The 143530-nt window shown below is 38.0% G+C and overlaps 7 protein-coding genes, 1 non-coding gene and 24 pseudogenes across 35 annotated transcripts; 20 read left to right on the top strand and 12 right to left on the bottom strand.

Moving 5' to 3' along the window:
- The first annotated feature begins 1133 nt into the window (after positions 1-1133).
- Positions 1134-4746, top strand: EHD2 (EPS15 homology domain 2). Of its 2 annotated transcripts, none has more exons than NM_116790.3 (16): positions 1134-1340; positions 1432-1511; positions 1652-1720; positions 1804-1861; positions 1968-2023; positions 2111-2153; positions 2249-2310; positions 2406-2516; positions 2654-2756; positions 2845-2894; positions 2991-3119; positions 3205-3456; positions 3537-3616; positions 3729-3855; positions 3941-4084; positions 4376-4746. In NM_116790.3, the coding sequence occupies exons 1-16, from the start codon at positions 1253-1255 to the stop codon at positions 4562-4564; spliced, it is 1641 nt and encodes a 546-aa protein (NP_567299.2). In that variant the 5' UTR covers positions 1134-1252; the 3' UTR covers positions 4565-4746. The 2 variants fall into 2 exon arrangements, with proteins under 2 accessions (NP_567299.2, NP_974517.1); NM_202788.1 differs by having other exon boundaries at positions 1182-1340; positions 2252-2310; positions 4376-4660.
- A 38-nt stretch (positions 4747-4784) lies between these two features.
- Positions 4785-5756, bottom strand: AT4G05523 (nucleoporin GLE1-like protein; the record flags this gene model as incomplete). Its single annotated transcript, NM_148239.1, has 3 exons — positions 4785-4857; positions 4951-5197; positions 5411-5756. 3 exons carry the CDS (start codon positions 5754-5756, stop codon positions 4785-4787), a joined length of 666 nt encoding a protein of 221 aa, NP_680605.1.
- Positions 5757-7996: 2240 nt separating this feature from the next.
- AT4G05526 lies at positions 7997-11270 on the top strand (annotated as a pseudogene; the record flags this gene model as incomplete). The annotated part of the gene is made up of 1 exon: positions 7997-11270.
- A 1777-nt stretch (positions 11271-13047) lies between these two features.
- On the top strand, positions 13048-15249 carry IBR1 (indole-3-butyric acid response 1). The gene is made up of 6 exons (NM_116791.3): positions 13048-13327; positions 13719-13835; positions 14022-14156; positions 14253-14378; positions 14459-14560; positions 14656-15249. Exons 1-6 carry the CDS (start codon positions 13193-13195, stop codon positions 14803-14805), a joined length of 765 nt encoding a protein of 254 aa, NP_567300.1. The 5' UTR covers positions 13048-13192; the 3' UTR covers positions 14806-15249.
- A 2-nt stretch (positions 15250-15251) lies between these two features.
- Positions 15252-17796, bottom strand: AT4G05540 (P-loop containing nucleoside triphosphate hydrolases superfamily protein; the record flags this gene model as incomplete). Its single annotated transcript, NM_116792.3, has 4 exons — positions 15252-15826; positions 15905-16229; positions 16298-17467; positions 17542-17796. The coding sequence occupies 4 exons, from the start codon at positions 17794-17796 to the stop codon at positions 15507-15509; spliced, it is 2070 nt and encodes a 689-aa protein (NP_567301.2). The 3' UTR covers positions 15252-15506.
- A 220-nt stretch (positions 17797-18016) lies between these two features.
- On the bottom strand, positions 18017-18307 carry AT4G02855. The gene is made up of 2 exons (NR_143978.1): positions 18232-18307; positions 18017-18146 (listed from the first exon to the last, which is right to left on the bottom strand). It is a non-coding gene; the product is annotated as an uncharacterized misc_RNA (transcript).
- Positions 18308-19508: 1201 nt separating this feature from the next.
- AT4G05550 lies at positions 19509-21089 on the top strand (annotated as a pseudogene; the record flags this gene model as incomplete). Its single annotated transcript has 1 exon — positions 19509-21089.
- Positions 21090-22777: 1688 nt separating this feature from the next.
- Positions 22778-23390, top strand: AT4G05553 (zinc knuckle (CCHC-type) family protein; the record flags this gene model as incomplete). Its single annotated transcript, NM_148240.1, has 3 exons — positions 22778-22834; positions 22908-23033; positions 23238-23390. 3 exons carry the CDS (start codon positions 22778-22780, stop codon positions 23388-23390), a joined length of 336 nt encoding a protein of 111 aa, NP_680606.1.
- A 5089-nt stretch (positions 23391-28479) lies between these two features.
- On the top strand, positions 28480-33078 carry AT4G05556 (annotated as a pseudogene; the record flags this gene model as incomplete). The annotated part of the gene is made up of 1 exon: positions 28480-33078.
- Positions 33079-34737: 1659 nt separating this feature from the next.
- On the top strand, positions 34738-35132 carry AT4G05560 (annotated as a pseudogene; the record flags this gene model as incomplete). Its single annotated transcript has 2 exons — positions 34738-34856; positions 34937-35132.
- A 1210-nt stretch (positions 35133-36342) lies between these two features.
- On the bottom strand, positions 36343-37368 carry AT4G05570 (annotated as a pseudogene; the record flags this gene model as incomplete). Its single annotated transcript has 4 exons — positions 36343-36613; positions 36691-36793; positions 37086-37161; positions 37231-37368.
- Positions 37369-38378: 1010 nt separating this feature from the next.
- On the top strand, positions 38379-38729 carry AT4G05580 (annotated as a pseudogene; the record flags this gene model as incomplete). Its single annotated transcript has 1 exon — positions 38379-38729.
- A 2610-nt stretch (positions 38730-41339) lies between these two features.
- AT4G05575 lies at positions 41340-41747 on the bottom strand (annotated as a pseudogene). Its single transcript has 2 exons — positions 41607-41747; positions 41340-41522 (listed from the first exon to the last, which is right to left on the bottom strand).
- Positions 41748-42033: 286 nt separating this feature from the next.
- AT4G05555 (uncharacterized protein) lies at positions 42034-44856 on the bottom strand (the record flags this gene model as incomplete). The annotated part of the gene is made up of 5 exons (NM_001340556.1): positions 42034-42039; positions 43822-43893; positions 44154-44213; positions 44289-44345; positions 44644-44856. 5 exons carry the CDS (start codon positions 44854-44856, stop codon positions 42034-42036), a joined length of 408 nt encoding a protein of 135 aa, NP_001329765.1.
- An 839-nt stretch (positions 44857-45695) lies between these two features.
- AT4G05581 lies at positions 45696-46521 on the bottom strand (annotated as a pseudogene; the record flags this gene model as incomplete). The annotated part of the gene is made up of 4 exons: positions 45696-45926; positions 46019-46029; positions 46145-46225; positions 46503-46521.
- Positions 46522-47209: 688 nt separating this feature from the next.
- On the top strand, positions 47210-52075 carry AT4G05582 (annotated as a pseudogene; the record flags this gene model as incomplete). Its single annotated transcript has 1 exon — positions 47210-52075.
- Positions 52076-57206: 5131 nt separating this feature from the next.
- On the top strand, positions 57207-58217 carry AT4G05583 (annotated as a pseudogene; the record flags this gene model as incomplete). The annotated part of the gene is made up of 1 exon: positions 57207-58217.
- A 3414-nt stretch (positions 58218-61631) lies between these two features.
- On the top strand, positions 61632-62312 carry AT4G05584 (annotated as a pseudogene; the record flags this gene model as incomplete). The annotated part of the gene is made up of 1 exon: positions 61632-62312.
- A 1615-nt stretch (positions 62313-63927) lies between these two features.
- Positions 63928-72876, bottom strand: AT4G05585 (annotated as a pseudogene; the record flags this gene model as incomplete). Its single annotated transcript has 1 exon — positions 63928-72876.
- Positions 72877-75473: 2597 nt separating this feature from the next.
- On the top strand, positions 75474-81141 carry AT4G05586 (annotated as a pseudogene; the record flags this gene model as incomplete). Its single annotated transcript has 1 exon — positions 75474-81141.
- Positions 81142-83185: 2044 nt separating this feature from the next.
- On the top strand, positions 83186-85219 carry AT4G05587 (annotated as a pseudogene; the record flags this gene model as incomplete). The annotated part of the gene is made up of 1 exon: positions 83186-85219.
- Positions 85220-86964: 1745 nt separating this feature from the next.
- Positions 86965-87870, top strand: AT4G05588 (annotated as a pseudogene; the record flags this gene model as incomplete). The annotated part of the gene is made up of 1 exon: positions 86965-87870.
- Positions 87871-89020: 1150 nt separating this feature from the next.
- AT4G05589 lies at positions 89021-91927 on the top strand (annotated as a pseudogene; the record flags this gene model as incomplete). The annotated part of the gene is made up of 1 exon: positions 89021-91927.
- A 1179-nt stretch (positions 91928-93106) lies between these two features.
- AT4G05591 lies at positions 93107-95233 on the top strand (annotated as a pseudogene; the record flags this gene model as incomplete). The annotated part of the gene is made up of 1 exon: positions 93107-95233.
- A 1051-nt stretch (positions 95234-96284) lies between these two features.
- Positions 96285-97630, bottom strand: AT4G05592 (annotated as a pseudogene; the record flags this gene model as incomplete). Its single annotated transcript has 1 exon — positions 96285-97630.
- Positions 97631-98118: 488 nt separating this feature from the next.
- Positions 98119-100146, top strand: AT4G05593 (annotated as a pseudogene; the record flags this gene model as incomplete). Its single annotated transcript has 1 exon — positions 98119-100146.
- A 237-nt stretch (positions 100147-100383) lies between these two features.
- Positions 100384-100845, bottom strand: AT4G05594 (annotated as a pseudogene; the record flags this gene model as incomplete). The annotated part of the gene is made up of 1 exon: positions 100384-100845.
- A 2897-nt stretch (positions 100846-103742) lies between these two features.
- On the top strand, positions 103743-105362 carry AT4G05590 (pyruvate carrier-like protein). 3 transcript variants are annotated; one of them, NM_116797.4, is made up of 5 exons: positions 103743-103961; positions 104363-104461; positions 104576-104628; positions 104748-104821; positions 104983-105362. In NM_116797.4, exons 1-5 carry the CDS (start codon positions 103907-103909, stop codon positions 105026-105028), a joined length of 327 nt encoding a protein of 108 aa, NP_567306.1. In that variant the 5' UTR covers positions 103743-103906; the 3' UTR covers positions 105029-105362. The 3 variants fall into 3 exon arrangements, with proteins under 3 accessions (NP_567306.1, NP_001329913.1, NP_001031587.1); NM_001340557.1 differs by having other exon boundaries at positions 103744-103961; positions 104734-104821; positions 104983-105312; NM_001036510.3 differs by having other exon boundaries at positions 103842-103961; positions 104363-104628; positions 104983-105288.
- Positions 105363-107441: 2079 nt separating this feature from the next.
- AT4G05595 lies at positions 107442-109372 on the bottom strand (annotated as a pseudogene; the record flags this gene model as incomplete). Its single annotated transcript has 1 exon — positions 107442-109372.
- A 1925-nt stretch (positions 109373-111297) lies between these two features.
- On the bottom strand, positions 111298-112677 carry AT4G05597 (annotated as a pseudogene; the record flags this gene model as incomplete). The annotated part of the gene is made up of 1 exon: positions 111298-112677.
- Positions 112678-113119: 442 nt separating this feature from the next.
- On the top strand, positions 113120-113908 carry AT4G05600 (annotated as a pseudogene; the record flags this gene model as incomplete). The annotated part of the gene is made up of 1 exon: positions 113120-113908.
- A 975-nt stretch (positions 113909-114883) lies between these two features.
- On the top strand, positions 114884-115927 carry AT4G05610 (annotated as a pseudogene; the record flags this gene model as incomplete). Its single annotated transcript has 1 exon — positions 114884-115927.
- Positions 115928-143530: the final 27603 nt, after the last annotated feature.

Genomic DNA, 143530 nt, shown 5'->3' on the forward strand with positions numbered 1-143530 from the left:
GGATGGAGGTCTAGAGGAGGAAAATTGTGATGATTTTGAAGCAGATTTTGGTGTTGGTGCAAGAGAAGATGGAGATGCAAGCAACACTGATGCTGACAGTGGAGGTAAAGATTGTGATCCCCAATCCACACACACTTCGATGGCACATCACATTCTCCGGTGACTCCAGATGTAACAGAGCTTGAACTCATTGTTAGAGAGAGAGAGATCGAATTGAAGAATAGAAATTTTAGGGATTGAAATCTGAAATCGATTTGGGGGTTTTTAGAGTCTCATCTGTCATTACAAAAACGATGTCGTTTTGCTAACCCGGAAGCCGTTAACGGCTTATTAACCTCATAATCATCGTCCTAACAGAGACTTAACGCGATGACTAATTTGGCCAGGTAACCAAACTTTGGTATTTTCTGGAAAGTCAACCAAAAGTTTTGTGATTAAAACGACATTTCCGGAGTTGGAAATTTTTCCATGCAATTTTTGAAGGTTGAAGATTTTTCTAACATTTTCCCTTTGTAAATTATAGAAGATAACATTTTATCCACACTAAGAATCCATCAAATTAGTATAAGATATTACCAAAATAACAGACGAATTAAAATGTTATCTCGTGCAAAGCACATGGTACTGACCTATATTAATGAGAATGGTATGAAATTTTTGTTATTTTAATTACTTTTACATATTAATTATTCTACACAATTTATGAAATACTAACTGTTTTTCCTTTTGTATGTGCAGGTTGCAAGAATTATTATATGAATACTGACCTACTCTATAAAATTTAACAGCTACATATGACCGAGATATGCTGAGCTGAGATTTTGCAGAAGTGACGCTTTTTCAAGTTTTCAAATTTAGTAAAAATTAAATTAAAATAAATAAATCTGGCGAGATATCAAATCACAGCCGTTGATTGCTAGCAAAAAATCTGACCTCTTTAAACTGTAATAGCAAAAAAATCTAGTTAATTAGGCTAATTATCTATTAGATCGAACTTTCACGTTGTTTCAAATTTAAAGAGTTACACAGCGTGTCGGCCACTTAAAACGATGTCGTAATGTTGTTTCCCCTCCTCGACAAGCGCCAAGCCCGTTAAAATCCCCAATTTGGATATATATCTTTTCTCTGTCGACGCTCTCTCTCTCTCTCTCTCTCTCTCTCTCTCTATCTTAACTCAACTATTCAGTTTCAATTTTCAAATTTCAGAAACCATTTTCTCTCTCTATCTCTCTTCTTCTTCTTTATCTCAGTAATGGAGACTTCATCGACGATCTCGATCGGTTCTTGTTTAAAAGAGCATCAGAAGATCTACAAGGAATGGTTCAACATCGCCGATTCAGGTTCAGTGTTTTTTTCCCTTCTCAGATTGAATTTACTAGTGCGTCTTAGTTATTCCTGCTCTGATTTTGTTTCGATTCTCTGAGATTACAGATGGAGATGGTCGTGTTTCGGGTAACGATGCTACAAAGTTCTTCGCGATGTCAAAGCTTTCTCGCCAGGAACTCAAACAGGTTATTATTCATATAATCGACGATTCGTGAAATATATAGGCTATTTGGTTTAAAATTGAACTTTCTGAGTTCATGAATCCATGGAATTTGTAACAGTGTAATCTAGGGTTGATTGGAATTAGTTGGATTTTGGTTTGTAGGTTTGGGCAGTTGCGGATTCAAAGCGGCAAGGATTTCTCGGTTTATCGGAGTTCATCACTGCGATGAAGGTATAATAATTGTATCAATTACATCTGTTAATTTGAAATTTTCTGCTAAATTTCTTACTCAATGGATTGATTTTGTTGCTCAGCTCGTCTCATTGGCACAAGAAGGACATGAAATTACTTCAGACCTTCTCAAAGGCTCAAGTAAGTGGAAAATTACATCTTAAACTGTTTGAATCAAGAGGTTCTGATGTAAGAGCTTGATAGTCATATTAGATATAGCTAATCTGTATCTTTGTTTTTGTTATAGTTGACATGAAGAGTGTGGAACTTCCAGTGTTGGAAGGACTAGAAAACGTTGTATCAGTAAGACTCTTTCTTATCTGATTATCTCATTTTGTTTTTCAATCTTTACATGATTTGGTTTTCCTAATCTAATATATTTGCTTACAGAAGCAGAAAGTGTCAAAAACAAATGTGGATGTTGAAGACAATGGTTAAATAACATTCTTTATTTTCACCAATTGTTTCATTCATGATGATATTTTTCGTTAATGTAAAACTGTTGATTTGCTGGATGAACTTTTGCAGTAGTTACCAAGCCACAAGTCACGGCAAAAACTCCTTGGTTCAAATCAAAATCTATTATTAAGGTTGGTTGCTGTTTTCTTTATTGCTGCAAATGTGATTCTTTTTCAAATATGGAGTCATGTGATTTAACGAGTATTTTGTCACTTTTCATATCCAGCCACAAGTAAATGTGGTGACAATTGTTGATGGCTTGAAAAGATTGTACACTGAAAAGCTAAAGCCTTTGGAAGTCACATATCGGTTCAATGATTTTGCATCCCCGGTACTGGTGAGTAATATCCTTACTGTTTCAGAAACACTTGTGAGTTTTTGTTTATTCCGTTTTTTCGGTGAAGAGCTAAAGAACTCATATCTATATCACCATGGAAAATGATTCTCAGTTTATTGATACTTTATGATTTGCAGACTAGTAGCGATTTTGATGCCAAACCAATGGTAATGCTTTTGGGTCAATATTCCACCGGAAAAACAACATTTATAAAACACTTGCTCGGATGTGACTACCCAGGTAACTTGCTTTGTTTCCTCTAATCCTAGCAAATGCAAGGAATCTTCAGTTATCTATCTGATCTTCACCATTGTCCTCTTGTTGTCAGGAGCTCATATCGGTCCAGAGCCAACAACAGATAGGTTTGTAGTTGCAATGGTATGTCAATGTGTCTTGATCTAATTGTAGTGTAATGATTGCTAGTTACTTTTTCTTTTTATTTGAGTTAACTCTTATGATTTGATTTTCTTATAGAGTGGACCAGATGAGCGGACTATACCTGGAAATACCATGGCTGTTCAAGCTGACATGCCATTTAACGGACTAACAAGCTTTGGAGGTGCTTTCCTCTCAAAGTTCGAGTGTTCTCAAATGCCGCATCCGGTGAGTGATTAAGCATTACCCCACTCTCTCTTTTTATCTTTCCCTCTGTTGGTTTAAAGAAGCTTTCCCTTCTTGTTTGTGGTAGGTCTTGGACCAAATTACTCTTGTAGACACTCCTGGAGTTCTTTCAGGAGAGAAACAAAGGATGCAAAGGAGCTATGACTTCACTGGTGTCATCTCATGGTTTGCATCTAAATGCGACATGATTCTCCTGCTCTTTGATCCCCACAAGCTTGACATCAGTGATGAATTCAAACGTGTGATAACATCTCTACGTGGTAATGAAGACAAGATCCGTGTTGTCTTAAACAAAGCTGACCAAGTTGATACTCAACAAGTAAGTTTCGTTTTCGTCCCATTCATTTGTTATGTTCATAAGCTTCATTTTTACTCATTGTTGAGCCGCTTTTTCTAAAGCTAATGAGAGTGTATGGAGCATTGATGTGGTCGCTTGGTAAAGTCCTGAACACACCAGAGGTCGTACGTGTCTATATTGGGTATGTTTTTTCGAGTACAACATGAATTGTCAACAAAGAAGTCAAAAAGCCATTAGTTTCACTTGTACACACGATAGATTGATTTCTTTTTCTTTGCTTTTAACTTGTGCAGGTCCTTCAATGACAAACCCATAAACGAAGTTGCAGTTGGACCGATTGGGAAAGAACTCTTTGAGAAAGAGCAAAATGATCTTCTAGCAGACTTAATGGACGTACCCAAGAAAGCATGTGACAGAAAGGTATGATTTTGATGAGTCTCAATTTAAACAATAATGTATGTTACAATTCTCAAATCCTGACTATTTTTTTTGTTATTCTTTGCAGATTAATGAGTTTGTGAAGCGAGCTCGATCTGCAAAGATAAATGCATACATAATGAGTCACCTTAAGAAGGAAATGCCAGCAATGATGGGCAAATCCAAAGCTCAGCAACGTCTCATGGACAATCTCGAAGAAGAATTTGGAAAGGTGCGTAAAATATCTCATTTGGTCTAGAACTTAGACTAATCGCATTAGGTGTAGCGTTAAAATTTTTGCAATTACTTAGAAATCTTTTGGTAGAAAACCAAACCCCATCCGATTAGGAAACTGGAACTAGAATTGATTTCTTCATGTCCTAAACCAAAGTACTGTATCTGACTATAAGCCAAACCAGAATTTAGATTAGGCATACCTCTCTAGTGACCAAGAAAGAAGTACAATAAAGATTATAGACATTTTATCTCGTATTTTTTACACAACCTTATGTCAAAAAAACAGGTGCAGCGAGAGTTTCATCTTCCAGCTGGAGACTTTCCAAGTGTGGAACATTTTAGAGAAGTATTGGGAGGCTATAACATTGACAAATTCGAGAAACTGAAGCCTAAGATGATTCAAGCAGTAGATGATATGCTGGGATACGACATTCCAGATCTCTTGAAGAAATTCAGAAATCCTTATGATAATTAAATAATAATGCTCGGTACTTTAAAAAACATTATATCAAGTTTCAGAGTTTTTCTGTAATCAGTAGAATTTGTCAAATATTTTGATTTATGTTATGTGTTCTTCTGAATGTTTAAATTGTTCAAATCACTAAATGTTAACAAATTCATTTTGAAATTAAACACTTCGAAACGCCATAAAAAAAAAAAGAATTATACATCAAAATCAATAGCAGTCTATGTAATCATTCCTCTGGTAATGCTGAACTAACTCTGCAGTAAACTCCGCCGACAAGAAACTCGTCTTCATAGTTCTTCCTTGAGGTTCATTGAGATACATTCGGTCATCTAAGTTCATTGAGCATTTCCTCTTGAGCTTCTTCTCTCCTTATCTTTCTTTGTTCTATATACGATATAATTGCATGTTCACGTTTGACTACATTCATATGAGTCTCAAGTGCTTCAGAAACTTCTCGCTTATATTGAAGATCAAGACTCCGTTCAACTTCTCTACGGTTTTCGCGGTACTTCTCAACCAGAGCTATTGCAGAGAGTGCCCTTTCAATCTCATTCCTTATTTCCTTTTCAACAACTGATACTTGATTTTGAATATCTTCCGTGCTTTTGGTTTGGTGGTCGTTCTCAGCCAGGGCTGGCCCTGAGCACAGCCAATTGAAACAATTGCTTTGGCCCCCATAAATTTTGTTGCAAAATTTGGCCCCCAAAATATATTATTCTTGCAAAAATAGGCCAAATTTTCCTAAAATCTTAAAATTTTAGTATCAATATCAAATATTTATATATAAAACACCAAAATAAAAAATTGCTATGGTCCATTAATTCTCGGAGCTGGCCCTGTTCTCGGCCAAACCCATTTTATTCATTATCGTATACTCAAGTTCATGATCAAACTCATCATCATCGCTTAAGTATAGATCATCACAGGTACAGATTTGACTTTCTTCTTTGTCTTGTTGATCATTATTCTCTACATCTTCATCACTATCCATATCATCTTCTGATACACGCATTACGAATGCTATATCCGTCCTTGAGGTTGTCTTAGTGAATGGTTGATGAAACTTTGTAAAAGCATTGAGCTTCTTTTCAAAAGACTCGGTCTCAGAGACCAAGCGATCGAAACTCCTGTTAGGTTCAGGGTCATAGCTAAACCCTTCGACGCTTTTGGGACAATCATGTTCCGAAACAATTCTCATTATTAGGTCTCTCTCTTTAGTTGTTTTGGTTCTCTTTGTTGTTGTGATTAATTTCTTAACATAAGAGCTCTCTATTTATAAAGTTTGTGATTTCACACAAAAATAGTAAATTGATTTATTATTGTAAAAATTTCCATTTTTTTATTTTTTGGAACAAAATTCCATTTTTTCTTGTTTATTTTTGCTTCGAATTCTTTTGTTATCTCGATTTCTTTTTTTTTTTTCCTTTTTAATTTCTTTTTTGTTTGTTATACTCTTTTTTACATAAGTGATACGAAGTGTTTCTTATCCGCTTTGCATATACGCTATGGAAAATTAAAGATAAAGAGAAACTTGTGAATTTTTCATTGTCACTGTGTAATTCCTCCAAATAAGCTGAAAACGTCCACCATTTGGTCGAAATAAACACAATTTTCACCAGGTTTGTTATACTCTTTATCCCATTTTCTTTTTTTTCAAATTATTTGATTTTTGTTTTTATTATACAAAAGGAAATATATTCAACAAAGGAAAATTTGCAAGAATAACTAACAAAAGTTTATAAATTAAGAAAGTAACAGCTATATTCTATATTATATATAATAATGACATATTTATCCTTCTCTCTCCACCTCACTCAAAGTCCCTTCCTCTCTCATCTTTGTGTCATCTCTTTTTCTTTCTTCTCTCAATCTCCTCTCTCTTTTTTTTTTTCTCTTTCTTTTGCATTTTCTTTGTATGTCCACGTCACCTCACTTCCCTTTCTTCTTAGAATCTTCACCCATCTCGTTTTTTTCCTAATGATTGAAAAATTGTAATGGCTTCAAGTCTGCATTCATCACTTTCTTCTAATGGCTTCAAGTCTGCATTCGTTATAACATAACAAACAAATGAGAAGGACAAAGTAAATTTTTCAGATACCACTTATGTTATTCGGTTGCTTGGGTTGCCAATGTTGTATTTTAGGGTATAGTTTTTTTATACATCCAAAATAGTATAGTATAACATTTTATTTCTCTACATCCAAAATAGTACAACATGTTTTTACTTATAAACACTATTTACTATTTTATAAATTCAAATCCGATTTTAAAAATTCAAACTATTTTATATGTAAAAAAGATATACATTTTTTCTAACAAATTTTATAATTGGAATCTATTTTTTGGAAAAGATATATAGCAAAAAAAACAAATAGGTAAAAACTAAACTGAGGTCTTGAATGTTTCGAGCGTTCCAAAAAACCGCCTACTGTGTTTTACTTTTGGTCACCATTCACAACGACATTTTGTCATTTTATTTTTTAATTAAAAGAACAGAAAAAGAAAATACACCATGTGAGGAACAAAAACAGACCCATCCATATGGAAACGTACTTCAAAAATAGAATATAAGGAAAAAGTGTTCAAAAATAGAATATAAGGAAAAGATGTGTTTAGACACGGTAGATAGTTGATATTAATATTTCATTATTTTTTAATTAAAAAGACTATAAACACTATCCTATATAACACCTTATTCACTATACTATTGCTATTCACATCATACACTATTTTCCTTTACGTTCAAAATACTCTCTTATCATCTTACAAAAAAAAACACTCATCTATCAAGTACGCATTCACCGATCCATCTCTTTGTACAAGGTTCTTCTCTATCAAATACGCATTCACCGATCCATCTCTTTGCATCAGTAAACTTCTTTTTTAATACATATATATATATATATAGATATATATGTTTTATTACATAAAAATTATTATACACTTCTATTTAAAATAAATTAAAAATAAAAATAAAATTTTCTCCACATCCAAATATTGAAACCAATTTACATTTTTAATCTTAACATATATGACAGAAACTTTAAGTAAATAATATGTATAATAATAGTCTTCTTAAACATTTATATAATAAATACCGTAACAATGAAAAACCTGATAATATGAATAATCTGATGATAAATTATTTTAAGTTTAATATTATATTGTATTGTGTTGTTAAATGTAGGTATGTCGTCTAGAGGCCGATTCAATACAAATTCTTCCAGGCAAAGAAACACAAATGTTCCCACCGAAAAGATAGCAAGGGTAAATCTTGTTATTATATACTTTTTATATATTTGCATATTAAGTATAGTTTTTGAAAGTATATTAAACTAATTCTACAAATTTTTTAAAAAGTTGTAGACAACATCGAAGCATAAATGGACTTATGAAGAAGAAAAAACATTGATTGAGTTGTTTGATCATGCAATTTCCATGAATAATTATACTCTTAAAGATCCTACGCCTCTCGGTCGAGAATACATGGTTGAGAAATTTAACCTAGCATTTAACATGAATATAAATTATTTGTTTTTCAAAAACAAACTTGATGAGTTCAAAAAAGCATATAAAAGATGGAAATTTCTAATGACTTCTACCGGTGTCTCGGTTGATTCTGAAACATCCATGATTTCTGCATCTGACTCGTGGTGGAAGGGTCATGAATTGGTAATTACTTATAACCATTCTATTCTTACTACTAATATTAACACATACATATATTATAATAAATAATATGTATGAGTTTTACAGGGATGCAAAATAACTACTAAGTTCAAACGATAACCAGCAGAGTTTTGGGATGTAATGCAACGATGTTTTAGATTGCATGATGTTTCTTCCCAATCACAACATTCTTCACGACAAAGACAAGAAGAGCTAATGAACCAGAGACGAGCTGATGATGCCATTCATGGTTACTCGGATGGTGGTGACATGCCTGAGACCAATGTTCCCGAGATCGAAGAAAATGAAAAAAATTATCGTATTAACATCGATGATGATACACATCCTTCGAATGAGTTCACTCGTGACACATTCCGTGTTCCTGTTGGAAGAGGTGAACAACAAAGCAGACTGAATTTTAATTCTAGTGTAAGGCGCGGAAGTGGTTCTCAAAGATCTGAAGGAAGTTCAAAAGCAAAAAATTTTGGAAGTAGGTCCAGAGGAAACTGTGGAAGACAATCTTTTGAAACAACTATACAAGACACCATCGCTGGCTATACTGAGTATCAACGACAAAGTTTGCAACAACTTCGGCCTGGTAGTTTTGATCAAGAAGATTACGATGAATTCAAAAAAGCATAAGCTATATTCCTTGCCTTGGAACTTCCAAGGAATACCAAATTTCATTGGGCATGCATTGATACATTTAAACAGCTAAAATTTTGGCGAAAGTATTTCCTTGACATAGTTGGAGGCACTAACGAGGAAAAAATACAATTGTTAGAAGCCATGACTAGTGTTTCTCGGAACAACCAAGACTTGTCGAAGAGGTTGGGCTCTGGACATTCTTATGGCAGTCCAAATTCAGGAGGCCCAAGTTTTCAGCAATGGGAAACACCACCAAATGTTTCACAATGGGGAACACCACCAAGTACTCAACAATGGGAAACACCACCTAGTATACAACAATGGGGCACACCACCAAATGCTAAACATTGAGAAACATCACCAAATACTTAACGTTTGGGAACACCACCAAATGCTCAACAATGGGGGACACAAGCAAATGCTTCCCAATGGAACACACCACCGAACAATCAACATTGGGGGACACAATCAAGCGCTTCCCAATGGAACACACCACCAAACAATCAACATTGGGGGACACAATCAAATGCTCCCCAATGGAATACTCCACCAAATGCTCAACACTGGGGCACACAAGCAAATGATTCCACTGGGGTACATCACCAAATGTTCCACAATGGGGCACCCAACCAACAGCTTCACAATGGAGTTCACCACGAAATGATCCACAATGGAATTCATCACCAAATGCTTCACATTGGGGTCTTTTACCAAACTTTCAATCTTGGGGTTCACCATCAAATGTTCAACAAGGGCGTAATACACCAAATTTTCAATAAGGAAGCTCATCTGCAACAACTCCAACAAATATTTAGTAATGGTTTTCAGTGGGAAGTCAAGAAGATAATATAAGGGATATTCATCAAGAAAGATTGGAAAGACCTAGACGAGGAGGTCTGTTTAATATATGGGGAACCTCGAAGAGAGTAAATGCAAGTACAAACGAGGATAATCAAATTGATTTAGAAGACGAAAATTAATTTTTTCTATAGATTATTATTCTCGTTTATGTTAAAAATATTCGGCTTTTCTTAGTTTCTATGCATTTGGTGTAATTGTATAATGTAAGTTCACTTATGGCTAAAAACATTTTTACTATTTTATAAAATTTCAGGTTTTCCGTATATGTCAGTTGCGATCACAAGGAATCCATATTCTAACTTATAAAGAAAGACTTGAATTGTGGAAATTAGAAAATGAGCAATTTAAGGAGTTAATAATCCAGCCAACTTTGAGTTACTATGATCGATATTTTCAAAGAGCACCAGCGCAAACCGATGGAGGTTTAGGATGGAGAAATATTTGGCATCGACTACAACAAGATGATGCTGCTTGTCTTCAGTTATTACGAATGTCACTCACAGCATTTACAACATTGTGCAGTCTGCTACAAACAAATTACGGTCTACAACCAACACTAAATATAAGCATTGAGGAATGTGTGGCTATGTTTTTACGAATATGTGGGCATAATGAAGTTCAAAGAGATGTTGGTTTGAGATTTGGGCGAAATCAAGAGACCGTGAAGAGAAAATTTGGAGAAGTTCTTACGGCAACTGAATTACTAGCATGTGATTATATTAGAACTCCAAAAACTCAAGATCTACATCGAAATCTTGAGATACTTCAAGTAGATCGAAGAAATTGACCATATTTTAGTGGATTTGTTGGAGCTATGGATGGGACTTATGTTTGTGTAAAAAAGTGAAGCCTGAATTACAAGGAATATATTGGAATCGACACGATAATGCATCTTTGAACATCATGGCAATATGTGATTTGAATATGTTCTTCACATATATTTGGAATGGAGCACCGAGATCATGTCACGACAAATCTGTTCTAACAATGGCACAACGAAGTGATTCTGATTTTCCCTTGCCTCCGCTAGAAAAGTACTACGTCGTTGATTCTGGCTATCCAAACGGACATGAATTTTTGGCTCCTTACAGATCATCAAGAGGTGGAATTGTGAGGTATCATATGTCGCAGTTCTATTCTGGACCACCTCCAAGAAATAAAAAAGAATTATTTAATCGATGTCATGTGTCATTACGTTCAGTAATCGAGAGAACTTTTGGAGTTTGGAAGAAGAAATGGATAATTCTTTGTGATTTCCCAAGATATAGTATTCAAGTACAAAAGAGAATGGTAATGACTACAATGGGATTACACAATTTTTTCAAAATTTCAAATTTTTTAGAAGTAATGACAGAGGCTAGAATTAACAATACAGATTGGGAGCCTGAAATAAATGATATGGAAGCAAATGAAGTAGCAGATGGAGAATTTATGACACAAATAAGAGACAATATTGCAGATATGTTGTGGGCAAATAAAAATACTCGTTAATATTATTTTGCTTGTGTTTTTGATAATTATTGTTTCCCTTAATTTCTGAAATAAATTTATTTTTATAAAATTCTAAACTCAAATATTTAAATTAACGTATATTTAAGGTTTGTAATAAAATATAAAATTTTTTGGTAATTTAACACAAAACTATAACTTTTATAATAATAATATCACTAATCTATTTTTATTTTCAAAATATATAATTATAATATATTTGTAACGCCTATTGCGATTTTAACCATTCACTCATTTGTAATGTAACACATATCGTTTTTTTACCATTCATACATTGTCCCGCACTGTCTGTTCCGCACTAACTGCACTCGTTCCGCATACTGCGTTTTAATCAACCGGCCCGCAGTAAAACCGCACCGCACTTCTATAACCGCTTGTCTCGCACTCTCTAAAACGCAGTTACCATTCGAAGCCTAACTGTTACTAAATCATCTCACATACAACTCAACACTAAAATCGTCTTCTTCTTATCTCTACATGCTATTTTTTTAATTTATATATATATATAATGTTATATTCTTAATTACATTATAAAAATAGCTAGTTTTGCAAATCACCATTCAACAAATTCATAGGATTATTGAATCATTATTCTTTGTTCAACTTTTTTGTTTTTGGTAAATAATATTATTGTGTCACTATAGTTAGAAATAGAAAGGGAAATTTGCAGATCTAACACACAAAAAAATTATAATTAAGAAAGTAGCATCAAAACAAAAAAGAGATGATATTCTTTATATTTTGTGTATTAATCACAATTTTGCCCCCTTCCTCTTTCTTTCTCTTTCCCTCTCTCTCTCTTCCCTCTCTCTCTCTTTCTCTCTCTCCCTCCCTTCCTCTCTCTTTCTCTCTTTCTCTCCCCCTCTCTCCCTCTCTCTCTTTCTCTCTCTCCCTTTCTCTCTCTCTTTATCTCTCTCTCTTAATGTCTCTTACTTCTATTTTTTTCTATATGTACTTTCTATTCTATTCTAACAAAAAAAAATAGTACACATAATAAAATTCATAATACAATTATCACCTATATTATTACACCATTACCTCTACTACCAAGTCACCATTATCCTTATCAGTGGCTCACTGCTATAACCGTATTGTCGTCACTACAATCGTATTGCCGTCACTACAACAGTTAACTTGCTTGATTGGGTTCCCAATATTGTATCTCTTAGGGTATAGTTTTTTAATGGGGATCATATCGCTTTAACTCAGTAATTTAAATCGTCTATGTTTTATCTTTTACGATTATCGTAGCTAATATTGCAACCTAAACTACTATCCCACCACCACTACCACCACTATTACTTTATTTAATTTAAAATATTTTGTTTTATACTAAAACTAAAACTGAATTACGAATGATTTATGAAAATAGTATAGTACAACATTCTATTTCTATACATCATAAATAGTACAATATAAATTTACTTACAAACATTTTTTACTATTTTATAAATACAAATCTGATTTTAAAAATTCAAACTATGTTGTATGTAGAAAAAAACAGAAATTTTTATCTAATAAATTTTATAATTAGAATCTATTTTTTGGAAAAAATATATAACAAAAACATACAAATAGGTGAAAACTAAATGAAGTGTTACTAAATCATCTCTCATCAACTATTCCACACCAAAATTGTCTTTTTCCAACCCTTATATGCTATTTTCTTAATTTATATGTATATGATGTTATATTCTTAATTAAGTTATCAAATATGGCTAGTTTTGCAATTGACCCAAATAGAAATCCTCTCTGGATTTGTCTCTCCAAACGTTACCACAATATTACTTTTTTGGAATAACCTCAAACGCCTTTCTTTTCTAAACTCTTCAAACGCAACTCACATTATTTAAACGCTTCAAACGCAACTCACTTTCATCGCTTAGAGAGAAAGAAGAACAAACAAAACAATCATTGGAAGAAGCAAAAGAAAAAAAAAAGATTGAAATGGAGAAGAAGCTACCGAGAAGATTGGAAGGCAAAGTCGCGATTGTGACGGCTTCGACGCAAGGGATTGGTTTCGGAATCACTGAGCGTTTCGGTCTCGAAGGCGCTTCCGTCGTCGTCTCTTCCCGCAAACAGGTTTCACCATCTCTCACTTTCATCTTCCGAATTTGAATTAAAACGATGAAACTAAAGAATCGTTTTCTAGTGATGGGATCTTTGTATTTGTGCTTCATTAGGTTTCTTTTCGTACCGCGAATTGTTGATAATTCTGGATTTGATTTGTTACAGATGCAATTATACAACAATCACTGTGAAGTGTATGATCGCAATTTTCAAAGATTTTAAAGGAACTTTGCTCTTTCTGTTTTTTTGTCGACCGATATTAATTAGATTAAGCTCAAAAGAGTCATTCCTAAGGAATTGAACTTTACTCTTATTTTCGTAGATTTGTTCCTCTTTGTTCTTGAATTGTAGTTTTGCAATTTTTCTTAGACTAAAAGGGTTGAATTTGATTATATATGTGCAGGCAAATGTTGATGAGGCAGTAGCAAAACTCAAATCCAAAGGGATTGATGCATATGGAATCGTCTGTCATGTTTCCAATGCTCAACATCGCCGCAATCTTGTCGAAAAGACGGTTCAGGTAACACATCCTACGAGCTTTTGGTTCAAAGCTCATTGAAAAATTTGATCATGAACAGCTTTACATAACCAAGAAGTTTGTTTTTTTATTGTTGTTGATTTGTTGTGTGCTTTAAGCTCTTACTATCTCACATTTGCGCATCTTTGATTTTTACTTAAGAGATGTCTTCTGTGTTTTTGGATTCAGAAATATGGGAAGATAGATATCGTTGTCTGTAACGCTGCTGCCAATCCATCTACAGACCCAATCTTGTCTAGCAAAGAAGCTGTTCTTGACAAGCTTTGGGAAATCAATGTCAAATCCTCTATACTTCTCCTGCAGGTAAAGCTTCCGTAAGTGTTAGCTTTTTGTTTCCATGACCCGATAGATCAATTTTTTCTTAGATTTGATTTGACTCCTCTATGTTTATTTTATCAGGATATGGCTCCTCACCTTGAGAAGGGTTCTTCTGTTATCTTCATAACTTCTATTGCTGGATTTTCACCACAAGGAGCTATGGCTATGTATGGTGTCACTAAAACTGCTCTTCTCGGACTAACTAAGGTATGTGTATCATTGTCCCCATCTCATGATTGAATAGTTATGATGATGATGGTTATGAGATTATTTATCATGTGTTTCAGGCGCTTGCTGCTGAGATGGCCCCCGATACACGTGTGAACGCAGTTGCACCCGGTTTTGTGCCCACACACTTTGCTTCTTTCATCACCGGTAGCTCTGAAGTGGTAATGTTATAAGATTGAAACTGTTAAAACTGAGGTTATGATTGTATCTCAAGTGATGGAATGATAATAATTGAACCACTTGTGAATATACTCAGAGGGAAGGTATTGAAGAGAAGACTCTGCTTAACAGGTTGGGAACAACGGGAGACATGGCTGCTGCGGCTGCTTTCTTAGCATCAGATGATTCTTCTTACATCACTGGAGAAACTTTGGTTGTCGCTGGAGGAATGCCTTCAAGACTCTAAACAATTTCACATCAATAATAGCGTAAAGAATGCAATCAGGGTATCAAGTAAGTAGAGATGTTTTTTTTAGAGTTTTCAACTAAACAAGACTTTAAGAAACGAAAGATGTTCCAATAATATCACGAGGCCATTGGATACTTGTTGGTCTTGTAAAAGATAATTTCTTCATCAGAAAGACTCGTTTGGGTTTAATTCAGTGGTAGAACAATAAAGTTTGGGTTTCGCATGTATGTGTATATGTAACAACTAGGGTTTTATTGTTTGTGTAGGTTTACTTCTGTGTTTATGTTTTTTGTGTTTACTACTTTTTTCCTCCTAAGCCGCTGACTAGCTTTCGACAAAGTCACGCAAGAGTTGAAATGCATCTATCAAGTGAGCATTGATCTTGCCACATAAAAGATACATTAGTTACTTGTTTAGCAAGAAAGAGAGATACACTAATAGTTCCATACTATCCTCTATCCATAGATATCGAAGTCACAAAAAGAGAAATAAAAACCATTCATAGATACATTGGTAAAAGAGGAGCTACCGAGCATTTATTCTTTCTTTCCTGATTGAAAGAGATCGAAAACTCGAATACACATCAGACATGTCGACCTTGTGCTTGGGAAGAGCATTGTTCATGGCATCTCTCAAATTTTTATCATCAACAGCATCATAGAAACATCCACGTCTCTTCGAGTCCCTTACAAGCTTTTTCAAATCGAACCACTCAGCGACAAAGTTCTCTCGTTCCCAATCACCCATAAACAGTGCCTTGCACGAGTCAGTGCAACGTTGGCTCTTTGACGGTTAGAGAGGAACCCTATGTTTCCGTTACAGTTGCTTCTAACGGTGGATATGATAATGATGTCTTCTTCTCCTCCTTGAAACCCATCCACCGACCGGACATTCAAAGTGAAAAGGTTATCTGATACGGAGGTGTACTTATCTCCGATTCTCTCTTGGATTGCACTAACTTGAGCTTTATAAGGTGAAATAACACCAACACTCATCTTCGTCTTTGTCTCACTTGACACTGTTTAAAAAAATAGGCAAATTAAAAAGAACCATAAGAAACAGATTACATATATATACAAGATCAACAAATATTTACCTTTGAGAAGATTGGTTAAGATCTCAGAAACTACTGCAATCTCAACCATATTCTTAGGACTATGTCCATCACCAAACTCTTCTTTCCCAAGTCCTACATTGATGAACGAAAAAGAGCCAAACATGTTTCCTTGAAGAAACCTCTTTTGATAGGTGCTTTCTTTAACAATCTCAGCATCAGAGATCTTCCCACCATAAAACTCCATGTTGGGGAAAAGACTTATAGAGGGATGCATACGGTATTGAACATTAAGCAAATGTTTCTTATGGCCAAGTGAATCCAATCTCTCAAACAAGCTTCTCACAAATTTGGCCTTCTCACATACCTACTCATTCAAGACTATGTTTCAAACGCAATTCCTAGTTTCTTATAGTATAAGACAAAAGAAAGTACCTCGCTTTGCACCATTGCTGGTAGCTGAAGCTCATCTCCTATAAGAACAGCATGGTGCAAACCCTGAAGTTGCAATGCAGCAACTGATTCACATTCTTTAAGTTGAGCCGCCTCGTCAACTACAAGCATGTCTATGGACCCTGCCCGTTCCGCGGTCATTTCTGCAGCACCCGAGGCAGTGCAAAAGATTATGTGTGCATTTTGTAGGCAGAATGTCCTTATATCCTCCTTCATCAACAAGGCTGGAATCTCAAAACGTTTTGATAGCAAACGTAGAGTCCGAAGGCAATCAACACAGACAAATTTGTTGAAGCAATCAAATGTGAAGCTTCCTTGTTTCTCCTGCAAGAAAGTTCTGGCTTGGCGAAGAGCTTGACGGGCTACGATCATATTCTTCACATCGTTAGACGATAGAAAGGACTTAGGCAGATGTGTATACAAATCCACCATATCCTTCTGGATCTTCTTCATTGTTTCACTTAACCCATCAAATTTTTCCATTACAAACTCCCCAAATGTAAGAATGATTTCTTCTTCCTTCTCCGGTGTTTCTTTCGAGCCAAGAAACATTTTCATTACAAACTCTCCAAATGCTGTCAGAATGTTTTTAGTTTCTTGATTCTCCTTCCTTTCACTTAGCAACAGATATTTCTTATAACTAGATTCAGCATTTTCAAGAATATCTATGACTGCCTCCAAACTCCGTTCCCATTCATTCGATGGCGAAAACAGTTCACCCAATTTACTAATGCGATCATCAAGAAACACGTTGAGGAGATCATCATTCCCCCTTTCGTCTATCCCCATTCGGACTCGGTTTCCGACTAAAACAATATTGCCAAGTCCGTAAGTAGAATGTTCTGTTGAAGAAGATTCCTTAAATAGCGCCAAGAGCCTTGATGCAACTGCTACTACAGCCGTGTTTGTAGGAGTGCACACAACTGTTTTGCAACTTAGGCTGAGAAGAGCAAACAGAAGAGTAGCGACTGTCTTTGTGTTACCGGTACCAGGGGGTCCCCATATCAGTTTCACACTAGTCTTGTCGCGGATTTCTCTTGTCTCAAGGCAAGCCAAAATTGCAGATTCTTGAGAAGAGTTCAAATTCGCTGATCGTATAATATCTAACACATGATTCCCCCAATTCCTAGAAGAAACAGATTGCTCTGTATCCTGAAATATTTACAAGAAAAACCACAGTTACTCCACATTAGACGCTAAAGCCAGATCATTTCATGTTTACTTACCGCGGTATTTGCTTGAAGGACACTCTTGATGAGACTCAAGTTTCCATCTCCGTTGTGCAAAGCCTTCCAGATACGAGTGTTTGTGGTTAAGTATATAAGAAAAAAACCCGAACGAAACGAATATTGCTCATCAATGGATATAGATTTAGAGGAATGAACAGAGAAATGTAGCTCATCTCCAACAGAGAACACATACGCAAGAATCAGTGGGTTTAAGTCATCCACGTTTCCTTGTGACTCCAATGAGATCTCCATGTTTCGGCTCGTAGTTAGTTCTATTTCCTTGTGCAACACTCGTAAGTACTGATATATTAACCTTGTTTGAGCTTCTACTCGGTAATTTTATTGCCGTAGCCTCCACGGAACTTATGTAAAAGACAGGAGCTTTCCACAAACAGTTCAAGCTTGAGGACAACTCTGTACGTGTTTCCTCTAGTAGAAGAGGAACAAAGCTCTTACGGTATTCATCAACGGAACAAAACATGCCTGGTATCGAGTATCGACCTAATCTCTTCCTTGTTGATATCTTTGTTGAGAATATAGTTGAGAGAAGATTTGATTAATCAGACTTGTCTTCTCATTTCTCTCCATGTCACAGAAACTTTCTGCAACATAATAACAATGAAAAACTTGAGTTAGGTTCCTACCTTATAGCAGGTCATAGCTACATAGAGAAGTAACTTGGCTTACAACGCAAACTAAATAGGAAGATGATAAGTAGGAAACAGTTTCTTCAAAAGCACTGATGCAAAGGAATCAACAAAGCCACAAACGAAGACAACAGGAAAAAGCTGGCTTATCAGTTTGGTCTACTTATAAAGAAGGAAGAGGAAGAGGAAAGGTCCAAATAGAATAAGTAATTTCTTCAACTTCCAAGAATAAATTGTGAATATATATTAGACAGACATATAAAGTGAAAATAGCACATTGCTTGCATAAACTAGAATTTAAGTCAATATTTCTTTTTATTTTTGAAAACTGTCATTAGTACTTTTTTGTTTGTTTTACGAGAAATTAGTTCACTAAGAAGAAATGTCAGAAACTTAAGAACGAAGCATTTACGGTGGAGAGGACACCATTTGTCTGCTATGAGTCGTCATAATCATCATCATGATTATACGAAATTAGTCACATCCGTAAGATTATATTATAATTTGTAAAAAAGTACTTTAAAATACCACACATACAAATTTTATCCAAAACTAATAAAACATTTCTTTCGTTTATAAAAAACTGATTCAAAAAGTAGTAAAATGGAGCAAAAGAATTTAAATAGAATAATAAAAATTTACACTTGAAGATTTCACATAACTCCGTTGTAAAAGACAAAAAAATCGATATGGTTGACTATACATTATACAATCGCTTTATAGAAATTAGAATGGGCAGCAGGTCAAGAACAAATTGACAAAATGAGATATCGTTTTCACGTTTTAATAATTATGTTAAAATTTAGAGATTTTGTTATGATGAAACATTTTATAAATTTTTAAGCTCATTTTGAGCATTTTAGAGGGAATAAGCATTTTTTTTTTTGAAAGTTTTCTACTTTTTTAAAGGTACTTTTTTAATTTATTTCCTAATGACGTCAGCTGTTGCGCTAATATGGTTAACAAATTTTAATCACAGCTGTTCGTTTGTTTTGGAGAAAGAATCAATTTGGTGGCTATTATTAAGAGTTAGAGAAGAGTTGGTTGTTGTGTGGATAGAACCGACAATCTCGTTTTTTTTTGCTCTCCAGAAGGAAACATGAGCGAGGAGGTAAAATCTAAAAATTTATTGCGGTTATTAAATCTGTTGATGGTTGTGGATTCGTGTTGATGGTTGTGAAATGTTATTGTATGTAGGTTCCAATAGAGAGTTATTGTATGGTCATCTGCGGGGAATGGGAATGCTCGGATATTCAAGAATGGTATTTTGAAATTAACAAAATTCTAATGTCTAGAATTGTTCCAATTCCTGCAGGGATGAATCTTTCTAGTTTGGAAGATATTGTTTTGAAAGAATTCATGAATAAAGATTTTACATTTGGAACCCCTAGGTTTAGTTATTTGCCGTCTAATATCATGGATTACACGACAGGGAAGAAGACACCTCCGATATTGATTACTAGGGAGGTAGGTTTGAAGTTCTTCATTGAGATGTTTGGGAGGAACAAGGGTTTAAATTTGTTTGTTACCTTCAGCGAAATGATTGAAATAGGAAATTCTCGTCGGAAAAATGTTAGAGAAGAAGAAGTTGCTGGTTCATCTGTAATGAAGAGTAAGAAAAGAGCAATTTCATCATCATGTGAAGGACTTGCAAGAAGTGATGATGACATTGGATGGGAAGCACCAACTGCTGGTTCCAAAATCCCAAAGATTCCGACAACTCAGGATGATGACGCTGTTATAGCGGAAGTTGAAGTACTAGAAACCATGTATAACAGAGGCGATGAACATTTACATAGCAGTGGCAGCGAGAGGAAAAGTAGAACTAGTGCCAGTAGTGATGAATATGAAGATTTATTTGGGAATAGTGAGGAAGAGGTCGAAGATGGAGAAAATGTAGATGAAGTTGCTCCGACAGGTTATGATACAGAATTTTGGGGTCACTTTTTGGATGATGAGTTAGCTGGTTCTAATGCACCTGAGATCATGTTTAGTCCACGAGTGGCTAGAATTCAAGAAGATAAAGATTGCAATGATGGTAGAGGTAGTAGTACTGACTCCGAATCCATGCCAAATGGAGGACAGAGAAATTGAGAAACAAGGAAACTTGATGATATTGAAGATGAGGAGTTTAATATTCCTCCGCTTTTTGATGATACTGAGTATGAAAGAGACGAAATCCCAGAACTTGATATTGAAGATGATGAGAAAGGTATCTACAAAGGAAGGGTATATGCAAGTAAACAAGATTGCCAAATAAGCTTAGCTATCCACGCTATCAAGGAGCAATTTTACTTTAAGCAGTCTCGTACCAAGCGACATTACTTTGTGATCACTTGTGCTGATGAAAACTGTCAGTGGAGAATAATGTCCCATGAGATGAAGACGTGTGGTTACTACCTGATAAGGAAGGCTGATTTAGAGCACACATGCAACATTGAAACAAGGGGACAGTACATGAAGATGGCGACTTCAAGAGTTATAGCATCAGTCTATAAAGCCAAGTTCAGTAAGTTCTCTGAAGGGCCTGTACCTTTGGATTTGCAACAAATGGTACTTGAGGATTTGAGAGTGACAACATCGTATGGGACGTGTTGGAGAGCAAAAGAGAAGGCTGTGGAAGAGGTTTTTGGTACTGATGATGACTCATACAAGTCCCTAGAAGCGTATTTGTATGTTTTAAAACTTGCAAATCCTGGTACAGTTACACATATCAAAACAGAGACTCAAGAAAATGGATTTCGCAGGTTCTTGTATTTATTTTTGGCATTTGGTGCATCTATTGATGGGTTTCGATATCTTCGTAGGGTTATTGTAGCTGATGGTACACATTTGACTGGTAAATACAAAGGAGTGTTATTGACAGCCACTGGACAAGAAGTTAAACTAGGGGAATAGAAGTTATCAATAATTGAAACGTCGATTCAGTGAAAAGGTTTTTCAATCAGTGTTTAAACGGAAACATCTTCTCTTATACAAAATATATTGCCCTAGAACAAATCGCATCAAAAACTCTCTTGATCCAATTATGTATTTCCAGGTGTTTCTTATGGCTAACTACCATATGCTTCACGAGTTGTCACCTGTTCTTATGGGGTGGAGAATATGTGTTTGTATACTAAGGACACACAAAAAGTTAGTGTATCCTAACTCCTATGAAATTTGCTGTATTCTTGTTGATGAGACGGTAATTTTGTAAATCCTTATATTTATAAAATAATTTTTTGACTTCTTCAATGGAAAATATCTATTTGGGTTTTGTTTTTATTAGGGTGATCAAATGGAAGCAACAATTGATCGTCGGTACGCTGCTGTATATCTGGAGTCGATGGAGGAAAAACAGTGGAAAAGAATAACGACTTTCATTGTCAGAAAGATCATTTCACCGATTCGGTCTACATCCAATCCATATGGAATATGGTTTAAAATCATAGTATACATATACATAAACCGCTAATCGGAAAACGTGTATACGGTAGAATTTAGTAATCGGTCATATAAATCAAAAGTTAATAAAAACAATATCCATAACAACATATCCAGAGTAAGACACAAATATTATCTCTTTAATTCACAAGTGTTTGTAAATAGTAAAAGCTATATAGTCAAATCAATAGAAATAGATCCATAAACCTAGACTCTAAGCCATATACAATAAACCCTAAGCACTAAACCCTAAACCATAAACACTATACAGTAAACCCTAAACCCTAAACCCTAAACACTATACCCTAAATCCCTAACTCTAAACACTAAACACTAAACTCTAAATTCTATATAATAAAAACTATACTCAACACCCTAAACACTAAACCCTAAATCCAAAATCATAAACATAATCTTAATCTGTGTTAGATAGTTGTGAATGACATATTATAATTAAATTCGTTATATCAAAAACAATTTCATGGTATTTATAGTCTGAATTAATCATAAATTTATATGTAAATTTTAAAATCATAGTATACATATACATAAACCGCTAATCGGAAAACGTTTATTTGTTCTAGGGCAATATATTCTGTATAAGAGAAGATGTTTCCGTTTAAACACTGATTGAAAAACCTTTTCACTGAATCGACGTTTCAATTATTGATAACTTCTATTCCCCTAGTTAGCCTAAGTTTGAGAGGGAAATTTGCCGCCAAAACAATAGATCATCAAGTGGTGGGAATTCTGAAAAAATATAAATCCACGTATAGCCTAATAAGTAGCAATGTTCATATGGAAGTATTTTAAGGTTCTGACGCAGTCTGGATATTGGCAACATATACCAAGGTTATGAAAAGTGAAGGTAACATCATTGTCTTATCTCATTAATGAAGTTGAATTAAAAAATAATAATTAAAAAATTTATATTATTTTACAAATCCACACTGACATATCCATGTGTCTAAAATGTATATAATTAAAAAAAAAAATTATAAACCTAAGCGAAAAATTTGCCATCTATCCGAAATTAGGTTAAGAATAGGATATTGGTTTAATGAATAAACACTATATATCTCTTATATAAACCGTACCATAAACTTAGGCTAACTTTAACAATTTCTCTTTTAATGGGAGACTCACAAGAGAGCATAACAATGTGTGGTGTAGAAGAAAGTTGTGGAGAAAGCAAGGGTTCAAATGTTGTTATGGAGGTATTTTAAACCGTTTATATGAATCTAGTGATAAGATGATTTTTTAACTATTAACTTACTTTTAATTTTGAAGGTGATTTCAATGTCAGAATTTCACATTCCTCAGCCGTTGATGGAGATCATCGTAAGCAAGGTTGGTGAAGATGGTGTTGATGCGTTGAAGAACTTCTTGCTGACTGGGAGAGAGGGGAGAGTTGCGGTTTTTTCTAAGAAAACATTAGCATCCGTACGAATTGACAAAAACCATCATTTCATGTGGTGGTCCATGCCTCATTCAAAATACTACACTTTCTTCAAGAAGTGTCTTGTCGCGAATAATCCTTATGCGAAGTTTGTAGAGAATCATAAAGGGCTGGCTTATGAATCGACTATAGGGTACTTTCAAATGAGATGCCGTTGAAAGGTGTGCAATGGTAAACGCAATGGTGGTTTCCTCGACTTGAATGAAATAAAAGTGTGCATGGTTCAGCCACCTTATCAGCCGGACAGAGTTGGTAGGCCAAGGTACCGTAGATGTAAGAAGATTGGGCACATGTTGAGCACTTGTACGGAGTAAGGGTTTGAGGATGAAGTCAGAATGTTGGGGAATTGTTCTTGAATGTTTTTTTTGGATTGCTACTAATGTAAGTCGGGTGAGAATTTTAAGCTTCTTTGATGGTATCTTTGTCTCATTTAGGTATCAGTTTGCTATCTTGTTTATGTTATTAACTTTTTGAATCCATGGGAGTTTATCCATATGATCTTGGATTTGTAATGCAACATTTATAAATATTTTTAGAATTATGTTAAGAAATTTGGCTAAGAAATTTTCCTGAGGTTTGAAATATCAACATTATTGTATGTTTGCCTGAGGTTTGAAATTAGCATATTACCCTAAATTGAAGGTTTAACAATATCATATGATAATTAGCTAAAAGGTTTGAACCGATTAGATTTCCTTAGGTAATTAGCTAAACGGTTTGAACCGATTAGATTCTCTTAGGTAATTAGCTAAAAGGTTTGAAACCGATTAGATGTTCTTTAAATATTTATTTGACTAAATTGGATACGTCTGTGTGGATACGTCTATTTGGATATCGATAATTGTTTATGAATAAACGTGGACTTTTTCTATTGAACCCTATATATTTACTTAGATAGAATTTTATGCTATAAACATCCTTACAACCAGAATATTACAATTATTAGTATTAGTCAATAAACTTTTTAGATTTTTAAATATTTTCGATATCACTAAAATGCATAATCTACAATATAAATCATAATTTATACGTCATATAGAGAGAATATGCGATAAGGATATTGAAACCACCGCCTAACCACATGGAGTTAAACCGAATTGTTGGAAATTTTTTAAAATAAGATCATGATGAATTTTGAGGAAAAAATAATTAGATATATATATATATATAGGACCTTCATAGCCTATAGCGTTAGAGACGTGTGTAAGTTGTTATTGAGAATCGTTCCATGTAGCCGCCTACACCATCTAATGACATATCAATCAATCAACTGTTGAAACGGCTAATTTAAAATTATTTCCCACAAAACACATTAACCAATGTAAGCTCAATTGTTATTTGACATATGCTGTTTAACCTTTACAATTAAAAATTTGTATATTTTGTAGTTTTATACCAATTGATATCAATTTTAAACAGATGACATTCGACGGAACCTACCCTATCTATATAATATAGGTAACCATGTGGTTGTGATTATGTAATTATATTGTAGAATAGTCTTAGAAACTTAGGTAAACTTAGTTAAAATAGAGTAAAGCTGAGTTTAAGGAGGATCATTAGTTCGTACAACAAAGAACATTACAACAAAGAGTTCAGCAAGGGATTTAAACAAGGGTCTTTTAAAACAACAACAAAACATAAATCCGATAAAAAGTCTTCACTAGGAGCAAAAGAAGACATAGTGAACCTTTAGTATTCATACATCAGGCGACCAACTGCAAAACTAATAGATACAATATAGAGAAGTCATTAATAAGAGTTCATATAACCCAGAATTATCTCATTATAGAAACACCTAGAACTAGAAACTGGACTTTCCAATTCGCAGTTATCTAGAAAATCAATTTTTTACAATAAGTCTTGACACCCATGATTTCATTAAAATTTTCACTATAATTCTTTCCCTATCTTCAAGCAAACTCCTGTTTGAGACCTAACAGAAGAGACATCTCGCAAGCTCAGCAACTCAATTCAGTTTAAAATTTTCCCTTAAATTCATATTCAAGGCTTGCAGATAGCGCTGGGAGTTCGGTGGAAACCGATCAAACCGACCCGATCAAACCGAGATTTTCGGTTATCGGCATAAACCAAACTGATTCTTCTTATCCGATAGGCGAAATTAATTTGGGAAATCGGATTTCGGTTCGGGTCGGTTCGGTAATCGAAACCGATCGGTTTTACCTAAACCAAATATCTACAGCCATTTATAAAGCTAATGAGTCAGTTGCCCTAATTTTGTCTCATTTTCTTCTTTTGGATCGACGCCTCCTCTTGCAAAAGGGAAATAGAGAATCATCTTCTTCTCTAACTTAATCCATAATTTTGCTAACTTTCTTTTCTTTCATCAATTCATCATCTTCTACATGTTCTTTTAGTCTTTAAAATCTCAATTGTTGTTAGCTCTTCTTTCTTCTTAATCGTTTCTTTGTCTGATTCTTTGTTGTTTGTTTGGTAAACTTTTCCTTATGACAAAAATCACGGCTAGGGTCACTGGTAACTCTCTAGATCTGATTGATCTTCAATTTACATCATAGATTTGTATGTTATTATCATTACATATATGATAGATCTTGTCGGTCTTAACTTTTTTGCGGTTGGGGAGATCGTCCATCGCCGTCCACTGCCGCCGTCGTCACCGTCCATTGCCGCCGTCGTCATCGTCCGTCGCTGCCTCATCACCATCAACCCTAATTGTGAATGGGCTGGGGCGCTGGGCTTTGTAAATTTGCTAATTGGGTTTGTAAAATTATTATTATTTTTGGTGATATAAAAAGTTTGGGCTTAAAACAAAGCCCATTATCCTTTTTTCTATTGTAATTCGGTTCAAATAAACCGAAATAGTAAAATAATTGATTTAATTCGAAATTAATTTGAAACCCAATAACCGAACCGAATAACCCGAGTACCGATTGACCCGAACCGAAATTAATTTCAGTTTAATTCGGAGAAATTTTTCTAAAACCGAATTTTCCCTAAACCGAATAACCCGACCCGAATAACCCGATCTGACCGAACTCCCAGGCATACTTGCAGTAATCAAAACACAATTATCTAACTTAAATTCTTGACAGCTGATAAGTGTGTTTTTTGCATGTTTTGAGCATCCATTTGTCATCACTTTAGCATCATATCATCACTGTTTTATACCATTTCTCATCATTTGTCATCACTTTACATGTTTAGGATAGATTTGCATGCATGTTGCATATTTGCGTTGATTTCAGGTGATTTGGAGATGTTGACGAGCTATCTGGAAGAAGCGGACCTGGTCATGTCAAACCACTCGACCCCGAGGTCGAGTAGTAGCTTCAAGATCTCAACAGATCACTCGACCCCCAGGTCGAGTAGAGGACATCACTACTTCACCACATCACTCGACCCCGAGGTCGAGTGTCTTCATCCCATCACCTGACCATCACTCGATCACATCATTCGACCACAAGGTCGAGTGTCTTCACCTTCATTGCCAGACCACTACTCGATCTCATTACTCTACCTGGAAGTCGAGTATCACCATCACCACCACTCGACTGCATATTCGATGACAAGCTTCAGAGCCTTCTTCAATCCGCACTCAACCAGACACTCGAGCACAAGGAAGAAAAGAAGACTCCAGCTATTCACTCGACCTCCTACTCGACCACATGGGTCGAGTACAGTTCTTAATCCGTCCCAATACTTCGTAGTTTTAAGTATTAGGGTTTCGGAATATTTGGCTATAAGTAGCATGTACTTCACATTTTCGCAGACAAGTTTTTTATCTAGTTTTATTCCGCAGACCTTGTGTTCTAGACCTTTTGAAATCCGGATTTCTCTTTATCTATTCAATATTCAGTATTCAGCTTTTGATCTTGATTTCATTTACTGTTGTTCATTTTGTTATCATCCTGCTGTTACACTGTTGTTATCATGTTTTCAACTTATTCAACGTTTATGCTTTCTGTTATGATGTCTGAGTAGTGAATAGGTTTCGGAGGATGGGTTAGAGTAGTGTAGAATTCTCAGTATGCTAGGTGATTGAGTATTGATTGATAGATCCCTACTGGATTAGTTGTTCTTAATGCCTATTGCTTTCTGATCAACTGGAATTTGAGCCCATACATTTCCGCGCCCGAAAGGTGTTCGATAAAATGTCTGAACCACTAATTCCAGAGATTCGTGACCCTGTACCAAGGTATTCGTGATTCGTAATGCCTCTTAGGTTAGCTCTTGTCAATAGTGATTGAGTCTGGGACTAGGTTAACTTGTGAGTCTCTGTTGCAGTGGCACTTAGATTTGGTTAATGAACTTGTTGTCTAGGGTTAAATTTCATTTACTGTTGTTCATTTTGTTATCATCCTGCTGTTACACTGTTGTTATCATGTTTTCAACTTGTTCAACGTTTATGCTTTCTATTATGATGTCTGAGTAGTGAATAGGTTTCGGAGGATGGGTTAGAGTAGTGTAGAATTCTCAGTATGCTAGGTGATTGAGTATTGATTGATAGATCCCTACTGGATTAGTTGTTCTTAATGCCTATTGCTTTCTGATCAACTGGAATTTGAGCCCATACATTTCCGCGCCCGAAAGGTGTTCGATAAAATGTCTGAACCACTAATTCCAGAGATTCGTGACCCTGTACCAAGGTATTCGTGATTCGTAATGCCTCTTAGGTTAGCTCTTGTCAATAGTGATTGAGTCTGGGACTAGGTTAACTTGAGAGTCTCTGTTGCAGTGGCACTTAGATTTGGTTAATGAACTTGTTGTCTAGGGTTAATTTATTGAGCATGTCAATCACCTGTAAACTTAGGAAACGAAACTACTCAATTACCCCATCCTCGGAAATTCATTATCTAATTGAATTCTTTGTTTACTCTACTGTTGTTTACTGCATCTTGTTATCTGTCGCTTAGTTTCTGCAATTCTTTCTTGTTACTCGACCTCATACTCGACCACCCAGTTGTCTGGCAACAGACTGTGCAGTCTAGTATCTGTGTTTTATTTTCTGTCTGTTACTCGACCTGTCACTCGACCTCACCTAGTGCTCTGCAAAGAGCTGTGTTGGTCGAGTGTTTTACTGTTTCTGTTTGATTTTCTGTTTTCTGCATGTTCACTTAGGACTGCTAGAACACACCAAAACCTGTTATTGCTTGGCTTGACTTAGTGATTTCTGATCCCATCTTGATTGTTAGCATCACACCCATTTGGATTGACAACCTAAAATACTACAACGACATGATTGGTGTTTTAGGATAATGGACTAAAAACCTATTATCAATTTGGCGCCGTTGCAATTGGGTGTTTGTTTATTACATTTGAGATTTCAGACTTGCTTAGATCAAGTTCTTTTTCAATTTTCTTTTCGGTTACTAACTGTGTGTTTTTCTTATTGTCTTCTTGATCCAGGTACACCTCTGCTGTATGCGAACTCGATCAACAGGCAATCAGAACCTCCTTTTCAACGACAACATCGACCGCATAGCTCGCGAACTCAGAGAAAGGAGAAATACAGTCAACCTTGTACCTCAACAACCACTCGCAATGGCTGAAGAACAGAATCAACAAAATGGCCCTGCCAACATTGGTGCTAGAGATGCACCACGTGATCACCGTCAAAGGAAAGAAATTGCACCTCCGGCTATCCAGAACAACAACTTCGAGATTAAGAGTGGTCTCATCTCGATGATTCAGGGGAACAAATTCCATGGTCTGCCAATGGAGGATCCACTCGACCACCTTGATGAATTCGATAGGCTCTGCAACCTGACAAAGATCAATGGTGTCAATGAAGACGGATTCAAGCTCCGTTTGTTTTCATTCTCCTTGGGCGACAAAGCACACATCTGGGAGAAAAATCTGCCCCATAACTCAATCACCACCTGGGATGATTGTAAGAAGGTTTTTCTATCAAAGTTCTTCTCCAATGCCAGATCTGCAAGACTCAGAAATGAGATTTCTGGTTTCTCACAAAATACTGGTGAAAGCCTCTCTGCTCAGCACTCTCTACAGAGGAGTCCTACCACGCATCAGAATGCTTCTGGATACCGCCAGCAATGGAAATTTCCAGAACAAAGATGTTGAAGAAGGCTGGGAATTGGTTGAGAACCTTGCCCAATCAGATGGTAATTACAACGAGGACTGCGATAGGACCGTCAGAGGCACAGCTGACTCTGATGACAAACACAGGAAGGAGATCAAAGCGCTGAATGACAAGCTGGACAGGATTCTTCTTAGCCAGCAGAAGCATGTGCACTTCCTTGTTGATGACGAGCAGTTTCAAGTCCAAGATGGGGAGGGTAACCAGTTGGAAGAAGTCAGCTACATCAACAACAACCAGGGTGGCTACAAAGGATACATCAACTTCAAAACCAACAACCCCAATCTCTCCTACCGAAGCACCAACGTTGCTAATCCTCAGGATCAGGTGTATCTTCCACAGCAACAACAAGGTCAAAACAAACCTTTTGTTCCCTACAACCAAGGTTTCGTTCCTAAGCAGCAATTCCAGGGGAACTACCAGCCGCCACCACCACCTGGGTTTGCAACTCAGCAAAACCAAGGTCCTGCTGCTCCTGATGGTGAAATGAAACAAATGCTACAATAGCTGCTTCACGGCCAAGCCTCTGGCTCCATGGAGATGGCAAAGAAGATATCTGAGTTACATAACAAGTTGGACTGTAGCTACAATGATCTCAATGTCAAGGTGGAAACACTGAATACCAAAGTCCGATACTTAGAGGGACATTCTGCATCTTCCTCTGCTCCAAAACAAATAAGCCAATTTCCAGGAAAAGCAATTCAGAACCCAAAAGAATATGCTCACGCTATCACCCTGCGATAGTGGAAAAACACTTCCAACTAGGGAGGAACCAAAGACAGTCACTACGGACAGTGAAGATCAAGATGGGGAAGATTTAAGTCTCGGAAAGGATCAAGCTGACAAACCACTCGACCAGTCACTCGACCAGTCACTCAAGAAACCACTCGACCTGTCACTCGAGCAACCACTCGATCTGCCACTCGACAACGTTAAGGAGGTTGAGTTGCGGATACCTCTTGTTGACGCTCTAGCGCTAATCGCAGACTCTCACAAGTTTCTGAAAGACTTGATCGTGGAGAGAATTCAAGAAGTGCAAGGGATGGTGGTATTGAGTCATGAATGCAGTGCTATCATACAGAAGAAGATCATTCCTAAGAAACTTAGTGATCCTGGTTCATTCACTCTACCATGCTCTTTAGGTCCATTGGCTTTCAATAGATGCCTATGCGATTTAGGAGAATCAGTCAGTCTCATGCCGCTCTCTGTCGCCAAAAGATTGGGGTTCACTCAATACAAGTCCTGCAATATATCCCTCATCCTAGCTGACAGATCAGTAAGAATCCCTCATGGTTTGCTCGAAAACTCTCAATCAGGATCGGTGCTGTGGAGATACCAACTGACTTTGTAGTCCTGGAGATGGATGAAGAGCCCAAGGACCCTTTGATTCTAGGGCGACCTTTCTTAGCCACTGCAGGAGCTATGATTGATGTCAAGAAATGGAAGATTGATCTAAACCTTGGCAAAGCCTTTAGGATGACCTTTGATGTTAAAGACGCGATGAAGAAGCCTACCATAAAAGGGCAACACTTTTGGATCGAAGAAATGGATCAGTTAGCTGATGAATTACTGGAAGAGCTGGGAGAAGAAGATCATCTTAACAGTGCTTTAACCAAAAGTGGTGAAGATGGGTTTCTGCATTTGGAAACATTGGGATACCAGAAGCTGTTAGACTCCCATAAAGCGATGGAAGAATCAGAACCCTTTGAGGAATTGAATGGACCAGCAACGAAGGTAATGGTAATGAGCGAAGAAGGGTCAACACGAGTTCAACCTGCACTCTCGAGGACATACTCGACCAGCCACTCGACCTTGTCTGCCAACGAATCTGAGGAGCCGATCATTCCAACTTCAGATGACTTGTCTTAACTAAAAGCACCGAAGGTTGATCTCAAACCACTTCCTAAAGGTCTAAGGGGAATCATGAGCAATTACAGTGGCAGTTTTTCTGTTGATCCTGACTACAACATGGATGAGACAGAGTCGTCATCTTCAAGGCCAGAAAGAGAACAGAGAGAATATGATAGCTTCAGAAGAAAGGCTGATATAGCTCGAGGGAAGAGAGCGATGACAGAGAGGTATGAGCTTATAGATGAGGATCAGGATGACGAGTACATGCCTAAGCATAGTCGCAGAGCCACCAAACTGCTAAACAAACCCGATGTATTGCCTGCTGAGGAATATATTAGGTTCTTCAAGCTAAACGAGTTCTGTAGCACGAGGTATCCTTGCTCAACCACACTTGCACAACTCAGATTGCTGGAAGATGTTCAGCACCTGTACCAGAGTTATCATCTGGACACTCTGATGGCTTATCCGTATGTAGCATATGAAGATGAGACAATTCAATTCCTCTCCACGCTGCAAGTGGAGCTCTACCAAGGTATGACCTGTGATGAGTTGGATTGTGAAGGATTGGGATTCTTGCGATTCTCTATATATGGTCATGAGTATAGGTTATCAATCAAGCAATTGGAAGGATTGTTTGGCTTCCCCAGTGGAACGGGAACTAAGCCCAAGTATGACAGAGAAGAGTTGAAAGACTTGTGGATCACCATTGGCAGCTCTGTACCGCTGAATTCTTCCAGGTCAAAGAGCAATCAGATACGCAGCCCTATCATCAGGTACTTCCAGCGTTCTAAATGTGCTTTACTCGGAGAGATCACAGGGACTGTTACTAATTCTGATATGGAGATGATCGCAATGGCTCTCAAGGGAACTCTTCGCCAAACTAAGAATGGCATGTCTCTCCAAGGTGAAATCAATGACACACCTCTCTCTGTACTTCTTCTGATCCATCTGTGTGGATACAAGAGCATGGCCGTCAGCAATAACCACAAGAGAGCATGAGGCGCTCTGTGCATAGGAGGTGTTGTGACACCGATTCTGATCGCTTTTGGAGTCCCGATCACTTCTGATGGTATCGAGCCGCGAGCAATGGATATCGAGCATCTAGGTCACTGCGAATTCTTGGAGTTTGCAATGGTTGACGACTTGCACAGGTTCAGGTTTGAGCATTCTACAGACAAGAGAGCTAGCATCCTTCTCCCCAGCCTTGAGGTTACACGGATAATCGAGGGAGATAACATTGATTTTTGGCCTGAGGTTGGACGCCTCTACTATGAGAACGCTCCGCCATTGGATGAGGATGATCTTCTAGAAGAAGCTGCTTCGGATGGGATGGATGAAGACAGAGGAGTGGAGTTCGACACTAGCATGTATCACTTTGGTGAACATGTACCTCCAGCGAGGGAGAGCAAGAGCTTGACTGACTGCAGAAGTGGTGCAAGAAGCAGGACAAACTGCTCGCCAAGTGTTTCAAGACTATCAAGCTTCTAACAGATAAGCTGAGTTGTTCCTCCTCCACCACTGCTATTCCACAGGGACAGCCTCCTCTGGAGATGCCATCGAGGAGATTTGATGAGCCTGAGCTCAGGCCTGAGCTTAGCGAGCAGAGAGTCTCACATGTCCCGGCTAGGCATTCGTCATTCCCAGGAGCACAAGAGAAGAAGGAAGGCTACACTCACACAATCTAGCAGCAGATCACGCCTCATTCACTCGAGAAGGTCACTCGACCGCGATAGAAGGAGAGAGGTCGAGTATCCTCAGAGCGGTGCTGGCCGCCATAGAGCTGATGGGGTCGAGTACCCACCTGCTGGAGCTGATACGGAACAAGGGGGTTCGTCTATAGCCTGGTAGCAATCAGAGGCTGCTATTGACGAGCAACTACGTTCATTCTTCGACTGAGGTAAGCGCCTCACTTCACCATTGTATTATATCATCTGTTGTGATTTGTTTCTTCATTTTGTTTCTGTGATTGGATTTGTCCTGAGTACTCTCTTCCAAGTTTATTCGCACAGTGGACTGTGTGATTTAAGTTTGGGGGAGGGCTCAGGAAGTGTGTGTTGCATTGTGTATATTTTTGAGTCTACATTCATCTAAGGCATAGAAAAACAAAAAAAAATTTGAAAAATTTCAGAAAATGATTTCACAAAAAAGAGTGTTCATGTAGTTGCATTACATTTAGGATCGAGTCTAGAGTGTTTCATTTAGGATTATTGCATATGCATAGGGGATGATGATGAGATAGCCTTGTAAGCATTTTGATTCACCGGATAAACTCAGTGCCCTCGTTGCTAGTTGTCTATTGCGTAGTCAATGAATTTGAAATGAAACTGAACCATGCCTAGATTGCTCTACTCGACCAAACTGTCATGATCTGATACCATTCCCTATCAATTTGAACCTGAATCTGATCTTTAATTATCATGTCTGCATCAAATTTGAACTCATGGATACCCTAAAATACTTGGATTTTCTTATTCACTTTGATCACTCTTGTTAATCCAAGTAGTTGACTCTCCTTATTAGAGCAGTTAACCCAAACCTAGACTTTCTTTCAAGCCCTATATCACTTGTGAGTGTTTGTGAGGTCTTATTTCGATTAAGCTTGGTAGAAAGTGTTAGGTTCGTAACGATAGAGATAGTGTCTCATGTAGTTCTAGTTCGCATGTTTTGGACTAGATAGGACTAGGTGGGCGCTTATACTTTGGGTTGGGATGTGTTGAAAAGAAAAAAAGGGTTGATTCATTGATAAGAAAAGGTAAAACACTCTACGTGAAGTAAGCTAAAGAAGCAGGAAAAGTCTAGTAAAGGTTTTGGGATTGGTAAAGAAAAGAAAGAGTTCTTGTTAGCTATTGAAGATGGGCAAAAGCCCTTGATTTTAAAATATTAAAAACAGGAACCTTAGTTGTTAAAGAAATCCAAATCCGCTAGATGTATCAAAGTGTTGAGAAAGCTTCTCCTAGAGTTAAGAGAAAAGAAAAGAATGATTAGAAAAAGGGCTTAAAAGATTCATGAATGCAAAGGGTAGAGTTAAGTTCTTATATTGGGATTGGAGATGGGATTACCATTAGAGCTTCATTTGATGTACTCTGGGTAGATGGGATCTTATCTCTGTATGCATAGCTTGGAACCTACCTTTAGCATTCTACTAAAGGTTAATCATTCTTTTTTAGAGATCCCCTGTTACTGAAGCCTATTCTGTAAGGGACCATCTTTGTCTCTTGACCTTTTACCTTAGCCAAATGAGTTCATTGATGATGCATTGCTTGATTCACATTCCAGAACTAATGAATGTTAAAGGGATTGATAGATTTGAAAACTTGTGTAGGTCGAGCATATGAGTCGGATTGATTGATGATGAGGCATGGCTAACGTTTTTAAGTAGAATTCGATCTTGCAGCTTAGAACTTTCAACTTGGACATTGATTTCATCTAGTTTATCTGGTGCTTTGGCTCTGAGTCCCCGCTTTCAAACCTCACCTCCAGCTTGTTCTTGATGGTTTGCTTGAGGGCAAGCAAAGACTAAGTTTGGGGGAGTTGATAAGTGTGTATTTTGCATGTTTTAAGCATCCATTTGTCATCACTTTAGCATCATATCATCACTGTTTTATACCATTTCTCATCATTTGTCATCACTTTATATGTTTAGGATAGATTTGCATGCATGTTGCATATTTGCGTTGATTTCAGGTGATTTGGAGCTGTTGACGAGCTATCTGGAAGAAGCGGACCTGGTCATGTCAAATCACTCGACCCCGAGGTCGAGTAGGAGCTTCAAGATCTCAACAGATCACTCGACCCCCAGGTCGAGTAGAGGACATCACTACTTCACCACATCACTTGACCCCGAGGTCGAGTGACTTCATCCCATCACCTGACCATCACTCGATCACATCACTCGACCACGAGGTCGAGAGTCTTCACCTTCATTGCCAGACCACTACTCGATCTCATAACTCTACCTGGAAGTCGAGTATCACCATCACCACCACTCGACTGCATACTCGATGACAAGCTTCAGAGCCTTCTTTATTCCGCACTCAACCAGACACTCGAGCACAAGGAAGAAAAGAAGACTCCAGCTATTCACTCGACCTCCTACTCGACCACATGGGTCGAGTACAGTTCTTAATCCGTCCCAATACTTCGTCGTTTTAAGTATTAGGGTTTCAGAATATTTGGTTATAAGTAGCATGTACTTCACATTTTCGCAGACAAGTTTTTTATCTAGTTTTATTCCGCAGACCTTGTGTTCTAGACCTTTTGTAATCCGGATTTCTCTTTATCTATTCAGTATTCAGTATTCAGCTTTTGATCTTGATTTCATTTACTGTTGTTCATTTTGTTATCATCCTGCTGTTACACTGTTGTTATCATGTTTTCAACTTATTCAACGTTTATGCTTTCTGTTATGATGTCTGAGTAGTGAATAGGTTTCGGAGGATGGGTTAGAGTAGTGTAGAATTCTCAGTATGCTAGGTGATTGAGTATTGATTGATAGATCCCTTCTGGATTAGTTGTTCTTAATGCTTATTGCTTTCTGATCAACTTGAATTTGAGCCCAGACATTTCCGCGCCCAAAAGCTGTTCGATAAAATATCTGAACCACTAATTCCAGAGATTCGTGACCCTGTACCAAGGTATTGGTTGCAGGGAGTGTTTTGGCTTTAACTTGTTGATTCGTAATGCCTGTTAGGGTAGCTCTCGTCAATGGTGATTGAGTCTGGGACTAGGTTAACTTGGGAGTCTTTGTTACGGTGGCACTTAGATTTGGTTAATGAACTTGTTGTCTAGGGTTAATTTATTGAGCATGTCAATCACCTGTAAACTGAGGAAACGAAACTACTCAATTACCCTATCCTCGGGAATTCTTTATCTGATTGAATTCTTTGTTTACTCTACTGTTGTTTACTGCATCTTGTTATCTATCGCTTAATTTCTGCAATTCTTTCTTGTTACTCGACCTCATACTCGACCACCCAGTTGTCTGGCAACAGACTGTGCAGTCTAGTATCTGTGTTTTATTTTCTGTCTGTTACTCGACCTGTCACTCGACCTCACCTAGTGCTCTGCAAAGAGCTGTGTTGGTGTAGCGTTTTACTGTTTCTGTTTGATTTTCTGTTTTCTGCATGTTCATTTAGGACTGATAGAACACACCAAAACCTGTTATTGCTTGGCTTGACTTAGTGACTTCTGATCACATCTTGATTGTTAGCATCACACCCATTTGGATTGACAACCTAAAATACTACAACGACATGATTGGTGTTTTAGGATAATTGACTAAAAACCTATTATCAACAGCATCGCATGACTTTATTACATATACTAATTAGTTATTATCATATGTGATCCATACTTGTAAATCTAAGATGTGCTCTTACCATTTTGATTTCTTCAACTTCTTCAATCGATGGTTCCGGGTAAACAGATGAAACTGCACCATAGCTCACGATTTTAACCTTGTTTTTGCGCCCACCAACCAGTTCAGGCTCCCTAACCACCCTCCACCAAGCCAGTGCCAAAACAATTTTTGGATGGCCATAGCGCCGGTAACAGGTATCAAATTCCAATGCCTTTCTCCCAGTGGCCTCACAGTCTAGAACCTCTTTGCTGTAGAAGGAAAACATTTAACAATTTTAAACACACGAAATTATCATATTTTATTGAATTTTAGCCAGAAAACTTACTATCTGTCCATTAATTTGAAAGGAACGATCATCCCCTCAACGCCGACGTCGGGATCACCAGAATGAGACAGAATTCCAACTTCAACAACAGCACCCACGAGATCTGTACATTCAGGGTAAGTTTAGATCAATATAAGGCATATATCGTAACTACCCTCAAATATGTTGTCTCTAAGAATTAATTGATAAAGGTAAATGGACATAGACTTACCGACTAACAGGTCGATATCGAAAGTCCCCTCCAATATGTTGTCGAAGGAAGTGAAATTGTTGAACTGGATAGCGTGTTCGGATCAGCCGATGTTACAACCGTCTCGTCGATCAAGTAAATCCCATATTTAGCCGTCGTAGTCTTGACTAGATCAGAATTAGGTATAACCTTGAAGTTAGTTAACCCGATCCACTTATTTTCAACTTGTCGAAGTAGAAGGAAGAAAAGCTTCGGTAGATTGTAACGTCCATCCTCATCCTCTATTCAGAAACTCAAAAATTGTTAGTATCAGGAACATGCAAAAAAAAAAAAAAAAAAAAGTTTATTACCGTTTCATCAGCTATGATAACTCTTAGTTCGAATGAATCGCCCCTTTGGAATATTTTGTACTTTTTCAAGACAATGACTCGTACAGTCCAGCCGGTGATGAGAGGGGAGAGCTCGTTGAGAAGATGGTAGTTGAACATTTTGTTTTTTTCGTTTCAGTGATTTTATGGTCAATTAATGGGTTAAGCAACTTCCTTAAATATCATCTCACATAACCAATAAATCAATCGTTTAGAATAACAACCGGCTAGTAATAACTACACGAATTAACCGGATATCGTTTAGGTATCACGACATAATGGATCAAAAATTATTTTTAAAACGTGTATCCATAGTAACAAATCCACAAAATTTGGGTTATTGCCATGCATTACATCACTATATATGTAAATCCATCAGATGTTAAACGTCTGAAGATCCACGTGGATAACAACAATTTTATTTGGCTTGCTTAAAATAGTCGAATATTACATCCAAATATTTGAACCGGGAAGATGGGGAATTCTCATTCGGAAGCGAGGGAAAATTGCCGCCAAAACAACAAAAAAATCATCTTGTTTTAACTTGGATAAATACGTATTTATACTTGTACCCATGGTAACAAATCCACAAACAAGAGATTATGACAAACAATAATTCACTATTTTTGAGGATCCATGACATGTCAAACATTTCAATAACGACAAGGATTACAACAAATGTTTAGAAATGGTTAAAATAGTAAAATGTTACATCAAAAATATTTGAACCAGGAAGATGGGGAAATCTAATTTGGATGAGAGAGAAAATTGCTGCCAAAACACATCAAATATCAACTTTTTCGGAAACAAATATCCACGCGGATTGTAATTTTTTTTGAATTACTAAACTAATGTAAAAATTTTTAAATATATTTTATACAGAAAAATCAAAACCAACGACAAATTTATGCATTGACCAAACCGGTTCTATACCACATAATCGATGTTTAAGTTATTGGTTTAATAAAATCTATAAATAGAACAAAACCTTTAAACATTCTTATAAAAAGATGAATCGTTTAATTGAAGATAAGGTGGGCGATTTACGGGAAAGCAAGGTTTATAATAATGTTAATTTATTTAATGATTGTGAATAAATATCTTCATTTAATATGTAGGAGATTCCAAAGATGGATATACACATTTCTCAGCCGTTGATGGAGATCATCGTTAGAAAAGTTGCTGAAGATGGTGTTGATGATTTGAAGAACTGGTTGCTAGCTGGGAGAGAGGGAAAGGATGCTGTTATGTCGAGGAAAACCCTAGCCTTTGTTCGCATTGACATGGACAATCATTTTATGTGGTGGTCAATGCCTCATTCTAAGTACTACAGTTTCTTCCAAAAGTGTCTTGCCGCAAATAATCCGTATGCAAAGTTTGTAGAGAAGAACAAAGGACTGGCGTATGAGTCGACAACAGGATACTATCAGATGAGGTGCCGATGGAATGTACTCACGACAAACGCATGTTCATTGACATGAATAACGAGAAAATGTGCATTATGCATCTTCCTTTCCAGCCAGGAAGAATGGTGAGGCGTACGTGCCCTAGGTGCAAGAAAGTTGGGCAAAGGTGCAAAAGGTGTCTCGCTTAAGGTGGATCTCATGAATAATAATTTCTATGGGTTTTTGTTTTTGTTGGATACTAACATCTAGGTGTTTTTTGTTTTTGTTTTTGTTATATTAGATTAAGTTGAACGGGAATGTAAACCAGTAAAGATTGTGATCGTTAATTTACAATGACATCTAATGTCCAATTTTGATTTAATCATATGTTCTCATTTTCGTTATTGGAAATTGTTTCGTTTGTTATCCATCTAAGTAAACATATAAACTCCAATGCATGAAGTCTTATCCATTAAAAGACAATTTTGTATCATTTGATATAACGAAAATTGTTTAGTTTGTTATCCATATAAATCTATAATTAAAATGTGGAAAAAAACATAAGAGTGGATATGTCTACAAACTAGCATCGGAAAAATAGACATGTTGACGATGGGTCCCTTGATGTGTAGCTTCACAAACAGTAATATCCAACAGATAAATTAGTGTAAAGGGTGTCAGTTTGAAGTGATAACCTGATGTATTAGGTCTAAAAAGTACGAATAGATTATGATATCTACTTGAAGTTGCTTGAATTATCTAGTGCAAGTGGATTACATGTCATGTTCTGTAAAATATGTAACTCTGAAAATTAACTAATCCTACTCGTTAGGATGAATAAATCAAAACGAAGGAAGATAATAGAATCGAAATGGTTAAGCAATGATGGATAGTCGAATTAGGTCTTGATAAATATACTAACAGAAATTACAATAATTTCGGAAATAAAGCGATTAAAAAACATAAAAAATAAAATAAAGAGCAAAAATAAAACAAGAATATTTTCATAGATCTAAGCTGCGATCTCAGGTCTTCAATGTCTTCCCGAAGAACGGAATCTAGGTCTCACGTCTCCTGTGACAAAGAGGTAATCACGGAATCACAAAAATTTAGCCCTTTTTGCAATTTTAGTGTAGAACCCTCGATGTTATTCACTTTTTCTATCAATCTTCGGATCTCTTCAACGATACATGTATCCGTCCATTTGAACAAATGGTTCCAATTTTCCTGTATTATTGATAGTTATTTTGGATAGCAAGTAGTAGAAATTATTAGATAATTAGTAGATTTACTTACGGAAGATCCCAGGGGACATACATAAAACAAACGACCAGGGTTCCTTGGAGTAGCTGATGTTTTCATCACTACTTCCTCGCCACAAGGGCAGACAATCGAGATACCTCCAAGTCGATCTACCATGTTGTAGTTGTGTGGTGAAAGTTGTACGAGGAGACTAAGCTTGTTTCTATAGGAAACCCCATAAATTTGGGTTTTATGACCATTTGACAACTACGTCGTTCTGATAAAAATGTAAATGATTAAAATATGATAGAAATTAAATAAAAAATATAATTATGGTTTCAAGTATACAAATCTACTAGTGACAAATCCACTAGTGACAAATCCACTAGTGACAAATCCATGAATATTGAAGTAGTCCATGAATACAAATCCACAAAAACATACATAATACAAACCGTAGAAAATGATGGTCTCACATTTTTTGTCGTTATTGATTCAGAGCTTGACACAAAGCGAATTTCCAACAAACTGAAAAATTAATCTATCACAAAGTACGGATCTTAAAAAAATTAGTGAGGAAAAAGCACTCGGGGCAAACATCCAAACTCCCAATATGTAGTAAATGACAATCTGGGAGAGAGTTCAAAATCTTGTACCCCTGGTATAGTTGTTGTCCTGTTGGAGCCCTAAATAATTATCTTGAGAGTATTTAGGGTTGATTCGATTGGTATGATGGAGATAAATACTTAGACGCAGTGTTTTAATATAGAGGACAATTACCGAATATTATTTCCTTAATTTCCCTTATTCGAAATCCATGGAAAACTATCCACATTATTAAATCAGCGGTGGTAAAACATTTTGTTCAGCTGAATATATTTGGTATAAATTGTATGTGTCCATGAATACATATCCACTAGAACCTTTAATAAAGTTGTACGAGGAAAATAAGCTTGTTTCTATAGGAAACCCTAGAAATTTGGGTTTTATGACAATTTGACAACCACGTCGTTCTGATAAAAGTGAAAATGATTAAAATATGATAAAAATTAAATAAAAAGTAAAATTATAGTTTCAAGTATACAAATCCACTAGTGACAAATCCATGAATATTGAAATAGTCCATGAATACAAATCCACAAAAACATACATAATACAAACCGTAGAAAATGATGGTCTAACATTTTTTGTCGTTATTGTTAAGAGCTTGACACAAAGCGAATTTCCAACAAACTGAAAATTAATCTAACACAAAGCATGGATCTTAAAAAAATAAGTGAGGACAAAGCACTCGGGGCAAACATCCAAACTCTTAAAATGTAGTAAATGACAATCTGGGATAGAGTTCAAAATCATGTACCCCCTGTATAGTTGCTGTCCTGTTGGAGCCATGTCTTGTATCTGAGTCATGACATGTTCGGCGCAATTAACAGCTTCCCAAAAATTATTAAACATCTCCAAATACGTTTTTGGTATTATTCTACCATCCTCTGGATTACCGCAAAGAACATAAAAAATACCAAAAGCAAAATAAGAATGTAAGTAATGAACTGCAGCTTCGCCAAGCATATTCAGAGCTTGAACAGAGTGGCCAACTAGAGCAGCTAGTCGTAACCCTTCGATGTATTTGGCCGTGTTGTTGCCAGACTATAAACACCTAAGCAAAAATGGCCGGTAGGGCGACCCTTCGATGCATAAAGAGGAGACCGTAATAAACTCATCAAGACCAAGCTCCTTTAAAACTTCATCAGAAAATACAATAGCTACCCATTCAGGTCCAGCAGCGATGAATGGACCTAGATTACGGAAACCCGATATTCCAATTCGACGAACAATGTATGAAACCAAACGAAAAGGAATGTAAGAAAACATGTCGGAGGACGATTGGAAAAAATTATAATTATTTTAAGAGTTTTTAGGGTTGATTCGATTGGTATGATGGAGATAAATACTTAGACGCAGTGTTTTAATATATAGGATAAGTACCGAATACTATTTCCCTAATTTCCCTTATTTCGAATCCATGGAAAACTATCCACATAATTAAATCAGCGTTAATCAAACATTTTGTTCGGCTGAATATATTTGGTATAAATTGCATGTTTTCATGAATACATATCCACTTGAACCTTTAATAACTTCGAGAAAATTAGTTGGACTAATTCTGAGAAATTAAAAATTCAGTTCAACTTATACAACAAACATATAAAGCTAGCGACAAAAAGTAAATAAAGATAGCCGTGAAACAACTGAAATGTCTAGAACAAATATCATATCTAAATGAAAATTTAGTTAAATGGAAAGCTAATTAGCTGGTGTTCGATTGGTAAAGTGGTGTGACAAGTTCTTGAAAAAAAACTATAGCGTACTGACCCATGAATTCATTGACAATTTCATCTGTGATAAGGGCCATTTTCTCTGTATTTCCACCAGTTGCATAAATTTCGATGAGCTTCATTGAGACTGGTCCACAGTCCCCAGACCTCTCGTTGACATAAATCCCTTTCATTCTTGTCCAACTGAAAGGAGCCAATCCATGAACTTGAGCATACGAGGCTGACAAAATTTGTTAATTATGTACGGGATTTGAATCACAATACGTGCCATGAACTCATCGACTTGTCGATCATCGTTTAGCTGGTAGTTTGGATCAAGTATGTCAACACACCAATTCCCTAATTTGATTGCCAGCCCTACCCAATGCTGGTTTTTCCAAATCATTGGCATCAGGATGAGGTCAATTTCTTCAAACCAATTTGATGGAGAACCGTGAATCGTCCACTTTTTCTGGTTATTCCATTGGACGCGCAGCTTATTATTTGCGGCTTGAAAGGAACGGTATTTCCCTTGTAGGTAATTGCCCAACCACAGTTTGATAATTACTGCGCGTTCTTTAGAGAGTGTCAATATGTTCCTTTCATTAAGGAAATTTCCTAGTACCTCCATGTGCTGCAAGTTGTTTAGCATGAATCATGTAATTAGCATATTGATCCACATGAACTAAAATGAATTAATAGGGAGTTTGTTTTACCATGGTATCAATCCTATTGCTCGGCTGTGCAAGCTGGAGTAGGAATCTGTGGGATATCACAATATCACCACGAGTCATGTGTTCCCTGCAATTATTAAATAATTTTAGTTTGTCGATAAAACATCAAAACATAGAGAAAAGTAAAAAGGGTAATCAAATTACTTATGTGGCTCCTTCCGGAGGGTGTCAATGAAATCTTTGAAATTTTGTTTTGTCCAAAGTAGGAAACAAATCAATCTGACCGTGGGAGAGCATTTGTTTTTTTTTTTGCAAAAACAAAACAAGTTGGACTTCTTTTTCAGACAAAGCAGTTGGCGACCATTCCCTTGCAGGTGATGAATCACTGACATCAACATAAGTTCCATTATTGGCGGAAACATCCTAAGATGTTATAAACAAATTTTAATATTTTGAGAACGCCATAAATAAACCACCATTCCAAATGAGCACCAGGAAATTCTACCTCTTCATCATCGCTTTCAATTTCATCATCGCTTTCAATTTCATCATCTTCTTTTTGATCATCGTCTTTTTGATCATCTTCTTTTTTATCATCCTACAAGGGAAAGAGGGCATAAAGTTAGGTATCCACGAAGTTAAGTATATCCACAATTGGGAATCCATACAAAATACGTAGTCCACGTAGATAATGGATGATAATGTTACCTGTGGGTTCATGGGTGGTTCTCATTCTATCATAACAAGACTCTCTTTCCTTACCTAATCGGGAGCAGCAACTGAAGAACTTATATTCTTGCACACTGTGTCAAGCAATGTGTCTATATTTTCAGCCAAGGACAAATCCGGAATCTTAATCTCCTTGATAAGATAGAAGAGGTATAACATTAGCATATGAGTAACATCCATTCTAAGAAACTCAAAGTAAAATGAAAATAACAGGAGGTCGAAGAAAACCTCGGTAACATCATTAGGAGATGGTTTCGTTGCGGTATCGAAAACAGCAGGAGGTCGAGGAGAAGGTAGATGCTAATGTAAAATGAAAATGTAGTTAGGTATATAATAGTTAAATATTTTTGACTTGAAACCGATATTGAAAAATTTACCTTTTATCTAGATTTTGACTTAGTGTCATAGATTGGTTGATCAGAGGGAGGGAGCTCGGTGCTATTAGCATATATAAACTTGGGTAATATAACTGATGGAGTTTCATCCTGAAAAAGAACCATCTCAGAATATATAACCAATGTTATGGAAACAAAATATGAAAGAACTTCATAAACAATTACCAGATGCTTCTGTGGGGAATCATCAGAATCCTTGCAAGTCTTCATGGATGGAGTTTCATCCTGAAAAAGAACCATCTGAGAATATATGACCCATGTTAAGTACACAAAATATGAATGAACTTAATAAACAATTACCAGATGCTTTTGTGGGGAACAAACTGAATCTTTGCAGGTCTCCATGGATATCCCATCCTGTGTAGTATATCGAAGTTAAAGTAGATTATTGACTAATATCTACGAAAGTATACGAACTTTAATCAAATGCGGCAGACCTTATCATTTTTAAACTCACGCCATAACTAATCATCAACAATCTTTTCAGAATTTTCTGATACTGTTTCGTCTCCATCATGCACTGAATCAGATAAAACATTGACTCCCCCTTCCAATGAAGTTAATGGTGGTGAAGGGGGAGTTGTGATTTTTGTCGCTCTACAACAGGGTTGACAGGAGATTGAGAGACTGTGGAGAGGTGTGTTTGTGAGCGTACTTTCTTGGATGGATGACGAGTACACGGTCTTGACCTGTAAGACTTGACAGATTGCAGAACCCTGATCTTTTTCAGAAGATTTAGATTCTGAGATCTTAACTTCTTAACACTCTCCGCAAATTCATGCCTTATAGAAGACAACTGAGACTTCACCCACAATTTTATGTCTTTTGCTTCATCATCATTATCTTCTGCTTCATCATCATCAACCATTTCAAAATTACGCTTCCTGCCTCGCGTGAATGTACTAACTTTAGTTTTTGATGGAGTTCCTTTAGAAGAAGAAGTTGGCGAAAGTTTCCTTTTCCAGATAACTATATGTTTCTTGTGTTCAACTACAGGCTCCTTTTCATTGACAGAAATGAGCGGTAGATCAGCATAACTACCAGGCCACTCCTTTTTGGTGAAATTATGGCATTTTCTTATCTATTCAATCAAATAAAGAACCTTCTTGTCTCTCACTTCATCATCCCACTCACCCCAACCATCCTCATTAGTGTTTACAAACAGCTTCAGGATAACAGTCATCTGAAGAAACAGACTCAGAAAATTAGACCAAATAAAAAAAGTCATAAGAGCACATGAAAGAAAAGATACCACAACAATGTTTACAATTACTTACATCAGGAACACGTTCAAGGAGATGAACATCGTTGATAGTAAGATTGCTTTTCGGTATCCCAATTGAATGCCATTCCAAAAACGTTCTCTCATCTGCAGAACCAGGAATTTTGTCCAGTAGACCAGAAATGTTCCTATAAGCAAGAAGTTGCAGGGCTAAGGGAAAGCCATAAATAGCTATACTCTGCTCTTGCATCTGATTTGTGAATTGTTGGATGGGATCTTCTAGCTTGATTCCAGGACGAGACCTTTTTCTCTTAGAATCAGCCATTGACGGTTTGTTCTAACAAGCCTCATGATATGAATAGTCTTCAAAAAAGATTCTCTCCCCCATGGGAAAGCCAGGAATGAGTCAATGTCCTCTAACATCTTAATATACTTGAAAGTTTGACGATGAGTCTGGTTATTAGCAATAAGGACTCCATCAACAATCAAAAGAAGAGCCAGGGGAGTTTTAAAGGGTCCTCAATCCCTTTTAACGCTTGGAACTTAGAGGAAACATCAGCTAGTGTTACATTCTTATCTTTCCCAATCAAAACATCCCAGTAATCATTCGTCCCATTGACACGTCTAGGAAAGTAGTCAGGTTCATACTCCTTCGGAAATTCACCACACGGCAAACTAGTTACAGAACCAAACTCAACTAAAGAGAATCTAAGAGGCTGTCCACCAAAAACAGTCCACATTTCGTATTTCTGTTTGGTAACTAACTATCTACATAACAAAGCATGAACTAGTTTGCTAGATATTGGACATTCGCTAACCCTTCAACTAAACAGAGACCCAAAACAAGAGTCTAAGATGGTTTCCATCTCATTGGTACCTTTCAATACTTCACTTATTACAGTCAGAATGTCGGGTCTGGATTAGATATTGAGACGTGCATCAGGGTAACGGTTAGTTGCAAATAGCCTAGGAGGAAGACGAGTGTCGAGAACATTTATATCAGCCTCAACTGTGCCTGAAATCAAAGGGACGATTTGTGAAGAGGAAATTATCGATCTGCAACTGAGATTTTAGAACAACAATGGATAAAATATAAATTTACCTAACTGGTAAAGAAATTTTGGAATAACAATGGCTTAAACGTTCAGATAACTATAATTGGTAGAAGAAAAAAGAAAAACATAGTCGATTAACTGTTTAAAATATTATTGAATTCCTCAACCACATGAAATTAACTATGGTTAACTTACTTTTGAGGGGCTTATGGTAAAAAAACTTAAAAAAGTACATACTCCCATAAGAGTGCTCCATTGCCTAATTAGAACTCAAAAAAGTGCCCTTCTGCCTAATATTCCCTAAAATCTAACTATTTTATCTTTGTCAGCGTAACGACATACTCTTCTGTGTATGATTTAGTTATAAAGTTTAGTTACGTACATTATTCCGGTTAAGCAAACATATTTTATTTTTAAATGTTTTGTGCGTTGTATAGTAAACAAAGAGATTACTAACATTAAAAAACAATGTGACATCAACATTTAATGTCAAAAAAGTTTAGACATGACTTTCGTCACAATTAATACAAAAATTATCATTACTTGTTCTAATATTAACTTATACTTGTGAATAATTGTAGAGATAAAGATGAACCAAGAAACAAACAAATTCTGAACGAATGTGATGTTGAAAAAGTTTTGATCTTTTTTATTTACAAAGTTTGGAGCCAAGACAAACATTGATCGTGTAAGTAATGAAGTTGTTTAAGAAGTTTTTTGTTATAACACACTAGGATTTTTGATTGTGTTCGAAATTAACATTGTTTTTTTATATAAAACCCCATAACTTTTTTATTTCCAATTTTATTTGTTGAAAATGGTAAATGAGTATATATTTATGTTTATAAGTGTGTATATCAAAATTCTATTTGTTTTTAGTAGATATAATCATGTTTTCAGATGCATTAAATGAGGTTCTACTGAATTTATAATTCAAGTGGGTAATGGATATTCTCGTATTTACTATGGTGGGTGAGTGGAGATGCAAAGAACAAGAATTGAAATTTGAACCAGATGAATGCATGTTTGGTCGCTATGTACGTGTTAAGGAAAACATGACGTACACGGAATTTGTGCATATATTATGCGAAGTTTTCAGTTTGAAGTACACCGAATGCAATCCCATAATTAGTTACTGGATGTCGGAAAAGATGTCTATGATGATAGAAAGTAAACGCTCTCATGTCTACATTGACAATCAAATGGGCTTGGATACGTTCTTTTTGATTTGTGGTGGGGATCTTAGTGTCCTCTTGTTTGTCTCTTTCATTAAATTGTCAAGGCACTCGGGAACAATGTCTCTAGGACTGATGGTGATTGATATATCATGGTTTTTACTGATTTCTAACATAGTTTCAGAATAGTGTTAGTCTTTCCAATCTTTTTCTTGTGTTTTGAGTCATTACAGGTGCAATTATGCATTTGAGAGCTATGAAGCATAATAAGGAACTTTGGAAGCTTTTTCAGCAATGAAGATTATCCGAGACGTTTTCACGCGGTGGTGTCGATCGACACCACATCTATGTCGATCGACACCACATCTATGTCGATCGACACCCATATTTGGCAAAGGGAATTTTCATGATTCACTAAGTGTTTGAGAAGCCCCATAAATTTTCCTTATTTGCAAAATAGACCCTGTACGTTTTTAAGTAACCTATATACATAATTTTATGGTCATTGTTTAGACCTAAGCTTATTTTTATTGAGAGATACACTTTTGGAGAGAAGAATCTAATCCTTGCAGAGAGGATTCTGACCTCCCTTTTACTCATCTTCATATTATAATTCAATGCAATTTAATCAGATTTTGATAATTTTTCAGTAATCACCTTATTGGGTTTAGGGAGTCTCACTAGGGATTTAATTGGATTAGTAGATTGATAACCCCTTAGGATTATTCTTAGAGTTCTTCATCTATAATGGTTCTGACTGCTAGTTTTAGATTGATCACTTAGAACTTGATTTTAGACAATAGATATACCCGCCATAGGTATCTGTTATCAGAACTATTATAGATGAGCCTGGTTTATAGGTGTGTAATAAGAATCGGCCTATCTACTTAGGTGAACTAATCAAACTTGTTTAGCATGCAAGTTTAGGAATAGGTTTCACGGCACGTCACCGGGAATCTTATCTCTAGGAATAGTGAGTTTCACGGAATGCCACCGGTTATTTTGATATTAGAGTTTGAGTTCAATAACGGTTCAATAACAATCATTTTCATAGCTAGATCTACAATTTATCTATTTCCTGAAACCATCCCTAGACCTACCACTTTAATCTCCTGAATCTACAACTCAATTTACTGTTTTATTATCTTTTACTTTTACCTACTTTTTTTGGCATAATATTAATCACCATAAGTCTATTGTGTCCACATCGAGAGCTCAGTGGAATTCGACCCTTATTTGCTAACAACGATCTCTTATTTGAGGGAGTAAGCTTAAGAATATTTGAGCTATATCAAATTTGGCGCCGTTACCGAAGTTTTCTTTAGTTCACCATTAGAGTAGGTGTCAATTTAAGTCTAGACTTTTCTTACACTTCATCTCCTCACGTGTTTCTCCTTCTTTTGGTCTCTTGTGTTTCAGGTACCCAAAGAATATTATCCACGTTTCTATGGCAGAATTCTTCGACAGTGTCGATCGAGACCATCTGCAGAACCAACCGGCTACTATAGGCGACTTTAATAGAGCTGATCTCTTCTACACAAACCGATCAGCAATCGAGCCACGCACTTTCGAAAGAGAAGACTTTGCTATCCACCCTGTCTATTATGATCTTGTTTCACGAGGAAAGTTTAGAGGTTCTCCTGGTGTATCACCACTCGATCATTTGGAAGTATTCGAAGACTTCGTGTCCTCAATCAAAGAAGATGGTGTACCAGCTGATTACCTTCTTTGCAAACTCTTCCTCCACTCTCTTGCGGGTAGAGAAACATCATGGCTATGAGAACTCGAACCAGGTTCACTAACCAATTGGATTGACAATAAGAACGCATTCATGAATCACACAAGGCAATGGAAAGCAGCTCAATCCAGTACATCAGATAGAACGATTAGCAAAAGCCCCACCTTCTTCAGTCACAAAAAAGCTTCGGTGTTGATCGATACACTAGGGTGTCGATCGACACCAATTGATATTGATAACTCTGTTTTGCCTATGTCGAGTGAAATCGACAATTTCACAGAGGAGGAACTTATACACGATAGTGTCGATCGACACCCACCTCAGGTCGATCGACACCTAGCTCGTTCAAACAATGTTCAAATCTCAGCTGAAGCAAAGTTAGCAAATCATAAGATTCTTTTTCGTAAGTACCCCAAGAAGGCGAGACAAGCTTTAGATGATATTAGATGATATTGACAAACTGATTATTGAGATGCCTCTTATTGAAGCCATTCATCTCTCTCCTACAATAAGAATGAGTGTAGTGTTATGATGATCTTAGAGCAAGGCAGCGATATCATTTAGGAATGGACCCCGAGGGAACTGTCAGACCCTGAAACCTTTGCACTCGACGTAACTATCAATAACTATGCCTTCCCAAGAGCTCTATGCGATCTTGGTTCTAGTGTAAATCTGATGCCTCGCTCTGTAGCTATGAGTCTCGGGTATTCAAATCTTGAGCCTACTTATATCACTCTTGTACTAGTAGACCGCTCTACCTGCATTCCACTTGGTATCCTTACAGATTTTCATGTGATGATTGGGACTAGTATGATTTCCACAGATTTTGTGGTCTTGTCTTATGAGAAGGAACCTAAGGACCCATTAATCCTTGGGGGACTTTTCTTGCACACAGTTGGAGCCATTATTGATGTTCGAAAAGGAAGGATAGGGCTGAATGTTGATGATCTTACTATGTAGTTTGATATGAACAGGTTAGTTAAGAAACAGATTATAGAGGGCAGAACAATCTTGATAGGTTCTTTCACTTCATTAGCTTCAGAGAGTATTTCAGAGATGGAGATAGAGTATCCACTAGAGCGAGCTTTGGTCTCTTCCATAGAGGATATTGCGGATTTGGACAGTGAAGCTTCTACATACACTAAGATGCTAGATGAGACCGAACATGTGATGCAACTAATATTCCAAGAAGATCCTTCATCTATGATTCCAAAACTAAATACTAATGCCAATTGGGATCCAACAAAGGCCCCTAAAATCGAGTTGAAACAACTTCTAGCAGGGCTAAGGTACGCATTTCTTGGTGAAAAAATTCTTCTTACCCTATTATTGAAAATGCTTCTCTAAGTCTCGCAGAGCTCACCTTACTGCTAAGCAAGCTGCGCAAGTATCGCAAAGCTCTTTGCTATTCTCTTGATGATATTGCAGGTATCTTTCCAGATATATGCATGCATAGGATCCACCTTGAGGATGAGTCTAAGTCTTCAATTGAGCATCAAAGAAGACTAAATCTGAATCTGAAAGATGTTGTTAAGAAAGAGATTATGAAATTGTTGGAAGAAGGGATCATCTATCTGATTTCAGACAGCAGTTGGGTAAGTCCAGTTCATGTAGGTCCTAACAAAGGAGGAGTTAAAATAGTCAAGAACAAAAAGGATGAGCTGATTCCTACTCGGACAATTACAGGCCATTGAATGTGCATTGATTATAGGAAGCTGAATGCTGCAACTAGAAAAGACCACTTCCCCTTGCCATTTATCGATCAAATGTTGGAGAGGTTAGCAAATCAGAAGTACTACTGTTTTCTTGATGGATATTCAGGTTTCTTTCAAATCCCGATTCATCTCGATGACCAGGAGAAAAATACTTTCACTTGCCAATATGGTACATTTGCTTATCGAAGAATGCCTTTCGGTCTTTGTAACGCTTCCGCAAACCTTTCAGAGAGGTATGATGGCTATCTTCACGGATATGATTGAGGATATCATGGAGGTCTTTATTGATGATTTTTCAGTCTATGGACCATCATTTGAGGACTGTTTAGAGAATCTCTGCAAGGTATTGGGAAGATGTGAGGAGAAACATCTAGTTTTGAATTGGGAAAATGTCACTTTATGGTGTAGGATGGGATAGTTCTTGGTCACATGATTTCTGAGCATGGTATAGAGGTTGATAGAGCCAAGATCGAAGTCATGACAAGCCTTCAGGCGCCTAGAAACGTCAAAGCAGTGAGGAGTTTCCTAGGTCATGCATGTTTCTACAAACGATTCATCAAAGATTTTAGAAAAATCGCCAGACCATTGACAGCTCTACTCTGCAAGGAAGTCAAGTAATGTGTGATGAGAGTGATTTTGCAGTTCGGGTTGTTATAGGGCAGAGAAAGGATAAGAAACTCCATGCCATCTATTATGCGAGTAGGACATTTGATGACGCTCAAACAAATTATGCAACAAAAGCGTAAGAGTTGTTAGCTGTAGTGTTTGCTTTCAAAAAGTTCAGATCTTATCTTGTTGGATCTAAAGTGATTATTCATACAGACTCATGTAGCTCTGAAGTATCTGATACAAAAGAAAGATGCTAAGCCAAGACTTTTGAGATGGATTTTACTTCTTCAAGAATTTGACATCAAGGTACGAGATAAGAAAGGAGTTGAGAATGGTGTAGCGGATCTATTGTCATGCATTAGGATTGAAGGTGATGTCCCCGTTAATGATTTCTTGCCTGAGGAGAACATATATATGATTGATACAACTGAGGAAGATGACTGCGAAATTGTTGTATTGCAGAACCGAGCTATAGTGTCGATTGACACTCACTTCAGAGAAAGGGATGATGATCGATATTGCTCGATGGTGCCATTCCCTATCTATTAGAACTTGATGCCATTCCCTATCTATTAGAACTTGAACTGAATTTGCAATTATCATGTCTATGCATTGTTTGTGAACTCATGGCTACCATATACATACTTGGATTATATTATTCACTTCACCACCCTTTGTTAATCCAAGTAGCTGACTCTCATTCTTAGAGCAGTTTCCCATACCTGACCCTAACCTTATTTCAAGCCAAAGAACATTTTTGTGTGATTGTGAGGTCTTTTCCGATTGAGCTTGGTATAACGTGTTAGGTATGAGCCGACAAGAGCAGTCTTTCATGTAGACCTAGCCCACGCTTTTTGGGTTAGCTAGGACTAGGTGGAGACTTGTATTTGGGATTGGGATTGTGTATGGAATGAGTGGGAAAGAGAATGAGAATGAAAAGAAAAGAAAAAAAGAGAGTAAGAGTTTAGAGTTCTTAAGGGGGATAGAAAAGAAAGTGTTAGTCTAGTAAAGGGTTTGGAATTCAAAGAAAGTTAGGCATTGTAATTCAAAGAAAAGGGTAAAACGCCTTCTATGCTAAGATTAGAAGAAAAGCCTTAAGTTTGTCAAAGTTTAAAACCAAACCGCTAGACTCTTGAATCGTTTTAAAGAAGCACCCCTTAGAACTTAAACCAAAAAAGAGAAAGAATGGGAAAAAGGATAGAGTTAGGTAGATGGGAGTCTGTTCTTGTATGTGTCTGTTAGCTTTTACCTTTAGCATTATGCTAAAGCTCAATGTTTTCTATGAGAGTCCCCTGTTACTCGACCATATCATTAGAGGGACCATTTTTTGTCTCTTAGCCTAAGCCCGAAACCAAGTGAGTTCATAACCATCGCATTGCTTGATCTATTGTTCGGGCTTAATAAATGTTAAAAGGAATTGGTTGATGTGAATGCTTAAATAGATTGAGGCAGTTGTTAGGTTGCATTGTGACGAGTATGGCTAAGGTTTTTAAGTAAGGATCTATCACCATGCAACCTAGAATTAGCTTCCTTGGACATTGATTTCTATATGCATGCTTCGGTTTTTGAATCCCCACCTTCAAACCTCTCCTTCAACTTAAGATTTTTTGTTTGCTTGAGGGCACGCAAGAGATAAGTTTGGGGGAGTTGATAACACTGTATTTTACTCATTTTAGGCATGTGTTTATCATCATTTAGCTTAGTTATCACTCATTGTATCATATCATTTTGCATCACATTTAGCTTATTTTGCACACTTAGGTATTTGGGATCATCTTGCATACATTGCATGTTTTGGTGTGTTTTCAGGTGTAGAAGGAGCTTACAAGGAATCTAATCGACCCTCTACACTATCAAACCAAGAGGAAAGCAGCAGAGCAATTCAGTCGACCCCTTTTCTCGATCCAGGAAGCCACAGAGGAGGCAGCCAACACTACTCGACCCTCCACTCGATCCTCTACTCGACCAGTTACTCGATCAAGGGCAACCTACTCTACAAGACTTGTTGATCGTTCAAAGCGTCTTCTGATCCTCCTCATTCCCCACTCAAACAGACATCAGAGCATAAGAATAGGAGAGGAAGAAGCAACTACTAGACCAATTGATCACTCGGAGCATGGAGGCAAAGGCGCAAACTTTGCAACACTCGTTCCCCAAGATTGAGCATTCATCTAAACCGCCTCAAGTCTCTTGTCTTCTAGTAAATCTAAGGTTTTCGAGATTTCAGTATAAATAGGTCACTTTGGGGTTTGTCCAAAGGACCAAGCTTTTATCTCTTAGTTTTTCTTTGTGTTTTAGAATCTTGAAACTTTAATTACGCTTAATCTATTTCGTTTTTGCATTTAGTTCTCTGAGCAAAGTTGTTTATCTTGTTTAGATCTACATTTTGCTATATTTAGAGTAATTTCTGGGTTTGTGTTCTTAATTATGTTGCTTGAGTAGTGATTAGGGTTCTTGAGGATGGATTAGATTAGGGTAATCACTAGGTTAGTCAGGTGGTTAAGATTAGGTAAGATCCCTTCTGGATTCGTTGGCCCCTATGCGGTTTTCGCTGGCTAATGTGAGAATTCGACCACAGGTATCCAGCGTCCAAAAGACGTTCAAATGGATGTCTGATCTAGGAATTCCAGAGATTTGTAGATTCTAGCCCAAGAAATTGGATGTTTAGACTGCTTGACTTTGGTAGATTGTTGCTTAAAGCCTGCTCTGCTATGTTTCATCAACGAGAGTTAAGATTAGGAAGTGGTAAAGTTATCTGTGTCTTTGTCACGAGAGTGGATTGACCCGGTTTTGAATCTATCATCTAGGGTATTTGCCTTTCGCCTGTTAGCCACCTGAGGGCATGATATGATATTGTGAGACAAGACTTGGAACTTGAACCAATGGAGCAGCTTGTAGCCGAGGAGCAGCTTGTAGCTGAGGAGCAGCTTACAGCGGAGGAAGCTTTGTACGGAACCAACCAGTCCTATGACTCGTTCGAAGACTAGACTTCTCAACCAAGCTGTTACCGGACTTCTTAACCACTTGGGCAAGCATCCAAACGAAGTCATACTAAGCGTTTGGAACTCAATAGCAGCTCAAGACAATTGGTAATTGGCTAGGTGTTACTTGGGTACTCTTTTTCCCTTCTAAGGTTTTGCCCCAATGGGTTTTCCTTAGTAGGTTTTTAATGAGGCTTGACTAACACTTCAAAATCCCCCATTATCAATCCCGCCCAAGCCCATTAAGACGACCACGAATTTGGAAGGCCAAGGGTCGTTTTTGTTCAAACTTTCATTTAAATATTTTTCCTTTCCGAGTTATCATGGAGCTTGTTCCAAGACTAACTTTTCCCCTTCTCTTCTTATCTATTTAAACTCTTGAATTTGCTCTTTGTAGACTCAACTATCTTTTAATCAAAAACCTTTTTACGTTAGATCAATCTCTTGTTCTTCTCTTTGGTGCGTAATATCCAACGACGAGTTCAAGATCGGTAAATCAAAGGCTTTTCCGCAACCTTTGTGTGACCATTTGCCCCACATCCTTTCATCATAGTAATCTCTCGATTGCTTTGGATGCAAAGCCTATCTCGTACTCAACCTAAAGAGTGTCGGTCTTAGGGAATTCATATTAACACATCTCCTAAAGCTGATAGACTTCACCTCTAGAGTCAACAACAGAGACCCTTACAACTCAGCCCACAGATGAGAGCTGTAGAGAATCAGTATTGATTGACACTACACACCCTGTCGATCGACACCATCGTGATTCACAGACATATGCTTCTGCACCTCCTTCACAGCCCACACCTATTTCAATTCCCAGTGATAGGTACTCCACTATCTCTTCTCCTACTGTTCCTTCGATTACTTCTTTAGAATCTTCGAAGTGTGGTTCACCGGTAAACGAGCATCGAGTTTCTTGAAAGCTTGTTTCTTCTGTTGATCTTGCAGGACAAGGAGGGAGTATCGATTTACACACCGCCTTGAAAAGCGAGATTGCAGCACAAGTCCTCCACCCCTCTATCCAAGTCCTGAACTCCGCCAGTCAAGCTATTGACTCTAAACAAACGCTAAGTGGGAGCCAACCCACTGGTATGATTTTTCTTTTTCTTTTCTTTTATATTTATTTTTTCCGCTCTCTTCGGATTTGAATGCCACTGGAGATACTGATATTTAAGTCTGCGGGAAGCGCTTATTAACTATGCTTTTATTTTTTATTCTTATTAAATTTTTTTAATGTTAATTTAGTCATATTTTTGTTTTCTAGAATGTTATGTAGGTGGATATAGTTGTGGAACTTAAGTATGGAATCTAGAATGTTATGTAAGCTTGCGGAGAAGTACATGTTGGTTAGGATTTGATTAGACTTGGTAGTCATATGGATTGGTTTAGAATGATCATGGCAATCGACTAGAGAATGTTGAGAGTTTCTTTGTTTTAAAAACCTCTTCCACGGGTTCGGCTTTTGTGTTTTGCTTGAGGGAAAGCAAAAGCTAAGTCTGGGGAAGTTGATATAACCCTATTTTTCTTGTTTTTAACTATGTTCTAGATGTCGGTTTTTGAGTCTTCTTGTTATTTCTAGAGTCTTTTTAGAGTCTTTTTAGGTATTCTATGGAGAGAGACAACAATGGAGATGAGAAGACATTTGGGAGCAAAAGCTGAACAAAATAAGCCAAAGGACAAATTCAGTTTTAGATCAAGTCGAGAGTGTAGATCGACACACTCTTGGTGTCGAGCTACACCAGTTGCGGCCTAGAGACGTCCATTACGCTTTTAAGTTTGAAAAATTGGAAATTTGTTCTCGAATGCTTCTCTATTTTCATTATTAGTCACTGCACGTTTTTTAGGTCATATATATAGTTTTAAAGGTCATTGTTTAGACGTATCAAGCTTTTTATCAAGTTTTCTAGAACCAAGTCTTTTTCCAAAGCACTTTCATAAGATATTCATCCATGTTTCATCAAAGATTTCAATAAGAGTGAAGAGATCTTCTCTAACTCTTTTTGCTATTGATTTGTTTATGATTTTGTATTCATACATGTTGTTTGTTTCATCCATCATGTCTGAGTAGTCTGCTTGTTAGGGTTAGGATTTCTCAGTAGGGATTCATATAATTTAGTAGATCGCTCCCTTGCAAGGTTATCTGTAGGATTCTTCATCTTTAGTTGCTCTTAATGCTAGTTCTAGTGTAATTAACTAGAACTTGATACGAGATAATAGACATATCCACCATAGGTATTTTTACCAGAACAACTATTTGATGAGCCTGGTTTATAGGTTTGTAATAAGAACTGGCCTATCTACTAAGGTGAACTTATCGAACTCGTTTCTCATGCATGTTTAGGTATAGGATTTCACGGCAAATCACCCGGAATCTTAGCTCTAGGCATAGTGAGTTTCACAGAATATCACCGGTTATTCTGTAATTAGAGTTTGAGTTTAAGAACGGCTCGATAACAACCTACCTATATCTAGATCTACTAATCATCTGTTTTCTCAGAATACACTAAACCAGACGTTTTATTATCTTGATTTACAACCAACCAACCTTCTATTTGCCTATTTACTTTGTTTTTATTTTGTTAAACTCATCTAGCTTAATCTTACCACTTAGGCTCATTGTGTGAACAAAAGAACTTTGTGTAATTCGATCCTTAAGTACTATCAATGATCTCTTATTTGAGAGAGTGGTCTTAGGGTAATTTGACCTGCATCAACCGTAGTTGAGGCTTACGAAGTGTATAATGACTTCTCTTCATTACATGGTGGCGAGTTGGAGATTCTCGATAATGATGTTGCTTCGGTATTTGATTATTTAGCCAATTTTTGAGCCGATGAGACACAAATTGAACTCAGTACGACATGTGCAACTTTGTATGTGGGGTGTGTTTCTAAGAACAGAAAAGTCATACAACAAACAATGTTTTATCTCGCAATCAAACAATGCTTTTGCTATAAGCAACCTAGATGATACTTGTCCATGACATTTGACTGCTCAAGTCGTCAAGAATTCAGAATGTTTCAAATCACATAGTATGATACCACCCATACGTGTGACATCGACACTCGCATGAATTATAATAAATATGCTAGTGATAAGCTTCTTGGAGAGGTAGTGAAGAGCAGATACAGTTCTACGCAAGGGGGTCCAAGAGCTGTCAGTTTACCACAGTTGCTCCTAAATGATCTCAATGTTCGGATGTCATATTCTACCGCTTGGAGAGCTAAAGATGTTGCAGTGGAAAATGTAAGGAGGATGATATAAAAAGTTACAGGTTTTTGGCTACCTATTTGTATCTTCTTAAATTAGCTAATCCAGGTACAATAACTCACCTACACTCTGCACCTGAAGCTGATAGTAAACAACACTTTAAGTATGTATTTGTATCTCTCAGGGCTTCTATAAAAGGTCTGAAGTATATGAGAAAGGTAACTGTCGTAGATGGAACACAACTAGTAGGACGTTACAAAGGATGTATCCTCATTACATGTGCCCAAGGCGGAAACTTTCAAATATTTTCAATAGCTCTTGGTGTTGTTGATGGTGAGACTAATGCTTCATGAGCGTGGTTCTTTGATAAATTAGCTGACATTGTTCAAGACACTGAAGATTTAATGATTGTATTAGACATACATTCTTCTATATATAAAGGCCTCAGTGTGATTTATCTGAAAGCTCATCATGGAGCATGTGCAGTACACCTTGAGCGAAATATCTCCAACTATTATGGTAAGTATGGTGTATTTGGATTATTCTTTAGCGCTCCTAAAGCTTATTTACGTAGGTGATATGAAGCGTTTCGGTACATTAATTGGAAACCGTGTACTTAGGGAGATTTATGTGACAAGATAGATGTCATATCTATGGCTAAAATTTGAAAGTATGTAATTAATAACCAGGCGAAAGCTCCGAATGGACAAAGCGTATTTGGTGGAGCGGATCAAGCGGATAAGGTGTTTCAAGCAGAATTAAAGCCGATCAAGAGGATTAGGTGTTTTAAGCAGAACTAAAGCGGATCAAGCAGTTAGAACGCTTCAAAATATGTATTGAATGATAAAAATGGATCATACGGTGCAAATGAAATGATTTATTGAGAAAAATATTAATTACAAATATAGTATAATATACAATAAAAAATTGTTATTAAATTTATAAAATTAATTTAACATATTTTTGAACATGTAATTATATAATTCAATTTTAAATATTTTTAGAATTTTATTCATTATTTAGCATTATAGATACCAAATAAAATGCTAATAAGTAATAAATAAATTTTTATTATATAATATATAACAAAAGAAAATTTGGATAACATGTTTGGTTGGATAAATTATATATAATTTATTTTTAAAATTTGTAAAATCAAATGAAAAAAGAGAATGATTGCAAATCTTCATTTTTTAGGTAACAATATTGAACCACAAGTGGTTCATGAATATTTTGTAATATTTAAATAAGTTCTACATTAAATTGAATTTATAATGTTGAATGGGCACAAAGACACAGTTCATCTGCATCAAACATTACGACCGCTTCATTTCCACTCTCCACTCATAGCCAAAATCTTGTATTTACATCATCATTTACTAGCATCTCGAAACTCGCTTCTCATATTTGTTGTTTGAAACTAACAAAATACTGTGTGCAATAAATTATACATGTATATGTATAGGTTAGGAGAATATATTTGTTTAATATATTATTAATTTGATGTTTTTTGGCTAAACTAGGAGGTATAAAATAAGTGTGAGAATCCTTAAAGTATGAGATAATACATGGAATTACTAGGAAACAAGCAAGTATATAGATAAAAAAAATATGCATTATTGATAATCAAAGTATAAATCTCAAATCCCACATATTATGACACAAAAACTTATAAATTTGAAAGAAATGTTAGGAAAGAAAGAACTAGAGAATTTTTCTAATTCTTCTTACACACTACAAGAGGTAATATTTGTTGCAAAGATTTTTGACGGGTCCAAATCTGATGTAACACATCATCGCGCAAGGAGGCGTTTGAATGCCACTGAGACAGTGACGTTTAAGTATAGGGGAGACGCTTATTAACTATGCTTTTATTTTTTATTCTTATTATTTCTCGTTTTTATGTTTATTAAGTCATATTTTTATTTTCTAAAAAAAATACACGTTTTTGTTTAGTCTAGCTAGGAATCATGATCTATATGTCTTTAGATTATTGTCTGGTTGATGAATGATGCAGGTTCGATTCAATTCAACTATTGGAATATCCAGATGGCAAACCGATAGACTTGAGGATATCCTGGTTTCCAACACAATCCATTAAGGCCGGAGCTAATCTCACTGCTCTTCCTATTATCTTATCAAAACGGTTAGTATTCATAGAACTTGACTCCTTGTTCATATATACCTGATATTAAGACCAATATGAAAAAAAGTATTCCTCTTTCCTTATAAAAAAAAAGAAGCAAGAGATTGAGATGATTTTCGGTAGTGTATAGGAGTAGGAATGTTTTCCATGACCACATGATTATACATTATTAGGAATAATCAATTACAAAGGTTGGAAATATGCCGAGAGTGTCAATCCACTATGCTAGTTCACCTTTGTTTACTCATCAAAAAGAATAAGTCTGGGAGAGAAAGAATACCAAAAGAAGATAAAAAAATATAAAGAATGGTCGATTTATCATGGTATAGTACATGAATGAGTCTAGACGGTTCTTGAATATTAGCTTGCTTGATGAGACCCAACAATGAAAGCCTGGTGGATATAGCTGTGGAACTTAGGTATGGAATCTAGAATGTTGTGTAGGCTTGCGGAGAAGTACATGTTGGTTAGGATTTGATTAGACTTGCTAGACATATGAATTTGTTTAGAATGATCTTGGAAATCGACTAGAGAATGTTGGGAGTTTCTTTGTTTTTAAAACCTCTTCCACGGGATCGGCTTTTGTGTTTTGCTTGAGGGAAAGCAAAAGCTAAGTCTGGGGGAGTTGATCTAACCCTTTTTTTTTTTACTGTTTTTAACTATGTTCTAGATATATGATTTTGAGTCTTTTGGTTACTTCTTGAGACTTTTTAGAGTCTTTTTAAGTATTCTATGGAGAGGGACAACAATGGAGATGAGAAAACATTTGGGAGCAAAAGCTGAAGAAAATAAGCCAAAGGACAATTTCACTTCTAGATCAAGTCGAGAGTATCGATCGACACACTCTTGGTGTCGAGCTACACCAGTTGCGGCCCAGAGAAGTACATCACGCTTTTAGGTTTGAAAAATTGGAAATTTACCCTAGAAGACTTCTCTATTTTCATTATTAGTCACTGCACGTTTTTTAGGTCATATATATTGTTTTAAAGGTCATTGTTTAGACGTATCAAGCTTTTTATCAAATTTTCTTGCAACTAAGTCTTTTCCCAAAGCACTTTCATAAGCTATTCATCCCTGTTTCATCAGAGATTTCAATAAGAGTAAAGAGATCTTTTCTAACACTTTTCTCTATTGATTTGTTTATGATTTCTTATTCATACATGTTGTTTGTTTCATCCATCATGTCTGAGTAGTTTGCTTGTTAGGGTTAGGGTTTCTCAGTGGGGATTCATATGATTTAGTAGATCGCCCCCTTGCTAGGTTATAAGTAGAATTCTTCATCTTTAGTTGTTCTTAATGCTAGTTTTAGAGTAATTAACTAGAACTTGATATGAGATAATAGACATATCCACCATAGGTATTTGTTACCAGAATCACTATTTGATGAGCCTGGAATATAGGTTTCTAATAAGAATTGGCCTATCTACTAAGGTGAACTTATCGAACTCGTTTCGCATGCATGTTTAGGTATAGGATTTTCCCGGCACATCACCTGGAATCTTAGCTCTAGGCATAATGAGTTTCACAGAACATCACCGGTTATCCTGTAATTAGAGTTTGAGTTTAAGAACGGTTTGATAACAACCTACTGATATCTAGATCTACCAACCAACCTGCTATTTGCTTATTTACTTTGTTTTCATTTTGTTACACTCATCTAGCTAATTAATCTTACCACTTAGGCTCATCGTGTGAACGAAAGAACTTTGTGGAATTCGATCCTTAAGTACTATCAACGATCTCTTATTTGAGAGAGTGGTCTTAGGGTAATTTGACCTGCATCAACAGTAGTTGAGGCTTACGAAGTGTATAATGGATTTTCTTCACTACATGGTGACGAGTTGGAGATTCTCGATAATGATGCTGCTTCGGTATTCGATGATTTAGCCAATTTTTGAGCCGATCAGACACAAATTGAACTCAGTACGACATGTGCGGCTTTGTATGTGGGGTGTGTTTCTAAGAACAGAAAAGTCATACAACAAACAATGTCTTTATCTCGCAATCAAACAATACTTTTGCTATAAGGTCATGGCCTACAAGATTGGAGATAGTTTGCATTGATGATACTTGTCCATTACATTTGACTGCTCAAGTCGTCAAGAACTCAGAATGTTTCAAAATCACATAGTATGATACCACCCATACGTGTGACATCGACACTCGCATGAATTATAATAAATATGCTAGTTATAAGTTTCTCGGAGAGGTAGTGAAGAGCAGATATAGTTCTACGCAAGGGGGTCCGAGAGCTGTTGATTTACAACAGTTGCTCCTAAATGATCTCAATGTTCGGATTTCATATTCTACAGCTTGGAGAGCTAAAGATGTTGTAGTGGAAAATGTAAGGGGGGATGATATAAAAAGTTACAGGTTTTTGCCTACCTATTTGTATCTTCTTAAATTAGCTAATCCAGGTACGATAACTCACCTACACTCTACACATGAAGCTGATGGTAAACATCACTTTAAATATGTATTTGTATCTCTTGGGGCTTGTATAAACGGGGTGAAGTATATGAGGAAGGTAACTATCGTAGATGGAAAACATCTAGTAGGACGTTACAAAGGTTGTCTCCTCATTACATGTGCCCAAGATGGGAGGGAGAATCTAGTTGAAGCAAGTACGGCCAAGTCATGAAATCGTCCATCGCTATGGCGTTGATGTCCTTTGTGTTGACCAAGTTCCAGAGTGTCTCGATAGGGGTCTGCTTCACAGAAAGGTAGTTCACGAGGATGGTAACAGGGTTTGGCAATTGTATTCCAAGGTACATTTTGGTTGGAGGAGTTGCTGGAAAAGGCATGGTGCGTATCAAGGAGGTATACAGATTTTGCTGGAGTTAATGGAAGAGGTTTAAGAATAAGTGATGCTAATAAATAAGTGTGTGAGATATCGTTTTTATAGGGGAGAACGAAATGAATGTAACTGGTAGGGCATTTGTTTTTTTTTTGTCATCAGCTTTTAATTAGAACTCAAAAGAGCCAATCTTGAGAAAAATAGTTTACGTATGTGACACGAAGCGGTTCGGTACATTAATTGGAAATCGTGTACTTAGAGAGATTTATGTGACAAGACAGAGGTCATATCTATGGCTAAAGCTTGAAAGTATGTAATTAATAACAAAGCGAAGGCTCTGAATGTAGAAAACATATTTGGTGGAGCGGATCAGGTGTTTCAAACAGAATTAAAGCGGATCAAGCGGATTAGGTGTTTCAAGCAGAAGTAAAGCGGATCAAGCGGTTAGAATGCGTCAAAATATGTATTGAATGGTAAAAACGGATCAGACGGTGTAGATGAAATAATTTATTGTGAAAAATATTAATTGCAAATAAAGTATAATATATAATAAAAAATTATTATTAGATTTACAATATTAATTTAACATATTTTTGAACATGTATTTATATAATTCAGTTTTAAAATATTTTTATAATAGCTGTAAAAAAAAAAGAATATTTTTATAATATTATTCATTATTTAGCATTATAGATACCAAATAAAATGCTAATAAGTATATAAACAAATTAAATTTTATAATATAATATATAACAAAAGAAAATTTGGATAACATGTATGTTTGGATAAATTATATATAATTTATTTTTAAAATTTGTAAAATCAAATAAAAAAGAGAATGATTGCAAAAATCTTCATTTTTAGTTCACAATATTGAACCACAAACGGTTCGTGAATATTAAATAATATTTAAATAAGTTTTACGTTACATTGAATTTATAAGGTTGAATATGAACAAAGACACAGTTCATCTGTATCAAACATTGCGACCGCTGCATTTTCACTATCTACTCATAGCCAAAATCTTGTATTTACTTCATTATTTACTAGCATCTCGAAACTCGTTTCCCATATTTGTTGTTTGAAACCAACAAAATATTGTGTAAAATAAATTATACATGTATACGTATAGGTTAGGAGAATTTTTTTGATTAATATATTATTGATTTGATGTTTGTTTGCTAAAGTATGAGGTATTAAATAAGGGTGAGAATCCTTTCAGTATGAGATAATACATGGAATTATTAGGAAACAAGGAAGTATATAGAGAAAAAAAAAATGCATTATTGATAATCAAAGAATAAATCTCAAATCTCACATATTATGACACAAAAACTTAGAAATTTGAAAGGAATGTTACGAAAGAAAGAACTAGAAATTTTTTCTAATTCTTCTTACAAACCACCAGAGGTAATATTCTTTGCAAAGATTCTTAAAGGATCCAAATCTGATGTAACACATCATCGCGCAAGGAGGCGTTTGAATACCCAACACTCAGGGTACGAAAAAGTTGCGCCGTAAGTGTTATTTAAAATAATTCCATTTTTCTTTATTTTTTCTCGCAACTCCTCACACATGTCACGTGTTTCTTCTAATTTCAATGCATAATGGTTGCTTGCAAAAAGCCGAAGGTACAGACCACCCATATGAGTATTACCGTCATATATGCAAAGAACTGCACAGGCCAGGGTTGCATCGACGTGCCTTGATACATTTCGGTGTAAAAGTAAAATAGTGTCTAGATGCAGTCCTTCATGGTAAATAACAATCAGGTAACCAGCCTCCAGACACCTTTCGAAAAAGGGTCTATATCGACCTTCGAAGTAGATGTTGTTTGGATCATGGTCTGCTGAAACAACCCAACCCATTTTTTTAAAATATAATTAAATATTCCAATAAATATCTAATTAAACCAACCAATAAAATAACAATTAAACCGCAAGTCAAAAATAATATTTTATGAATCAATAAATAATTCGACCAACAAAACCAAGAATAACTAACAATCCTAACCGGGTCCAATAACCAAAAACACCAAAAATAAAACAAACGAGTTCCTAGATCATCCTCTCTTCCTTGCCATGATTCAAGGATCACACTTTATCTTTACTTGCATCAACAACACAATGAGATGCGTAAGTATTATCATAAATACTTAGTGAGCCGATCCTCCCATCTACGAGCTATACACACAAGCAAATAAAAGGGTATAATCACAAACACAATACAAACAAACCAGTCATTGAACAATTCACCCAAAACACATTCACCACACCTACATATCATCACACAAAACAAATCACACAACCCAATCGCTCAGATAAGCTCATGGTCACGCACTCACCTTAACAAATTGATTCTAATAACAATTAAACTCGGGAGAGACTCTCCTTGCGTCTGAAACAGTCCAGAAACGTCCTACAACAAGTCACAACCAAAAGCAACCTTGAAACAAACTGGACAAGAAAAACAGAAACAAACAACCTCAAAGACGAAACCCTAAAATACAAAGTAACTGTTAACTATTCAATAGCTCCAGTCAAACGTTAGCCCTAGACGTCACGACGCTTCCCACAAAATATCGTCCTGATCAGAAAACAGACGAGACCACGATCTCAATTTCAATCCCCGCTGGTCCTAATTCGCGTCTGAGAAAACGTGTCTCACGAAACTGCGAATAACTCAACCAATTGTAATCCAAATCAAGTTCTGTAAACTGGAGAATAACAATAAACGACTTGGAAATAACTCTACCTAATTTTGTTACCTTTGACCACGATTTGATATGACGAAACGGATTTCTCCCAAATCCTAACGATTCTGCTCCTTCTCCTTCTCTCTCTTTTTTTCCTTTATAAAACGAAAAGTGGCTAACTAAAGCCCTAATTTCGAGTTTCCTTCTTTTATACGCACACTCTAGGGTTTCCAATTAACCCAACCAATTAAACCGGACGATTTAAAAACAAACCCTAACCGATTTTCCGGTTCACGGGCGTTACAATTCTCCCCCACTAACATAGATTCGTCCACGAATCTAGCTTCACCCTTCCACTCCGAGGGACTCCGTGCAACCATCACTACGGTCCGCACTCCCTCCAACCAGACCCCCTCTAGGTCTCTTTATCCAGTCGATATACTCACGATTTACTAGTCATTGTTGCTCACAACTCACTCTCCACTCTCAGACCGCAATCTTTGAGCATAAACCGTCACTCTCTGGCCTTGGCTACGGTATCTCGGGTATCACACATATTATCTTCCCCACTCAAAGTCAAACTTTGAGTTGTGTCGTCTTACTCTCAGCCACAAAGTCATCAAGTTACGACACTTGGAGAAAACAATACCACAAAACTCGCTCTCGGGTCGCCACCCTAAAGCGTGTTCTCGGATCGTAACCCTGAAGCGTGCTCTCGGATCGTCACCCGAAGCCACCGTACCCCTCGCACTCTAAATACATCAAGTCCCTCGAGTTACCGGTACCTCAGGAGCATACCCAGCTCCTCACGAGTCGTTGGGACCCTCATGTCCCTCGAGCAAACAATACTAAATGCTTCCGAGCAAATCTCCAGACTCTCTCATGGATTCGCGTAAGACATCTTTATGCCTCACCATCCATCATATCCCCTCGAGAACATCCTTATGACCAACTCCCGGCCATCTCGTAAACACACCTTTCTCTTAGGTTGTTTACTCAAACTTTCCAAAAATAGACAAGTCCTTTTTGGGAAACTTTCCATTTTTGGAAATTGCACAACACATTCTTAAATAAGACAACTCAAGTCAAAACCAAGAAAAATACTCATCTTATTAATCATCAATGTCATGATCGTTACAACTCCAAACGAAAATACAAATGAAAGAGAAATAAGAACAACAACTCAAAAGCTCAAAAACTCAATAACACTGAAACTGGAAACCAATGATAGGCAAACTCATGCAGCAACCTGCTTCTCAAAGCACTTCTTGAACCTTGCCTTCATCCTCGCATCTGGCTCCCAAGTCTCCTCTGTCACACCATCGCAGTCCCACAGGACTTTGATCAAAGGAATCTTCTTCCGCCGAAGTTCCTTGATCCTCCTCTCGAGAACCCTCACTGGTCTCGCCTCCAAAGTCATGTTGGGCTGAAGATCCTTTGGAATCTTAGCCAACACCTCATCATCCTTGTGAAGACACTTCCTCAGCATCGACACATGAAAGACCTTGTGAAACGCACGCATAACATCAGGCAACTGTAACCTGTATGCCACTGGTCCCACCCGCTCAACAATCCTGAACGGACCCATGTACCTCGGACTCACCTTAGTCTCTGAGATAGACCTGTTCGGACATTGCAACATGGCCATCTTGAGATACACTCTGTTCCCAACCTCAAACTCAAGCTCTCTCCTCCTCTTGTCAACATAACTCCGTTGTCGATCCTGAGCTTCCTTTATGTTCAGCTTAAGAACCCGGATCCTCTCCGTGCTCTCCTGAACATAATCTGCACCATATATGCTCCTCTCCCCCACTTGGGTCCAGCATAACGGTGTCCTGCATGGCCTCCCGTATAACGCCTCAAAAGGAGCCATCCCAATACTCGCATGATAGTTGTTGTTATAAGCAAACTCTACGAGACTCAAGTGATCCGCCCAATGACCTCCCCAATCCAAGACACACATCCGCAACATATCCTCAAGCGTCTGAATAGTCCTCTCAGATTGCCCATCTGTCTGTGGATGATAAGCCGTGCTCATCTGCAACTTAGTGCCCATCTCTGCTTAAAAGGCTCTCCAAAACGCAGAAGTAAACTTGGAATCCCTGTCTGATACAATACTCACAGGTACTCCATGCAACTTCACGATCTCGCTCACATATTTCTTAGCCAACACCGTCGCTGCGTCGGTTTTTCTGATGGCTAGAAAATGTGCTGACTTAGTCAGACGGTCCACGATCACCCAAATAGGATCTTTGGTTCGCGACACAGGTAACCCAACCACAAAATCCATCGTGATAAAATCCCACTTCCACTCAGGAATGGATAAACTCTGCAACAGGCCACCCGACACCTGATGTTCAGCCTTAACTAACTGGCAAACATCGCACTCTGCGACCCAATTAGCTACATCCTTCTTCATCCCGACCCACTAATAATACCGCTTGAGGTCTTGGTACATCTTAGTCCCTCCTGGATGAATAGAAAACATGCTCGCATGAGCCTCACTCAAGATCTCCCTTCGCAACTCCTCATCCTTAGGCACACAAACTCGCCCATGCACAAGAATAGTCCCATTAGCTGCAAACTGATACTCAGAGCCCTCTGCCTTAGAAGCCGCAATCAACCCCTCATCTTTCTCCTGAGCCAACCGAACTCTAGTCAGAAGATCTGCTCGATCCACAGCTTCCAATCCCAATGGCTCTCGTGCCACAACACACAACCGCAAAGCACCAATCTCACTCACCAAGGCCTCAACACTCTGCCCTGGAGCTGCACCCATGCGCTTACGGCTCAACGCGTCTGCAACCACATTAGCCTTACCAGGATGGTAAGCTATCTCCAGATCATAATCAGCCAACAGCTCCATCCATTGCCTTTGCCTCAAGTTCAGCTCTGGCTGAGTGAATATATACTTCAAACTCTTATGATCCGTGAATACCTACAGTTTCCCGCCATAAAGATAAGACCTCCAAATCTTTAAGGCAAAGATTACTGCAGCCATCTCCAAATCGTGAGTACGATAGTTGCCCTCATGCTTCCTCAACTGACGTGATGCATAAGCAATAACCTTCCCACGCTGCATCAGAACACAACCCAAACCAACTCTCGAGGCATCAGTATACACCATGTAAGGCTCTCCATGCTCTGGCAATGCTAACACTGGTGTACTCGTCAACATCTCCTTCAGACTCACGAAACCCTCCTCGCACTCCGGTGACCACACAAAAGGGACATCCTTCCTTGTCAGCTTAGTCATCGGCTGTGCCATACTCGCAAACCCCTTGACGAACCTCCTATAATACCCTGCCAACCCAAGAAAACTCCTGATCTCAGTGGCATTCGTCGGTCTAGGCCACTCTCTAATTGCCTCAATCTTCCCTGGATCTACTGAAAGTCCCTCTTCAGAAACAATGTGACCTAGAAAACCCATCTCTCTCTGCCAGAACCTGCACTTGCTCAACTTAGCGAACAGCTTCTGCTCCCGCAGTTTCTCCATCACTCTCCTCAGATGTACCTCATGCTCCTCATGACTCTTAGAATACACCAGGATGTCATCAATAAAGATGATCACAAACTCATCCAAAAACTCCTGAAACACGCTGTTCATTAACCTCATGAACACTGCAGGTGCATTAGTCAAACCGAAAGGCATCACCACGAACTCAAAATGTCCATATCTCGTCCTGAAAGCAGTCTTACGAACATCTGCCTCCTCTATCGGGATCTGGTGATAACCCGACGTCAAATCGATTTTGGAGAAACAAGTAGCACCCCTCAACTAATCCAACAACTCATCGATCCTTGGCAAAGGGTACTTGTTCTTCACAGTGACCCGGTTTAACCCCCGGTAGTCAATACATAAGCGGAAACTCCCGTCCTTCTTCTTCACAAATAACACCGGCGCTCCCCAAGGTGAAGTACTAGGACGAATGAATCCCTTACCCAACAAATCCTCTAGCTGCTTCTTCACCTCTGCCATCTCTGCTGGAGCCATCCTGTAGGGTGCCTTAGACAACGGCGCTGTCCCTGGTTCCAACTCAATCGTGAAAGGATCAGACCGTGATGGTGGTAATCCCTGCAACGATTGAATCACATCCTCGAACGCTTGAACAACTCGAATGTCGCTCACTGCTACCTGCCCCACAGACTCCGGCATAGATATTGTCACCAGGTAAGCCTTGCAGCCCTTCTCGATCATTTTTTCTGCCTGCACTGCTGAGATGACGAGACTCCCTGAGGTAGGTCTCACTCTCTGATAAACCAACCTCCCCTCTAGCCGCTAAAAAAAAACTCTCCTACGGTGGCAGTCAAGATGTACTCTGTAATGATCCAACCAATCCATTCCTAGAATAACATAATACAATTCTACAAGACTGATAATCAAATTTGCTGGCATCGACTCCCCTGCAATCTGAATATCCACACCCTTCGCTCTCCCCAAAACCGCTAGAAACTGCCCTCTAGCAACATTGACGGCTCCAAACTGCTCACCAGGATCCCCGCGGATGTTGCCGCACGAGGCACTCTCCGGGGTAATGAAGCACTGCGATGCTCCTGAGTCAAACAACACATGGGCCTCTACACCGCCCACTAATAAGGTCCCAGTAATCGCTCTGTTGCTGGTACCGCCTATCTCACGCGTAGTGTAACCCTGCGGTGCTGCTGCAATATGTGCTAACTGCTGCACTCCCTGCTGCACCAGCGCTCCGTGCTGCACCGCCGGCTGTATTACAGCCACTGTCATCCGCTACAGCTTAGGACAATTTTGCCTGAGATGTCCCCTCTCCCTGTAGTGTTAGCACTCCCTCGTCTCAGCTCGCTGCGTGCAATCCGCTACCTTGTGGTCAAGGCTCCCACAAGAAAAACAATATGCCCGACCACCCTGTCCAGCTCTGGAAGGATGATCCCACTTCCTCTTCTGCCCATGCGCAGGCTTGACGCCCTTGGTAGGTGCACCTGCTGCTGAGTCTTCTTCGGTTGTACCGCTGGACTCACTGCCACCACCTACCTTTGAAGGTCCTCCTCTACCTCAGCAGCCGTCTCCACCAGTGCCGCCTTCGTGGCATACTGCGACACTCTACACCGCACCCTCAAATTCTGTCGAAGTCCCCTCAAGAACCTCCTCATCTAGGCCTGGTCATCCTCCATGCCCCGACCCGCATACACCAAGTGTCGGTTAAACTCCCGGTCATACTCCCGAACCGACCGCTCGCCCTGTGTCAGCTCAAGAAAACGCGCCTCTATACGGTCGAGCGCCTCCTTCGGAAAGTACTTGGCATTAAACTCAGCCACAAAATTTGCCCAAGACATATCTGCCTGCCTCCTCCTGGCAGTCACACTCCGCCACCACAAATGTGCATCCCCCTCTAGAAAATGCACTTCTAGATCCACCCGATACTCTGTTGGACATCTGCTCGAACCGAAGTTCCGCTCAACCCGCGACCTCCAACTGTCGGCCTCCTCGGGACTAGTACCACCAGAAAAACACTCGGTGCCAATCCTCTGCAACTACTCCTTCATCCTCAAATAAGATGGAACCTCCTCAGCAACCGCAGCCCTCTGCTGCACCTCCCCCACTCGTGGCGCAACTCGAGCCTGCACTGGTACCACACCTGGTAACCGCTCCAACTCTGGAACCTAGGCTCTTCTGGCTGCGGCACCCATCACTCCTGGGCCCTCAGCACCAATGGCATGCACACCGGCACCGACACCAGCTCCACCAGCCCACACTCCGGCTGCACCAGCTATATCGACACCAAGACTGTCCCTAACCCCGGGCTCCACAAACTTAGGCTGCGAACCCACACTCTGCTCAAGTGTGGCACTGTGGCCATCACTCTCGCCGGTACCCTCGAGGACTCGTCCCCTACCGCGACCACGACCACGAACTCCAGCTCCTCTAACCATCTGCGCTACTCAAGAACAAATGGCTAAGAAACTAAAACAAACGAATATATCACAAACAACTTACCGTGGAATCTCATTTAAGGCTCGAAGAAGATGATGCTAGGACTCCAACAACCCAAAATTGACTAAACACTCCATAACTAATCCTCAGTATGCTAACACCCTAGCTCATCCCACATCAATCATCAGGAAAATAATTTATCAATTAATTATTCTACACATCCTAGAACCGTGATCGTTCTGATACCAAATTGAAACAACCCAACCCATTTTTTTAAAATAAATTAAATATTCCCATAAATATCTAATTAAACCAACCAATAAAATAACAATTAAACCGCAAATCAAAAATAACATTTTATGAATCACTAAATAATTTGACCAACAAAACCAAGAATAACTAACAATCCTAACTGGGTTCCAATAACCAAAAACACCAAAAATAAAACAAACGAGTTCCTAGATCATCCTCTCTTCCTTGCCATGATTCAACGATCACACTTTATCTTTACCTGCATCAACAACACAATGAGATGCGTAAGTATTATCATAAATACTTAGTGAGTCGATCCTCCCATCTACGAGCTATACACACAAGCAAATAAAAGGGTATAATCACAAACACAATACAAACAAACCAGTCATTGAACAATTCACCCAAAACACATTCACCACACCTACATATCATCACACAAAACAAATTACACAACCCAATCGCTCAGATAAGCTCATGGTCACGCACTCACCTTAACAAATTGATTCTAATAACAATTAAACTCAGGAGAGACTCTCCTTGCGTCTGAAACAGTCCAGAAACGTCGTACAACAAGTCACAACCAAAAGAAACCTTGAAGCAAACTGGACAAGAAAAACAGAAACAAACAACCTCAAACACGAAACCCTAAAATACAAAGTAACCGTTAACTATTAAATCGCTCCGGTCAAACGTTAGCCCTAGACGTCACGAAGCTTCCCACAAAATATCGTCCTGATCGGAAAACAGACGAGACCACGATCTCAATTTCAATCCCCGCTGGTCCTAATTCGCGTCTGAGAAAACGTGTCTCACGAAACTGCGAATAACTCAACCAATTGTAATCCAAATCAAGTTCTGTAAACTGGAGAATAACAATAAACGACTTGGAAATAACTCTACCTAATTTTGTTACCTTTTACCACGATTTGATATGACGAAACAGATTTCTCCCAAACCCTAACGATTCTGCTCATTCTCCTTCTCTCTCTTTTTCTCCTTTATAAAACGAAAAGTGGCTAACTAAAACCCTAATTTCGAGTTTCTTTCTTTTATATGCACACTATAGGGTTTCCAATTAACCCAACCAATTAAACCGGACGATTTAAAAACAAACCCTAACCGATTTTCCGGTTCACGGGCGTTACAATTGAAACAAACCCTAACCGATTATCCGGTTCACGGGCGTTACATCTGCCGCATGGAAATCATCGGGATCACTGTACACGCTGTAATATTAGCATCTTTGAGGGCATCCGTCCGGTAGACTATGTTTCTTCCACGAGGCCTTGAAGTTAAGAGAGGTCTGAGGTACCACCAACATTTGTTAGCCATTTTTGGCTATCTTGGCTAGCAAATCGTCAGGTATATTTGGTGTAGACATATCTTAGAATTACGTATTTCAAAAATAATGAAATTCCTACTCTTAAATAAACAACAATGAATAGTCGGGTAAGTTATGGTTGTAGATAATGCAATCTTAGGTAACTAATAATGTAGTGAAGGATTGTCATATCAACTATATTATTAATTGGAAATCATTGGGAAACTTTACAACCTTTGAAGAGTAGTTTTTTATAATGTCTAAGACTAAATCAAGTATTCGTCCATGGGTATACTGGTCATTTAACATATTGAAAAAAACGCGGAACTATTTCGAATCCCTGATCTATTATCGGGCCAGTCGTATTCAAAGATTGGTACACTGGACTATATGGGCCAATGATTCCAAATATGACCCAATAACACGACACTCCCCTGCACGCAAATAAATAGCAACTATTTAGATTCAAAAACTAATGGCAATCAACAATAAAATCTTAGCTAAACGAATATATTCTTATCCCATAATATCCGTTTTCCAATGCAAAAATACAGCAACAACACCACATTCGAATTCATATTAACAGATATTTATTCTATAACGCAATCAACAATAAATCGTAACTTTCAAAAGATACCATATATATATCTCTTAACTAATTAACATTTCTGAATATCTACATATCATATTTAAGCTTTCCGAATATTTCTTGCCTTTGTACAGAATATAGATTCATCTCCTAAACTAATTATCATTTGACAATATACTGACTTACCAAAACTAATCCATTTAATTAAATTGATCCTTTTGCAGAAAGAATATACCTTATCATAACTTATTCGGTAATATCCTAATAAACTGAAAAATATTCTCTCAACCTAACCTAATGCTCCACGAGATTGATTTAGTAATTAGTATAAATATATGCCCAATATTTTCAAGAACAATACACTCACCTTCAAAAGTTGAACAACTGTTTCTCATCACTCATAATTTTTTAAAAAATTAATTGATACCAAATTAATTTATACTAAATTAGGTTTGATTCACTCACCTTCAACGTTTACCAAATTAATCAAAGATTAGTAACAAGTTTGATTCCTCTCACTATAAATTATTGATTGAGGAAACAAATGGTCTAACATTTCTTTGTCTAGCTCTTCTTTTGATTTATTTGTCTAGCTCTTCTTTGCATTAGGCAAGCGTTGGTGTTATTAAATGAGTAATGAAGAGAAGAAATGATATTGCAGCCAAATCGCATATGTTAATTTTATGTTACTTTATTTTCTAATCAGGTTAACTTTGTTTTCTAAAAGTTTTCAGTCTAATTAACTTCAGATTAAGTATTATGAAGTTAACAATTTCATATATACAACATTTAGGTTTGTTACTGCTTATCAAACAATAGGATAATATAGTTTATGGAAGCAAGCAATTTATTATAATCAAAACCATCGACATACAATGATAAAACAAAGTGAACTATGTTTATTCATCAAATTCGAATAGGTGAAGAGTAGGTACTTAGCAACTTCAACAGTTAAGAATAACAGTATATATATATATATATATATATATATATATATGTATATATTTTTAGCAACTAAACAAAGGTATTATTGTACTTAACATCAAACTAATCTTTTTCATTTAGCTTTCTGTGAAGTTCCAAAGACTAATCTTTTTCATTTAACATTCTTAGAAACAAGTGACGATGTATAATTTAGGTGAGGAAAACTTTTCAAGTCAAAGGAATCTTTACATTTAGAATTCTGGAAATCTCCAAGGTGAACATCTAAGCCTTCTATCGTGTTTCGAGTAGCTTATTATCAAGAAATTTTAGTTCGGAACACGGGAAATTGTAGCACATAATGATTTTGTTAGCTGTAGTGTTAAAAGAAAACGAAATCAAATCCGTCTCATTTGATCTACGACTATATATAGATTTCAAAATAATTACCCATAGCAGATCCTGTTTTTTGACAATTCTTGGGGACGATCTATTATCAAACAAATTATTTCAAAGATTATAAATTTAATCGACAGATTTGAAAACAAAAAAAACTAATATATGATGCAACAAAAAACATACTTCTTTATAGAACTAAATCTGTAAAGTATATACAAAGTATAACAGAGACTAAAATAGGTGGATTATCTGTGAATTTTGCTACAGATTTGTCGATCGACCGACAATGTTCAACAATTTGGGTTTGCACCAAAAGACAACGTGTCTTCAAACAATAATTTAATTATCTGTCCAAAATAAGAAAAACATAATTCATTACAAACATAATTCATTACTAAATCAATTACAAAACATTATTCGGCCCAATATATAAATGTTTTTCGGCCCATACCAAAATATCCCAAACCTGTTATTGCTTGGCTTGACTCTGTAAACTCTGATTGCATCTTGATTGCTAGCATCACACCCATTTAGATTGACAACATAAAATACTACAACGACAGGATAGTGTTTTAGGATTAATTGACTAAAAACCTATTATCAATTTGGCGCCGTTGTCAATTGGGTGTTTGTTTGTTATATTTAAGATTTCAGACTTGCTTACATCAAGTTCTTTTTCAATTTTCACTTCAAGTACTAACTGTGTGTTTTTCTTGTTGTCTTCTTGATCCAGGTACACCTCTCCTGTATGCGAACTCGATCAACCGGCAACCATAACCTGCTTTTCAACGATAACATTGATCGCATAGCTCGCGAACTAAGAGAAAGGAGAAACATAGTCGACCTTGTACAACACCAACAACCACTTGAAATGGCTGATGAACAAAATCAACAAAATGGACCTGCGAACATTGGTGCTAGAGATGCACTAAGGGATCACCGTTTGAGGATGGGAATTGCACCTCCTGCTATCCAGAACAACAACTTCGAGATTAAGAGAGGTCTCATCTCGATGATTCAGGGGAACAAGTTCCATGGTCTGCCTATGGATCAAATCGACCATTTGGATGAATTTAATAGGCTCTATCACCTAACCAAAATCAACGGTGTCAGTGATGACCGATTCAATCTCCGGTTGTTTCCATTCTCCTTGGGCGACAAAGCACACATCTGAAAAAAGAATTTGCCCCATGACTCAATCACCACCTGGGATGATTGCAAGAAGGCCTTTCAGGCAAAGTTTTTCTCCAACGCCAGAACTGCAAGACTCAGAAATGAGATTTCTGGTTTTTCACAGAAGACTGGTGAAAGCTTCTGTGAAGCATGGGAGCGTTTCAAGGGTTATACCAACCAATGCCCTCATCATGGCTTCAAGAAAGCCTCTCTGCTCGGCACTCTATATAGACGTGTTCTACCATGGATCATAATGCTTCTGGATACTACAAGCAATGGGAATTTCCAGAATAAAAATGTTCAAGAAGACTGGGAATTGGTTCAGAATTTAGCTCAGTCAGATGGAAATTACAACGAGGACTGCGACAGGACCATCAGAGGAACAATCGACTTTGATGACAAACATAGGAAGGAGAATAAAGCTCTGAATGACAAGCTGGATAGGATTCTTCTTAGCCAGCAGAAGCATGTGCACTTCCTTGTTGATGATGAGCAGTATCAGGTCCAAGATGGGGAGGGGAACCAGTTAGAAGAAGTTAGCTACATCAACAATCAAGGTGGCTACAAAGGGTACAACAACTTCAAGACTAACAACCCCAACCTCTCTTACCGAGGCACCAATGTTGCTAATCCATAGGATCAAGTGTATCCTCCACAACAAGTGCATGGTGAGAGCAAACCCTTTGTTCCCTACAACCAAGGCTTTGCTCCTAAGCAGCCATTTCAGAAGAACTACCAGCCGCAACCACCACTTGGGTTTGCACCTCGGCAACACCAAGGTCCTTCTGCTCTTGATACTGACATGAAACAAATGCTACAACAGCTACTCCAAGGACAAGCATCTGGCTCCATGGAGATTGTTAAGAAGATATCTGAATTACACAATAAGCTGGACTGTAGCTACAATGATATAAATGTCAAGGTGGAGACACTGAATTCCAAAGTCCGATCCTTGGAGGGATATTCTACATCTACTTCCGCTCAGAAACAGACAAGCCAACTTCCAAGAAAAGCGATTCAGAATCCAAAAGATTATGCTGATGCTCATGGTATCACCCATCATAATGGAAAAGCACTTCCAATCAGAGAGGAACCTAAAACAGTCACTGAGGACAGTGAAGATAATGATGGGGAGGATATCAGTCTCAGTAAAGATCAAGTCGAAAAACAACTCGAGCAGGCACTCGACCAGTCACTTGACCAACCACTCGAGCATCCACTAGACCACGTTACTCGACCACCATTCCCACTAACATCACCAACTGCTCCAAAACTAGTTTCTCTCACGAACAAAGAAAAGGTCTTTGTTCCTCCTCCTTACAAACCCCATCTTCCATTTCCTGGCCGTCACAAGAAAGCACTGGCAAATAAGTATAGAGCTATGTTTGCCAAGAACATCAAGGAAGTAGAGTTAAGGATACCTCTTGTCGACGCTCTAGCACTTATCCCGGATTCCCACAAGTTTCTGAAAGACTTGATCGTGGAGAGAATTCAAGAAGTGCAACGGATGGTAGTATTGAGTCACGAATGCAGTGCGATTATACAGAAGAAGATCATTCTAAAGAAGCTTAGTGATCCTGGTTCATTCACTCTACCATGCTCTTTAGATCCATTGGCTTTCAACAGATGCCTATGTGATTTAAGAGCACCAGTCAGTCTCATGCCACTCTCCGTTGCCAAAAGATTGGGGCTCACTCAATAGAAATCTTGCAACATATCCCTTATCTTAGCTGACAGATCAGTAAGGATCCCTCATGGTTTACTTGAAAACCTACCAATCAGGATTGGAGCTGTAGAGATACCACAGACTTTGTAGTCCTAGAAATGGATGAAGAGCCCAAAGACCCTTTGATTTTGGGAAGATCGTTCTTAGCAACTGCAGGAGCTATTATTGATGTCAAGAAAGGGAAGATCGATCTAAACCTTGGCAAAGATTTTAGGATGACCTTTGACGTCAAAGATGCAATGAAGAAGCCTACTATAGAAGGGCAACTCTTTTGGATCGAAGAGATGGATCAGTTAGCTGAAGAGTTACTGGAAGAGCTTGCAGAAGAAGATCACCTTAATAGTGCTTTGACCAAGAATTGTGAAGATGGATTTCTGCATTTGGAGACTTTGGGCTACTAGAAGCTGTTAGATTCACATAAAGTGATGGAAGAATCAGAACCCTTTGAAGAATTGAATGGGGCAGCAATAGAGGTAATGGTTATGAATGAAGAATAGTCAACAAAGGTTCAACCTGCTCACTTGAAGACATACTCGACCAGTCACTCGACCGCATCTATCAGTGACACTATGGAGCTGATCATTCTAACTTCAGATGACTGGTCTGTACTTAAAGCACCGAAGGTTGATCTCAAACCACTTCCTCAAGGTCTGCGGTACAAATTCCTTGGTTCAAACTCTACTTACCCTATGATCGTTAATGCTGAGTTAAATGATGATGAAGTGAACCTGATGTTGTCTGAACTTAAAAAGTATAGAAGAGCAATTGGTTATTCATTATCTGACATTAAGGGAATTTCAGCTAGTTATGCAATTATAGGATCCATCTTGAAAACGAATCTTATTCTAGTATTGAACCACAAAGGAGGTTAAATCCTAATTTGAAAGAAGTAGTGAAAAAAGAAAATTTGAAACTGCTTGATGTTGGTGCCATATACCATATTTCTGATAGTACTTGGGTTTCTCCAGTGCATGCGTCCCTAAAAAAGGTGGAATGACTGTTGTTAAAAATGAAAAGGATGAATTGATCCCGACTAGAACTATAACTGGGTATAGATGTGTATTGATTATAGAAAGCTAAATACTGCATCTAGGAAAGATTATTTTCCTTTACCATTCATTGATCAAATGCTTGAACTCTTAGCTAATCACCCATACTATTAATTTCTTGACTGATATAGTAGTTTCTTTCAAATACTAATTCACCCTAATGATCAAGAGAAAACTACTTTCACATGTGCTTATGGAATTTTTGCCTATAAGAGAATGCCATTTGGTTTATGCAATGCTCCTGCAACGTTTCAGAGGTGTATGACCTCTATATTTTCGGATTTAATCGAGGAGATGGTGGAGGTCTTCATGGATAATGTTTTGGTCTATGGCCTCTCCTTCTCCTCATGTTTGTTGAATCTTAGCAGGGTATTGACCAGGTGCGAAGAGACTAATCTTGTTCTCAATTGGGAAAAGTGTCATTTCATGGTGAAGGAAGGCATAGTGTTGGGTCACAAGATATCAGAGAAGGGTATAGAGGTTAAGAAGGGAAAAATCAAAGTGATGATGCAGTTGCAGCCACCAGAAACTGTCAAAGACATCAGAAGTTTCTTTGGTCATGCTGAGTTCTACAGGATATTTATTAAAGATTTCTCCAAGATAGACAGGCCGTTAACTAGACTATTGTGCAAGGGGACCAAGTTAGAATTCTATGAGAATTTCCTCAAATCCTTTCACACCGTCAAGCAAGCTTTGGTATCTGCTCCTGTTGTTCGAGCTCATAATTGGGACTATTTGTTCGAGATTATGTGTGATACATCGGATTACGTCGTAGGAGCTGTACTAGGCCAGAGAATAGACAAGGAGCTTCACGTTATATATTACGCCAACTTGACGTTGGATGAAGCTCAAGGAAGATATGCAACAACTGAGAAGGAGCTTCTAGCTGTTGTATTCACATTTGAGAAGTTCAGAAGCTATTTGATTGGATCCAAGGTCATTGTCTATACAGACCATGCAGCTTTAAAGCATCTGTATGCCAAGAAGGATACTAAACCAAGACTGTTGAGGTGGATACTTCTGCTACAAGAGTTTGAAATGGAAATAGTAGATAAGAAAGGGATTGAAAATGGTGCAGCTGACCATCTGTCAATTGAAGAACCTATTCCGATAGACGACTTAATGCCAAAAGAGCAACTCATGGTTATAAAATTCTTTGGTGGTAGTTACTGCGGGAAAGAGTTCCACCAACTGAATGCTGTTGAGGGAAGATCTCCGTGGTATGCTGATCACGTCAATTATTTGGCATGCGGAGTAGAGCCTCCCAACTTGACCAGTTATGAAAAGAAAAAGTTTTTCAGTGACATACACCATTACTACTGGGATGAGCCTTACCTCTACACCCTCTCCAAAGATAAGATCTTACAGGAGATGCATCTCAGAAGATGAGGTAGAAGGTATCCTGCTACATTGGCACGGCTCCGCCTTTGGTGGCCACTTTGCGATATTCAAGACAGTGTCAAAGATTCTGCAAGCAGGCTTTTCGTGACCAACAATGTTTAAGGACGCTCATGAGTTTGTCTTAAAATGTGATTCATGCTAGAGGAAGGGCAACATCAGCACGAGGAATGAGATGCCTCAGAACCCAATCTTGGAAGTGGAGATCTTTGATGTATGGGAAATCTATTTTATGGGTCCATTCCCATCTTCATATGGTAACAAGTATATTCTGGTAGCCGTAGATTACGTATCAAAGTGGGTCGAAGCTATTGCCAGTCCTACTAACGATGCAAAAGTTGTGTTGAAGCTGTTCAAAACCATAATCTTCCCGAGATTTGGAGTTCCAAGGGTAGTAATCAGTGAAGGTGGAAAGCATTTCATCAACAAGGTTTTTGAGAACCTCCTAAAGAAACATGGAGTAAGACATAAGGTCGCCACTCCTTATCATCCACAGACAAGCGGGAAGGTGGAAATCTCCAACAGGAATATAAAAACGATTCTAGAAAAGATTGTTCGGATTACAAGGAAAGACTGGTCTGCAAAGCTCGATGACGCACTGTGGGCTTACAGGACTGCCTTCAAGACCCCCATTGGTACGACTCCCTTCAATCTTCTCTATGGAAAATCCTGTCACCTACCTGTTGAGCTCGAGTACAATTATATGTGGGCGGTTAAACTACTGAACTTTGACATAAAAACCGCTTAGGAGAAGCGGTTGATCCAACTTAATGACCTTGATGAGATCTGTTTAGAAGCTTATGAGAGCTCTAAGATATACAAGGAGAGGACCAAGCTTTTCCATGACAAGAAGATCATCACCAAGGATCTCCAGGTTGGTGATCAGGTGTTGCTATACAACTCTCGCCTGAAACTCTTTCCAGGAAAGTTTAAGTCTAGATGGTTTGGTCCCTTCTGTGTTATTGAAGTCCGCCCTTATTAAGCAGTCACTCTAGCTGGTAAGAGTGGAGATTTCACAGTGAATGGTCAAAGGCTCAAGAAATACTTAGCAGATCAAATCCTTCTAGAGGTGACTTTGGCTCATCTCCAGGAACCTCTTGATGATTAAAGGAGTAAGGAAGTCAAGCTAATGACTTAAAACAAGATCACTTGGGGGGGGAAGTCCCATGCCTTTCTTTGAACTATTCACTCGACCACATTTATCAGCGACACTATGGAGCTGATCATTCCAACTTCAGATGACTGGTCTGAACTCAAAGCACCGAAGGTTGATCTCAAACCACTTCCTCAAGGTCTGAGGTATGCATTCCTTGGTTCAAACTCTACTTACCCTGTGATCATTAATGCTGAGTTAAATGATGATGAAGTGAACCTGCTGTTGTCTGAACTTAAAAAGTATAGAAGAGCAATTGGTTATTCATTATCTGACATTAAGGGAATTTCACCTAGTTTATGCAATTATAGGATCCATCTTGAAAACAAATCCTATTCTAGCATTGAAGCACAGAGGAGGTTAAATCCTAACTTGAAAAAAGTAGTGAAAAATAAATTTTGAAACTGCTTGATGCTGGTGTCATATACCCTATTTCTGATGGTACTTGGGTTTTTCTAGTGCATGCGTCCCTAAAAAAGGTGGAATGACTGTTGTTAAAAATGAAAAGGATGAATTGATCCCGACTATAACTCTTTCCAGGGAAGCTTAAGTCTAGATGGCTGGTCCCTTCTATATCACTGAAGTCCGCCCTTATTGAGCAGTCACTCTAGCTGGTAAGAGTGGAGATTTCACATTGAATGGTCAAAGGCTCAAGAAATACTTAGCAGATCAAATCCTTCCTGAGGTGACTTCGGCTCATCTCCAGGAACCTCTTGATGATTAAAGGAGTAAGGAAGTCAAGCTAATGACTTAAAACAAGCTCACTTGGGGGAGGGGGGGGGGGTTTAAGTCCCATGCCTTTCTCTGTACATATTTTTGTTTTCCTTGTAATTTTTGATGCATTTTACTAGTGGTTTCAGGAGATAACTGCTAATGTTTAAGTGCAATGGATTCAACCTCAAAAATTCACTTGACCACATGATGTAGAGATCGAGTGTCTCTGTGCAATCGAGTATAAACAAGGTTTCAGTTGGAGCTTCAACATGTCACTCGATCACACTGGCCACATGCTGATGAGGAAATATAATCGAGTAAACTTGATGATTCTGAGCCTTTATACTCGACCTCGTACTCGACCGTAATAAGCCATATGGCGACCAGCGGTGGAAATCGAGTGTGTTGTTGTTTTGACCCAAAAATTCAACCTTATACTCGACCAATAGAGGCTACAGAGACTTACAGAGGATTTTAGGATTTCCTGAGGTTTTGCAGTCAACAGGGAACTGAGCTTAATGACAAAACAACATAGCGTGGACCACACGCGTTTTCTCACTGAGGATAAGATGGAGAGAGAAATACAAATTTAATCTCCACCATTCCTTTTGAAATCGCCTTCATTCCTTCAAAACACTAAAGAAATTTACTCGACCTCTGAGGAAAATAAACACTTCGCCGCCTCTCAAGTTCACCATCTCCAAGACTCGATTTCAACAAGATTACTCGACTGCTGCGGAAGAGAAGTATTTCACCGTCGCAATCGAGTACGCCGACTCGTCCTTGGTCGAGTAGCACCAGTTTTAACCCCATCGAAAGCACATTCATCCCCTCTGGAATCTAAGTAACTTCGAAGAGTCACTCGACAGCCGCTACGCCGCCGCAATCGAGTTCACCATCTTATTCACCATCGAGTAGAATCAGTTTGGCCGTCGAAACCTCAAGAACACTAGACCAGATTCAAGATTCCAAACGATAATTCCGGTTGACTGAGAGTTTACTCGATCGCTGGTGCTCTCATTTAGCAGATCCACTCGACATCACCAGTTTTACTCGACCACCACTCTATGCAACTTGATTCCAATCATGAAAGAAGAGCTTGTGAACACGTCAGCTTACTCGAGTACTGGGTTACACTCGACCAGTTTAGTCCTTTTTGTTAATTCTTGAGAACAATTCCGGTTTCATAGTTTTTTTTGAGACTAACCTATTGACATTTGAGTTTTGAGTTCTCAATCTTTTTCAGGATCATTATGAGCAACTATAGTGGCGGTTCGTCAATTGATTCCGACTATAACTTGGATGAGGCTGAGTTTTCATCTTTAAGACCGGAAAGAGAACAGAGGGAATATGAGAATTTCAGGAGAAGAGCTGAGATAGCTCTAGGGAAGAGAGCAGTGACAGAGAGGTATGAGCTGATAGACGAGGAGATGGAGGTCGAGTATATGCCTGAGCATTCTCATAGAGCCACAAAACCTCTACACAAGCCTGGGTTATTGCCAGCTGAGGAGTATATCAGACTCTTCAAGCTGAATGAGTTCTACAACACAAAGTATCCCTGCTCAACTACCCTAGCACAGCTTGGATTACTGGAGGATTTCAGCACATGTACCAGAGTTGTCACCTGGACACTCTGATGGCTTACCCATATGTAGCCTACGAGGAAGAAACAATTCAGTTCCTTTCCACACTACAAGTGGAGCTCCACCAAGGTATGACCTTTAATGATTTGGAAAGTGAAGGATTGGGATTCTTGAGATTCTCTGTGTATGGTCAGGATTATATGATGTCAATCAAGCGTTTGGAAGGATTGTTTGGTTTCCCAGTGGAACGGGAACCAAGCCCAAGTATGACAGAGATGAGTGGAAGGATTTATGGATCACCATTGGCAGCTCTGTACCACTAAATTCTTCTAGATCCAAGAGCAACCAGATATGCAATCCTTTCATCAGGTACTTCCAGCGTTCTGTGGCCAATGTCCTCTACTCTAGAGAGATAACAGGGACTGTCACCAACTTTGATATGGAGATGATCACTATGGCTCTCAGAAGTACTCTCCGCCAAACCAAGAACGGTATTTCTCTCCAAGGTGAAATCAATGACACTCCTCTCTCTATACTTCTTCTGATCCACATGTGTGGATATAAGAGCTGGGCTACCAGCAATAACCACAAGAGAGCACGAGGCGCTCTTTGCAGATGAGGGGTTCTGACACCAATTCTTATCGCTTGTGGAGTCCCAATCACATCTGATGGACTTGAGCCACGAGCAATGGATCTCGAGCATCTACGACACTACGAAATCCTCGAGTTGGAAATGGTCGACGACAGGCATCGTTTCAAGTTTGAGCACTTTACAAACAAGAAAGCCAACATCCTTCCCCCCAGTCCTAAGCTTAGACGCATAATAGAGGGAGATAACATTTATTTCACACCTGCGCTTGAGAACCTCTATTACAAGAACGCTTAGCTGATAGATGAGGATGCAAGACGGTACTGAGGATGAGATCGGTGAGACGGATGAGGAGAAGTATGATTCAAGCATGTATCATTTCAGTGAGCACGTAGCTCTAGCGAGGGAGAGTAAGAGCTTGAGTGAAGCTCACAGAAACAATAGCAAGTTGCAGAAGTGGTGCAAGAAGCAAGACAAGTTCATTATCAAATGCCTAAAGACTATCAAGTCTTTGAAGGCCATGCTAAGCTGCTCCACTTCCACTACAACTATTCTGCAGGGACAGCCTCCTCAGGACATGCCATTGAGGAGATTTGACGAGCTTGAGCCGAGTCAACACAGGCCTGAGCCTAGTGAGCAGAGGGTCTCACATTTCCCAGCTACACATTCATCATTCGAGTCTCGGGAGCACATGAAGAAGAAGAAGGCTATGCTCGTTCGCTCTAGCAGCAGATCATGCCTTATCAACTCGAGGAGATCACTCGACCGCCATGCTGGCCGCAAAAGAAGAAGAGAGGTCGAGTATCCTTGTGGCGGTGCTGGCCGCAGAAGAGGCGATGAGGTCAAGTATCCTCAGGGAGTTGGGGCTGAGACAGAACAGGGCGACACTTTCATTGCTTGGGAGCAATCACAGGCAGCCATTGATGACCAACTCTGTTCATACTTCGACAGAGGTAAGCACCTGACTTCACCATTGTACTATACCATCTCGTGTTTTTATTTTGTTTTTGTGATGTGTTTTGTCCTGAGTACTCTCTTCCAAGTTTAGTAACACAAAGGATTGTTTGATTTAAGCTAGATTACTATACTCGATCACACTGTCATGATTTGATACCATTCCCTATCAATTTGAACCTGAATCTGATTTTTTAATTATCATGTCTGTATCAAATTTCAACTCATGGATACCCTAAAATACATGGATTTTCTTATTCATTTTAACCACTAATAATAGGTTTTTAGTCAATTAATCCTAAAACACTATCCTGTCGTCCTAGTATTTTAGGTTGTCAATCCAAATGGGTGTGATGCTAGTAATCAAGATGCAATCAGAGTTCACATAGTCAAGGCAAGCAATAACAGGTTTGGAGTTTCTAGCAGTCCTAAATGAACATGCAGGAAACAGAAATTCAAGTAGAAACAGTTAAAACACTCGACCAACACAGCATGTTGCCAAGCACTAGGTGTGGTCGAGTGACAAGTCGAGTAAATAGCAGAGACAGTAACAAAGATACTCGACTGCACAGTCTGTTACACGACAATTGGGTGTAGTCGAGTATATGAATGATAACATCTTTAAAATGCAAAAGCTAAGCGAGGAGTAAGCAATGACAGAGTAAACAAAGAAATCAATTAGATGAGAAATTCCCGAGGATTGGGTAATAGAATAGTTAGTTTCCTCAGTCTACAGGTGATTGACATGCTCAATAAAATATCCCTAGACAACAAGTTCGATAACCAAATCTAAGTGCCACCGCAACAGAGATCCTCAAGTTAAAGTATTCCCAGAATCAATCACCATTTACGAGAGCTAACCTAACAGGCATTACGAATCAACAAGTTAAAGCCAAAACGCTCCCTGTAACCAATACCTTGGTACAGAGCCACGAATCTCTAGAAGTAGTGGTTCAGACATTTTATCGAACACTTATATGGTGCGGAAATGTCTGGGCTCAAATTTCAATTGATCAGAAAGCAATAGGCATTAAGAACAACTATTCCAGAAGGGACTATATATCAAACTCAACCAGCTAACAGACCGAGGATTCTAAACTACTCTATCCCATCTTCAGAAACCTAGTCACTACTCAGACTTCATTTCAGAAAACATAAACGATGACATGAATGAAAACATCATAGCAACAAAGTAATAACAAAATGATACAACATGAACTACTTAGTAAACGAAATGTAAAGCAAATATTGAATAGATTAAGAGAAATCCGGATTACAAAATGTCAAGAACACAAGTTACTTATAGCAAAATGTTCTGAAACCCTAATACTCAAATGACATCAAGTGGTAGTGATCGAGTGGATGGGGAGAAGTAGAGATGGTAATGCTCGACCAAGGGGTCGAGTGGTGGTGAGAAGTGGTGATGCCTTTTACTCGACCCTGGTCGAGTATCGTGAACGAGAGTGTTGCGGTCGAGTGACTAGCTGCGGAGGTCATGACCAAGCACTTCAAGAAGACCAGGATGGCGGTACTCGAGCTCGTGGTCGACTATGTTGATTTGATCAGGTCCACTTCTTCCAATTAGCTTAAAGAAGCTCCAAATCACCTTAAAACAACATAAATATGCAATATGCATGCAAAACTATCCTAAACATGCAAAGTGATGACAAATGATGAGAAATGGTATAAAACAGTGGTGATATGATGATAAAGTGATGACAAATGGATGCTCAACACATGTAAAATTCACACTTATCTACCACTCTTGTTAGTCCATATAAAACAGTGGTGATATGATGATAAGTGTGCATTTTACATGTTTTGAGCATCCATTTGTCATCACTTTATCATCATATCACCACTGTTTTATACCATTTCTCATCATTTGTCATCACTTTGCATGTTAAGGATAGTTTTGCATGCATATTGCATATTTATGTTGTTTTGAGGTGATTTGGAGCTGCTGGTGAGGTAATTGGAAGAAGTGGACCTAATCAAATCAACATACTCGACCACAAGCTCGAGTACCGTCATCCTAGTCTTCTTGAAGTGTGCATTTTACATGTTTTGAGCATCCATTTGTCTTAGCATCATATCATCACTGTTTTATATCATTTCTCATCATTTGTCATCACTTTGCACGTTTAGGATAGTTTTGCATGCATGTTACATATTTGTGTTGTTTCCAGGTGATTTAGAGCTGTTGGGCGAGCTAATTGGAAGAAGCGGACCTGATCACAGCAGAACACTCGACCCATTGGTCGAGTAGATGGCTCCACATCTTTAACAAACCACTCGACCCGGTCGAGTAGAAGAACTCATCACTTCACGTCACCACTCGACCCCCTGGTCGAGTACCACCATGAGAGTCACACGATCACACCACTCGACCCCCTGGTCGAGTATCATCACCTCAATACCTAACCATCACTCAATCACACCACTCGACCAATTGGTCGAGTAACTCCATCACGTTCACTCGATCACTCTACCTTCAAGCCGGGTATCACCATCTCTATAACTTGACTGCATACTCGACTGCAAGCTCCAGAGTCTTCTCCATTCCGCACTCAACCAGACACTCGAGCACAAGGAAGAAAAGAAGACTCCAGCTTATCACTCGACCATTCACTCAACCACCTGGGTCGAGTACCGTTCTTAATCCGTCCCAATACTGGGTCGTTTTGAGTATTAGGATTACGCAATATTTTGCTATAAGTAGCATGTATTTTACATTTTTGTAAAATCTAAGTTTTATTCCGCAGACACTGTGTTCTTGACATTTTGTAATCCTCATTTCTCTTAATCTATTCAGTATTCAGTATTTGCTTTTCAATATCATTTACTAAGTTGTTCATCTTGTTATCATCTTGCTATTACTCTGTTGCTATTATGTTTTCATTATGTTCATCGTTTATGTCTTCTACAATGATGTGTGAGTAGTGAATAGGTTTCTGAGGATGGGTTAGAGTAGTTTAGAATTCTCAGTATGCTAGGTGGTTGAGTTTGATTTATAGATCCTTTCTGGATTAGTTGTTCTTAATGCCTATTGCTTTCTGATCAACTAGAATTTGAGCTCAGACATTTCCGCGCCCAAAAGGTGTTCGATGAAATGTCTGAACCACTAATTCCAGAGATTCTTGGCTCTGTACCAAGGTATTGGTTTTAGGGAGCGTTTTGGCTTTAACTTGTTTGATTCGTAATGCCTGTTAGGTTAGCTCTCGTCAATGGTGATTGAGTCTGGGACAAGTTTAACTTGAGGGTCTCTGTTGCAGTGGCACTTAGATTTGGTTACCGAACTTGTTGGCTAGGGATAATTTATTGAGCATGTCAATTACCTGTAAACTGAGGAAACGAAACTACTCAATTACCCCATCCTCGGGAATTCTTTATCTGATTGATTTCTTTGTTTACTCTACTGTTGTTTACTGCATCTTATTACCTGTTGTTTAGTTTTTGCATTTCTCTCTTGTTACTCGACCTGATACTCGACCACTTAGTTGTCTGACTGTGCAGTCGAGTATCTCTGTTACATTTTCTATCTGTTACTCGATTTGTCATTCGATCACACCCAGTGCTTGGCAACAAGCTGTGTTGGTCGAGTGTTTCTACTGTTCTGCTTAAATTTCTGTCTCCTGCATCTTCACTTAGGACTGCTAGAACACACCAAAACCTGTTATTGCTTGGCTTGACCCTCTGTGAACTTTGATTGCATCTTAATTGCTAGCATCACACTCATTTCGATTGACAACCTTCAGTACTACAACGAGATTATTGGTGTTTTAGGATAATTGAAAAAAGACATATTATCAATTTGGCGCCGTTGTCATTGGGTTTTTGTTTGTTACATTTGAGATTTCAGACTTGCATAGACCAAGTTCTTTTTCAATTTTTATTTCTGTTACTGACTTTGTGATTTTCTTGTTGTCTTCTTGATCCAGGTACACCTCTACTGTATGCAAACTTGATCAACATGCAACCAGAACCTTCTTTTCAACGATAACATTGACCGCATCGCTCGCGAACTCAGAGAAAGGAGAAACACAGTCAACCTTTTACCCCAGAAATCACTCAAAATGGCTGACAAACAAAATCAACAGAATGGCCCTGCAAATATTGGTGTTGGAGATGCACCAAGGAACCACCGTCAGAGGAAAGGAATTGCACCTCCTGCTATCCAGAACAACAACTTCGAGATCAAGAGTGGTCTCATCTCGATGATTCTGGGGAACTCGACCACTTGGATGAATTTGATAGACTCTGCAACCTAACAAAAATCAATGATGTCAGTGAAAACGGATTCAAGCTCCGGTTGTTTCCATTCTCCTTGGGCGACAATGCACACATCTGGGAAAATAATCTGTTCCATGACTCAATCACCACCTGGGATGATTGCAAGAAGGCTTTTCTAGCAAAGTTCTTCTCCAACGCCAGAACTGCAAGACTCAGAAATGAGATTTCTGGTTTTTCACAGAAGACTGGTGAAAGCTTCTGTGAAGCATGGGAGCGTTTCAAAGGCTACACCAACCAATGCCCTCATCATGGCTTCAAGAAAGCCTCTCTGCTCAGCACTCTTTACAGAGGAGTTCTACCACGGATCAGAATGCTTCTGGATACCGCCAGCAATGGTAATTTCCACAACAAAGATGTTAAAGAAGGCTGGGAATTGGTTGAGAACCTAGCTCAGTCAGATGGAAATTACAATGAGGACTGCGACAGAACCATCAGAGGCACAACTGATTATGATGATAAACACAGGAAGGAGATCAAAGCGCTGAATGACAAGCTGGACAAAATTCTTCTTAGCCAGCAGAGGCATGTGCACTTCCTTGTTGATGACGACCAGTATCAAGTCCAAGATGGGGAGGGGAACCAGTTAGAAGAAGTTAGCTACATCAACAACCAAGGTGGCTACAAAGGGTACAACAACTTCAAGACGAACAACCCCAACCTCTCTTATCGCAGCACCAACGTTGTTAATCTTCAGGATCAAGTGTACCCTCCATAGCAACAACAAGGCCCAAACAAACCTTTTGTTCCCTACAATCAAGGTTTTGTTCCCAAGCAACAATTTCAGGGGAACTACCAGCAACCACCACCACCTGGGTTTGCTCCTCATCAACACCAAAGTCCTGCTGCTCCTGAAGCTAAATGAAACAGATGGTACAACAGTTGCTACAAGGACAAGCATCTAGCTCCATGGAAATTGCAAAGATGTTATCTGAATTGCACCATAAGCTGGACTGTAGCTACAATGACCTGAATGCCAAAGTGGAGGCATTGAATACAAAAGTCAGATACTTGGAGGAACAATCCGCATCTACCTCTGCTCCCAAAGTTACAGGACTTCCAAGGAAGTCCATACAAAATCTAAAGGAGTATGCAACTGCTCACGCCATCACTATCCGCCAGGATCGAGAGCTGCCAACTCGACCTGTTCCTAACTTAATCACTGGGGACAATGATGTTCAAGAAGGGGAGCCCTCTACTCAGATTGATGTCTCTGTTGTTGAATTCAACCATTCTGTTGGTTCTCGCCATCACATTCAATCCACCTCAGAAGAAAAAGCATCTATAATTGAGAGAATGGTAAAACGTTTCAAACCTACTCCATTACCCTCACGTGCTCTTCCATGGAAATTCAAGAAAGCCTGGATGGAGAGATACAAATCTGTTTCAGAGAAACAACTTGACGAGATTGAAGCAGTGATGCCACTGATGGAAGTTCTCAACCTGATTCCTCACCCTCACAAAGATGTGAGAAATCTGATACTGTAAAGGATCAAGATGTATCATGATTCAGATGATGATTGTGATGCTAATCCGTCTCGAGCTGCTGATAAGAGGATTGTTCAAGAAAAGTTAGAAGATCCTGGATCTTTTACTCTACCATGTTCCATTGGGGAATTAGCTTTCAGTAATTGCCTGTGCGATCTCGGAGCCTTTGTCAGTTTAATGCCACTCTCTATGGCAAGGAGGCTGGAATTCATTTAGTATAGGCCTTGTGACCTGACTTTGATCCTTGTAGATAGGTCTTCAAGAAAACCCTTTCGCATGCTAAAAGATTTACCCATCATGGTTAATGGAGTGGAAGTGCCTACAGACTTCGTTGTGCTGGATATGGAAGAAGAGCATAAGGATCCTCTAATCCTGAAAGACCTTTCTTAGCCTCAGTGGGAGCAGTGATAGATGTCAGGAAGGGAAAATAAATCTCAACCTTGGAAAGCATATCAAGCTTCAGTTTGACATCAACAAAACTCCACAAAGGTTAACAGAAGATGGAAAGACCTCTGAAGACAATAGAGTGATTGCAGGAGAAGGATATGAGACTGAAAGAGTAAAAGAGCTTAAAAAGAGGTCTGATAAGCAAGAGAAAACTATAGAGGAGCTAGCCCACACTGTTGAGGAACTTAAGAGTAAGCTGGATCAGATGTAGAAAGAAGCCTAACCTAAAGGCGGGATTGACACTTCCGAGAAAAAAGTTCACTTCAAGATGGTCTGAAGAGATAGATTACCCTCTAGAAGACAAAGAAGCCTATTTTGGAGAAAGGCGAATTGAGTAATTTGCTGCACACCTCTCCAGAGAGGACGCTAAGTATGATGATGATATTAGAGAGGATTATGCAGACCCTCTCTATCATTAATTTTCTTCTTGATAAGTGTGAGGAGTCACGCAAGAGACTTTAAACAAGCTCACTTGGGAGGAAGTCCCATGAGTATCTCTGTGAATAAATTTTTCTTTTCTTGGTATTTTGGATTTGTTTTCGTTGTGTTTGTTGTTCTCAGGAATAGAGGAATAACTTGAAGGAAGAGTGAAAATTCAAAACTCTTACTCTACAGACGGCCTAGAGATCAATTACACAGTATAGTGGATTGCAAATTTTTTTAAAACTTTCAATTGCACTTGGAGACCTTGCACTCGAGTATATTGGTCGAATATGAGTGATGTTTAAAACCCATAAATTTTTAAATCATCATTTTACTCGACCAACAGAAGCTACAAAGTCTTATAGGGAGTTTATCAAGTTTACAAAGGATTGCGGGATTTCCTGAGGTTTTTCCTGTAAACAGAGAGCACAGAAGAAAGACAAGAAGCCATAGTGGGACCCACCACTGACGCCCATGTCCTCCATGCAGCAGACCAAGAGACATGGAATCTCTTCACACCCATCTCTCCACTCGATCACTACGCAACCTTATCCTCACCTTCACTACTCGACTTCATCTCTCAACTCGACCACTCCAGCTTCTCTCCCCATAAAAACACTCGACTTCAATCGATATCATCATCCTCACAACCTTCACTCGATCACGTCACCATCTCTCTTCATATACTCGACCGCTGAACAAATATCACCTTCAAGCTCATCATCTCTCTATCGCTTCCAACGCCACTGCTCTCTTCCCCACGAAAGCTCATCACATCGCCTCTTCAACCCACTCGACGTCGCGCATTCACTCGATCTCTCATCACCATCTTCATCACATCGCCACTTCTCACCTTATCTCGCCACCAACAACACTCGACTGCAGCTCCCTCATAGCCTCATCGTTTTCCACCGCTTTGTTCCAGTCACTCGACCAACTGCCACCGTTTTCTCTTCTCACCGAAACAATCACTCGACTTCTCCACTGCTCCTCACCGCTCAAGCTCCATTAGTTCACTCGACCATCATCTCATTCTCAAATCAACTCGCTCCCGAATCAAAAGAGAAGAAGAAGGAAGACGCCACCATCAACAACCGATTCACTCGACCGCCGTTTCACTCTATCTCACAACCACGAAACTAGCTTCACTCGACCTCACAAGATCACTCGACCTCGTCTCACTCTTCACTAGCAACACTCGATCGCGTATCACCAATGAATCCCACAAGAAGTCTCGCCTCTCAACCTCACTCGATCGCGGAGAACACTCCATTCACTCACTCAAGGAATCACTCGATCAACAATTCACCAAACCAAAAAAAAAAAACGGTTTACTTGACCAGTTTACTTGACCGGTATACTCGATTGGTTTGTGTTTTGGTTTTGTTGGGACTAACGTATTAACATTTTTCTTTGTGTTCCATCTAATTTCAGGTTTCGTCATGAGAAACTAAAGTAGGGAATCCTCTGTGGATCCTGAATATAATGTAGATGAAGCTGAGTCTTGGTCAACTAGACCAGAGAGAGAAGAACACATTTACGAAAGCTTCAGGATAGAAATAGAACGCTCGATAGCTGAAATCGCTAGAGGAAAGAGAGCGATGTCGAGTAGATATGAGTTGATTGATGAGGACATCGAAACTGAGTATGAGCCAGAGTCATGGCGCAAGGAGACAAAGCTGTTGAACAAACCTGACGAGGTTACAGTGGAGGAGTATATCAGATTCTTTGAGCTGAACGATTTTTGGGGAATGAGCTATCCCTGCTATGAGAATTTAGCCCAGCTGGGGTTACTTGAGGACGTGCAGCATCTGTTCGTGAAGTGTCATCTGGAGACACTCATGTCTTACCCATACGCTGCCTACAAGGAGGAGACGATCAAGTTTCTCTCCACAATGCAAGTGGAGATGTATCAGGGTCTCACAGAATTTGAGCTAGACACCATGAGATTGGGATTCTTGACATTTTCAGTGGATGAGCAGCGCTATCAGTTGTCGATCAAGAAGTTGAAAGAACTGTTTGGTTTCCATAGTGGAAAGGGAACCAAGCCCAAGTTTGACAGGGAGACTTTAAGGATTTGTGGGCTACTATTGGGAACAATGTACCGCTAAACTCTGCCCGGTCCAAGAGCAACCAAATCTGGAGTCCATTGATTCGCTACTTTCAGTGCTAAGTAGCCAATGTTCTTTACTCCAGGGAGTCTACAGACATCGTGTCTAACACAGACATGGATGTGATAGATTCCGCACTTACAAGCATTCTCCACCGTACAAAGGGAAAGAAGGTCCTGAGAGGTGATCTCAATGACGCGCCACCAGTAATGCTTCTGTTGATCCACCTGTGTGGATACAGGAAATGGGCGTTGACAAACTGCAAGAAGAAAGTGAGAGGAACACTATGCGTAGGTGGCGTTGTGACGCCGATTCTCGAAGCTTGTGGAGTACCGCTCAAGAAACAGGGGTTAGAGCCGAGAATGATAGATTTGGATCATTTACGCCGATGTGAGTTCTTGGAGCATGACATGGTTGGCAACTTCCACAGCTACAGGTTCAAGCATTCATCGATCAGAATCGCCAACATTTTTCTCCCCTACATTGACGCTACCAGGATTCTCGAGGGCAGGAATATTGACTTCTAGCCTACGCTTGAAGATCTTTATTTCAAGGGCAGTCCGCCAACTGAGGAGATCAGTCACACGGAAGGAGCTACAATAGAAGAAGTTGATGAGACAGATGAAATAGATGAAGCGGAGTTTGACACGAGCATGTCTCATTTCAGTGAGCATGTACCTCCAGCGAGGGAAAGCAAGAGTTTGAGTGAAGCTCACAGGAACAACAACAAGTTGCAGAAGTGGTGTAAGAAACATGATAAGTTACTTGCCAAGTGCCTCAAAGCTATCAAGTTTCTGAAGGACAAGCTAAGCTGCTCCTCTACCACTACAGCTATTCCGCATGGACAGCTCCCTCAGGACATGCCCTCGAGGAGATATGATGCGCCTGAGACAAGTCGGCGCAGGCCTGAGCCTACTGAGCAAGAGATTATGCATGTCCCTGCGAGGCATTCATCATTCGAGCCTCGTGAATTTGGGAGAAAGAGGAGGACCAAACTTACTCGATCTAGCAGCAGGAACAGACGACTTCTGCAATCTCGTAGTTTACGCGACCGCGGTAGAAGAAGAGAGGTCGAGTATCCTCAAGCGGTGCTGGCCGCCACAGAGCTGATGAGATCGAGTACCCACATGCTAGAGCTGATACAGAACAGGGCGATTCTTCTATGGCCTCGGAGCAATCACATGCAACCATTGACGACCAACTTCGTTCATTCTTCGACTGAGGTAAGCGCCTCACTTCTCCATTGTATTATATCATCTCTTGTGATTTGTTCTTTATTTTGTTTCTGTGATTTGATTTGTCCTGAGTACTCTCTTCCAAGTTTAGTCACACAGTGGACTGTGTGATTTAAGTTTGGGGGAGGGCTCAGGAAGTGTGTGTTGCATTCTTATTCATTTTGATCACTCTTGTTAATCCAAGTAACTGACTCTCGTTATTAGATCAGTTAACCCGAACCCAAACATAAACTTTCTTTCAAGCCCTATATCACTTGTGAGTGTTTGTGAGGTTTTATTCCGATTTAGATTGGTAGAAAGTGTTAGGTTTGTAACGACAGAGATAGTGTCTCATGTAGTTCTACATCGCATTTTCTGGACTAGATAGGACTAGGTAAGCGCTTATACTTTGGGTTGGGATGTGTCTAAAAAAAAAAAAGGGTTGATTCATTGATAAAAAAGGTAAAAGACTCTAGGTGAAGTAAGCTAAAGAAGCAGAAAAAGTCTAATAAATGTTTTGGGATTTGTAAAGAAAAGAGTTCTTGTTAGCTAATGAAGAAGGGCAAAAGCCCTTAATTTTAAATTTTAAAAACAGGAACCCTTAGTTGTTAAAGAAATCCAAATTCGCTAGATGTATCAGTGTTGAGAAAGCTTCTCCTAGAGTTAAGAGAAAAGAAAAGAATGATTAGAAAAATGTCTTAAAAGATTCATGAATGCAAAGAGTAGAGTTAAGTTCTTATATTGGGATTGGAGATGGGATTACCATTAGAGCTTCATTTGTTATACTCTGGGTAGATGGGATCTTATCTCTGTATGCATAGCTTCGGACTTACCTTTAGCATTCTACTAAAGCTTAATCATTTTTTAGAGATCCCCTGTTACTGAAGCCTATTCTGTAAGGGATCATCTTTGTCTCTTGACCTTTACCTTAACCAAATGAGTTCATTGATGATGCATTGCTTGATTCACGTTCTAGAACTAATGAATGTTAAAGAGATTGGTAGATTTGAAAACATGTGTAGGTAGAGCATAAGAGTCGGATTGATTGATAACAAGGCATGGCTAACGTTTTAAGTAGAATTCGATCATATCGCAGCTTAGAACTACCAACTTGAACATTGATTTCATCTAATTTATCTGGTGCTTTGGCTCTGAGTCTCCGCTTTCAAACCTCACCTCCAGCTTGTTCTTAATTGTTTGCTTTATGGCAAGCAAATACTAAATTTGGGGGAGTTGATAAGTGTGCATTTTACATGTTTTGGAACACTCCGAGCCATCTCCATTAGTGTTCTATTACATCTTTCAACCACACCGTTCTGTTGTGGTGTGTAGGGTGCCGTGAGATGCCCTTGTATACCAACATCTTTGCAAAAACTATTGAAATCTTGTGATAAGAACTCTTTTCCTCTATCAGTTTTAAATGTTTTTATGGTAACTTCTAAGTCTTTTTCCACCGATTGTTTAAATTTCTTGAACCTCTCAAAGGCTTCTCCCATTTCTTTCAATAGTATTGTCCACATATATCGAGAGTGATCATATATGAGGACAAAGACGTACTTATTTCCAGCTGTAGTACTCGGTGTTGTAGGACCACAAAGGTCTAAGTGAATTAACTCTAGAACTTGAGTTGTTCGATATAACGTTGCTTGCGGGAATACTCTCCAAGTTTGCTTTCCGAGTAAGCACGAGATGCATATTTCCTTTTGTATCTCGACACATGATACTCCATTAACAAGCTTTCTTTGTATCATTGACTTTATTGTATCGAAATTTATATGCCCCATTCTAGCATGCTACCTGCTACTCTCGCTTATCTTTGAAAGGTTTAGAGATGCAGCCGTATTCATCATCCTCATATGCACTTTGTAAAGCCGATCTCTTGATCTGTCTTCTTTGACGAGAAGTTTACCCTCGTAATCGTGCATTGTTAAGTGATCTCCTCTCATTCTTATGTCACACCCTGATTCTGTAGCCTGTCCCAAACTGATAATGTTACTCTTCAAGTCATGATCATGATCCTTGCTTTACCATTGATATCAATGAACGAGATTGAGCCCTTTCCCTTAATATCAATGCATGAGTCATCACCAAATCTGACCTTTCCTGTGATAGAGCTATCAATTTTATTGAAGTATCTTCGATCCCCTATCATGTGGTTGCTATCTCCATTATCAAGGTAACAAATGTACTCATCCACTGTGTTCTTCTCATACTTGCTCGGCACGCAATTCTTTTCATTCAAGTACACTACTTCATGCATCATAAGGTCATCGGCTTCTCGGGTGTCACTGTTCTCTGTTTCTAGAGCTTCTTGCAACTTAAGTAATTAGTCAGGACAATTAGAGGCGTAGTGACCTAACTTATCACATCGATAACACGTTACTTTTGATGTATCTCTTCCACCATTGTTAAAACGTCCTCCACAACCTCTACCTCTGTTCCGTCCTCTGCGACCTCTTCCTCTGTTGTATTCTTGATTCGATTGATAATCCTGGTTTGAGTATAGAAGCTTGCCTTGATCTTCTTGCGGTTCTTCTTCTTCTATGACTCACTCTTCATAAACTTTCAGTCGTCCTAAAATATCCTCGAACATGTTAGTGTTAAGATTGATGGAACTATGTGAATGAATTTTTTTCGAGGAAGACTCTTAAGAAATTTCTTCACTAGTTTTGTGATAGACTCAGGATTCCCCTAGCTTGTATGAGAAGAAGACTGAGAGCTGGAGGGAAGAAGGCAAGAGTCTGGGAGAAGCTTCTGAAGAAGATACTCAAGAGTGGCTAGAGTGCACAAGAGACACTGAAGGAGAAAGAGGGTTCACTTTAATATTGTTGTCTTTTAATTCAAGTGTTGCGTTTTATGTAAGGGTTTTGATACACTCTGTATTTAAAGGAGGGTTTCCCGTTTAGGGCCTCCTCAATCATTACCTACCAAAAACATTACTATTTTCTAATCTCTCTCTCTTTCCTCTCGGCCGCATCTGGCGCAATACTATCTCCCTCCTATTTCTTCTTGTTACACTCTCGAGTTAACTGTCAAGTTTATCATTGGTGCTTTCAGTTGTTAGAGTCCCCCATAAACACAATGGCCGCCGGTGAAGATTCTCAGTCAGGATCACCAGAACCAAGTAACCCTCCCGCTGCAACCTTACCGCCGCTGGATAACAGAGTAGAAATGGTGGAAAAAGAGCTCCTTTACATAAGGGAAGCTTTAACCCAGATCTTAAGGAACCAGATCTTTGGTCCACCTCGTGAAGGTCAAGGAAACTTACCAGCTGCGTTCGCTAGTCCTTCTCCTGGCCCAGCTTTCCAAGCGACACCACCTCCAAACTCCGAGCGTGGAAACAGAGAGGCTATTCTGCCTTTCCCGACTCCAGAACCTGCAAATGAGACAAGTGGAGACTCGTTTCCTACCGCCAGCGTTGGAACAACAGGGTTATTCACCGAGACAGAGGCACGAGGCTCCGGTGAGACCCCTCGAGCTACCGCTGTACAAAGGAGAAAACCTAGATGACTGGATTTTCCGCGTGGAGCAGTGTTTCTTAACTCATAACACACCAGAAGACATCAAGCTCGAAAAGGTGATATCTTGTTTGACTGGTCCAGCTGTAACGTGGTGGAGATGTGCTAAAGAAAGAGAAGGGATTTACACATGGAAGGACTTCCAAGACAAGTTTAAAATAAGGTTCAGACCGAGCAGAGGAAGCTCAGTGGTGGATCACTTGCTGAACATTAGACAGACAAGCACTGTCGATGAGTATCGAGGCAGATTCGAAGAGCTTTTGGTGGAGTTGCCTCATGTCCCTATTGACATAGTGGAGTCAGCGTTCTTGAATGGATTGAAGAGAAGTCTTAAAGACCAGGTGGTCAGATGTCGTCCTGTCAACTTGAATGACATTGTGGAGATAGCAAGACTTATTGAAGCACAGGAGAGGACTAACCAAAGTTATCAAGTTAGACCCCAACAGAGACCATCGTTCTCAGCTAGCCAAACGCCATCCGGATCCAGAGCAATGGAGAGGACGCAGTCTAAACGTCCATATGATCCCAGTAACGACCTGAACCGTGCTTCAGGAAGTGGAGAACCAAAGAACACCAATCCCTGCAGGAACTGTGGCGATAGATGGTTCCCTGGCCATCACTGCAAGCAGCAAAGGTTGAAAAGTTTGGTAACTGCTGGTGAAGAGGACCAGGAAGACCCACCTGAAGAAGAATATGTAGAGCAGAATGATGAAGAAGAGCAAGCTGAAGAAGAAACCTTGGCGACTCATACATTGGGATCACTATTTGATGTTGAAAGAGAAAGGTCTATGAAGCTCAAAGGCTATGTGGGAAGAGCTAAAGTGGTGGTGTTGGTAGATTCGGGCGCTACTAGTAACTTTATAGATGAGAGCTTGGTTCATGAAAGGGGCTGGCCGAGTACTGAGACTAGAGGGTTCTGCGTTAAAGTGGGAGGAGGTAGAGTGATTAAAGGCAGAGGCATGTGTGTTAAGGTACCTCTGGAGATTCAAGGTATCGAATCATGGAGGATTTCCTGCTCTTTGACTTGGGAGATCTAGACATAGTGTTAGGGTTTGCTTGGCTTGCTAAGTTGGGTGAAACAAGAGCGAATTGGGGAAGATTGAGACTCAGCTGGCAGATTGGGCGCACGTGGGTGACTATCCATGGAGACCCGGAGTTGTGCAGAGAACAAGTATCATTCCGCACCATGGAAAAGGAGATCAAACATGCAGATGAAGCCTATTTGCTGGAATTGGCTACACTGTTTGAGAGTGATGAACAGCAGAAACCAAAGGAAGTGACGCCGGTTCTGCAACGTGTTCTGGATCAACACCAGACTGTTTTTTAAATGCCACAGGCCTTGCCTCCCAAGAGAAACAGGGAACATGCGATTACATTGGAAAAAGGTACCTCACCAATCAACTTGAGACCTTATAGATACTCTTATGAACAGAAAAATGAGATAGAGAAGCTCATTAGGGAAATGCTAGCAGCTCAAATAGATACTCTTAGAAGACTCATGATTCCCCTAGCTTGTATGAGAAGAAGACTGAGAGCTGGAGGGAAGAAGGCAAGAGTCTGGGAGAAGCTTCTGAAGAAGATACTCAAGAGTGGCTAGAGTGCACAAGAGACACTGAAGGAGAAAGAGGGTTCACTTTAATATTGTTGTCTTTTAATTCAAGTGTTGCGTTTTATGTAAGGGTTTTGATACACTCTGTATTTAAAGGAGGGTTTCCCGTTTAGGGCCTCCTCAATCATTACCTACCAAAAACATTACTATTTTCTAATCTCTCTCTCTTTCCTCTCCGCCGCATCTGGCGCAATACTATCTCCCTCCTATTTCTTCTTGTTACATTCTCGAGTGAACTGTCAAGTTTATCATTTTGATTCTTCGATTTTCTTTCTTAGTGCCGCTGATTTAGACGCAATTTCAGCTAGCTTGCCTACAAAGTCATCAATTTTTTCGGTGTCCTTCATCTTAAGGTTATTAAATTCGTTCATTAGTGTCTGTAGTCTAGCTTCTTTAATCGTTATGCACCTACGTTCCTAGCCTTGATAGCTTCCCAAGCTTTCTTTGCTACCTTGAATTCTCCAATCTACTAAGTTAGAGATTCATGTATGGATTGAACTAACAAGGCTATGGCCAAGATCTTATCTTCATCGCTTGGATCGGTTGACTCTGTTTCACTTGGAGAACGATCTGCATCTTCATAGCCCAAGCTGTATAATTGGTTTGAGTAAGATTGGGATATTGAATCGAAGAAGACCCTCCTTCTTTTGATTTCGGTGTTGACGCAACTATTTCACTCATCTCTCTCTCTTGATCTTACAAGTTCTCCCTATACGGTCTTAAGATCTTGTAAGCTCTCATACCAATTCATGTGTTTAAAGTTTGTATGTAAGAACACAAGATCAATAAGAATGACTCTCTTATTATGCTTTAGAAACTTACACAAAACTAAAGCTTTCAAGTTCTCTCAAATCTCACAAACTCTCTTAAGGACCATGTTACAACTCAACATGTCCTTATATGTAAAAGAATCTAGTCCTAATACTATTAGAAATACATATTTAGATATCGTAAATATCTTCTAGATTCATTAGAATTTATCTAATTTTCTAAACCATAACTCGGTTTGAACCATAACTAGGTTTCGGTTTGATTCCTCCTTAAGTCTTCTTCAAGCTAACTCCAACAACATGTCAGTTTCGAATTGATCCTTTTAATATCCTAAGAGATATATATCCGCACGTGTGTTGATTTAAATGATTGAGCTGGTGCTAGTCATGACGTATGATGTTACAAACTCCAAATCTAGATATACATTTTTGGTAGGGGATTTTGAGCCTTAATTCCTTTTAATCCCTTTTAATTTACTTGGATAGGATATTATCCGGTTTAATTATGTTCCAATCTTGAATAACTTTAATCGATTGGGTTATTACCCGATTTAATAGTGTACGGATCCTGGATAACATTAATTCTTGAAAAAAGTTACCATTTTCTCTAAAACAATTAATTAAAAACGAAATTAATTATTGAATTACCAAATTTAATAAATATAATATCTCTAAACTAAGCATATATGTTACTTACCTTAAATAATTTCCTAAAACCTCTCTAACTTATTTAAAAATAAATCTATGATTTTTCACTTTGATTTGATCTTATATTTAATTTAATTTGAATTTATATAAAATACATATAGTTTAGAAAATTTTCTTTTTTTGTATATGATGCGATTCAAATTTTTTAAAATGGACATATATTATCCAATCGATGAGGAAATAATATGTGTACAATGTCCTACATTGCTTAAAAAAATGTGGCCAATAGTTTAGAGTAAAAATGACCAAAATGATTCCGAATACAATGAACAAGAAACTTGAGTTCTCAAACGTCCAAAACTAGAATTGTTCGATTTACTCTAGTTATTTATTTCAAAGAATGGAAACTCTTAAAAAGTTTCAAAATATTAAAAATTTAAACTTTATACTACAGGTAAAATCCTAGAATTGACGGGTTTAGGTTGATAATAATACATGACGATATAGGACGGGTGAAAGCCTAGAATTAATAATCAATATATAATTATACAATCTTAAATAATAAACAAAACAAAAAACATTAACAAAACAAATACAACTAATATTTTTTTTTAAATGCATCTCAATTATTTTATAGAAATTTTAAATATTATAGATATTTAAGCTTTGTACTAAAGATAATATCTTAGAATTAATGGATTTTGGTCGATAACAATATGGGACGTTATACTACAGGTGAAATCTTAAGATTAACAATCAAAATATAAGTATACAATTTTAAACACTACACAAAAAAACGAACAATATTAACAAAAACATACAACTTAAATTTCATTTTTTAAAAAACACATTTTGATTATTTTATAAGAAGTTTAAACATTATAAACATTTCAACTTTATACTACGGGTGAAATCCTAAAATTGACGGATTTAGGTCGATATTAATACATACTTGTATACTACGCGTAAAATAAACAATCATGTACAATTTTTCACTCTTAAACACTAAACAAAATAAACAATATTAACAAAAGAAATACAACTTAAATTTTTAGTTAGATTATATCGTCTCGCGGTGTACCATATATTTAAATTAAAAAACAAAATAGCATATATTTATAGAAGATTTTTTTTGAAATAATAATATAGGCCCGTGGTGTACTACGGTTAATATCTAATGTTTAGTATAATGTTTTATGTAATGAAAAGGTATGTTGTGGTACTCACAAAAGAGAAAAATTGTGGGTATGAAACAAGAACCAAAGGAGAACTAAAAAAAGAGCATGCACATGCAATTTCAAATCTTCAATTCCCTCACATTTCATATTCACTCATCATGATTCATATGCCCCTCCATTATTCATCATGGGTCGATGATCTAACGACTCACATAAATTCCAAATGATATCTTCCCCCACAAAAAGTATTTATAAAAACAAAAACTAAATGATATTTGGATGGTAATTAGTAGTGTCAGTCCCTTTAAAATCTTCTTTGTTTGGTCATTGAGTTTTTTTTTATGCTTCTTCTCCAAATTATGTCATCAATAAACCTTCTATCTATAAAGTTTATCAAATTATAATCATCATATACAATATAAATAGATATCACTTGGAGTTTTTCTTAGAAGAGAATGTTTTTTTCTTATCTATAATAATATCATTTTGCCTTGTGCGTACGGTTATTCGGTTTAGAATTTTCAGATTTTGGTTTGGTTCAGTTTGAGATTTTGCTCGGCCGGTTGGTTTTGTTTGGATTTACATAAAATATAAATAAATGAACCTAAATAACTAATATTATTTACCCAAAAATAAAATATAAATAACTAATTAATTTAGTGATTTAGTGATTTTTGGTTTTCTTCGGTTCAATTTCTTAATTGGATGCAGTTCAGACTACTTTATAAAAAATAAAATAAAAATTCTTGCTAGAATTCATTTTTATTTTGGGTTGACGAATTTCGATCTATATTTTCGTTTAGGAAAGGAAATTACTTTGATTTATCTTTACCTTAAAATGTGAATATGTGACAACCAATTTGCTTTTCTTAATTCCTTTTTAACTTAAGTGACAATCAAGTAATACTTTGATTCGTTGTATTATATTATAGATGAGTAAATTAAGGTTTAGTCTTTAGAAGATTCCTCCAATCATTTTGTAGCGATATCAAATACAATACTATTAAACACCGTCGTAATCAATAACACCCAACCACACGGAACAAGTAATCAGAACGAATAACTTTTTTTTTGTTTGACTAGCAATGTTACAATAGAGAATATTATTTCTTGAGAGAACTTTGGGAATATTACAGAGAAAAATTGATGGCAACTTCGAAGCTTCAAGCTCTTTGGAATCATCCAGCTGGACCTAAGACAAGTGAGTCTTCGATATCCATGAATGTTTTTTTCTTCACTTTTGACTTTTCACACGGTGAGATTGATCATAGTATTTTTATTATTGAACAATCAGTATTTGTAGAATTTCATCTTTTGTTCCTCGATTTGCTTTGTTTCAAACCTAATTCCAATTCTTGAGTGACTCCGTAACAGATCCTTCTTAGTTTGGTTGATTTTTGTGTCTCTGAAAATGGTTTATCAGTTTATGCATAAGATTCATATTCGGTTTAGATTTGTTAAAGTTTGGTTTAGATTAGTTTGCTTAACATGCTCTGTTTTCTCCAATAGACTAATATAAGTTTAATCAAACAAGTGCATTTGGTAGCTTGATCAAACTTGCTACAAAAACCTGAACTGTAAAATCATTTTTGTATTTGTCAGTTCATTTTTGGGCGCCGACGTTCAAGTGGGGTATAAGCATTGCCAATATTGCAGACTTTCAAAAACCTCCAGAGACACTTTCATACCCTCAACAAATTGGTATTATACTCACTATTGGTCTTAGCTATCTTTATTCTGCACATATTGCGGTTATGTATCGATGTGTGAACTTTAATGTTTATATGATGCCTCGTATGGCTGTCATTGTATCAGTGATCACAGGTACTGGACTTGTTTGGTCACGTTACAGCACTGTAATTACTCCGGTATGTATTCTGTGAATCATATTGTTGTCATTTACAGAGTACATTTTGCTTTTCTCTTGTACTTATTTGTTAGATGATTACTGGTTTCTTCTTATGTTGGTCTAGCTTTTTGTTTACAGAAAAACTGGAATCTCTTTAGCGTGAGTCTTGGTATGGCTGTGACAGGGATATACCAACTTACTCGTAAAATAAAGTAAGATGTACAGAAGTGCTTTGCTTTGATTAGCAATGGGAAAAAAGAACACCTTCTTTAACTAAGGAACATATATAGTTTGGTTATGACTTGAATCATGGGTTTCTAACTTCACCATTGGTGTTTGTCTCTGTTTTGACATTGATATGTGTGGATTGCAGGCACGATTATGTATATGAAGCAAATTCTATTGTTGCAAAAGAATGATGAAGATGAAGATTTGCGGTTTTTATTAAAAACCCCATCTTTCTTGCAGATTCATTCAAAAATATTATCATGTCAAGGCTTGGTTTTGTTTCCATACCCAAATCTTTTTTTGGGTTGTTAATTGTTTATGTTATAGTTAGAAAGTGAAATACTGGTGTGAGTACTATAATTGTATAACTCACACTGATTATCCTGAAGAATCTTTTAAGCTTGTAATAACAACTACATACGTAGGAAATATACCACCTTTTAAGTACATATTCTTGAGAAAAGGCAAGGAAAAAGACTCTGTGTTTACTAGTCTTTTATTTTTCAATCTCAAGAACATCCTGAGACCAAGTGTGGCTAATAATCTATATATCATTGTTTTCCACCTATAGAGGTGTTGTTGGAATAATTGCATATACGTCGACTACTTTGCGATGAAGCACCCTTTGGAAAAGTTCATTCATATATAGGTACATCAAACCCATTTCTTTTAAAAGTACGACAAAATCCAACTACACTAACCCGACCAGTATTGTTTTCTTAATTCAAAACCAAAGAGATCAAACAAGATGGAAGCTAACAATCAGGCAGAGTAGATGTTTTTAAATTAGATCATGAATGAAATATATCTTATTACTAGAGAAAATCTCACGCAACTTTGAATTAATATAATAAATCATGCAACATTTTGTGGCTAAGCATACATATCAAATTAATTAAATTTATTTTCTTACTTAAATTTTTGCTTTAGTATTTATGAATTAAAATATGATAAATTAAACCATACAAAATCTCTAAGAAAATGTTGTTTTTGTCTCCATAAAAATAAAATTAAGACCACATATTGTAAAATATATTAATTTCGATTCTTTTACACAAGTTTTTAACCTTGTGTTAATAGGCATCTTCGATATCTTTATTATATTTTTAAATTAATACATGCTTTTCATATAATTTGTTATATCCTTAGACATTGTATCTTCTATATTTAAGCATATAACTAATGCATTATTGGTAGTTGGACATTCATGTCATTAAAAGAAAAATCATTCATAATAATCAAACAATTTCAAAATGTCATCGATAACTTAGACAAACTCAACAAAGAATGAACAAAGAGAAAACATAGAGAACAATTCATAATAGAGTAAGAGTACTCACCCTTAGATCCAAAAACAGACTTTTCACATTATCATTCACTTGTAATCTATAACATGTTTCTATTTTCTTCTTACATGAAAATAGAAAATGTCAGTCACATTATCATTCACTTGTTTTAATTATTTAGTTTTTAGTTTTCGTACCTTGTGGTTGTCTTCTAATATTTCTAATTTATCAATATTTTACAAATTAGGTACAACTTTTAAAATATATTATAAAATAAGTAACACTTGATTAGTTACACATCGAAAGATTTTGAAAACCTTACTAATCGATTATGTTCAAAAGTCTTACAATGCGTAGACAAAAAGATCTAAAACAATAATTTTTATGGTATTTCAAAATACGATTACTTTTGAAAGATCACAAAATACAACAAATAAAATTTAGTTAAAAAAAAATGAACCAAATAAAAAACATAACATTTTCTTACTTTTGGGTGAGTTAAAAAAAAATGCAATCGCATTGCCCCACCATCATATATTTGCTTCTTTAGATCTTTGAATCCAAGTGAAAATGGTATTTTAAATTTTGATGATGAAAATAAACTCAAATAAATTCATTTTTTACTCTGAATTTTGGTTGGATATAAAAAATGTAGTAACTTTACTCATAACCATTTTTTAAGACACTTGAGTCTAGAAAAAAAAGACACTCAATTAAACTTATGTTAACGGAAATTGTTTATGTAAAGAAAATAAGATACATCAACATCCACGGATTACATAATTGTTTACATTCTGTTCTAGCTTCACTACCTAAACAAAAAGAGGAATTTGTGTTGCAATAGTATTAACACCATTAAGAAACACGTAACCTAAAGAAAATATAAAACATGGTTTAAGGATATTTAGATAATAAAATAAGAAAATACATACACACAAAGCTCCAATGAAAAAAGTGTTGTGCTAAACACCATTAGTAAATATAGTTCTTTTTTTTTGTCAACAAATAGATATAGTTAATTTTTTCCTAAATATTATGAATCATGATAATTCACTTTGTCTTTTTTTTTTGCAATAATATCAATGCCACTAACAAATACGGTAACCTGAAAAAACAAAACATAAAACATAGTTCAAAGATATTTAACTGATAAAATTAAAAAGGACATACCCAAAAAGCTCTAATGAAAAAGTTAATGTGTCAAACACTATAAAAGTATAAATAAATATAGTTCTTTTTTTGTCCGTTGGGATAATAACGATTTCCAACAACACATAACAATCTGAGAAAGTTTATAAAATATGGTTCAAAGACGTTAAGTTAATTCTATGGCCCATTTTGCATGTTGTCCTGATTAGGTCGGGCTATGCAAAATGGTTTGGATTGGTTGGGACGTCATCACTACTATGGGGTGTGATTGGAAATATGGTCTCAGTTTGCGAGCTGACATGACTACGGCCAGTGCCCGTTTTTTCATTGCTGGATAACGGGTTTCAGCGTCTATCAACGTTTTACTCACGTAATAGATCGTTTTTTATCCCTCGTGATCTTCTCTCACCAGGACACTGCTTATCGCGGTTCGGGAGACTGCCGTGTACAGGTACAGCTGTTCTCCTTCTTCAGGTTTTGCGAGTATGGGTGGTTCGGTCAGGTATGCTTTCAATTGCTTGAAGGCTTGTTCGCAGTCCTCATTCAAGTCAAACTTTTTCTCCTTTCAGAGGAGCTGGTAGAAAGGGACGCATTTGTCGGTGGACCTGGATATGAACTTGTTCAGGGCAGCAATACAACCGTTTAGCCGTTGGACCTCTCGTGCCTTTTTTAGTGATAACATTTTGATGAAGGCTGCAATCTGCTTAGGACTGACCTCGATGCCTCTTTCGGTTACTAGGTATCCGAGGAATTCTCCTGATGGAACTCCGAAAGAGCATTTCTCAGGATTTAGCTTCATTTCAAATTTGTTTAGGATTTTGAAGCATTATTTTAATGGTGGAACGTGGTCCTTTTTGTGAGCTGATTTGTCCAGCATGTCGTCGATGTAGACCTCCATCGTTTTACCTATCTGGTCAGCGAACATTTTGTTCACCAATCGTTGGTAGGTGGCTCCAGCATTTTTTAAACCAAAGGGCATTACTTTAAAAAAGTAGGTGCCTCGGTCAGTAATAAAAGCTGTTTTTTCTTGGTCATCTAGGCGCATAAGTATTTGGTTATACCCGGAGAATGCGTCCATGAAGGACAGTAGTTCGTGTCCTACAATGGCTTCGACAAGTCGGTCGATATGCGGGAGTGGGAAACTGTCTTTAGGACATGCTTTATTCAGGTCCGTAAAGTCGATGCATACTCTCCACTTCCCGTTTTTCTTTTTAACGACGACTGGGTTGGCGAGCCAGTCAGGGTATTTTACTTCCCTTATCGATCCAAATTTGAGCAATCAGTCGACATCATCGTTCATAGCCTTAGCCCTTTCAGGACCTAGCTTGCGACGTTTCTGCTTTATAGGTCGGTAGGTCGGATCGACGTTGAGTTCGTGTGAGGTTACCTCGAGGCTTATTCCTCGAATGTTTGCGCTTGACCAGGCAAAGCTGTCTTTGTTTTCCTTGAGAAAGGTTACGAGATCCTCTCATATTGTTGGGTCGAGGTCGTGACCTATCCTAACGCATCGTTTAGGATCTGATTCGTCTATGCAGACCTGCGTTATCAGCGATTTTTGAGGTCCACGTTGAGAAGGGTCGGAGGACCTGACTGTTTTCATTTCTGCGAGTTTGTCCTCTATCATTATTACCACGGGGTCGGCTTTTTTGATATGCTCGTAACCACCCATATAACATTTTCGGGAGCTGCGCTGGCTGCCGTATACGACTGTTATCCCCTTGTCGGAGGGGAATTTAATGTATTGGTAGTAGGTCGATGGGACGGCTTTCATGGCGTGTAGCCATGGTCTTCCCAGTATTGCGTTGAAAGGAGCTTTCTTATCGACCACGAGGAAGTTCGTGAGTTGTCTTACTCCCCGTGCGACGGTTGGGAGCTGGATGGTTCCTAGGGAAAAGGTCGTATCTCCATCAAACCCGGTAAGTGGCGTTTTTCTGCCTTGCAACTCGGAATCGAGGTGCCCCATTTTTTTGAAGGCGTCGTAGAAGAGTACGTCAACTGAGCTTCTCGTGTCGATCATTATACGAGAGAGTTCGTAGTTGCCTACGTCGATTCGGATATCAAGAGCGTCAATGTGAGGTTTATTGAGGTCAGTGGTTTCATTTTCCCAGAATGTGATCTGGTGATCGAGGCCGGTTTGTTTTAGGAGAAAACTAGATCATGGTCGAGGAACGAACCAAAATACTAAGTAGGAAGAAAGAGAAAGTTCAAGCTAAACCAGCTAGGTGAGCTGGACAAGCTGGATGAACTAGCTAGCTAAGCTATGTGAGCTAAACCAGCTGGAAGACTAGCTAGCTCAGCTAGTTGAGCTGACCAACAGCTCGACTAAGCTCGGTGAGCGGAGTACTGACCCAGATGGGTGGTCCGGTCAGCTGACACTCGAGCTGGTGGACTGTGGTAACTCATGGGTGAAGAGGTGTCTCGGCCAAAAGGTGCAAGGTCGAGCGGGTACCAATGAACGTTTGCATCGCCCATAGAATGCAAGGAACGGATGTGACTTTTCGGAAGGATGCAAGGAAGGGATGTGACCTTTCGGAAGGGTGCAAGGAACGGATGGGATGCTTCAGGAAGCATCCATTCGCCCCCTATATAAGGGAGGACGCCCAAGGTCTTTAGAGCATCTCATACAACATCCATACACCACAAAATATTCTCAAAACAGTCCCAACACATCCTGAAGTTGTTGGTCAGAAAGGGGGTGCGGCTCGGCGAGTATAAGTCGACCGAACTGATGCGCATACCACCTCTCGGTCCAACGGTTTGATGGAGTGTAGAGGATGGAGAGGGTAGACCGTTCGTCTTAGAGACAAATCGGATCTGGTAGACCGATCGTCGTATCGGATCGGCCAAACCGATCGTCGGACGGATCGGATCGGCCAGACGGATCGGATTGGACAGACCGATCTTCGGACGGGTCGGATGGGATAGACTGATCGTCAGACGGAACGAGTCGGACAGACCGATCGTCGGATGGGATGGATCAAGAAAAGTGTTTGAGGAAGGACAAGGATAAGTGCATCCGAACACACCCAAGGGTCGCCCATGGATGCAATCTTACTGGTAAAGGGAGAAAGCACCAAGAATGGGTAAGGAACGTGATTCACCATATAGGATCAATATCGCGGCTGCCTTCATGTATCTATCTCCTCAGCCATGGTGAAACCGATCGGAGATCGGTAAGACCAAAGGGTGACTCGACGGATAACCAACGGGAAAGTCCACAGTTGGAACCGATGGACAAAACGGATGTTGGACCCGCGAGCAAACCTAAGGCCGATGGAAGAAGGATTTCATGGGCTAGCCTACGATACTCCGGTGGATGAATCCACGGACCCTTGGGTGTGATAAGGATATCGTTCAGACCGCATGGATGGATCATTAAGGCGAAAGCTTTATCGACGGGTAAACGGTTAGTAAACCGTGGGCGGTCGTAGTGTTAAACGACCGGATCGGAAACATGGATGATTCGATAAGCCAAGGGCTCAATCGTCCACCATGGAACCGAAGGGGCGTACGTTTGGAGGACAGATGGACCAATCCAAGAGCTTGATTCGGCCATCGTGAACCAAGGGAATCGTACGATCCCCAATCTCTATCGTTGTACTTAGACCAGTGTGGTTGGTTGGTTGTATGGCTAAGTAACGATAGGGATTGGTTCATCAATTCACGATCGCATACGAATCGTTGAACGAATAGAATAAGGCGACAAATGGGCTAGGGAATCAAATCCGCATATTGGCCAAGGTATGTAACGATCTAGCTTACTAGTTAGGATAGACGTTTGGGAATCGACCGTGAAAATAGGATAAAGGAATATGCGATTGTTAGGCCTAGAATGGTTACCGAACAATATGCATGTCTTGACCGAGTAAAGGATTGATCTAAGTCTAAGGGACAAAGACGATGAAACCGGTACAAGAGTTGGTTAGAATTAAACCAAGGTTAGAAAGACTTCCGCTGTGTAATAAGAGAGCGATTATAGAATTAAGCCTCGTAAAGGCAATTCTATGTTGAATCGCAAAAAATTAAGAGGTTCGGCCGGGAAGAGGCGCGAACTTGAGTCCAACGTCGCCGGACGCCGAGACGTCCGGAACGGGGTCTCACATCATCGGGCTTTTGCCTTTTGTGTAGGAATCTGCCTTCCTCTGATGTGTTTGATCAAATTGATTGAGTCGTTGCAGAGCCGAGATTCTCCCATGATGAAATCGATGCGTTTCAGGGAGAGGTGCTCGGTTGCGTTTCTACAGAATTTCGGGAGGCATAATGGGAACCTCATGTTTTTCTTTTGCGGGGCGAGAGGAGGTGTAGTGACTGATATTTCTGTCCTACCTTCCAGATCAAGTCCTGCAAAGAGTAGGTCTGTGCGCTCTTTCCTAGCAGGTGGAGGAGACTCACCTCCTTTCGGTGTTCAGTCCCGTTTCTTTCGTTTGGGAGTTTGCTCCTCCTCCTGCTCGTCGGGAGGAGGGGTGTCGGCATTAGCGTTTGAACCTTTTTTAGTTTTGCCCCCGGCTGCGATTAATTTTTTAACGCCGCGACATTCCTCGATGGAATGTCCTCTCTTTTTGTGGTACTTGTAATATTTTTCGTGGTCAAGTTCTGGACTCTCGTCCTCGGCTGCCTCTTCTATTGCAAATAAGGTATGCTACCCTAGTATTTGGTTTTCCTTTTTGAAGGGTTTTTTAGTTGCAAGGGAAGCGTTTTGTGCTTTAGATTCTTTGAATCTTAGGGCCGAAACGGCGAGCTCCTCTCCGGACTCCGGCTTTGGCGAAGTGGAGAGCTTTGTGAAGGGCATCGTCTAAAGAGACCAGTTGCCTAACGGTGAGTTCCTCACGGAACCTAGAGGAAAACCACAAGCCGTTGCGAAGGGCGGCTATGGCTACCTCCTCGTTTAGGTTCGCAATCTTTGATTTGATTGCTTTGAATTTTTCGACGTAAGATCGCAAAAATTCGTTCTGAAGTTGGGTGACACCCAGAGGACGGCTTCAGACGTCCTGTTTACGATGAGTACCGAGTACTGTTTTTAGAAGGCGGGGGCAAGCTGGTCGAAGGTATCAATAGAGTTCCCTTTGAGACTAGCAAACCATTTGAGTGCGTCACATACGAGGTTCTCTGCAAAGAAACGGCAATGACCTGCTTCATTTTCTTTGTCTATCAGGTACGCTCGTGTTATAGCCAGACAGAAGGCTCTCAGATGAGCCTTTGGGTCACTCGTTCCATCGTACTCCAGGAAACGGAGTCTCCCGGCGTCTAAGATGTGACAATGGGCGATCCTATCCGTGAATGGGGTGCGCCTGGTTTCTTCGATCACTCGATCTATGCTAGATGCATTCGTGCCCGTCGGCGACGTTATCGTTTGCGATCTGACTTGGTACGCTAGATCTCATTGAATCGGATGAATTAGGATCCATGATCGTTGGTCACAATTGATGTGTTAGTTTCGGTGTTGGAAGGATCTATTTCGGTCCCCACAGACGGCGCCAAATGTGGGTTCTGAAATCCACAGTACAGATTTGTAATTGAGATTATGAGAAAGGAGGGCTAGATCTTCACAGGAACATTGAGATTTATATTGCTAAGAACCAATGGACTTGTGTATTGATTATCACAGAGCTTTTACAATGTGAAAGGAGATTACAAGTGTAAAAGTGTAAGTGTGAATGTAAAGCTGAATTTAATGTCTTCCAAGTCGTCCTTGCTTTCTTATATAGATCTACGCACGTGGTAGCTTCGTCCGGGATCTGCGGAGATTCTCTTAGATATTCGGCAGGTCAATTCCAAGATATCAGGTCCATTCTGCGAATATCTCCCTGTTAGTTCCTAGGTTGTTATTCGCTTATCTCCCTTCATCAGGTGACCGGGCTTATCAGGCCCAAGTACCGATTTGCGTACGTGGGCTCATCAGTTGCGCAGGTCTTCTACTTGGTGGGCTTGGTGGGTTGGCCTGGTATTTTTGCAGGTGGATTCCTGGAGGAAAATCCAGCTCCAATAGTGATGAAGCTGAAAGATCAACTATGGATGTTTGAAAAAAGATTTAATAAGTTTTCAATGAGTATTGATCCAGAGAAGATGGAAACTACACTAGCTATCAAAGAGGACAAAAGATTTCGCAATAGAATGGTTTGCACCAGAAGATCAGAAAGGAGTTCACTTAGAGGAAAGAAGCTTGGAGAGCAAGTTGTTGAGTGAGGAGGAAATTATTCCGACTTATTCTCCAGAGGTACCTAAACCGCCCACTAAACCCTCTTCTGAAGAAGAACACTTGATTCTTGATTCTATTGCTGAAGAACTCCTGGAGCTTTGGATTGGGTATAAAGCTCAGGAGGATACAATTGGAAAGTTAATTCATAAGATGGAAGAGTTAAATAGCACCATTCTGGAACTTCAAGAAATGGTTAAAGGCTACCCCAGTTTTGAACTTGAGGATTGGTCAAAGGAGCCTGGTTCAGAAGAAGAAGACTACTCTGCTGATCAAAAAGAAGCTTATTTTGAAGAAAAATCAAATGAGTACTCATCCTACCATATGTCAAGAAAGGATGCAACGTATGATTCAGACACTGAAAATTCAACCACTGAAGATGAGGACTTCTCTGTTCCTCTCCTCAACCTTTTTCTGACTAAGCTTTGTAAGAGTCAAGCTTAGTGACTTAAAACAAGCTCACTTGGGGGGGAAGTCCCATGTCTATCCATGTATATAACTTTATATTTTTCTTGTTATTTTTGATGTTTTTGTTTAAGTGTTTCAGGTTTATTTCATTGACCTTGAGGAAGTCAACGTTCGAGTAAAATCAAACCTAGTCAAGAGATGATCTCAACCATTCGAGTAAATTGAGGAGGAGTGCTCTAAGTCGTTGGATTGAATGATCAAATGAGAAAAGCATCATCACCGTTTTGATCGAGTGACTTCTTGAGGTTTATTATGGTCCGTTTGATCGAGTGATTAATAGCGAAGCACTCTCCACCGTCTGATTGAGTGAAGAAACCAAAGAGACCACCTTGTGGATTCCGACGCCTCGTGACCCGCCTCCATTGAATTCCATCATACCTCCTTGTCTTCTTGTCCCCTCATAATAATTTTGGTCCCCCCATTGCAATTCCCGAACACTACAAACTCATCTCTCCACCTCCATACCAAAGCAATCTCGAATTCTTATACCTCTCTCTATCCCTTTCTCTTGCACTTCCTCTTTTTATCAAAAACTCAACATAATCCATCTATTTTCTTCATCACTCGATCTCCTAACCTTTGAGTCTCTCGTTCTCAATGACAAACAAGCGCACGCTCCTGTCAAGGATCCGAAACATAGCTCTCTCCCCATCGAAGAGGTACCCAACACGTTCTTCACATGCAGCAGCTCGAAGACTTTCTGAACCATCACCCATAGGGTCGAGCAGGAGAGAACGAGCAAGTTTCGAGATCAATCACAGCGAATCAAGCCAAGACGAGGATGCATGCAAGAAGAACAAACTTTCAACTCCCCCGCCGAAAACACTCGATCCCGAAGGTCGAGTAAGGCCTCTACAAGGGAGTTCTCAAGGAACAAGGAAGATATCACTCGATGAAAGAAGCCCGTGGGGAGAAGGTTGGAACTGGTAGATGAAGACTCCGAGGAAGAAATGGCTTCACCTGAGGAAGCAGATCAAACAGAGAATGGAGGTGGTGATGATTTGGAATCAGAGAAGTGCGCAACTCGAAACGAGTACTACAAACTACTGAAACGCAACGAGTTTTTAGGAACTCGATACCCTCATCCTGAGACCATGGAGAGACTCGGCATATATGATGATGTAGAGTACATGTTTAAGCAGTGCAGCCAGAATATTCACATGTTTCGGCCAATGGATGGGTATGAGGAAGAGACCGTCAATTTTCTTTCATCTGTAGAATTGTTCATATATGGAGAGTCAGAGGACGATGGAATCAGGCCAGACGGAAGTTTGGGATACTTGGAGTTCTGTGTCTATGACGTAGAGTATCGGCTTCCAATCGATCATTTAGAGCATATGTATGGGTTCCCAAGCGAAAAAGACACGAGTCATCGTTTTGACAAGAGAGAGCTTCAGTCATTCTTGGCCATGCTTGGGTCTAAACATGGGTTTTCATCCTCTAGGACCAAGAGCAACGAATAAGGAGTCCGGTGGTTAGGTACTTTCATAGGTCTTTAGCCAGTGCACTATTTGCAAGAGAGAGGAATGGGACCTTTGACAATGGAGAGCTAGAATTGTTGGAGACAGCGCTACAGGAGCTACTTGGTTTAGCATCAGATGGTACCGTTCTAGCAGGAGATCAGACAGAAGCTTCAGTTTCATTCTACCTAATCGAACATCTGCTGAGCTACAGAGGATGGACTAAGGGACTTAAGAAACCAGGAAGAATGGCTATGGGAGGAGTTGCGACCCTAATTCTCAGAGCATGCAATGTACCTCTACATTCAAAACAGATTCCTCCGAGATGGATTGATATGCAACACCTCATAAATTCCAAACAATTTTTGTCGCAGCAGAAGAATTACCTATATAAATATAGGTTCGATCACCCTGCAGCAGGACAATCTATTTTTCTCCTTCTAAATTCCGCCTCCACTTCGATCAGAGATTGCGGCAACATCGAGTTTTGCCCACCAGTAGAGACCCTGTATACTTCAGGTGATGTATGTAATATGTAGTATTGAGTATAAGAACTAGAACCGCAACCGGTTCCCAAAAGCTAAAGTTGTGTTTCCTTGTTAGAAGATACAAAGCCAAAGACTCTTACGGACTTCGGCAACACCATGAAAATATTGAGAAGCAATAAGAAGCTTGGTTAGTGTTTTGGAGTCAAATATGACTAGATGTCATGTGTATGATTGAGTATAAGAACTAGAACGGCAACCGATTCCCAATAGCCGAAGTTATGTTTCCTTGTTAGAAGATACAAAGCCAAAGACTCATACGGACTTCGGATACACCACCAAAATTTTGAGAAGCAATACGAAGCTTGGTTAGTATTTTAGAGTCAAATATTACAAGATGTCATGTGTATCATTAAGTATAAGAAGTAGAACCGCAACCGATTTCCAAAAGATAAAGTAATGTTTCCTTGTTTGAAGATACAAAGTGAAAGACTCATACGGACTTAGGCTACATCATCAAAGCTTTGTGAGGCAATAAGAAGCTTGGTTAGTTTTTTGGAGTCAAATATGACTAGATGTCATGTGTATGATTGAGTATAAGAACTAGAACCGCAACTGATTCTTAAAAGCTAAAGTAATGTTTCCTTGTTAGAAGATACAAAGCTAAAAACGCATACGGACTTCGGCTAAGGCATCAAAGTTTTGAGAAGCAATAAGAAGATTGGATAGTGTTTTGGAGTCAAATATGACTAGATGTCATGTGTATGATTGAGTATTAGAACTAGAACCGCAACCGTTTCCCAAAAGCTAAAGGTGTGTTTCCTTGTTAGAAGATACAAAGCCACAAAATCATATGGACTTCAGCTACACCATCAAAGCTTTGAGAAGCAATAAGAAGTTTTGATAGTGTTTTAGAGTCAAATATGACTAGATGTCAAGTGGATAATTGAGTATAAGAACTAGAACCGCAACCGGTTCCCAAAGGCTAAAGTAGTGTTTTCTTGTTAAAAGATACAAAGCCAAAGACTCATACGGACTTCGGATACACCATCAACATTTTGAGAAGCAATAAGAACCTTAGTTAGTATTTTGGAGTCAAATATTACAGGATGTCATATGTATCATTGAGTATAAGAAAAAGACACGCAATTGATTCCCAAAAGCTAAAGTAATGTTTCCTTCTTTGAAGATACAAAGCCAAAAACTCATACGGACTTTGGCTACACCATCAAAGTTTTGTGAGACAATAAGAAGCTTGGTTAGTTTTTGGGAGTCAAATATGACTAGATGTCATGTTTATGATTGAGTATAAGAACTAGAACCGCAACTAATTCCCAAAAGCTAAATTAATGTTTCCTTGTTGAAAGATACAAAGCTAAAAACTCATACGGACTTCGACTAAGCCATCAATGTTTTGAAAAGCAATAAGAAGTTTGGTTAGTGTTTTGGAGTCAAATATGACTAGTTGTCATGTGTATGATTGAGTATAAGAACTAGAACCGCAACTGTTTCCCAAAAGCTAAAGTAGTGTTTCCTTGTTAGAAGCTACAAAGCCAAAGACTCATACGGACTTCGGCTACACCATCAAAGTTTTGAGAAGCAATAAGAAAAGCTTTGTTAGTGTTTTGGAGTCACATATGACTAGATGTCATGTGGATGATTGAGTATAAGAACTAGAACTGCAACTGGTTCCCAAAAGCTAAAGTAATGTTTCCTAGTTAGAAGATACAAAGCCAAAGACTCATACGGACTTTGGCTACACCATCAAAGTTTTGAGAAGCAATAAGTAGCTTGGTTAGTATTTTGGTGTCAAATAAGACAAGATGTTATGTGTATGATTAAGTATAAGAACTTTAACCACAACTGATTCCCAAAAGCTAAAGTAATGTTTCCTTGTTAGAAGATACAAAGCTAAAAACTCATACGGACTTCGGCTAAGCCATCAAAATTTTGAGAAGCAATAAGAAGCTTGGTTTGTGTTTTGGAGTCAAATATGACTAGATGTCATGTGTATGATTGAGTATAAGAACTAGAACCGCAACCGTTTCCCAAAAGCTAAAGTAGTGTTTCCTTGTTAGAAGCTACAAAGCCAAAGACTCATACGGACTTCGGCTACACCATCAAAGTTTTGAGAAGCAATAAGAAGCTTGGTTAGTATTTTGGAGTCAAATAAGACAAGATGTTATGTGTTTGATTGAGTATAAGAACTAGAACCGCAACATCTTCCCAAAAGCTAAAGTTGTGTTTCCCTTCTAGAAGATACAAAGCCAAAAACTCATACGGACTTTGGCTACACCATCAAAGCTTTAAGAAGCAACAAGAAGTTTGGTTAGTGTTTTGAAGTCAAAAAAGAATATATGTCATGTGTAGTATTGAGTATAAAAACTAGAACCACAACTGGATCCCAAAAGCAAAAGTAGTGTTTCCTTGTTAGAAGATACAAAGCCAAAGACTCATACGGACTTCGGCTACACCATGAAAATTTTGAGAAGCAATAAGAAGCTTGGTTAGTGTTTTGGAGTCAAATATGACTAGATGTCATGTGTATGATTGAGTATAAGAACTAGAATGGCAACCGATTCCCAATAGCTAAAGTTATGTTTCCTTGTTAGAAGATACAAAGCCAAAGACTCATACGGACTTCGGCTACACCATGAAAATTTTGAGAAGCAATAAGAAGCTTGGTTAGTTTTTTGGAGTCAAATATGACTAGATGTCATGTGTATGATTGAGTATAAGAACTAGAATGGCAACCGATTCCCAATAGCTAAAGTTATGTTTCCTTGTTAGAAGATACAAAGCCAAAGACTCATACGGACTTCGTGTACACCATCAAAATTTTGAGAAGCAATAAGAAGCTTGGCTAGTATTTTAGAGTCAAATATTACAGGATATCATGTGTATCATTGAGTATAAGAACTAGGACCGCAACCGATTCCCAAAAGCTAAAGTAATGTTTCTTGTTTGTAGATACAAAGCCAAAGACTCATACCGACTTCGGCTACACCATCAAAGCTTTGTGAGGCAATAAGAAGCTTGGTTAGTTTTTCGGAATCAAATATGGCTAGATGTCATGTGTATGATTGAGTATAAGAACAAGAACCGCAACTAATTCCCAAAAGCTAAATTAATGTTTCCTTGTTAGAAGATACAAAGCTAAAAACTCATACGGACTTCGGCTAAGCCATTCATGTTTTGAGAAGCAATAAGAAGGTTGGTTATTTTTTTTGGAGTCAAATATGACTTGATGTCATGTGTATGATTGAGTATAAGAACTAGAACCGCAACCGTTTCCCAAAAGCTAAAGTAGTGTTTCCTTGTTAGAACATACAAAGCAAAAGAATCATATGGACTTCTGCTACACCATCAAAGCTTTGAGGAACAATAAGAAAAGCTTTGTTATGGTTTTGGAGTCACATATGACTAGATGTCATGTGTATGATTGAGTATAAGAACTAGAACCATAACTGATTCCCAAAAGCTAAAGTAATGTTTCCTTGTTAGAAGATACAAAGCTAAAAACTCATACGGACTTCGGCTAAGCCATCAAAATTTTGAGAAGCAATAAGAAGCTTGGTTAGTGTTTTGGAGTCAAATATGACTAGATGTCATGTGTATGATTGAGTATAAGAACTAGAACCGCAACCGTTTCCCAAAAGCTAAAGTAGTATTTCCTTGTTAGAAGCTACAAAGCCAAAGACTCATACGGACTTCGGCTACACCATCAAAGTTTTGAGAAGCAATAAGAAGCTTGGTTAGTATTTTGGAGTCAAATAAGACAAGATGTTATGTGTTTGATTGAGTATAAGAACTAGAACCGCAACATCTTCCCAAAAGCTAAAGTTGTGTTTCCCTTCTAGAAGATACAAAGCCAAAAACTCATACGGACTTTGGCTACACCATCAAAGCTTTAAGAAGCAACAAGAAGTTTGGTTAGTGTTTTGGAGTAAAAAAAGACTATATCTCATGTGTAGTATTGAGTATAAAAACTAGAACCGCAACTGGTTCCCAAAAGCAAAAGTAGTGTTTCCTTGTTAGAAGATACAAAGCCAAAGACTCATACGGACTTCGGCTACACCATGAAAATTTTGAGAAGCAATAAGAAGCTTGGTTAGTGTTTTGGAGTCAAATATGACTAGATGTCATGTGTATGATTGAGAATAAGAACTAGAATGGCAACCGATTCCCTATAGCTAAAGTTATGTTTCCTTGTTAGAAGATACAAAGCCAAAGACTCATACGGACTTCGTTTACACCATCAAAATTTTGAGAAGCAATAAGAAGCTTGGTAAGTATTTTAGAGTGAAATATTACAGGATATCATGTGTATCATTGAGTATAAGAACTAGAACCGCAACCGATTCCCAAAAGCTAAAGTAATGTTTCTTGTTTGTAGATACAAAGCCAAAGACTCATACCGACTTCGGCTACACCATCAAAGTTTTGTGAGGCAATAAGAAGCTTGTTTAGTTTTTCGGAATCAAATATGGCTAGATGTCATGTGTATGATTGAGTATAAGAACTAGAACCGCAACTAATTCCCAAAAGCTAAATTAATGTTTCCTTGTTAGAAGATACAAAGCTAAAAACTCATACGGACTTCGGCTAAGCCATTAATGTTTTGAGAAGCAATAAGAAGCTTGGTTATTTTTTTGGAGTCAAATATGACTAGATGTCATGTGTATGATTGAGTATAAGAACTAGAACCGCAACCGATTCCCAAAAGCTAAAGTAATGTTTCCTTGTTTGAAGATACAAAGTCAAAGACTCATACGGACTTCGGCTACACCATCAAAACTTTGTGAGGCAATAAGAAGCTTCGTTAGTTTTTTGGAGTCAAATATGACTAGATGTCATGTGTATGATTAAGTATAAGAACTAGAACCACAACTGATTCCCAAAAGCTAAAGTAATGTTTCCTTGTTAGAAGATACAAAGCTAAAAACTCATACGGACTTCGGCTAAGCCATCAAAATTTTGAGAAGCAATAAGAAGCTTGGTTAGTGTTTTGGAGTCAAATATGACTAGATGTCATGTGTATGATTGAGTATAAGAACTAGAACCGCAACCGTTTCCCAAAAGCTAAAGTAGTGTTTCCTTGTTAGAAGCTACAAAGCCAAAGACTCATACGGACTTCGGCTACACCATCAAAGTTTTGAGAAGCAATAAGAAGCTTGGTTAGTATTTTGGAGTCAAATAAGACAAGATGTTATGTGTTTGATTGAGTATAAGAACTAGAACCGCAACATCTTCCCAAAAGCTAAAGTTGTGTTTCCCTTCTAGAAGATACAAAGCCAAAAACTCATACGGACTTTGGCTACACCATCAAAGCTTTAAGAAGCAACAAGAAGTTTGGTTAGTGTTTTGGAGTAAAAAAAGACTATATCTCATGTGTAGTATTGAGTATAAAAACTAGAACCGCAACTGGTTCCCAAAAGCAAAAGTAGTGTTTCCTTGTTAGAAGATACAAAGCCAAAGACTCATACGGACTTCGGCTACACCATGAAAATTTTGAGAAGCAATAAGAAGCTTGGTTAGTGTTTTGGAGTCAAATATGACTAGATGTCATGTGTATGATTGAGAATAAGAACTAGAATGGCAACCGTTCCCAATAGCTAAAGTTATGTTTCCTTGTTAGAAGATACAAAGCCAAAGACTCATACGGACTTCGTGTACACCATCAAAATTTTGAGAAGCAATAAGAAGCTTGGTTAGTATTTTAGGGTCAAATATTACAGGATATCATGTGTATCATTGAGTATAAGAACTAGAACCGCAACCGATTCCCAAAAGCTAAAGTAATGTTTCTTGTTTGTAGATACAAATCCAAAGACTCATACCGACTTCGGCTACACCATCAAAGCTTTGTGAGGCAATAAGAAGCTTGGTTAGTTTTTCGGAATCAAATATGGCTAGATGTCATGTGTATGATTGAGTATAAGAACTAGAACCGCAACTAATTCCGAAAAGCTAAATTAATGTTTCCTTGTTAGAAGATACAAAGCTAAAAACTCATACGGACTCCGGCTAAGACATTAATGTTTTGAGAAGCAATAAGAAGCTTGGTTATTTTTTTTGGAGTCAAATATGACTAGATGTCATGTGTATGATTGAGTATAAGAACTAGAACCGCGACCGATTCCCAAAACCTAAAGTAATATTTCCTTGTTTGAAGATACAAAGTCAAAGACTCATACGGACTTCGGCTACACCATCAAAACTTTGTGAGGCAATAAGAAGCTTCGTTAGTTTTTTGGAGTCAAATATGACTAGATGTCATGTGTATGATTAAGTATAAGAACTAGAACCATAACTGATTCCCAAAAGCTAAAGTAATGTTTCCTTGTTAGAAGATAGAAAGCTAAAAACTCATACGGACTTCGGCTAAGCCATCAAAATTTTGAGAAGCAATAAGAAGCTTGGTTAGTGTTTTGGAGTCAAATATGACTAGATGTCATGTGTATGATTGAGTATAAGAACTAGAACCGCAACCGTTTCCCAAAAGCTAAAGTAGTGTTTCCTTGTTAGAAGCTACAAAGCCAAAGACTCATACGGACTTCGGCTACACCATCAAAGTTTTAAGAAGCAATAAGAAGCTTGGTTAGTATTTTGGAGTCAAATAACACAAGATGTTATGTGTTTGATTGAGTATAAGAACTAGAACCGCAACAGCTTCTCAAAAGCTAAAGTTGTGTTTCCCTTATAGAAGATACAAAGCCAAAAACTCATACGGACTTTGGCTACACCATCAAAGCTTTAAGAAGCAACAAGAAGTTTGGTTAGTGTTTTGGAGTCAAAAAAGACTATATGTCATGTGTTGTATTGAGTATAAAAACTAGAACCGCAACTTGTTCCCAAAAGCAAAAGTAGTGTTTCCTTGTTAGAAGATACAAAGCCAAAGACTCATACGGACTTCGGCTGCACCATGAAAATTTTGAGAAGCAATAAGAAGCTTGGTTAGTGTTTTGGAGTCAAATATGACTAGATGTCATGTGTATGATTGAGTATAAGAACTAGAATTGCAACCGATTCCCAATAGCTAAAGTTATGTTTCCTTGTTAGAAGATACAAAGCCAAAGACTCATACGGACTTCGTGTACACCATCAAAATTTTGAGAAGCAATAAGAAGCTTGGTTAGTATTTTAGGGTCAAATATTACAGGATATCATGTGTATCATTGAGTATAAGAACTAGAACCGCAACCGATTCCCAAAAGCTAAAGTAATGTTTCTTGTTTGAAGATACAAAGCCAAAGACTCATACCGACTTCAGCTACACCATCAAAGCTTTGTGAGGCAATAAGAAGCTTGGTTAGTTTTTCAGAATCAAATATGGCTAGATGTCATGTGTATGATTGAGTATAAGAACTAGAACCGCAACTAATTCCCAAAAGCTATATTAATGTTTCCTTGTTAGAAGATACAAAGCTAAAAACTCATACGGACTTCGGCTAAGCCATTAATGTTTTGAGAAGCAATAAGAAGCTTGGTTATTTTTTTGGAGTCAAATATGACTAGATGTCATGTGTATGATTGAGTATAAGAACTAGAACCGCAACCGATTCCCAAAAGCTAAAGTAATGTTTCCTTGTTTGAAGATACAAAGTCAAAGACTCATACGGACTTCGGCTACACCATCAAAACTTTGTGAGGCAATAAGAAGCGTCGTTAGTTTTTGGGAGTCAAATATGACTAGATGTTATGTGTTTGATTGAGTATAAGAACTAGAACCGCAACATCTTCCCAAAAGCTAAAGTTGTGTTTCCCTTCTAGAAGATACAAAGCCAAAAACTCATACGGACTTTGGCTACACCATCAAAGCTTTAAGAAGCAACAAGAAGTTTCGTTAGTGTTTTGGAGTAAAAAAAGACTATATGTCCTGTGTAGTATTGAGTATAAAAACTAGAACCGCAACTGGTTCCCAAAAGCAAATTTAGTGTTTCCTTGTTAGAAGATACAAAGCCAAAGACACATACGGACTTCGGCAACACCATGAAAATTTTGAGAAGCAATAAGAAGCTTGGTTAGTGTTTTGGAGTCAAATATGACTAGATGTCATGTGTATGATTGAGTATAAGAACTAGCATGGCAACCGATTCCCAATAGCTAAAGTTATGTTTCCTTGTTAGAAGATACAAAGCCAAAGACTCATACGGACTTCGTGTACACCATCAAAATTATGAGTAGCAATAAGAAGCTTGGTTAGTATTTTAGAGTGAAATATTACAGGATATCATGTGCATCATTGAGTATAAGAACTAGAACCGCAACCGATTCCCAAAAGCTAAAGTAATGTTCTTGTTTGTAGATACAAAGCCAAAGACTCATACCGACTTCGGCTACACCATCAAAGCTTTGTGAGGCAATAAGAAGCTTGGTTAGTTTTTCGGAATCAAATATGGCTAGATGTCATGTGTATGATTGAGTATAAGAACTAGAACCGCAACTAATTCCCAAAAGCTAAATTAATGTTTCCTTGTTAGAAGATACAAAGCTAAAAACTCATACGGACTTCGGCTAAGCCATTAATGTTTTGAGAAGCAATAAGAAGCTTGGTTATTTTTTTGGAGTCAAATATGACTAGATGTCATGTGTATGATTGAGTATAAGAACTAGAACCGCAACCGATTCCCAAAACCTAAAGTAGTGTTTCCTTGTTAGTAGATACAAAGCCAAAGACTCATACGGACTTCGGCTACACCATCAAAACTTTGTGAGGCAATAAGAAGCTTGGTTAGTGTTTTGGAGTCAAATATGACTAGATGTCATGTGTATGATTGAGTATAAGAACTAGAACTGCAACCGTTTCCCGAAAGCTAAAGTAGTGTTTCCTTGTTAGAAGCTACAAAGCCAAAGACTCATACGGACTTCGGCTACACCATCAAAGTTTTGAGAAGCAATAATAAGCTTGGTTAGTATTTGGAGTCAAATAAGACAAGATGTTATGTGTTTGATTGAGTATAAGAACTAGAACCGCAACATCTTCCCAAAAGCTAAAGTTGTGTTTCCCTTCTAGAAGATACAAAGCCAAAAACTCATACGGACTTTGGCTACACCATCAAAGCTTTAAGAAGCAACAAGAAGTTTGGTTAGTGTTTTGGAGTCAAAAAAGACTATATGTCATGTGTAGTATTGAGTATAAAAACTAGAACCGCAACTGGTTCCCAAAAGCAAAAGTTATGTTTCCTTGTTAGAAGATACAAAGCCAAAGACTCATACGGACTTCGGCTACACCATGAAAATTTTGAGAAGCAATAAGAAGCTTGGTTAGTGTTTTGGAGTCAAATATGACTAGATGTCATGTGTATGATTGAGTATAAGAACTAGAATGGCAACCGATTCCCAATAGCTAAAGTTATGTTTCCTTGTTTGAAGATACCAAGCTAAAGACTCATACGGACTTCGTGTACACCATCAAAATTTTGAGAAGCAATAAGAAGCTTGGTTAGTATTTTAGAGTCAAATATTACAGGATATCATGTGTATCATTGAGTATAAGAACTAGGACCGCAACCGATTCCCAAAAGCTAAAGTAATGTTTCTTGTTTGTAGATACAAAGCCAAAGACTCATACCGACTTCGGCTACACCATCAAAGCTTTGTGAGGCAATAAGAAGCTTGGTTAGTTTTTCGGAATCAAATATGGCTAGATGTCATGTGTATGATTGAGTATAAGAACTAGAACCGCAACTAATTCCCAAAAGCTAAATTAATGTTTCCTTGTTAGAAGATACAAAGCTAAAAACTCATACGGACTTCGGCTAAGCCATTCATGTTTTGAGAAGCAATAGGAAGCTTGGTTATTTTTTTGGAGTCAAATATGATTGATGTCATGTGTATGATTGAGTATAAGAACTAGAACCGCAACCGTTTCCCAAAAGCTAAAGTAGTGTTTCCTTGTTAGAACATACAAAGCAAAAGAATCATATGGACTTCAGCTACACCATCAAAGCTTTGAGGAACAATAAGAAAAGCTTTGTTATGGTTTTGGAGTCACATATGACTAGAGGTCATGTGGATGATTGAGTATAAGAACTAGAACTGCAACTGGTTCCCAAAAGCTAAAGTAATGTTTCCTAGTTAGAAGATACAAAGCCAAAGACTCATACGGACTTTGGCTACACCATCAAAGTTTTGAGAAGCAATAAGTAGCTTGGTTAGTATTTTGGTGTCAAATAAGACAAGATGTTATGTGTATGATTAAGTATAAGAACTTTAACCACAACTGATTCCCAAAAGCTAAAGTAATGTTTCCTTGTTAGAAGATACAAAGCTAAAAACTCATACGGACTTCGGCTAAGCCATCAAAATTTTGAGAAGCAATAAGAAGTTTGGTTAGTGTTTTGGAGTCAAATATGACTAGATGTCATGTGTATGATTGAGTATAAGAACTAGAACCGCAACCGTTTCCCAAAAGCTAAAGTAGTGTTTCCTTGTTAGAAGCTACAAAGCCAAACACTCATACAGACTTCGGCTACACCATCAAAGTTTTGAGAAGCAATAAGAAGCTTGGTTAGTATTTTGGAGTCAAATAAGACAAGATGTTATGTGTTTGATTGAGTATAAGAACTAGAACCGCAACATCTTCCCAAAAGCTAAAGTTGTGTTTCCCTTCTAGAAGATACAAAGCCAAAAACTCATACGGACTTTGGCTACACCATCAAAGCTTTAAGAAGCAACAAGAAGTTTGGTTAGTGTTTTGGAGTCAAAAAAGATTATATGTCATGTGTAGTATTGAGTATAAAAACTAGAACCACAACTGGATCCCAAAAGCAAAAGTAGTGTTTCCTTGTTAGAAGATACAAAGGCAAAGACTCATACGGACTTCGGCTACACCATGAAAATTTTGAGAAGCAATAAGAAGCTTGGTTAGTGTTTTGGAGTCAAATATGACTAGATGTCATGTGTATGATTGAGTATAAGAACTAGAATGGCAACCGATTCCCAATAGCTAAAGTTATGTTTCCCTGTTAGAAGATACAAAGCCAAAGAATCATACGGACTTCGTGTACACCATCAAAATTTTGAGAGGCAATAAGAAGCTTGGTTAGTATTTTAGAGTCAAATTTTACAGGATATCATGTGTATCATTGAGTATAAGAACTAGAACCGCAACCGATTCCCAAAAGCTAAAGTAATGTTTCTTGTTTGAAGATACAAAGCCAAAGACTCATACCGACTTCGGCTACACCATCAAAGCTTTGTGAGGCAATAAGAAGCTTGGTTAGTTTTTCGGAATCAAATATGGCTAGATGTCATGTGTATGATTGAGTATAAGAACTAGAACCGCAACTAATTCCCAAAAGCTAAATTAATGTTTCCTTGTTAGAAGATACAAAGCTAAAAACTCATACGGACTTCGGCTAAGCCATTCATGTTTTGAGAAGCAATAGGAAGCTTGGTTATTTTTTTGGAGTCAAATATGACTGATGTCATGTGTATGATTGAGTATAAGAACTAGAACCGCAACCGTTTCCCAAAAGCTAAAGTAGTGTTTCCTTGTTAGAACATACAAAGCAAAAGAATCATATGGACTTCAGCTACACCATCAAAGCTTTGAGGAACAATAAGAAAAGCTTTGTTATGGTTTTGGAGTCACATATGACTAGAGGTCATGTGGATGATTGAGTATAAGAACTAGAACTGCAACTGGTTCCCAAAAGCTAAAGTAATGTTTCCTAGTTAGAAGATACAAAGCCAAAGACTCATACGGACTTTGGCTACACCATCAAAGTTTTGAGAAGCAATAAGTAGCTTGGTTAGTATTTTGGTGTCAAATAAGACTAGATGTCATGTGTATGATTAAGTATAAGAACTTTAACCACAACTGATTCCCAAAAGCTAAAGTAATGTTTCCTTGTTAGAAGATACAAAGCTAAAAACTCATACGGACTTCGGCTAAGCCATCAAAATTTTGAGAAGCAATAAGAAGTTTGGTTAGTGTTTTGGAGTCAAATATGACTAGATGTCATGTGTATGATTGAGTATAAGAACTAGAACCGCAACCGTTTCCCGAAAGCTAAAGTAGTGTTTCCTTGTTAGAAGCTACAAAGCCAAAGACTCATACAGACTTCGGCTACACCATCAAAGTTTTGAGAAGCAATAATAAGCTTGGTTAGTATTTTGGAGTCAAATAAGACAAGATGTTATGTGTTTGATTGAGTATAAGAACTAGAACCGCAACATCTTCCGAAAAGCTAAAGTTGTGTTTCCCTTCTAGAAGATACAAAGCCAAAAACTCATACGGACTTTGGCTACACCATCAAAGCTTTAAGAAGCAACAAGAAGTTTGGTTAGTGTTTTGGAGTCAAAAAAGATTATATGTCATGTGTAGTATTGAGTATAAAAACTAGAACCACAACTGGATCCCAAAAGCAAAAGTAGTGTTTCCTTGTTAGAAGATACAAAGCCAAAGACTCATACGGACTTCGGCTACACCATGAAAATTTTGAGAAGCAATAAGAAGCTTGGTTAGTGTTTTGGAGTCAAATATGACTAGATGTCATGTGTATGATTGAGTATAAGAACTAGAATGGCAACCGATTCCCAATAGCTAAAGTTATGTTTCCTTGTTTGAAGATACAAAGCTAAAGACTCATACGGACTTCGTGTACACCATCAAAATTTTGAGAAGCAATAAGAAGCTTGGTTAGTATTTTAGAGTCAAATATTACAGGATATCATGTGTATCATTGAGTATAAGAACTAGGACCGCAACCGATTCCCAAAAGCTAAAGTAATGTTTCTTGTTTGTAGATACAAAGCCAAAGACTCATACCGACTTTGGCTACACCATCAAAGCTTTGTGAGGCAATAAGAAGCTTGGTTAGTTTTTCGGAATCAAATATGGCTAGATGTCATGTGTATGATTGAGTATAAGAACTAGAACCGCAACTAATTCCCAAAAGCTAAATTAATGTTTCCTTGTTAGAAGATACAAAGCTAAAAACTCATACGGACTTCGGCTAAGCCATTCATGTTTTGAGAAGCAATAGGAAGCTTGGTTATTTTTTTGGAGTCAAATATGACTGATGTCATGTGTATGATTGAGTATAAGAACTAGAACCGCAACCGTTTCCCAAAAGCTAAAGTAGTGTTTCCTTGTTAGAACATACAAAGCAAAAGAATCATATGGACTTCAGCTACACCATCAAAGCTTTGAGGAACAATAAGAAAAGCTTTGTTATGGTTTTGGAGTCACATATGACTAGAGGTCATGTGGATGATTGAGTATAAGAACTAGAACTGCAACTGGTTCCCAAAAGCTAAAGTAATGTTTCCTAGTTAGAAGATACAAAGCCAAAGACTCATACGGACTTTGGCTACACCATCAAAGTTTTGAGAAGCAATAAGTAGCTTGGTTAGTATTTTGGTGTCAAATAAGACTAGATGTCATGTGTATGATTAAGTATAAGAACTTTAACCACAACTGATTCCCAAAAGCTAAAGTAATGTTTCCTTGTTAGAAGATACAAAGCTAAAAACTCATACGGACTTCGGCTAAGCCATCAAAATTTTGAGAAGCAATAAGAAGTTTGGTTAGTGTTTTGGAGTCAAATATGACTAGATGTCATGTGTATGATTGAGTATAAGAACTAGAACCGCAACCGTTTCCCAAAAGCTAAAGTAGTGTTTCCTTGTTAGAAGCTACAAAGCCAAAGACTCATACAGACTTCGGCTACACCATCAAAGTTTTGAGAAGCAATAAGAAGCTTGGTTAGTATTTTGGAGTCAAATAAGACAAGATGTTATGTGTTTGATTGAGTATAAGAACTAGAACCGCAACATCTTCCCAAAAGCTAAAGTTGTGTTTCCCTTCTAGAAGATACAAAGCCAAAAACTCATACGGACTTTGGCTACACCATCAAAGCTTTAAGAAGCAACAAGAAGTTTGGTTAGTGTTTTGGAGTCAAAAAAGATTATATGTCATGTGTAGTATTGAGTATAAAAACTAGAACCACAACTGGATCCCAAAAGCAAAAGTAGTGTTTCCTTGTTAGAAGATACAAAGGCAAAGACTCATACGGACTTCGGCTACACCATGAAAATTTTGAGAAGCAATAAGAAGCTTGGTTAGTGTTTTGGAGTCAAATATGACTAGATGTCATGTGTATGATTGAGTATAAGAACTAGAATGGCAACCGATTCCCAATAGCTAAAGTTATGTTTCCTTGTTTGAAGATACAAAGCTAAAGACTCATACGGACTTCGTGTACACCATCAAAATTTTGAGAAGCAATAAGAAGCTTGGTTAGTATTTTAGAGTCAAATATTACAGGATATCATGTGTATCATTGAGTATAAGAACTAGGACCGCAACCGATTCCCAAAAGCTAAAGTAATGTTTCTTGTTTGTAGATACAAAGCCAAAGACTCATACCGACTTCGGCTACACCATCAAAGCTTTGTGAGGCAATAAGAAGCTTGGTTAGTTTTTCGGAATCAAATATGGCTAGATGTCATGTGTATGATTGAGTATAAGAACTAGAACCGCAACTAATTCCCAAAAGCTAAATTAATGTTTCCTTGTTAGAAGATACAAAGCTAAAAACTCATACGGACTTCGGCTAAGCCATTCATGTTTTGAGAAGCAATAGGAAGCTTGGTTATTTTTTTGGAGTCAAATATGACTGATGTCATGTGTATGATTGAGTATAAGAATTAGAACCGCAACCGTTTCCCAAAAGCTAAAGTAGTGTTTCCTTGTTAGAACATACAAAGCAAAAGAATCATATGGACTTCAGCTACACCATCAAAGCTTTGAGGAACAATAAGAAAAGCTTTGTTATGGTTTTGGAGTCACATATGACTAGAGGTCATGTGGATGATTGAGTATAAGAACTAGAACTGCAACTGGTTCCCAAAAGCTAAAGTAATGTTTCCTAGTTAGAAGATACAAAGCCAAAGACTCATACGGACTTTGGCTACACCATCAAAGTTTTGAGAAGCAATAAGTAGCTTGGTTAGTATTTTGGTGTCAAATAAGACAAGATGTTATGTGTATGATTAAGTATAAGAACTTTAACCACAACTGATTCCCAAAAGCTAAAGTAATGTTTCCTTGTTAGAAGATACAAAGCTAAAAACTCATACGGACTTCGGCTAAGCCATCAAAATTTTGAGAAGCAATAAGAAGTTTGGTTAGTGTTTTGGAGTCAAATATGACTAGATGTCATGTGTATGATTGAGTATAAGAACTAGAACCGCAACCGTTTCCCAAAAGCTAAAGTAGTGTTTCCTTGTTAGAAGCTACAAAGCCAAAGACTCATACAGACTTCGGCTACACCATCAAAGTTTTGAGAAGCAATAAGAAGCTTGGTTAGTATTTTGGAGTCAAATAAGACAAGATGTTATGTGTTTGATTGAGTATAAGAACTAGAACCGCAACATCTTCCCAAAAGCTAAAGTTGTGTTTCCCTTCTAGAAGATACAAAGCCAAAAACTCATACGGACTTTGGCTACACCATCAAAGCTTTAAGAAGCAACAAGAAGTTTGGTTAGTGTTTTGGAGTCAAAAAAGATTATATGTCATGTGTAGTATTGAGTATAAAAACTAGAACCACAACTGGATCCCAAAAGCAAAAGTAGTGTTTCCTTGTTAGAAGATACAAAGGCAAAGACTCATACGGACTTCGGCTACACCATGAAAATTTTGAGAAGCAATAAGAAGCTTGGTTAGTGTTTTGGAGTCAAATATGACTAGATGTCATGTGTATGATTGAGTATAAGAACTAGAATGGCAACCGATTCCCAATAGCTAAAGTTATGTTTCCCTGTTAGAAGATACAAAGCCAAAGAATCATACGGACTTCGTGTACACCATCAAAATTTTGAGAAGCAATAAGAAGCTTGGTTAGTATTTTAGAGTCAAATATTACAGGATATCATGTGTATCATTGAGTATAAGAACTAGAACCGCAACCGATTCCCAAAAGCTAAAGTAATGTTTCTTGTTTGAAGATACAAAGCCAAAGACTCATACCGACTTCGGCTACACCATCAAAGCTTTGTGAGGCAATAAGAAGCTTGGTTAGTTTTTCGGAATCAAATATGGCTAGATGTCATGTGTATGATTGAGTATAAGAACTAGAACCGCAACTAATTCCCAAAAGCTAAATTAATGTTTCCTTGTTAGAAGATACAAAGCTAAAAACTCATACGGACTTCGGCTAAGCCATTCATGTTTTGAGAAGCAATAGGAAGCTTGGTTATTTTTTTGGAGTCAAATATGACTGATGTCATGTGTATGATTGAGTATAAGAATTAGAACCGCAACCGTTTCCCAAAAGCTAAAGTAGTGTTTCCTTGTTAGAACATACAAAGCAAAAGAATCATATGGACTTCAGCTACACCATCAAAGCTTTGAGGAACAATAAGAAAAGCTTTGTTATGGTTTTGGAGTCACATATGACTAGAGGTCATGTGGATGATTGAGTATAAGAACTAGAACTGCAACTGGTTCCCAAAAGCTAAAGTAATGTTTCCTAGTTAGAAGATACAAAGCCAAAGACTCATACGGACTTTGGCTACACCATCAAAGTTTTGAGAAGCAATAAGTAGCTTGGTTAGTATTTTGGTGTCAAATAAGACAAGATGTTATGTGTATGATTAAGTATAAGAACTTTAACCACAACTGATTCCCAAAAGCTAAAGTAATGTTTCCTTGTTAGAAGATACAAAGCTAAAAACTCATACGGACTTCGGCTAAGCCATCAAAATTTTGAGAAGCAATAAGAAGTTTGGTTAGTGTTTTGGAGTCAAATATGACTAGATGTCATGTGTATGATTGAGTATAAGAACTAGAACCGCAACCGTTTCCCAAAAGCTAAAGTAGTGTTTCCTTGTTAGAAGCTACAAAGCCAAAGACTCATACAGACTTCGGCTACACCATCAAAGTTTTAAGAAGCAATAAGAAGCTTGGTTAGTATTTTGGAGTCAAATAAGACAAGATGTTATGTGTTTGATTGAGTATAAGAACTAGAACCGCAACATCTTCCCAAAAGCTAAAGTTGTGTTTCCCTTCTAGAAGATACAAAGCCAAAAACTCATACGGACTTTGGCTACACCATCAAAGCTTTAAGAAGCAACAAGAAGTTTGGTTAGTGTTTTGGAGTCAAAAAAGATTATATGTCATGTGTAGTATTGAGTATAAAAACTAGAACCACAACTGGATCCCAAAAGCAAAAGTAGTGTTTCCTTGTTAGAAGATACAAAGGCAAAGACTCATACGGACTTCGGCTACACCATGAAAATTTTGAGAAGCAATAAGAAGCTTGGTTAGTGTTTTGGAGTCAAATATGACTAGATGTCATGTGTATGATTGAGTATAAGAACTAGAACCGCAACTAATTCCCAAAAGCTATATTAATGTTTCTTTGTTAGAAGATACAAAGCTAAAAACTCATACGGACTTCGGCTAAGCCATTCATGTTTTGAGAAGCAATAGGAAGCTTGGTTATTTTTTTGGAGTCAAATATGACTGATGTCATGTGTATGATTGAGTATAAGAAGTAGAACCGCAACCGATTCCCAAAAGCTAAAGTAATGTTTCCTTGTTTGAAGATACAAAGTCAAAGACTCATACGGACTTCGGCTACACCATCAAAACTTTGTGAGGCAATAAGAAGCTTCGTTATTTTTAGAGTCAAATATGACTAGATGTCATGTGTATGATTAAGTATAAGAACTAGAACCACAACTGATTCCCAAAAGCTAAAGTAATGTTTCCTTGTTGGAAGATACAAAGCTAAAAACTCATACGGACTTCGGCTAAGCCATCAAAATTTTGAGAAGCAATAAGAAGCTTGGTTAGTGTTTTGGAGTCAAATATGACTAGATGTCATGTGTATGATTGAGTATAAGAACTAGAACCGCAACCGTTTCCCGAAAGCTAAAGTAGTGTTTCCTTGTTAGAAGCTACAAAGCCAAAGACTCATACAGACTTCGGCTACACCATCAAAGTTTTGAGAAGCAATAATAAGCTTGGTTAGTATTTTGGAGTCAAATAAGACAAGATGTTATGTGTTTGATTGAGTATAAGAACTAGAACCGCAACATCTTCCGAAAAGCTAAAGTTGTGTTTCCCTTCTAGAAGATACAAAGCCAAAAACTCATACGGACTTTGGCTACACCATCAAAGATTTAAGAAGCAACAAGAAGTTTGGTTAGTGTTTTGAAGTCAAAAAAGACTATATGTCATGTGTAGTATTGAGTATAAAAACTAGAACCGCAACTGGTTCCCAAAAGCAAAAGTTATGTTTCCTTGTTAGAAGATACAAAGCCAAAGACTCATACGGACTTCGGCTACACCATGAAAATTTTGAGAAGCAATAAGAAGCTTGGTTAGTGTTTTGGAGTCAAATATGACTAGATGTCATGTGTATGATTGAGTATAAGAACTAGAACCGCAACCGTTTCCCAAAAGCTAAAGTAGTGTTTCCTTGTTAGAAGCTACAAAGCCAAAGACTCATACGGACTTCGTGTACACCATCAAAATTTTGAGAAGCAATAAGAAGCTTGGTTAGTATTTTAGAGTGAAATATTACAGGATATCATGTGTATCATTGAGTATAAGAACTAGAACCGCAACCGATTCCCAAAAGCTAAAGTAATGTTTCTTGTTTGTAGATACAAATCCAAAGACTCATACCGACTTCGGCTACACCATCAAAGCTTTGTGAGGCAATAAGAAGCTTGGTTAGTTTTTCGGAATCAAATATGGCTAGATGTCATGTGTATGATTGAGTATAAGAACTAGAACCGCAACTAATTCCGAAAAGCTAAATTAATGTTTCCTTGTTAGAAGATACAAAGCTAAAAACTCATACGGACTCCGGCTAAGCCATTAATGTTTTGAGAAGCAATAAGAAGCTTGGTTATTTTTTTTGGAGTCAAATATGACTAGATGTCATGTGTATGATTGAGTATAAGAACTAGAACCGCAACCGATTCCCAAAACCTAAAGTAATATTTCCTTGTTTGAAGATACAAAGTCAAAGACTCATACGGACTTCGGCTACACCATCAAAACTTTGTGAGGCAATAAGAAGCTTCGTTAGTTTTTTGGAGTCAAATATGACTAGATGTCATGTGTATGATTAAGTATAAGAACTAGAACCACAACTGATTCCCAAAAGCTAAAGTAATGTTTCCTTGTTAGAAGATACAAAGCTAAAAACTCATACGGACTTCGGCTAAGCCATCAAAATTTTGAGAAGCAATAAGAAGCTTGGTTAGTGTTTTAGAGTCAAATATGACTAGATGTCATGTGTATGATTGAGTATAAGAACTAGAACCGCAACCATTTCCCAAAAGCTAAAGTAGTGTTTCCTTGTTAGAAGCTACAAAGCCAAAGACTCATACGGACTTCGGCTACACCATCAAAGTTTTGAGAAGCAATTAGAAGCTTGGTTAGTATTTTGGAGTCAAATAAGACAAGATGTTATGTGTTTGATTGAGTATAAGAACTAGAACCGCAACATCTTCCCAAAAGCTAAAGTTGTGTTTCCCTTCTAGAAGATACAAAGCCAAAAACTCATACGGACTTTGGCTACACCATCAAAGCTTTAAGAAGCAACAAGAAGTTTGGTTAGTGTTTTGGAGTCAAAAAAGACTATATGTCATGTGTAGTATTGAGTATAAAAACTAGAACCGCAACTGGTTCCCAAAAGCAAAAGTAGTGTTTCCTTGTTAGAAGATACAAAGCCAAAGACTCATACGGACTTCGGCTACACCATGAAAATTTTGAGAAGCAATAAGAAGCTTGGTTAGTGTTTTGGAGTCAAATATGACTAGATGTCATGTGTATGATTGAGTATAAGAACTAGAATGGCAACCGATTCCCAATAGCTAAAGTTATGTTTCCTTGTTAGAAGATACAAAGCCAAAGACTAATACGGACTTCGTGTACACCATCAAAATTTTGAGAAGCAATAAGAAGCTTGGTTAGTATTTTAGAGTCAAATATTACAGGATATCATGTGTATCATTGAGTATAAGAACTAGAACCGCAACCGATTCCCAAAAGCTAAAGTAATGTTTCTTGTTTGTAGATACAAAGCCAAAGACTCATACCGACTTCGGCTACACCATCAAAGCTTTGTGAGGCAATAAGAAGCTTGGTTAGTTTTTCGGAATCAAATATGGCTAGATGTCATGTGTATGATTGAGTATAAGAACTAGAACCGCAACTAATTCCCAAAAGCTAAATTAATGTTTCCTTGTTAGAAGATACAAAGCTAAAAACTCATACGGACTTTGGCTAAGCCATTAATGTTTTGAGAAGCAATAAGAAGCTTGGTTATTTTTTTGGAGTCAAATATGACTAGATGTCATGTGTATGATTGAGTATAACAACTAGAACCGCAACCGTTTCCCAAAAGCTAAAGTAGTGTTTCCTTGTTAGAAGTTACAAAGCCAAAGAATCATATGGAATTCAGCTACACCATCAAAGCTTTGAGAAGCAATAAGAAGCTTTGTTAGTTTTTTGGAGTCAAATATGACAAGATGTTATGTGTTTGATTGTGTTTCCCTTCTAGAAGATACAAAGCCAAAAACTCGTACGGACTTTGGCTACACCATCAAAGCTTTAAGAAGCAACAAGAAGTTTGGTTAGTGTTTTGGAGTCAAAAAACACTATATGTCATGTGTAGTATTGAGTATAAAAACTAGAACCGCAACTGGTTCCCAAAAGCAAAAGTTATGTTTCCTTGTTAGAAGATACAAAGCCAAAGACTCATACGGACTTCGGCTACACCATGAAAATTTTGAGAAGCAATAAGAAGCTTGGTTAGTGTTTTGGAGTCAAATATGACTAGATGTCATGTGTATGATTGAGTATAAGAACTAGAATGGCAACCGATTCCCAATAGCTAAAGTTATGTTTCCTTGTTTGAAGATACAAAGCTAAAGACTCATACGGACTTCGTGTACACCATCAAAATTTTGAGAAGCAATAAGAAGCCTTGTTAGTGTTTTGGAGTCAAATATGACTAGATGTCATGTGTATGATTGAGTATAAGAACTAGAACCGCAACCGTTTCCCAAAAGCTAAAGTAGTGTTTCCTTGTTAGAAGCTACAAAGCCAAAGACTCATACGGACTTCGGCTACACCATCAAAGTTTTGAGAAGCAATAAGAAGCTTGGTTAGTATTTTGGAGTAAAATAAGACAAGATGTTATGTGTTTGATTGAGTATAAGAACTAGAACCGCAACATCTTCCCAAAAGCTAAAGTTGTGTTTCCCTTCTAGAAGATACAAAGCCAAAAACTCATACGGACTTTGGCTACACCATCAAAGCTTTAAGAAGCAACAAGAAGTTTGGTTAGTGTTTTGGAGTAAAAAAAGACTATATCTCATGTGTAGTATTGAGTATAAAAACTAGAACCGCAACTGGTTCCCAAAAGCAAAAGTAGTGTTTCCTTGTTAGAAGATACAAAGCCAAAGACTCATACGGACTTCGGCTACACCATGAAAATTTTGAGAAGCAATAAGAAGCTTGGTTAGTGTTTTGGAGTCAAATATGACTAGATGTCATGTGTATGATTGAGAATAAGAACTAGAATGGCAACCGATTCCCAATAGCTAAAGTTATGTTTCCTTGTTAGAAGATACAAAGCCAAAGACTCATACGGACTTCGTGTACACCATCAAAATTTTGAGAAGCAATAAGAAGCTTGGTTAGTATTTTAGAGTGAAATATTACAGGATATCATGTGTATCATTGAGTATAAGAACTAGAACCGCAACCGATTCCCAAAAGCTAAAGTAATGTTTCTTGTTTGTAGATACAAATCCAAAGACTCATACCGACTTCGGCTACACCATCAAAGCTTTGTGAGGCAATAAGAAGCTTGGTTAGTTTTTCGGAATCAAATATGGCTAGATGTCATGTGTATGATTGAGTATAAGAACTAGAACCGCAACTAATTCCCAAAAGCTAAATTAATGTTTCCTTGTTAGAAGATACAAAGCTAAAAACTCATACGGACTTCGGCTAAGCCATTAATGTTTTGAGAAGCAATAGGAAGCTTAGTTATTTTTTTGGAGTCAAATATGACTAGATGTCATGTGTATGATTAAGTATAAGAACTAGAACCGCAACCGATTCCCAAAAGCTAAAGTAATGTTTCCTTGTTTGAAGACACAAAGTCAAAGACTCATACGGACTTCGGCTACACCATCAAAACTTTGTGAGGCAATAAGAAGCTTCGTTAGTTTTTTGGAGTCAAATACGACTAGATGTCATGTGTATGATTAAGTATAAGAACTAGAACCATAACTGATTCCCAAAAGCTAAAGTAATGTTTCCTTGTTAGAAGATACAAAGCTAAAAACTCATACGGACTTCGGCTAAGCCATCAAAATTTTGAGAAGCAATAAGAAGCTTGGTTAGTGTTTTGGAGTCAAATATGACTAGATGTCATGTGTATGATTGAGTATAAGAACTAGAACCGCAACCGTTTCCCAAAAGCTAAAGTAGTGTTTCCTTGTTAGAAGCTACAAAGCCAAAGACTCATACGGACTTCGGCTACACCATCAAAGTTTTGAGAAGCAATAAGAAGCTTGGTTAGTATTTTGGAGTCAAATAAGACAAGATGTTATGTGTTTGATTGAGTATAAGAACTAGAACCGCAACATCTTCCCAAAAGCTAAAGTTGTGTTTCCCTTCTAGAAGATACAAAGCCAAAAACTCATACGGACTTTGGCTACACCATCAAAGCTTTAAGAAGCAACAAGAAGTTTGGTTAGTGTTTTGGAGTAAAAAACGACTATATCTCATGTGTAGTATTGAGTATAAAAACTAGAACCGCAACTGGTTCCCAAAAGAAAAAGTAGTGTTTCCTTGTTAGAAGATACAAAGCCAAAGACTCATACGGACTTCGGCTACACCATGAAAATTTTGAGAAGCAATAAGAAGCTTGGTTAGTGTTTTGGAGTCAAATATGACTAGATGTCATGTGTATGATTGAGTATAAGAACTAGAATGGCAACCGATTCCCAATAGCTAAAGTTATGTTTCCTTGTTTGAAGATACAAAGCCAAAGACTCATACGGACTTCGTGTACACCATCAAAATTTTGAGAAGCAATAAGAAGCTTGGTTAGTATTTTAGAGTCAAATATTACAGGATATCATGTGTATATTGAGTATAAGAACTAGAACCGCAACCGATTCCCAAAAGCTAAAGTAATGTTTCTTGTTTGTAGATACAAAGCCAAAGACTCATACCGACTTCGGCTACACCATCAAAGCTTTGTGAGGCAATAAGAAGCTTGGTTAGTTTTTCGGAATCAAATATGGCTAGATGTCATGTGTATGATTGAGTATAAGAACTAGAACCGTAACTAATTCCCAAAAGCTAAATTAATGTTGCCTTGTTAGAAGATACAAAGCTAAAAACTCATACGGACTTCGGCTAAGCCATTAATGTTTTGAGAAGCAATAGGAAGCTTGGTTATTTTTTTGGAGTCAAATATGACTAGATGTCATGTGTATGATTGAGTATAAGAACTAGAACCGCAACCGATTCCCAAAAGCTAAAGTAATGTTTCCTTGTTTGAAGACACAAAGTCAAAGACTCATACGGACTTCGGCTACACCATCAAAACTTTGTGAGGCAATAAGAAGCTTCGTTAGTTTTTTGGAGTCAAATATGACTAGATGTCATGTGTATGATTAAGTATAAGAACTAGAACCATAACTGATTCCCAAAAGCTAAAGTAATGTTTCCTTGTTAGAAGATACAAAGCTAAAAACTCATACGGACTTCGGCTAAGCCATCAAAATTTTGAGAAGCAATAAGAAGCTTGGTTAGTGTTTTGGAGTCAAATATGACTAGATGTCATGTGTATGATTGAGTATAAGAACTAGAACCGCAACCGTTTCCCAAAAGCTAAAGTAGTGTTTCCTTGTTAGAAGCTACAAAGCCAAAGACTCATACGGACTTCGGCTACACCATCAAAGTTTTGAGAAGCAATAAGAAGCTTGGTTAGTATTTTGGAGTCAAATAAGACAAGATGTTATGTGTTTGATTGAGTATAAGAACTAGAACCGCAACATCTTCCCAAAAGCTAAAGTTGTGTTTCCCTTCTAGAAGATACAAAGCCAAAAACTCATACGGACTTTGGCTACACCATCAAAGCTTTAAGAAGCAACAAGAAGTTTGGTTAGTGTTTTGGAGTCAAAAAAGACTATATGTCATGTGTAGTATTGAGTATAAAAACTAGAACCGCAACTGGTTCCCAAAAGCAAAAGTAGTGTTTCCTTGTTAGAAGATACAAAGCCAAAGACTCATACGGACTTCGGCTACACCATGAAAATTTTGAGAAGCAATAAGAAGCTTGGTTAGTGTTTTGGAGTCAAATATGACTAGATGTCATGTGTATGATTGAGTATAAGAACTAGAATGGCAACCGATTCCCAATAGCTAAAGTTATGTTTCCTTGTTAGAAGATACAAAGCCAAAGACTCATACGGACTTCGTGTACACCATCAAAATTTTGAGAAGCAATAAGAAGCTTGGTTAGTATTTTAGAGTCAAATATTACAGGATATCATGTGTATCATTGAGTATAAGAACTAGAACCGCAACCGATTCCCAAAAGCTAAAGTAATGTTTCTTGTTTGTAGATACAAAGCCAAAGACTCATACCGACTTCGGCTACACCATCAAAGCTTTGTGAGGCAATAAGAAGCTTGGTTAGTTTTTCGGAATCAAATATGGCTAGATGTCATGTGTATGATTGAGTATAAGAACTAGAACCGCAACTAATTCCCAAAAGCTAAATTAATGTTTCCTTGTTAGAAGATACAAAGCTAAAAACTCATACGGACTTTGGCTAAGCCATTAATGTTTTGAGAAGCAATAAGAAGCTTGGTTATTTTTTTGGAGTCAAATATGACTAGATGTCATGTGTATGATTGAGTATAACAACTAGAACCGCAACCTTTTCCCAAAAGCTAAAGTAGTGTTTCCTTGTTAGAAGTTACAAAGCCAAAGAATCATATGGAATTCAGCTACACCATCAAAGCTTTGAGAAGCAATAAGAAGCTTTGTTAGTTTTTTGGAGTCAAATATGACAAGATGTTATGTGTTTGATTGAGTATAAGAACTAGAACCGCAACATCTTCCCAAAAGCTAAAGTTGTGTTTCCCTTCTAGAAGATACAAAGCCAAAAACTCATACGGACTTTGGCTACACCATCAAAGCTTTAAGAAGCAACAAGAAGTTTCGTTAGTGTTTTGGAGTCAAAAAAGACTATATGTCATGTGTAGTATTGAGTATAAAAACTAGAACCGCAACTGGTTCCCAAAAGCAAAAGTAGTGTTTCCTTGTTAGAAGATACAAAGCCAAAGACTCATACGGACTTCGGCTACACCATGAAAATTTTGAGAAGCAATAAGAAGCTTGGTTAGTGTTTTGGAGTCAAATATGACTAGATGTCATGTGTATGATTGAGTATAAGAACTAGAATGGCAACCGATTCCCAATAGCTAAAGTTATGTTTCCTTGTTTGAAGATACAAAGCCAAAGACTCATACGGACTTCGTGTACACCATCAAAATTTTGAGAAGCAATAAGAAGCTTGGTTAGTATTTTAGAGTCAAATATTACAGGATATCATGTGTATATTGAGTATAAGAACTAGAACCGCAACCGATTCCCAAAAGCTAAAGTAATGTTTCTTGTTTGTAGATACAAAGCCAAAGACTCATACCGACTTCGGCTACACCATCAAAGCTTTGTGAGGCAATAAGAAGCTTGGTTAGTTTTTCGGAATCAAATATGGCTAGATGTCATGTGTATGATTGAGTATAAGAACTAGAACCGTAACTAATTCCCAAAAGCTAAATTAATGTTTCCTTGTTAGAAGATACAAAGCTAAAAACTCATACGGACTTCGGCTAAGCCATTAATGTTTTGAGAAGCAATAGGAAGCTTGGTTATTTTTTTGGAGTCAAATATGACTAGATGTCATGTGTATGATTGAGTATAAGAACTAGAACCGCAACCGATTCCCAAAAGCTAAAGTAATGTTTCCTTGTTTGAAGACACAAAGTCAAAGACTCATACGGACTTTGGCTACACCATCAAAACTTTGTGAGGCAATAAGAAGCTTCGTTAGTTTTTTGGAGTCAAATATGACTAGATGTCATGTGTATGATTAAGTATAAGAACTAGAACCATAACTGATTCCCAAAAGCTAAAGTAATGTTTCCTTGTTAGAAGATACAATGCTAAAAACTCATACGGACTTCGGCTAAGCCATCAAAATTTTGAGAAGCAATAAGAAGCTTGGTTAGTGTTTTGGAGTCAAATATGACTAGATGTCATGTGTATGATTGAGTATAAGAACTAGAACCGCAACCGTTTCCCAAAAGCTAAAGTAGTGTTTCCTTGTTAGAAGCTACAAAGCCAAAGACTCATACGGATTTCGGCTACACCATCAAAGTTTTGAGAAGCAATAAGAAGCTTGGTTAGTATTTTGGAGTCAAATAAGACAAGATGTTATGTGTTTGATTGAGTATAAGAACTATAACCGCAACATCTTCCCAAAAGCTAAAGTTGTGTTTCCCTTCTAGAAGATACAAAGCCAAAAATTCATACGGACTTTGGCTACACCATCAAAGCTTTAAGAAGCAACAAGAAGTTTGGTTAGTGTTTTGGAGTCAAAAAAGACTATATGTCATGTGTAGTATTGAGTATAAAAACTAGAACCGCAACTGGTTCCCAAAAGCAAAAGTAGTGTTTCCTTGTTAGAAGATACAAAGCCAAAGACTCATACGGACTTCGGCTACACCATGAAAATTTTGAGAAGCAATATGAAGCTTGGTTAGTGTTTTGGAGTCAAATATGACTAGATGTCATGTGTATGATTGAGTATAAGAACTAGAACCGCAACCGTTTCCCAAAAGCTAAAGTAGTGTTTCCTTGTTAGAAGCTACAAAGCCAAAGACTCATACGGACTTCGGCTACACCATCAAAGTTTTGAGAAGCAATAAGAAGCTTGGTTAGTATTTTGGAGTCAAATAAGACAAGATGTTATGTGTTTGATTGAGTATAAGAACTAGAACCGCAACATCTTCCCAAAAGCTAAAGTTGTGTTTCCCTTCTAGAAGATACAAAGCCAAAAACTCATACGGACTTTGGCTACACCATCAAAGCTTTAAGAAGCAACAAGAAGTTTGGTTAGTGTTTTGGAGTAAAAAACGACTATATCTCATGTGTAGTATTGAGTATAAAAACTAGAACCGCAACTGGTTCCCAAAAGCAAAAGTAGTGTTTCCTTGTTAGAAGATACAAAGCCAAAGACTCATACGGACTTCGGCTACACCATGAAAATTTTGAGAAGCAATAAGAAGCTTGGTTAGTGTTTTGGAGTCAAATATGACTAGATGTCATGTGTATGATTGAGAATAAGAACTAGAATGGCAACCGATTCCCTATAGCTAAAGTTATGTTTCCTTGTTAGAAGATACAAAGCCAAAGACTCATACGGACTTCGTGTACACCATCAAAATTTTGAGAAGCAATAAGAAGCTTGGTTAGTATTTTAGAGTGAAATATTACAGGATATCATGTGTATCATTGAGTATAAGAACTAGAACCGCAACCGATTCCCAAAAGCTAAAGTAATGTTTCTTGTTTGTA

Source organism: Arabidopsis thaliana, chromosome 4 (assembly GCF_000001735.4).
Source record: "Arabidopsis thaliana chromosome 4, partial sequence".
NCBI lineage: Eukaryota > Viridiplantae > Streptophyta > Magnoliopsida > Brassicales > Brassicaceae > Arabidopsis > Arabidopsis thaliana.

Coding starts and splice junctions, on each gene's coding strand:
- EHD2 (NM_116790.3), top strand. CDS start 1,253: ATGGAGACTTCATCGACGATCTCGATCGGTTCTTGTTTAAAAGAGCAT. Junction 2,024..2,110: donor GACTAGAAAACGTTGTATCA/GTAAGACTCTTT, acceptor ATTTGCTTACAG/AAGCAGAAAGTGTCAAAAAC. Junction 4,085..4,375: donor TCGAAGAAGAATTTGGAAAG/GTGCGTAAAATA, acceptor TCAAAAAAACAG/GTGCAGCGAGAGTTTCATCT.
- IBR1 (NM_116791.3), top strand. CDS start 13,193: ATGGAGAAGAAGCTACCGAGAAGATTGGAAGGCAAAGTCGCGATTGTG. Junction 13,328..13,718: donor TCGTCTCTTCCCGCAAACAG/GTTTCACCATCT, acceptor ATATATGTGCAG/GCAAATGTTGATGAGGCAGT. Junction 14,379..14,458: donor CTCTTCTCGGACTAACTAAG/GTATGTGTATCA, acceptor CATGTGTTTCAG/GCGCTTGCTGCTGAGATGGC.
- AT4G05590 (NM_001036510.3), top strand. CDS start 103,907: ATGGCAACTTCGAAGCTTCAAGCTCTTTGGAATCATCCAGCTGGACCT. Junction 103,962..104,362: donor TCCAGCTGGACCTAAGACAA/GTGAGTCTTCGA, acceptor TGTATTTGTCAG/TTCATTTTTGGGCGCCGACG. Junction 104,822..104,982: donor CAACTTACTCGTAAAATAAA/GTAAGATGTACA, acceptor TGTGGATTGCAG/GCACGATTATGTATATGAAG.